General features: G+C 44.8%; 3 protein-coding genes across 5 annotated transcripts; 2 read left to right on the top strand and 1 right to left on the bottom strand.

Moving 5' to 3' along the window:
- The first annotated feature begins 9,047 nt into the window (after positions 1-9,047).
- On the top strand, positions 9,048-84,716 carry LOC115315561 (cleavage stimulation factor subunit 1). 2 transcript variants are annotated; one of them, XM_040206264.1, is made up of 13 exons: positions 9,048-9,188; positions 61,990-62,117; positions 64,002-64,079; positions 64,271-64,363; positions 66,327-66,367; positions 68,334-68,456; positions 71,162-71,284; positions 72,296-72,371; positions 73,870-73,949; positions 76,168-76,323; positions 81,482-81,626; positions 82,690-82,770; positions 84,483-84,716. In XM_040206264.1, the coding sequence occupies exons 1-13, from the start codon at positions 9,085-9,087 to the stop codon at positions 84,596-84,598; spliced, it is 1,344 nt and encodes a 447-aa protein (XP_040062198.1). In that variant the 5' UTR covers positions 9,048-9,084; the 3' UTR covers positions 84,599-84,716. The 2 variants fall into 2 exon arrangements, with proteins under 2 accessions (XP_040062198.1, XP_029830594.1); XM_029974734.3 differs by lacking the exon at positions 9,048-9,188 and adding an exon at positions 60,831-61,030.
- A 2,526-nt stretch (positions 84,717-87,242) lies between these two features.
- On the bottom strand, positions 87,243-104,775 carry LOC8035847 (transmembrane emp24 domain-containing protein 6). 2 transcript variants are annotated; one of them, XM_029974732.3, is made up of 4 exons: positions 104,481-104,775; positions 103,052-103,172; positions 92,652-92,797; positions 87,243-88,648 (listed from the first exon to the last, which is right to left on the bottom strand). In XM_029974732.3, the coding sequence occupies exons 1-4, from the start codon at positions 104,670-104,672 to the stop codon at positions 88,415-88,417; spliced, it is 693 nt and encodes a 230-aa protein (XP_029830592.2). In that variant the 5' UTR covers positions 104,673-104,775; the 3' UTR covers positions 87,243-88,414. The 2 variants fall into 2 exon arrangements, with proteins under 2 accessions (XP_029830592.2, XP_029830593.2); XM_029974733.3 differs by having other exon boundaries at positions 104,217-104,754.
- Positions 104,776-116,572: 11,797 nt separating this feature from the next.
- On the top strand, positions 116,573-117,950 carry LOC8035846 (zinc finger protein 771-like). The gene has a single exon (XM_002411529.4). The coding sequence runs from the start codon at positions 116,573-116,575 to the stop codon at positions 117,824-117,826; it is 1,254 nt and encodes a 417-aa protein (XP_002411574.3). The 3' UTR covers positions 117,827-117,950.
- The last annotated feature ends 3,946 nt before the right edge of the window (positions 117,951-121,896 follow it).

Raw genomic sequence — 121,896 nt, forward strand, 5'->3', positions numbered from 1 at the left:
GATCTACTAGAGATCCGCCTGCAGCGCCCACAGCGTTTGAATGTAGAATTGAATTTTAAAACTGGGTTTGGGCTAGTTGGTTCGTTACTGAATAAAAGGTTGAAAAGCGCGAACAAACGGGGACAATAAAGAAACGCGAACGACAGGACAGGTGCTTCACTCCCAACTGGGTTTTATTAACACCATTGTCACCTACATATATATCAGTCTTGGGTAAGTTACTTTTAAAAAGTAATTGGTTACAGTTACAGTTACTTTCAGAAAAAAGTAGTGAAGTTACCGTTACAGTTACCGCAACAAAAGAGTAACTCGTTACAGTTACAGATACTTTGAAAAGTAACAATGTTACTTTTCAGTTACTTTTCTATAACATAAAAAAATAGAACAAACTAGAAAACGCCCCTCACAACGTTTTATTGCATAAAATTAAAAAGTACGCTTTTTATTTCATATTGTAACTTAGCAGCAGTTGCTTCTCGAAGTTACTGTTTGAACGTTTCCACGCCAGAGTATTGGCGCAAATCGAAATACGGAATATGCGCAGTGCGGAGTAGTGGCGCTAATCAAAATATGGGCATGCGCAGTGCCGTCCACGTGTATTGTTCTTTCACGGTTGATTCACCCGATTAAAACGCGTTTGCACAGAAAAAAGAAAAACCACAACACATAGTGCTTCAAGACACTACGATGTAAGTGTTCAGTCACAAAGTACAAGCGCGTGCGTAAAAATAACTAGATATTTTTTTATAAAATCTACACGTGGCTATATTCGGGTCGTGACTCGCGAAAAAGAACGTATTCACAACTTTGTGCAAGGCTAACATGACACTCGAAATGTCGGAATAGACGATTTGGAAAGTTCAAGGGAATGGCTAAATTGCACCCCTGGTTCAGTGATATATTATTCATAAAACACTGGAAAGTAACAACAAAAGTAACGTCGTTACTTTCATCGTTACCTCAGAAAAAAGTAATAGAACTGCAGTTACAAATTACATTTTTTTTAAAGTAATTCGTTGCAGTTACAAGTTACCAAAAAAGTAACGAAGTTACAGTAACGCGTTACTACCCAAGACTGATATATATACAGATTGCCCAGACCACATCGGATTCAATCGCCACCATCTCACTCTGAAGCAAATACAAAGACGGAGCGCTGACGCCATTGTTTTCTTTCTTTTTTTTTTTTATGTAGAATGTTTATAATCTTGTTTCCGTTTTTTCTCTTGCCTTTCTTAAAAACTTTCTGCCAGTCAGGTCAGGTTTACACCCACATCGCCTACAATGGTCAGCGAGATGGCCCCCGCGTTGTTGCACACACACACAGATTATGTTCTCGTGTTCTATCATTAAACCAGTGCCCAGTCTGCCCCCAATGTAGACTCTGCCACAACTAAACGGAATCTCGTACACCACATTGGTGACGCACGCAGTATATTGCACCGCGTGCTTCTTGGAGCACGGTGCTTTTTTTCTGCCTTGTCAACATCGGACATACCCTAGCAAGTTTACACGGTGCCGAAAACACCACGTTAATGTCGTGTCTGCCAGCTACCTTTTTTTAGATTATGAGACACGGTATGCATGTACGGAATGACTTGCACCCGTTTGCTTTCTTTACTTGCCTCGCTGCCTTTTTTACTTCTTTTTAGCTTTTGAAGAAGGTCTCTCAGAACTAACCCCCCAACCTAATGTCTAGTTGTTGTGAAAGCAGTCCTTGCATTTGCAGAAAATAAAGGTTCTTTAAAAAAACTTTCAGCCTTTCCACTCTGGTGAAGAAGGAAGAGCAGCGGAGCTGGTAGCTTCTGTTCTCGGCGGCGGCTTCTCAGGCGAGTGATCTGCTCTTCTTTGGCAAGGGAATCTGAAGCGCTCGACGCGGTGTAACTTTAAGCGATAGCGGCCTCGCGGTGGTTTCGAAACCATTCGCGCTGCTGCGCACAACGCCGCTCGTTCCGTTCCCGCTCTTCTTCCTCCGAAGAAATATTGCCGCGATCTAAGAGAGACGGTGGCAAGCAGACAACCTGAAAACACAACACTGTGGACAGCTACCGCTATCTATGAGGGACGGCGGCAACCAGAGTGTTGCCTCGACTACGGGTGTCGACATTTGTTTGGTACCGGACACGAATAACGAAAAAGAAACGACAAATCCGGTTTTCGTTTGTGTCCGCTGGCTCGTGTGACGGTCGGACTGGGTGCCTTTATGTGCGCGTTGCTTGAAGGAACACTAGAGGGCCGTACCACCTAAATCCTGCTGGGTTTGTGCTGCTATGACCAACATAGGCTTCCCCAAACATGGCTTTTCTCCCTCTCGAAGATTATCTTGCCCCGAAGTTCACACACTGAAGACACAGCCCACAGGAATAATCAATTTCAAGGCAATCCGAACCCATACGCATTCGGGGAACGACAGCGTGCGCAGTAGGTATTTCGAAAAAACGTGAACCCACAACACAAACAGACCCAAGATCAGTCGATTCGGTTTGAGCGCGCATGTTGGCTCGCCTTATCTGTCTTTGGTTTTGTCCACTGGCTTGGTGTGGGGTTGACAGTTGTTACTTTGCAAATGCAGAGCAGAGTGCTTTCTTTCTTTTTGTTTACTTCCTCTTTGAAAGTAATTTCATTACTTTCATGCGGTAACTTGTAGTGGTAATTCATTACTTTCGTGTGATGGCAATTTGTAATGTAATTTAATTACATTTCAGTCGTTTTCAGGAAAGCAATGAGTAATGTAATATAGTTACAATAAATGGGTAATTTGGCCGCCTCTGGTTTGTGGGCTAGTCCACACGGTTCTTCTCTCGCAGTGTGTTGCATTACCATTACGCGCGTGGCTTCGTGCTTCCTGCTTCGTTCTCTTCGTCTCTTCCTCCCCCTCTGCTTCTTCCCGTATAGCGTCGAACGTGGCAATCCCCTCGATTTAAAAGCTATGCGCAGCTGTTGTTCCCGCCGTGCGGGAGTGCACGTTTGACGTCGTCTTTAAACTGTTCGTGTGCGGCACTTAGTCACAGTTTTGTATCTTTTTCCCCGTGCTTGCGTAACTGCTTTACGTATCAGTAAAGTCGTCGCTCATCGTACCTGCTATTGAACAACTAAGCGTTCCAGTATACGATAGCCCTCTGCCGTCGGTAACGAGAAAACGCCAGACTCTTTCAAATTCAATCAGTAACCCGCGTCATCTTCCAGGATTCAACCGTGTTCTCGACAGCAGTCAAAACTACACCATCGAGATCCTGAGAAGAAAAAGAAAAACGGCCGAACAAAAGCTACGGCCGTTGTTTCCAAATGTTCGAGACATCTGTTTCAATTTAGAACCCACGCGAGATTTCTGCTTCCCGTGGTCGCGGAAGTCGTTTATTCCGAGAGCTACGCTTTCGATCCGACGGAATAGTTTGCCTTTTACAAATTGCTCGATCAGCCCGTTTACGTTGCTTGGTTACGAGCGTAAGGAAAACCCACCGATAGAACGACCGGGAAGAAAGCGAAGAATCGCTTCACTTGCGTGCATTGAGCAAAAAGAATAACGACTTTTTGTTAGCAAGTGCTTTGAAGAACTGACTGTACGGCGTTTCATTCTCTTGCTTTGTCGTTGTTTATTTTTTTTTTCGCTATGCCTCTACGGTAGCGCTACTGTGGGCACCACGCACGCGCAAACGCTTAATTTGAACGCGAATCTGGTTTCCGAATGCGACCTCGATGCCAACTTTTTAAACTCATTCGGTGGTCAAATGCGGACTCGTTTGTCAAGAGCGTGTTTGGCTATAACAATAACTTATAACTTACGGTAATAAAGGTATTCAAATGTCGTTAGTTGACTCTTCGTCAGCTCTTCAACCTATGCACTTAATATTATTGCTCGTTCTTAATTCGGCGTCTTTTAACCTCGCCGCTTTCCCCTTTCCTTTTTGTGCTCCGTCTACTGAAAATGATGTTTATCTCGTTCTCCTTGCAGCTAAAAGATCAGCAATAGGCAAACGTTGTTCTTTTTTTCTCCCTAATATAATTCCGTATGCAAAGCGCTCGACGAAAACTAGCTGCATGAAAAATGGCAGCCTGTTCGTGGTCTATGCCTTTTCTATGTCTTCACGACGCAAAACCGCTCAAAAACACGACTTTTATATATAAAACTCGTGTTAAAAGTCGTGTATATATATATAGTATATGGCATTAAACACAATGTATAACTTTTTTGGAATTGGAAAAGTGTGCTTGGTCCTTAAATTCGTTTATATCAATGATATGGTCTTAATCGTTGGCACTAGTGTGAATATTCGCTTGTTTGCGGATAATTGTATTTTGTTGATAGGAAATAGTCACAATTGCTGACCAAACATTGCTTAATTCTAGTCTTGGATCCATTGACGAGTAGTGCAGCAGATGGGAAATGCAGCTTAATTCCGCAAAAACCGTTTGTTTACGTGTGACCAGAAAATTTGAAGCCTTAAAGTTCATTTATAAAGTAAATAACGTCATGGTAACTGAGGTAAATGAGTATGCATATCTTGGGGTAACTTTAACAAAGGATCTTCGGTGGTCGAGACATATTCAAAGTATCTGCTCTTTCAGCTTTCCGGAAATTGGGTTTTCTACGACGAAAACTAAAACGTGTTCCAACATCCGTTAAATTTCAAGTGTATAACTCCTTCGTTAGATCAAGACCGGAATATTCTAGCATAATTTGGGACCCTAACACCCCCCCAAAAAAACGTCAAAACTTGAGATGGTTCAACGGAGGGCTGTTCGTTTTATTTATGGAACATATAATAGGCTGAACTCCCCAACCTTGTTGATGACTCCAAATAATATAATGTCACTCGAACAACGTAGAATCATTGCGAAATTAAAGTTTATGTATTTACTTTATCATTACAAGCTCTGCATTGACTCAAGCTCTTACTTTACTCAATTATCTTCCTGGGAAACCAAAAACAACAATGAGCTGTTTTATTTTTTCTGTGTTTTTTTAGGCAATATTTGCTTAAATTAACATGTTCAAGTTTTCTTCTTTTTTTCTTATTTTTTTACGCACTATACCTAATTGGAACGCGCTGCCCTAAGATATTTTTTATCTCCCCTGACTTTAATTAACATTCGATGAACACCCTTTTTAATTCATGTCATTATGTTTTCTGTCACATTCGGGCGTTAATTGTTTAGTTGTTGTTTGTTTTTCTTTCGACAGTTATTGCTATTCTCTTTACTGTTGGTTATGTAAAACGATGGTTGAAATGTTAAAATGTGTCTTGTTCCTTTCTATTTTTGCATATATTGGATCGCTACAATGATTGGTTATTCCGACTGCCATTGCCATTTGCCTCACTCTTAGATATTTAAAACAATGGTTAAAATGTGTCTTTTTTTCGCATCTTTTAGATCTGAACCCCACACCTGCAAGGGCCTAATCAAGGCCTGCAGTATGTAATAAATAAATAAATAATAGAGAGCAGGCATCACAGAGAGTGTCCAACTGCTCGATCGGAGTCACGTGGTTTATTAGCCGTGTTTGCAGTACGAGCTGTGAGGAGGTGGCGGACGCGTTGATCGATCGGCCAGCGCCTCTGCCTTTCCGCTTGCCTCCCTCCTCGCCATGTGACAACGCAGCACGTGTGCACTTGCGGCCAATCGGCGCGGGAGACGTGCGCCATAAAATTGCGAACGCTCCCCATGGTTTGAGAGGGATCCTCTCTACACTCTAGGCCAGGGCTGCCAACCCGAAAGCTCAAAATGTCCCTAGTGGGTTCCAGAAATTTTCATATTTCTGCCGAAATTTTACTCGCATGCCCAAACAATTATATAACACTAAATATCCATTGTTTGCTGCGTCACTTCCATTTTTACTATGAGAAATATATTATATACGGAGCGCAGGTTTGTCTGCTGGCGATGATGGCAGAACGCCGAGCTCTTACTGGCTGATTGATTGAAAAAAATAGTGAGTAGACATCAAGACATCTATAGCATTGGAGTTTACCCACTTTACTTTCGACCAAAGTCAATTATAGCTCGGCGTTTTTCTAACGTCACCGCAACTCCTGCCCAAGAAGCGGACGACTGAAAGCCTTTAGGTGTTGCGTACGTTTCGCAAGAAATTAGTCTATCGGGCCAAAACGGTGGCCAAAACAAATCTGGCGAGCGGAATTGTTACAGAAAGATTCAAACTGACGAATGAAACCCTATCTTCACCTTAGATGTTATGCAGGTCATTAGAACATGATACTTCTTTAATAACTTCATTGCCGCTTTTTTATAATAGTCAGTCTAAAACAAAAGTTGTAACACAAATGAGAGTTCTCAAACTCAAACATCCGGAACACGACGGCACTTCACGAAATATTATTAATCATGGTAAGTCCATATCTCCAAACATTGCAGTATTTATTTGTGTACTCGAAGTTTTTTGTTTGTTTGTTTGTCTTTTTCGAGAAAAGGAAGTTTTTGGGAGTAGTGCTCACAGAAATTTTAACTTGACTGGTACCTTCCTCCATAGTTTTCAGGGGGTGATGAAAACAGTTTTTGCCGAAAAAAGTTGGATGGATACATGGATGGATGCTAACGGCTGTCCCCTATATAACGGGTCGTATCTTGCGCCACCTAGCCTATTACTCCTCTATGTTGCCAGATGGTCGCCCCACAAACCGGCAAACGACTGGAGGAAATAACCCAAATGTAGCCGAAGTTGCTGAAATTGGATGTTATCTCCAAACAAAACAAAAATATAATTGACCCAAGCAATTTCAAATATATGCGATGCCCAAACTTTCCCCTAAACTACCAACTTTCCTTTCGACCAAAATTCAAAAGAGCGTAGAGCAGGCCTGAGAAAACTTTCCCAGATTAAGGTAATATTCAGGTATATGTGGAACTATACCTGAATATTAGCTGAATATTACCTTAATCTGGGAATTTTTTCTCAGGCCTGCTCTAGGCTCTATAGCTAGGACCTGCTGTACGGTAGCGTTCCCGGCATACCTGCCGGCGCCGAGGACGGCGCTGTACGTTTTGCTAAAGGTTCATTGCGAGCAGAAGCATCAAGCTACGAAATTGCTTCAAAGCTTTTATAACATTGTTTTTGTAAAACAAAAAAAAATTATTTCAAATATTTAGATACATATAGAAACAAAATGATGCATGTACAAAGCTTTAGCGAAGAGCGCACCCTGGCGGTGGGAATGGGCAACAAAGGAAGGTTAAGGGGAACTGGGGATTAAACGCATATCGTTGGAATCGCGAATATTTGTTGCTTTGTTTCATTGACTATCGGATGCCGTAAAGCCAGCTGCTGTCGCATAGCTGTATCAGAAACTCGGAATAGGATACCATCAACACTGATCCGATTCCGCAGCCGGCGTGGCTCCGACTGCTCCTAGGGCAGTATATAACGAATGCACGTTCAAAATTGAAAATGGCTTGACTTACATGTTATAAAAAAAAAATGTTCAACCCTCAAAAAAAAAACATTTGTTTGGAGTCGCATTTGGCCCTCCAGCCCGTGCCCACGTCCTCTAGCGTGAGCGTTCCTCAATCTAGCCAGGTTGCCAGACGTTAACAATAAGTTGTAAAACGTTTAAAAAAAATTCCGGTAATAGCACACTCCCCGTCTAATATCACCAGATGTCCTAATAAAGCAATGAACAATGAAAAACACATTGTGAAAACTGTAACACAAGAACGCAACATTTCAAACTACGAATAAAGTTCTGCACCAGTCCTCCCGAGGAACGAGAAGTGCTGTTTCTGTAACAGGTCGAAAAAACGTTTTTACCACTTCTTGAGTTGCCGTCTTGGTCTAGGCCTTTCTCTCCCTTCCGTCCGCACTGTGTAAGGTTTCCACGAGCACACTCATGGGCAACTTATTGCGATGAACCTGCTTATCCCTGAGAAGAATGATGTCACCTGTCTTGAAGTCTCGCCTACAGTGGACTGCCACCTGCGACGTTCTTGCAGAGTATAGGAGCTCGCGTCGGCCAACGGCACCAGAAAGAGTCTGCCAACCACTGCATTTGACGCCAAGGACCTCCACACATGTGGAGGTCCTTGACGTCAAACTCGCCGGCAGGCGATGTGTTCCCACCGACTTTCTGGGTGAGGAGAGTATCAGAAGACAGGATATTCCAGCGTTCCGGGTCTGCTGAAACAGGAACCAGCGGTCTCGCTTTTATGGTAGCTGAGACCTCCGCCAAGAATATCACCAGAACCTCTAGGCTGAGACGGCGCGGGCTGCGCTCCAGCAGCATGGAATCCAGGAAGAATACGACGATACGGTTTAAAGAAAACCACGCGATGGCGACCAGAAACTCGGAAATTGCATCGGTTGTGGTAGGCAAGAAGGGGAGTTGTGGCGATCGCTCGCTTCTCCCAATAGTAAATAGCGGTTTGCGCTTCGTGCCTCATCCGTCCGTCACCACCATGGTGCTCTTCCCAACCTGGCTCCACGCACCACGACCGCAAAGACTAGTTAATGCTTTGGAAATTGGGATCTAAATACATTGGAGCACGCAAGAAATACAAACAAAAATAAAGGGGTTGTGTTTCTATTTACAACTGAAGAATACCTTTACAGATTGTAATAAAATGCTCAGTGCGCCAGTTTGTATTTGCATTTCCTTTTCTATAGCCCCGGAGCGCAAGGTGGCGCAACTTCCCGCATACAGATTTTTGTTCCATACTATCGCCCGCGCGATCATCACCCCACACCTCTTCCTTCTAATTCACCATGCATCAGTGGCCCCCTCAATCAGCGGTCGCACTGCTAATACATTATAGAACAGACATTATGCAGACACTGTCGGAGACATGGTTCTCTTTTTATTACAGTCCTGTTATGTTGTTTATGCGAGAACTGTCTGCATGCATGTTCAAAGCACACGTATGTATGAACCAAACACGCATCTCAGAACATGCGTGAGGGCTGTCCGCAGATAAATCTCTCCTCATGTATGCAGAGAACACCGGGTCTTGTGTAATAATGTATAAGCGGAGTGTGGTCGCGGCTTAAAGGAACACTGCTTGGTAATACACTTCATTTTCTCTCGCCCCTGTAGCTCCCTCTGGTGGGAAAAAGAAGGGTATGACGAGAGTGAGACGATGACATTCCCGGCTGGACGGACGGCGGGAGCGGCTGTCGCCTCCGGATCTTATAGCGGTTTATGCGTGCCATCGATTGATCGACCCTCCTACGGCGTCAGCTGGTAAGTGGAGCCTCTTCGTAGGAAAAATCTGACAGTTGCCGTAGCGGGATAAGGGGCGAGGGCGACGAGAAAGAGAGGAACGCTTTCTCAATCGGCGATCTTTCCTGCGGTTCAGAGTGTCGCGTTTTGCCTCGTTAGCATTTTGCTGAATCGTCTTGTCATGATGAGATCTTAGCTATCGACTTGTGACTGTATTCCTGACTATTCTGCAATCGTTACTGCCGACCATCTTTAATTAGATTTATCGAAAAGCACGGCAACCTCGGCGAACTAATTTACGGTGACGGCCGTTATTGACGAGGTTTCGCGGCATTGTCACCGGGGCGTATTCGGAAAAGCTTGTGGAGTAATACCCTCATTACCTGGGCACACTTAACTGCAGTTACGTGAATCCACAGTTAGCGCACAAATCTTGCGGACAACAGTCTGCGGCTATGCTGTCAAAGCTATGGGCGAACGTTGCGCTTGAGCATCTTGAGGACCCATCAAAACAGTGCACCCGCGCACTCCACTTCTTCTGAAATAGCTGTCCGAGAGTATAGTGCGGTAACTATGGTGCCGCGTACCAGCAGTTAAAGCTGAGTCAACCGCGGTGAAGGGTGCCCGTGTAACAGGGGTACAAGTCAACAGGTCAGTTTCGGCACTTTGATCGCGGCGCGTGACATCAGGTCACGTGATGGTATGGTGTCACGTGACACTATGCTACGTGACGTCATACCACTTGATACCATGACTTGACACCCTAACGTCACGTGACCACGTCGCATAATATCCCGCGACACGTGACGTCGTATGATCCATCGGAGTGCTAATGCGAAAGGGCCATAACCCCCCCCCCCCCCCCCCCCCCCCCCCGAGATCTCATGCAGGGTGTTCGCACGTCAGATCGCAAAATCATAGTTCGGGTCATCTATTTTCTTTTTATATTTATGTAAAAAAATATGTGTGAAAGTTATGTTCTTCGGAGGAGCATTGAGCTATATGCGAACGCCGTTGCTAATTTTCTTCCCGAGATATAAAATTTCGAAGCTCGAGTCGTGGGGATTCCCAAGGTTTCAATATGGCATTTTGCACAGCTGTCAATTTCACGCCGAAGCATGTGTGTAGTAATGTTGTTTTCTTTGTTTTATTGTTCACAATACGGTACGCAGAATATTAACAATTACAGTGAAATATTTCTAAGAAAGCAGAAATTACGAAACACGTCATATAAACACGTTTTATAGAAACATTCAAAAATCATTTACCAACGAACTACTATTTATAAAACGACGTAAAATAAATCAAAATGATCAACTTTAAATGCATTTTACTAATATATAATAAACGCGCGCATATCCTTGATTGTAATTGCGTTACTTCTGCACAAACGCAGATCATTTCTCAACTCAATATTTAAAACCTCCATATTTTATTTCATTTAAACTCTCCTGAACAGTTTACAGTGTCTTGAACTGACTGATGATGTCAAAACATTGAGTAACCTATGGCCTTTCAAAAAGAAAAAAGGCAACAAACATTCCCTCAAATTGAGCTAGCTTCTTTTCGTTACAGGTGCTTTGCCGCACAACGTCGGCCCCGGGAACGCATTTTTTTTTTTTTTTTTTGCGCTGGGAAGTTGATTGATTGACCTACCGATTAATCGATTAATGCTTTAATCGCGATTAATTTTTAATCAGTTAATCGTTTAAATGTTGACAAACAAAAGAAGTAAAAATTCGACATTTTCGCCACGCAGACGTGGACGAGAACACCTGTATGAAGGCAAACTTTAAGTGAAATTTCGACCTAAAGTAAAATGTCTGGGCCAGACTTGTAACTCCAAAAAGAGTGTAGAATGTTATCCAGCCACTTCAACGCCGTGCGAGTGTCCGTTTAACGCAGTTGAGGCTATTGTGAACAATCACAGGGGTTGGCTATTGCCGGAGATTATCAACGAACCTCCTTGCCTTTGTGGCTGAAGTAATGGCATGGGAGTGTGGGTGTCTTTTGACTGTTCTCACCCACACATCAAGTCTTCTAAGAACTATTTTGCATTAGAATGAACAAAATCGATCAATTAATCGATAAATGCGTTGCGATTAATCGGAATGAAACTTTAATCGGCGCCCAGCTTTCTTTTTTTTTCTTTTTCTTTTTTTTTTTCAGCCAACAAAGGTTTTAAGGTGGTTCTGCTCTATTGTAGGGGGTATAGAAAGTCATGCTGTCCCTAGCTTACTTCTATATTTGTGTTTCCTTGCGCTGCCATCCCCCCCCCCCCCCTTTCTCCTCCCCTTTCCCAAGCCATTAGCACACGAAGAGCTGCCGGCGGACGCCACTGCTGCCGGCAGTTGAGAACTGCCGGCAGCAGATGCACAGCACACTACCGTGAAGCCCAAAGTTCTCCCACGAGGGAGTTTCAATACCGCGAAAACAAGGCGAGGGAAGTAGCATTTGGAGAGTCGGTATCTTAGTATTCAACATTGTGTGACGTCAAGCAAACCAGCTTACCATATCTAAGTATCGGTGCGTACGTACAATCAGAGGCGGATCCAGACACTTCATTTGGGGGCCGGGGGAGGAAATAGGTAATGCCATATAAGCTGCGAGCGTTTTCGGTCGGCGTCCGCAAGAGGCAAAAGGCACCGACAGGAGCGTACCCAGGCCCCCAAAAACTCGTTAAAAAAAAAAAAGGATTGTTTGGGGAAAGGGGGAACTGTCGCGCCCTCTCCCCCCCCCCCCCTTTTTTTTTTTTTTTTTTTTGGCTCCGCCACTGCGTACTATGCAATACAGATAGGAGTTGATAATCACAAGGGTTTTGCTGATTGTTTCCATTTCATTAAATACAATAATGGTCCGGGTTATATTTTGTATATTTCTGGAAGAGTTTATACTATATGAAAATCATGTCCTTGGGAGAAGCGCTATGGTGTTTCACGAAACGAGTGCTGAATCGTTCCTCTGAAAAGTACGCATCGCACAGAAAAAGAGCTTTATGTAATATTTACCTCTGCCAAAGGTCAAATTTATGAAAAGCAAGTGTTTTATAAATATTAGGTTCATAATTTTCGTAGTAATTACATTTATAATAACCAATTTAAATGTATCATTGCAATTAGAACCATGGTGGGTATAATATTAAACTATTAAATTCACCCACATTAAAGAAATACAAGGCACACGCAGTCTTTTACGGCGCTCCCAGAAAACACTCAATACGGACGTGTTTTTAAAAGAAAAAGGGAGGGAGAGGGGGGAGGGGGGGTTAGAAGGCAGCACAAGCAAACTCAAATATGAAGCTAAACTACGAATGACCTAACTTTCTACACCGTGCACGACAGAGCAGCACCGCTGTACAGCCTTTGTCGGTTCTAAAAAATGTGTCCTTTGAGCTGATGTCGTGCGGCCAAGCCCGCTAGCTAAATGTGTCTAAAGGCTTGTGGTCGTTTTTTAATGCGAAATCACTAACTATCCCTTAGAGCGGAGCCGGCGCGCCGCAAAAAAAAAAACGATTGCAATTCCCATTCCCCCATTGGCTGAGCACACCGGCTCCTAGAAAGCCATTGGCGACCGCTTCACGAGAACGTGCGCTCGGCCGCCGCTCTCGTGTTAGGCGTTCCTGAAGGGGGGGAGGGGGGGGGGGGGAACATGGCGGCGCCTAAGCCACCGATATCATAGTCGACTGCAATCTCTGCAGTAGCGAAACCTGGCCGTCCACGCCAGTATACCAGAGACAAAATAAGAGAGCGGAAGAACGACATTCATGCTTTCGCATTCGCAACTCATAGAAAGGGCTGTCCTCGGAATTTTTTTGTCTCGTTGTATGAACACCAGTTTTCAGAAATAAGTCCCAAAATGTAAGAGAACATATTAGTGAATCAAAGAGGTCACAGTGCACACCCCGTTGTTGGTTGCCGGTCTTGAGATAAGACGTGCGCCCCTTAAAAAAAAGCACATCTCGTGAATTCTTTTTTTTTTTTTTAGATATTTATATAAAACGTGATCGTTTTTTGCGCTTGCTAAACAACATATGGGCTTTTGAGCTTAATTTCTTATTGTGGACGACTCACATTATGAGCGACTTTTTAGGGGAACGGAGGCGTCCATATTAACGCGACATGACTGCATATGATCTCCAGACTAAAATCTGAACACCATGAATAATATTCTCAGTTAACATGCAGCCCCGTAGGAACGTCTCTCAGCTCTGCTTTCTTCACAAAATATATTATGATCGTCTTGACCTTAAAACAGCATTATTATCACCTCCCGATCGAACATCATCTCGCTTAAACAATGCCTGTACCATTAAAAGGATCTCTGGCTCAACTAACGCTTTCAACCAATCATTCCTCCCACAAGCCGTCAATGACTGGAACAGCCTCCTGTATCAGCGACTAGGACACAATACATCCATGGCGAGCAGTGGAACAAGTCAACTTTATCTTCTTCTCCTACTAGTCTATGTACATGCACCTCGTGCCGGTATATCCCGATACACCTCCCACCCTCCATCGTCACCGTCGTAGACTCAGACGCCTTTAAATCAAGTCTTCAATCGCACTTTTTTTATGTTGTTAACGATTCACTGACCTTTTTTCTGAATGCATGTATTTTGTGTCTGTTTTTCTAATGTATAATATGAATACCCCCCCCCCCCTTTTTTTCTGTAATGCCCTCACGGGTCCTTAAAATGCAAAAAATTAAATTAAATAAAAAATGAAAGCCGTTTACAACTCCCTGTAACGCCTAATTAGAGTCTCAAAACTTGCACACGCATCCGATATTGTTAAAACTTTCCTAAAAAGTTTAGTGCTTTACTAACTTCACGACAGACTAGTTTTGAAAAGTGTGAATTTGCCGTTCATTTTTTAATCCCCCGTGTTGTGTAGATCTCCATGCAATCTCCCACAGGGCGGGCCGCCTCCTGGAACCCTAAGTACCACGTGACTCGCGCCGAGCCGCTCTGTCGGCCATGTTGTCGGAAAAACACGCGGTTCAAAGGATTGCGCTACTCTGCTCCGTACGAGCTGTATAGTGCTCTAGGCTCCGCCAGCTACGCAGCTACGCTCGCTCCCTCGCAGCTGTTGAGGAGGAGGAGGGAAGGGTACTGGGGGGTAGGTCAAGTGACCTCGGAGGGCGGGAGGTCACGTGACCTTGAGGAGGGGTGTCACGTGACGTTGGGGGTCACGTGACGATGCCAATGACGTCATCAGTGACGTCCCTGATGACGTCATCAGTGATGATTTTGATGATGCGGATGTCGGCGACGTCATCAGTGACGTCACCGATGACGTCGTCAGTGATGACGGTGATGACGATGCCGGTGACGTCATCGGTGACGTCACTGATGACGTCATCAGTGATGATGTCGATGACGATCCGGATGCCGGTGACGTCATCAGTGACGTGACTGATGATGTCATCATTGGCGATGGCGTCAACGGTGGTCACGTGACCTCGGGGGGGTATCCCCAGGTCACGTGACCCCGGGGGGGTCACGTGACCTGGGTAACTTTCGTGACCCTCGTGAGGGTAACCCTAGTAACCCTTGTGAGGGCAACTCTCGTGACCCTCGTGAGGGTAACTCTCATGACCCTCGTGAGGGTAACTCTCGTGACCCTCGTGAGAGTAACTCTCATAACCCTCGTGACCCTCGTGACGGTAACCCTCGTGACCCTCGTGGTAACCCTTTTGAGGGTAACTTACCCTCGTAACCCTCATGAGGGTTACGAGGGTTTGTAGCCCTCGTGATCCTCGTGAGGGTAACCCTCGTGAGATTAACCCTCGTAACCCTCGTAACCCTCACGAGGGTTAGAGGGTTACTCGCGGTTACGCCGACGGCGATGCCGCTCAAGCCGGGAACGGACGCCTAAGAGCTTCGCTCTAAGAAAAAAATTTAACACGGTGAGAGAAGTGATTACGCAAAAAAATACATGTGTACATATCTAGAATAGATTACTTTAAAAATGTAATAAAATTACAGTAAGAAATACGGAATTAACAGCGGGTAGTGCTTAATTTGAACCTGGAAAAATACCTAATATCCGATGACTTTCTCTGTGTGAGTAGGAGCAATGGCGTCACAAAGGGGGCGGGGGGGGGGGGGTGTAGCCGCGGGCCATCGCCCCGGGTGCCCCTGGCCCTAATGTCGCCACCGAGTGGGAGAGAGAGAAAAACATTTATTTAAACCATCGATCATCGAGGTCATTGCTCTTGAGGTCGAGCAGATGGTGTCCTCATCTCAGGACTCCATATTGCCGGTCAGCTGTACATCCCACCGCTCAATTGACGTGCTCAACTTCTTTAAGGGTTGAGGTTTGCTCCCAACCCCCCAACCCCCCAACCCCCCCCCCCCCCCCCCCCCCAACCCCGATATGTGGAAGAGTGAGGGGCGCGTGTCGCCGCACCTGGGGCAGATGCCGCGATGTGTTAGTGGGTACATTGTGCTGTATCTGTGTAAGTTTGGGAATGTATTCTTCTCGGTAAGTCTGAGAGCTACTGCGTCTTCAGTGCTGAGCTTTTTATGAGGGGGAGGATAAATCCTGCGGTTGAGCCGCTGGATCTCGAGGCGTTCGCCGTAATTGGATGGCAGCGGCACGAACGTAAAGGTTGGGGACTGATGGGACAATAGGTTTTGCCCCGCTCGGTCGGTTAGCGCTGGCCCTTTAGTTCCCCTTCATTCCCACGTGGCCCGGTGCCCACATGATTTGGTGGGATCTTTCCAGCCTCGGGCCCAGGATCCGAGCCTCCATCAGCGGTGCTTGTCCATTAGTAAAGTTGTGGTAGGCCTGTTGCGAGTCGCTAACAACGTGAACTTCCATGCATGCCCGTCTTGTTGCTTGATTACTAGCGCCGCGGCTAAGGTTTCAGCCACAGCTGGGGTCTCTGCCCTAACGGAGTCGGCGAGGGTCAAGGTGTTGTCTCTTCCGTTCACAGCGGCTACCGCCAAGAGGCCCCCTTCGGGGTACGCCGCCACGTCCACGTACGTTACGGACGGGTTGCTCTTGAATTGTAGGCGCTGTCTGTCGACGCGAGCCTCGCGCCGGCCTTGGTGGAGTTAATGACTCATGTGGTTCGGGATAGGGCTCGGCTTGATCCTGCTTCTGACCTCGGGCTGGAGCGATCGTTGCCCATTGAGGGCGCGAAGCTCCATTACCGTTACGGTCAGGTGGAGGATGGCTCTGCCCGTCGCCGTGTTTTGTGGTCTGGAATTATGCGAAGCCAGAACCGCGTCCGACAGCTCGGCGAAAGTGTTGTAGATCCCGAGAACCGCTATGTTCCTTATGATCTGCTCAACGTCTTCCACAGGTTGGCCACAGGTGCAGCGTGGTGTTTCCACCTGTTAAATTCGGCAAAGAAAGCTTCTGGTGTATGCTAAATCTAGTCGTAGGCGATGAAGTAATGTTCCAACAGGTTTACAAGTATGGAATGGACACCGAAGGCCTGGATCAATTAGAAAAAGTAGGCTGTGTTCCGAGATGCTCCTGAGCCACGTGTCGTGGGACATTCTGTTTGGCAGGCAACGACCTCGCACCTTTTACAAAAAGGTGCGAGGTGGACCTTGTTACTTGTATACACGTCCGTGACTGGTTGGTCAGCTTGAGTGTCTCCTTTAACGCCGCTATGTCCAGAAACCATTAAAGGTGCACCGTATATCCGAATTCTATTGCTTCCCCAAGTTCGTCGCAAATTCGGTACACAAGATATATTTTCGTTGCAAGTGTTCAGGGTCTTAATGGATTGTAGTGTTGTCTTTGAGTCTGTACATGTTACCCAGGAATCCTCTGTCGAGCTGTTTTTGATGTACACTGCAGCCGCCAGTAAAGCATGTAATTCTGCTGTAGCTGAAGAAGTATCATGAGACAACCGAAAGGATGACCAATGGTTTAAACGGGGTACCACAAATGCTGATGTTGATTCTTCATCCTTGGTTGGTCCGTCGGTACACACGTGAATGTTGACGTCATCTATTGGCTGAAGATGTGAAACAGTTAATGTCCTTGCAACATGTGTATTGACCGATGATTTTGTTTCCATGACTGTAACGTTCATGTTGATGTCTAGATCCCCATGTTCATTGTTATTATTATGGGTGCAAGGGATCTCGCTCAAAACAAGCTCCGCTGGTAGACATATCCAGTATTGTCGACAAAAAAATAATAAAACATCTCGACCTGCACAGTACTATAAAAAAATTGAGGCACAACGAAAGTGGCTGTCGGTTATGCTTATATCCTGAATGTCTTCTTTCGGCCTGGCGACGACAAAACAATGTTTTCGCCCATACTGGAAGTGACGACATTCAAGATGGTGGTGTTCTTGTGCAAAAAGGTGAAGAGTCGCTGGACGGGAATGGCAGGAAGGAGTTTAAGTCGTCACGAGCTCGAGCTTCCTGCCCTCAATAATACTTCAAGGCCTCGTAGGTCTCGAACGTGCACGCGCAGCCAAAGGACTAAAATTACGACACGCCCCATAGAAACACATCGATAAAAAAAGCGCATCCATTCTATTTATTGAGTCAAGCAAGCACACGCATCACTAAAAAGCTGTTTCAACTTGCAAGCACAAAATTTATCTCTAGTATGCTCTCATAATTCCCTACACCATGACGCAATCGCTCCACCTGGATTTATAGACTTTTCCATTCTTTAGAAGCCCGATATCTTCGGCTTTTTAAGTAACCTCCCTTTCAATTGTGTTGCGCCATCTCCGCTTGTCTTCAGTCATGAGTGCGTTTGCTGTCCGGGCGTCGGACAAAGCCCGCCCGGTTATCGCTGCGCCTGGATGCCGTTCGTTATACCCACGCCACATTGGGTTTAGACAGATACATGCTGGGTGGAATGCGTAACAAATCGCCCCAATACATGTAGCGGCTGTCGTTGAAAAGACGTGTGCGTACAACGATGCTGTCAAATGTCTGCGGCGTTGATTGATCTCCGTTAACGAATGAAAAACAAATAGCCTCATCCTGGAGACCTTTCCTAGGCGGCTACACTCTGTTGGGGTTAAAGGAGGGCAGAACAGAAAGGCGTGGCGACGGGAGAGAGCAAGATTTTATAATCAGGCGGCTCTTTCATCATCGAAGGCGCCGGCTGCGACACATCTCGCTGTAAAAAACTGTAACGAAGCGGTAATTAGATAATATCGACGCGTGAGATAAAAACAAAAAAAATTTAAAAGGGCATGGATAACTTAGATTGATTTTTTTTCTCGCAGTAAGGTCTCGCAGTAAGAAAGCTTTAGCTTTCTTGAGATCAAAATTTATTTCCTTCCATTTTTTTAGAAGATTTTGATTTCGATATTTTATGAAATAATGACACATTTTATTTTTTTAATTGGTTTGTATAAGCTGTAGTAATCCAGGGTTTTCTTACATTGTTGTTCCGCCTATTCCCTTGTAATAGTAGCAAAGCACCGTCGTAACACAGTCCAAATTTGCTTGAAAGACTTGCACACGCAAGGTTGGGATCACTGTCTCCTAAGACACTATTCCAGTCTGTTTGATTAACCATGACACGAAAATGTTTCAGTGATTCGTCATTTATTTTTCGATAGGTGTAAATTTGGACGTCGTGTGTATATAGTTCGCGAAGGATGAATGCGACAGAAAACAGACATATGATCGCTGATGTGTTGTTTGAATAGGCCACAAGTAACGTCTCCGGCGTTTAAATTTGTTATACAGGCGTCACTTAAACTAAACGTTTCTAGCGTCACTCTGGTAGGCAGTGTCACTGTATTGAGACAGCCACAGATGTTTAAGAGTTTATTGAGCTCCATTCCGAGATTATCACTTTTAAGAACGTCGATATTTCTGTCTCCCAAAATAAAAAAAGGTTTAGGCGTGCAGTCGACAAAACCTAGCAAGACTTCTGAAAAAACAAAGGAAATGACTCTTACCGCCAGCAGGCGGCCTGTAAATAACAACGATAATAATATATCTTGCATAAATAACAAGGCACTCCACGTCAGCTCTGGTCATGAAATAATCATCAACCACGCACCATGAAATCTCATTCTATATATATAAGGCAACATCACCGCACTTTTTTTTATTTTGTCTACCTAGAGACTATCACATCAATTGTCAAAATAAGGGGGTTCCTCTCCTTCAGGAACCCATGTTTCCGAAAAAAAAGTAGGGCGTCAAAACGACTGCACAATGATTGAAAAAAATACCTCTACGTTTTTCGTAGAAAGACTATCTCGTATTCTACGGAATGCAGTGTTAAACGAGGAGTAATCAAGGTACAGACCTTCTGTCAGATATGCGTCCAGCCATAAAAAACTAAATTCTGCATTAAACATACTCCCGACGGAAGAAACGAAATCAGCTTCTCAGTTTCTCCACATCCTCGAGGACCGTGATCCTGATAGCAGCTGAAGATTCATTTTTCCGTGCATACTGCCTTCCCCCCGATGACCACACAAATTTCCATCCCACCTTAGGCTTTCGAGCGATCCCTGCACCCAGATATTGTTTATTTTGTCTTGTCAGGTGTTCATTCACATAGTCTGGACTCCCCCAACACCCAGATCTCACGTGGTCATGCGTTTCGATTAGCATCTTTCCGTCAGCGCGTTTCTCTTGCTGCGTTGTACGAAACGTACGATTGTGTTGTTTCCTTCCCCGTCTGTTTCTGCGTTGGCACCCTATGACAGGTGTCAACGTCAACGTCAGTGACAGGCTCGCCTACGAGCTCAACGATTTCCTTTACACTCCCTCCAGAGTGGCCCCTTTGATTTCAATGTTGTTTGTCCTCTTTAGTACTACTCTACTTCCTCCAGCCTGCTAGTTGGTTTCCTGTTTTCAGCTTTTAGGTAATGGTAGCATTTTGTCAGGTACTGTATTTCCTTTCGTAGTCTTTTTTTTTTTTTTTTTCAATTCCGCTAGTTACATCTTTGAGGTCACCGCATGTTTTGTTACAAAAGTTTACGCCGAATTCTGTTCTTATTTCTCGACGCACGTCTTCGAGCGCCTTGGTGAATTCTTTTGTCTCCTTACTCATTTTAGAAAAATGATGTACACAAAAGTCAGTGAAACGAATCAACACACATTACAATTACATATCACAAAATATTCTGCGCTATATATTTCTAAAAATAAATGTATAAAAACACTAACTTCCACCAATCCCTCGCCTCCAAACAGAGGCAGTAGCGATCGGATACGTGGTTGACGTTCACCGCTGCCGAACTTAGGGAAATTCGCCGGCCAGTCTGTTCTCATACCTTGCTGGTGTCGCAGATGGCGCTGTGGTCCACCGTCTTGATTGCGGACATCATTCAGCACGTGGTAATCGGCGAAGTACCTTATCAGCACACGATGAGTCAGATTAAATACGTGGTTGACGTTCACCGCTGGCCAAACTGCCTCTCCAGGTCAGCCCGCTTCTCGTGCTCTACATCCTGTCCTCGCACGCTGCTCTAGCCCAGCCCTCCACGTTTCCTCCTTCTTGAGCTCCTCCACTTGACTCTCAAGCTCCACCCTCTTCTCCCGCTCGTCGCCAAGCTCGCCTACCATGCGCTTCAATTTTGTTTCCCATTCACTGATGAGCTCCTGCAACTCTACCTTGATTGAGTTCCTCCTTCTTAGCCATCACCTCGACCTCAGTCTCCAAGACCACCCGCTTCTCTCGCTCTACTTTAAGCTCCCGCTTAGCCTCCTCAGCCCTAGCTGCGCACTTTCCTTCACTCTCAAAAATAGGTGGTGTAAATGGGTACACCCCTTGTCCCATATGTAACACCCCAAAACAACAATTCGACGTTCAGTCCACCGACGTTGAACCGACGATACTTAATTTCACCAGAGGCTTGATAGTGGAGAGATACGACTTATTAAAATAGCTAATTTACGCATTAAAGGCTACAATAAGACAATCAAGCTTTTTTTGGTCCTGCTGCAAAACAGCAGTGGTTTTTTTCTGTTTTTCTTTTTTAGTCTTTGATACGCATATACGTTTGATACGTTATATCGAACAGCTATCAAGCCGTTCGTAAAAGTTGGTATTGCCAGCTCGATGTCAGTGGACTGAACTTCGAAATACAATTTTGGGGTATTACATATGGGGCAAGGAGTGTACCTCTCTATACCCCCTATTTCTGAGATTGTTCTACCAACTTAAATCCAACCCTAACCCTCTCGCAGACTCGGCCAACCAAGCTACCCTCCTACACGTCCGCTACGCTCTCAAAATCTGTCTCATCTAGATGCACCCACCGTATACGCTCACCACACGACAATAGGTCGTCACCCTCTTCGTAGGGTTTCCTGCGTCGAACCACTACGCCCTAATACCTCCAACCGCATTTACAACAAAAAAAAATAACTTCAATGTTTGGGTAGCACCTCCGGCAGATAAAATCAAGTATTCTTCCGTCCCGTTTCGGTTGGACATTCTTACGCTCTTTCAAGTTGCTTGTGGATGCTGAGCTGGCAGAATTTCATTGGTGTATTTGTAAAAGAAATAACAAAAAGGTTAAAAAAAAGCATTCTGATAGGACACTGAAAGCGCGAACCGGATTTTAAGGATTTTTTTTATTTCATATTATTTTATATATTTTGCAGACGCTGTGCTACAGTGTGTAAACAGATGCTTACACGCGCTTGTGAACGATCGTGGTTTATGCTTCATCGAATGCTGCAGTGCCGTTCACGCTCAATGCAAGCATTACATGGTCGCTTTTTACAAATGCGCTTGCGCCCCTTTACCGAAAGAAACAAACCTATTCGTCAGTGGAGCCTTGCACCTCGCTGAAAACACACAACTCGGTAAAAAAAAAAAAAAAAAATTGGCATTAAAAAAATTAGGTTTACCACAAATGTAACATACGAAGAAAAAAAAAACATTTTCATTGTACAATCCCAGAAAATAAAAATTCAAACAAGGCTTCACAATCTAAAACAGACGACGCGACAAAAAAAAAAGAGAAAAATTGTTCCAGTTGAGATAACACAAACCGAAGTAACGGATGTCGTTCAATTCATATTTCGACCAGGCACTATTGCATCAATGGTCCTTCTTGTTTATATCATCGCAGTTATTATGGCCGTAATGATTCCCCCAATATTTCAGTACCTACCATCTTATCGATCGACCACTACGCAATTTCCAATTTTCATTCCTACCTTTCCTTTTCATCGGGCAGCCGGCTTTAATTTGAACCCGAGCGGACGACCTTCGAACCTTAACACACTTGAGCCCGTGCAAGTCGGTTGTGCAACAAACTTCGGACACGCAATCGTCCGGGTCGGTAAACATCCCGTCGATAAAAAGTAACGCATTGATCAAATGTGATCTTGTTGACGTCCACGCTAGTGTCTACCATCTTTCGATCCCGCTCCCTTTTTTAATCAAAAACGGTTTATACTTCGTGTTTTTGTGTGGACAGGCTGTGGCGGTGAACAACAAAAGCTTGTGTTTGCTATCATCCCCTCGCCCTTCTCCCGTGTACCTTCAACAGCAGATTGGAAAAGGAAAGCCACAATCTTGGTAGTACTCAATCTTCTTGAAACGTTACAGAAAGAAAAAAAGGAAAAACACTGCTCCCGTGGATTACTTTTCCAAATAAGAAAAAATAGTTTGCGAATGATGTATGACCACCTACATAATTCGTCTTTTACGCTGAACCCCCTCTTTGAGCTAGATCGTAAATGCTTAGAAAGAAAAACTCAAACCGACATAGGCGAGTGTAAAGCAAGGACAGACAGAGAAGGGAGAGAGAGGAGAGTACAGTTCCCGAGAAAAGGTAACCGTTTCTTTCGGCCTGGGGGAGTAAACGATGTATCACAGATAGCTCAATCTCCGTGAGAATGTGACGTGAGATTGGAGAAGAAAACGAAAGTTTGAGAACGTGACGTTACTTGGATAAAAAAAAAAGCAGAAGAACACCGTTTATCTGAATCCCCTTGATAAAGGCCTTTTTTTTAACAAGTACCGCCAACCATTGTGGTGGAAGCGCGCAAGACACGTTCCACGAGCGGGTGCTGCGCTGCCATTCGCTTTCAAGGGCCGCTCATTTCAGTTCTGCGCCACCATTTGCTTCCAAGGGCCGCTCGAGACACTGGCCTCGTGCACTGGCGCATTTGACGCTACTTGCAAGACAAACGCAAACACATTGAGGGGCTTTACGTTTACCGCCCCCTCCCCCCCTCAACTAGCAGCCAGAACACGCGGCCACGTGACCTGGAGCCGACTATATTCCTCCAATGTTTTTTAAGAGTCACGCGCTGGGGTTGGCAGAAGACAGGACGCGCGCTGAGTATTGTTAAGGTTCGGCTATTTCCGTCATCCCGGCGATTAGGCACGAGTCACTACCCGAAAGCATGTCGAGGCATTGATTGTCACGAGTCAAATTCGAATTCCTACGCAGTGCTCGTGTCCACTGTGCGAGCCGGATTGAAGTATCGTTACAGCGAAGATCGCAAAGCTCGATCACGCAGTCTCGAAGATTGCATTGTTGGCGTTGTCCCACAGCTGCGTCCTCAAGTTTTGCGAAGGAGAGATTGAAAACAAAAAGGTCCGCTTTTATCTATAAATTTTCACCGCGACGAAAGCGCTTCCTTGTCAGTGGCGTTGCGTTCAAGTATTCTTGTGTCCCACTAGCGCCAGTAAGCTGGTGTAGAGTCAGAAACATTCCTGCCCAATATCGTTGCACGGCCTCTTTAAAGGTGCCCTGACAGGGTTTTTGAGTCCGCCTATATATGGCTATAACTCACACTGCTGGCCCTCAGCATCCTAGAAATCCCTAAATCATGACGCTACGCGGTCGATTTTCCTGTTAAAAAGCGATCAAAGATCGCAACATACCGAGGCCATCTCCTGCGATGGGAGGAGCATGTTCCGAAACTAGGACCACTGTCAGTTAATACTAATAATAATAATAATAATGTTTATTTTTTCATCAAACAAATGATCCTCGCGCCCCCGACCGGTGGAAGCGCGGAGTGATATCTCAAATGAGCGCGGCTCGTTGTACAGCCGTACTACGATTCAACCCAGCGAGTGCGCGCTCGAGAGCTGACGACCAGACACATCACTCCCGCGGAAGGCAAAAAAAAATCACAGTGCGCTGTTATTGAGACAAATATTCCAGAGTTATAATTACTCTCCGCGAAACTTTTTTCGACTACTCTCATTTGTTTTTATTAGACAGTTTTAGTGGACCGTACGCTATAGCTTTGCGTACGCAAGGAGATTGCGGGTCGTGAGGGCGCACGCGCAGAACGCAATAAAAGGGCTAGCGTATTGCGTACGCACGCAACGCTGGGGATTTTGCGTTGCTGGCTAGCGGGCCTTGCAGGACGCTCTCGAGAGATCTCGGACCCAACGAGAGCGCCAGTTTCAAGATGGCGGTTGCCTCGACTGGCGCAGCGAGGGCGACGTGGCGTCTTCGAAGTTCTGTGTTACGTGAAATTGCGTGGTGTTCAGCTCGGCGATTCTTTCTGGAACCTACCGCGGTCGAATCAGATCGCCCTGCAGCTGAAAGAGTGTACAGTGGAAATGTTCGCCGCTCGCAGTGTGCGTCGACGCTGCGATCTGCTCAACACTAAGCCTATTCCCACAGTTCATCGCCGACGGACGAACGACTCTAAAAGAAATCGCCGAAGTTCTCGCTATGCACTGGACATCAGGGTCATGAATTTCATTCCGCGATAGCATTGATAAACGGTGCCGTTTCCGCGGGACGGCTGACGGAGGCTCCGTGATCGAATTTGGCTACGCACTCGTACTCGTAGCCTCTGTACCCCGCTGAAAAGCGCGCTTGACGAGGCAGCCGTGGCTTGGTTTAATCTGAAATAAAATGATTGGACACATTTTCTTTTTCAATATTTCTTTCACGGAGCATGGTTGCGCTATAAGCACGCGGAATTCTACGGCTCTAGCAAATTTAACCAAGATCATGCGCGCGCTGTTCACTCGAAAACGTAACGCACAACTAAATTCGGTCCGAGCAGGTCATTTTTAGCGTACGCTATACTATTGCGTATTGCGTACGTAAGATCCAGAAACGCTATACTAAAACTGTCTATTATCTTCAGAAGCGTACGAATTTCGTAATAACAGCGTTTGCAATCTCTACGAAATGTTGCTTCTTTATTGGTCACATGTCGTCCTGGCTGCCGAAACAACGCTCCTTCCATCGTCGGAGATGACCTCGGTGTGTTCGATCTTTGATTGCTTTTTTTAATAGAAAAATCGGCCACGCATAGTTACGATTAATGGATTTCTAGGATTCTTAGAGCGCTCAGAGTGAGTTATCGCCATATTTAGGTGAGCTCGTAAACCTCCTCTGGGCACCTACAAGAAACGCCGACCGTGCGTTTTGTCAAAACGTTTGCTTCCGTCGTTTCAATCTCACGCTTACAATATGCTCTCTGCACCAAGTAAGCCTAGCACGAAACGTAGTACCGCCCTCCGTTTCAGTATCCGTGACGGATTTAGTCGCTAATATTTCCCTACACGTAAAAAATGAGACCCAACGGGTAAGCAAAATCAACCAATCAATAAAAAAGTAACGTCCAGCCTTCTAGAGAATGCAATATGTTTAGAAACTTGCAAGTTTTTTCGCCTCTTTTCGAAAGTAATAGAGATACATGATAGCGGTAAACCACCCAAGTATTTACCCTTGAGTGCGTATTCATTGAAGATAATCTACCAAGCGGGCGAGTTCGCATGGCTCGTCATTGAAAATGTTTTCTCAACTTGCATTGTATCTCATACCTTGTATTGTATTTCATCTCTTGCATTTTATCTTTTACATTCCATTTTATCTCTTACATTCAATCTCTTGAATTGTATTTCATCTCTTGCGTTTCATCTTTTACATTCTTTTTCATATCTTGCATTATATTTCATCTTTTGCATTTTATCTATTGCGTGTATTTCATCTCTTTCATTTACAGCTGACCGTTAACGGCACCGCCGTGACGGTCATTACATTCCTACGTGTTGTTCCACCAGTGCGTCGTTTCATTCTCCGAGACGGGTAGTAGTGCGGGAATCCCCTTGCTGCTACCAGTCTCGGAAAATGGCACAACGCACTGGTTCAACGGCACGTAGACATTTAAGTACCATTATCGCCCGCGCCGCGATCCCAAGAGCTTCCGCGGATACGCTGCGGCGGCCTTCTATCAGCGGCCTGGCGCTTCTCGCGTGGTCTTTGGCCCCCTCGCGGTGAAAATGACCACTGACGATTTGGCGGGCGGGCAACCTGGGCCAACGCTTTGGATCCCCAAGTTGCCCACAACCCAGAACCCAATATTCTAGACACCGCGATGCAAATCAATTTATCAAAATACGAATATGTATATATGTGTGTGTGTGTGTGTTTATGTGTGTTTGTTTGTGTGTGTGTGTTTGCATGCATTAAACGCATTGATAAAGGAAAATAAGAAAAAGAAAACGATAAAGAAAAATAAGCTGCCTTCGTCTCTACTCATTCTTCGAGTACTCTCAAACAGCAAGTAGAGACAAAGTCAGCTAGCTTTACGTCCACTTACTAACTATTACAATCAAAGCTCGGTGTTCTGATGTCCCCCTGCGCCCTTTTATGTCCCCCTCTTTCTCAGTCTCTGCCCGTGTACCTTTTACCTTACAGTAGGTTGCAGCAAAGACCAAAAGCGCAAGCCTTTGGAGGGTGTATCTTGTGCATCATACTCGTGCAACCGGGTCCCGTTCTAAATCAAGGAGCTCGCGTCTGTAGCCTCTGCCCCGGTGCACCCTGTTAGAAAATTCCATCAATCTACGTGGAAAAACCGAATAGAACATGTCCCGTTTTCTGGAAATGCATACAATGTGCTGTTTGCTTTCAAAAACGGGAACTGTACCATATGCATTGAAATGTGCTATTTAGGCAATAAGTATAAGCTTATCCGTATAAATAAAAAAGCCTTACAAGACTACATTTTATAGTCGGTTCAACTGATATAAGCGAATTGAACGCGCCCAAAAGTGCCGGATATCCAGCAATTTTTATGGAACTCTATCAGACCGCGGAAGTACAGTGCCCGTGAGCCGTGTTACGCCACGCGCCGGAAGACATCTCTCACCCGCGCATGCGCAAGCCGCTGCCGGCCGGTGTGGGCCAGCGAACTGCGGAGTGCTGCTGCCCGTTCGGAAGGCGAGTTCGACGTTGTTATCGCGTCGTCAGAGGCGTTCAGCGGTGCGTAGACGGCTTTGTTTTCCAAGGTACGTATACGTTAAGTTGTTCCTAACGCAGTGTTATTTTACTATCTCTAAGGGTGTCGTATATTCCAAGTTCGGGATGCCCAGCGTGTAGCGTCTCGTCTTCCCAGCTGCATAAAGCTAGGCCTTTTATGGTTCCTGTTTCGGGGCGGCATACTGCCCGACCCTAATTAGTATTGATGGTATGCTGCGCTGCGTAGTTACGCGGAAAAAAACTGGAGAAATGAAGTTTATGCAGAAGGACAGACAAAAACATGCATGAATTGGCGCAGACTAACAACTGTTTTTCTTTCTCTTTTTTCTCCCCCTACCCGTATTTCCAAAATTCCGGCTGAGAAAACGAATGGTTGATGTCTTGAATTTGTTGGCTTCTGAACTTGATGGTGTTTTCTGTAGCTGCCTCTTCGATATACGAACTGGATGGTGTGTTTTTTGTAGCGTTTACCTGGGGCCTGATGTTTGCTCCGACAAGTTTGGTATCTTATTGAGTGGATCTATTTCTTCTTGTCGCAAAGCTAGTGATAGCTCACTGACGCACGCTCCGTGTCTACCCGAGGCCATGTGAAAAGCCTCGATTATTTCACGCTTTGTTCTGTCCTTTGATCTGGCCAAGATGGAAGTAGTGTCAAGGAGAGCTTTGCAGTTGCATTTTGAACAATGCGCTGCAAGGTTGCCAGGTGCTTGCAGTTGTCCGCATGCATGGTTGTGCTCCCTTAGTCTCTCGTTAAGGCATCTCCCAGTCTGCCCGACGTAGGATCTTCCACACGACAGTGGTATTTTGTATACCACACCTTCGAACATTCAACAAATTTGCTCCTGTGTTTCACTTGACACAGTGCCTTGCTGTTAGTCTCGTCCAGTTCATTGTTGACCCTCCTGCATAATCCTTTGAGCCTGAAAGGGGCAGATAGTGACACTCTGACTTCGTACCTTGCGGCGATGTTTTTTATCCTGTGTGAAAAATTGTGTATATATGGCAGTACCACCATTGGTCTTTTGTCCAAGATCTTCTTCTTTGTTTTGCACTTTCCTGTGAGTGTGGAAATACATTTTTCTGCGACAGCTACTAGTATGGGTTCAGGATAATCGCTTGCGTGTAGTCTGCTTGTCTGCCTCTGTAAACTTTCTGAGACTTTGTGGTGACACGATTTTTGAATTGCTCGCCACATGCATCCTGAGGCAACACTCCTCTTTACTAACTTTGTGTGTCCAGAGTCATACGGCAGAATTCGTTTTTTCTTCTAGTTTTGTACATCCAGCATGTGTGTCTGTAATCAAAAGTCATGTGGATGTCCAAGAACTGAAGGCTGCTTTTCTCAGGTAACTCAAAAGTAAAATCCAGTCCTCTGTGCGCTTCTCGAAACTTCTCCACGATCTTTGGACGTACTTTGTCTGTTAGTTTGTGTATTGGAAAACACACCAAAAAATCGTCTACATATCTAAAGCACTTGCTGACTCCATTTTTCTGGAAAAACCCCTGTAGTTCTCTATTTACTTTTGCCATGTACAGGTGGTACTGCCATATATACACAATTTTTCACACAGGATAAAAAACATCGCCGCAAGGTACGAAGTCAGAGTGTCACTATCTGCCCCTTTCAGGCTCAAAGGATTATGCAGGAAGGTCAACAATGAAGTGGACGAGACTAACAGCAAGGCACTGTGTCAAGTGAAACACAGGAGCAAATTTGTTGAATGTGTCGAAGGTGTGGTATCCAAAATACCACTGTCGTGTGGAAGATCCTACGTCGGGCAGACTGGAAGATGCCTTAACGAGAGACTAAGGGAGCACAACCATGCATGCGGACAACTGCAAGCACCTGGCAACCTTGCAGCGCATTGTTCAAAATGCAACTGCAAAGCTCTCCTTGACACTACTTCCATCTTGGCCAGATCAAAGGACAGAACAAAGCGTGAAATAATCGAGGCTTTTCACATGGCTTCGGGTAGACACGGAGCGTGCGTCAGTGAGCCATCATTAGCTTTGCGACAAGAAGGAATAGATCTACTCAATAAGATACCAAACTTGTCGGAGCAAACATCAGGCCCCATGTAAACGCTAAAAAAAAACACACCATCCGGTTCGTATATCGAAGAGACAGCTACAGCAAACACCATCAAGTTCAGAAGCCAACAAATTCAAGACATCAACCATTCGTTTTCTTAGCCGCAATTTCGGAAATACGGGTCGGGGGAGAAAAAAGAGAAAGAAATTAAACAGTTGTTAGTCTGCGCCGATCCATGCATGTTTTTGTCTGTCCTTCTGCATTAACTTCATTTCTCCAGTTTTTTTCCGCGTAACTACGCAGCGCAGCATACCATCAATGTCAAACTAACTAGCCCAACTCCAAGCATTCATTATTCCTACTTAGTAGTTGGGCACTAGGAGGGCACAGTTTTCGCAGTACTCCCGCATTATTATGCCAAGCCGCTGTCAACATGCGTGCTTCAGCGCGTCGAATTAAACTTGTTTCGCCGCCAAGTTCAACCTCACATGGTTCAAAGTTTAGCGCTTGATCGGGGAGGGGGATGGGGCAATTGGAGGATGAGGGAAGATTGGATTAGAAGGCGTGAACATTGGTCAGTTATGTTTTAAGGAACGAAGTATTTTCATAAGGTCGAAAGCGTAATATATTCTCAATACAGTGTTTGAGAAACGGAGCTTGTTATTAACTTTCTTTTTTTAAATGCGTCTGAAAGCATAATGGAGCACTGCGTTCCTCTGCTACTCGACCGTGTGAGCGATCTTGGCAGCTTGCTAAATATGCGGTGAAATAAGGGTGGCACCTGCTTGATGCAGAGAAATAGTGCAGGCTTTTGCATCTTAGGAATAGTAACGCATTATCGTGCGATATTTTGAGTCGCCCAGTAAACTTATCCGCGCTGAGCCAGTAATCAATCATCGTCGTGGTAATACTTGTGTGCGTGCCGCGGATGCTCCGGGCGTTTTGCGTACTAAATTAATGCCATTTTTTCAGGACTGATATTTCCTAAATAACTTGAGCTTCTGATAAACGAATTTACTTCGAAATTACCCCGGTCGAGTTGAAACCTTTATTGTAATAGGTGGTATTCACTGGACGCCACATCGGAGCTCTCTGAACGCTGCGCATGCTCAGAGTGAACTCCCGCTTATGGCATGAGGACACCCTTTTTATGTAGAGTAATGCTACATGCACGACGTCGTGCAGCTCAACCGGAAGTGGCTGTACGCACGACGCGCGTTGATGTTCTTTGATTGGACGACCCGAATCCTGGCCATAGTGGCAGAGCTTCGCTTTGCCAATAAAAATTACTGTAGATCCCCTCAAACAAATATTTTCGCCCCATCATGACCTAACTAACCTCGCAATTCACGAGCTTGCTCGTGAATATGCGACCAGAGTCCCGCATTATTCATGCAGCCTCACACATTCAGGAGCATGCTCGTGAATTGTAATTGGGTTTTAAATGTGAAATTCACTTTTTTTTTTCTTTTTTTTTTTTGAGGATGGGATTTGACTTGTTTTTATCGCTTATCAAGTTCATTCACCTCAACGGAGTGCGATTTCTCCTCGTGAATTAAAGGAAAATACTGTATATATCACCGGAATAAAGCGATAAAACTCGTGGATATATATGTTAACTGGAAGAAACTGAGAATCTCCTCCCCAGATAAAAACTGAAAAGGTGTGCCATGTTTGAAAACAATTATAACTCCCGAAGTCCTAGGTATTAATGCTCTCAAACACAGTTAAAATCATAAACGTTCGGTTCAGCGTTCCTTTATGACTAAAAAAATCAACTTTTTTTCAGGCAGAAGCATCTTCGACTGCCACTGGATGGCACCAGGTGCTTCGAAGGAGTCAGCTTCCTCTCTGCCATGGAGCTGATGTACGCCACATACCTAAAGTGCCCTGCTGAGCTGCTAGCAGCGTTGAAGTTCGTTTAGAGGTAACTATAGATGTGCCTTTCAGTTATGAAAATGTGCGCTGTGAATTTGCTTTGGAAAAATGTATCGTATGGACAGTTCTAATTCCTTCAGGTGGTAGAATTGTCTAGTGGATATTGCATTTCATGAAGAAATAAATAGGCGATTTTTTTTTGTCTGGGAAGCAGCGATAACTGCTAAATACTTTTTGACAGCGTTAATGACATAATAGGCCGTTAGCAATAAATTATGTAGCTAATCTGTTATCGTGTCCTTGCCAACATCCTAAACAGTTTGGCATACTTTTGAATGATGGTGTGCTCTTCAACGTATTTCCGGCAAAGCCAATTTGGCTCAAAATTAGAAATTTCGAATTACTAGAGCACTGTAATCGACTTATTTTTCGCAAGAACCTAATTTTCGCAAATCGCCTACAATTTGAAAAAAAAAAAAAAAAAGGTCCCGAGAACAATTTTGGTAAAATATAAACACATTGTAAACTATATTGAGATCCCACCGCATCGTGAAAATTAGAACCCGCAAATTATTCCAAAACTTCAACTTTGACCTCAATCGAGAAATATTGAGCCCTCGAAACATATTTCGTTTACATTATATAATATGGTACAAGTAAAAAAAGTTCAAATTCTGTTTTCATTTGGCAATGTGCAATGTTTCCGAAACTTATAGGAACACACCAACTGGTCATTACCTCATAAAAGTGCTAACCTGTCGGTGGCCGAACGACGACTATAACATGTTGCTTAATGCAACAATTTTGTGCGCTACGTCATGGATTGATGTAATCTCCAGAGGTAATACAGTAGCGTGTTCCTTTGGTGAGTACTGTACATACACAGGGCCTTTTTTATTTTATTCTTACAGATTTGTTTAAATAAAGCCATGAAAGCTACACTTATTCGGTTTCTGCGAGTGAGTTATACGCCAATGGGGACATTATGTGGGTGGCTAATCTTTGCGATTAGTCGGCTAATTAATTAAAATTTGTTAAATAACTTTTTAATTAGTGAAAATAGACATATGGCTCCAATTAGAAACTTGCTGAGCGTTATCAAAAACCACTAAATCAGTCATTTTTAGAAAGACTTTCAGCGCGTGAGAAGCGTAGTAGTGCATTTAAGTTACAACTCGTGGAGCACATACAAAGCTAGCTGTCGCGGTAAGACGCCTGTGCGATTTTTCTGTCTCTTATTTAGCCCCAGCCTTGTTTCTGCTCCACGAGTAGTAACTTCAGCGCACTGTTGCTCTTTTCACGCGCTCAAAGTCTTTCTAAAAATTACTGATTTAGGGGTTTTGGACGACGCTCAGCAAATTGCTAATTGGAACCATATGACTATTTTCAGTAATTAAAAAGTTAATTAACGAATTTTAATTAATTAGCCGACTTATCGCGAAGATTAACCACCCCCAAATCTCCCCTGGGCGCATAACTCACTCGCACAAATCGGATAAGTGTAGCTTTCATGGCTTCTTTTTTTTAAACAAAACTGTAAGAAAAAAATAAAACGCTCGGTGTAGCACACGCATAACGATTCCTCAAACGTATTGCAGTATTCCCATGTAGATATTAAGCGTTTCATTCAGCTTGGTCACACTTTTGCTGAGGCATTGTCAATTACATTAAACAAAGTGTCTAACTTTCGGCAGCAATTCGGAAAGAAATATGTTCTGTAGAGCAGCTTATTAGCGTTAGCATTTGTGTTTGTTTGGCACGTTCAACAGCAACCTGGAACATGTTGTACCATGTTTTTGTTGAAACTTCGAACTAAGAAAGGCAAAGGCCTGATGTTAGCGTGCTGCTTTCTAGACACCCTTATTCACAATTCGCTTGAAAATATTCGTTGCTCACATTAATTGGATGTGCTGCAGTAACTGCGTGACCTGTTTGGGAGGACCGTTTCTCTGTAAGTCATATTATTATGTTGCAATATAATGAAAGAATCAGTATGAATCTGGTATTCAGATACATTGTCATATAGAACCAATACTAGAACTTGTGCATCCTACGGAGCATGCAACTTACATTTTAGTCCGCCTTAGTATCGATCGGCTTCAGATACATGAGCCCTTGTTCTGCAGGGGCACACGAATATATCTGTGACCGGGCTATGCTTATCAGTTAGAATAAGTAATATGAACCAAAAGACGTGAATGTTCAGCATTCTAATAATGGGTGTATCTCAAAACGTCCCATTCGCATTTGAACCTTGCACATTTCGTCCTATTCTCATTTGGTCCTTCTCGTTTGAACCTTCTCATAAGATCCAAATCGTGTTTTTCGCAACTGGGCCCATTCTCATTTTGCCCGTTCGCCCTACGACCGAATGGCATTACTTCGGCATGCTTCTAACGTTGTTATGCCTTCGCGGCTTTGTTGATGAGCCTTAACTTGCTTGGGCCCCCAACATACCATTAGGTATATGTTATGTGTAGAGGTGCGCACTGAGAATCGTACAATGACGCGTCCTTCCCTTCCTCCAAGCAAACGAAAAAAAAAAAAAAAAAGCGATGAACATTTAATTTGGAAATTTTGTTTGAACAGAAATAGCATACATATTAGCAGTGGTTCTCAACCATTGATGTTTCGCGGACCCCTTGTAGAAAGGCGGAGATGATGGAGGAACCCGCTCGGGGTGAGGGGAATAGAAAGGTATAGGCTATCATGATAATGATTTAATAAATGGATATAACTAATTGCTAGTGTGAAGTAGACTTATCTCATTGACACACGCACGAGAGTACTCACCCAAAAATTGGAACGTTTCTTAACGACGTGAAGAAAGACAACTAATATTGTCGTGCTTGACTGATAAGACATGGCTTCGCGGACTCCTAAGATGCCTTCGCGACCCCCATTTGAGAAACACTGCAATATAGAAGTGGTGGCATTGTCCCAGGTCGAGAGACCCCAAAAAACGTGACATTTCGGAATATGATCTGGCTGCGATAAATACTTGGTCTGTTTTATTGTCAGCTAGTAGCTTTTCACGACGATCTCGACGCACTGCTAAAATCCTTGGCAGAGAGAGTATGCCTGTAGCGTGGCACACACACACACGCACGCACGCACAAAATATATCAATGTACTTATTAATATAACCCCCCCCCCCCCCCAAAAAAAAACCATTTTCGTATAGAACTAGTCAAGTGCGACGGGTCAAAGCGAGATATTCTTGAGAATGGCTGTTTTGAAAAGGGCCAGGTGAAAAGGGCGAAACGAGAACGGACTCAAATGAGGAGGGTTGAAATGCGAAGGACGAAACGGGAAAGGACCAAATGCGCCAGGTCCAAGAGAGAAGATCTTTTTGAGAATGGTTGTTTTGAGAAGGGCCAAGTGAGAAGGGCGAAACGAGAACGGGCTCAAATGATAACCTCCCTTTAATAATAACCAGAATATTCTGCTTAAGCACTTCAGGCAAGTTTTTTTTTTTTTTGTAATATTGCATTTACTGGTACTGTGAATTCCTTTTTTAACCGAAGTATCGTTGGGTACAACTTTACTAGACAGGCGAGCTGGTTAATATGACATTCTACAAACTGAGATAAAGGCTTCGAAGACATACGTTTCAATTGAGACGGATGTGTTCGTCCTTCTTTGTAGCCTCCGTCTCGGGTTGTAGGATGTTTTAGCGTTGTGTGCTGACACAAGATCCGAAATGTGTCCAGTTATTACTGAGAACTGATGCCAGTAAGCTGAATCGTTTTTTTTTTTTTTTTTTTTTTTTTTTTTTTTTGTGTACAATCACAATTTGTCTTGATGCAAGGATCATACTTGGAGGCTCATGGTGTGTGCACGGACTGTCCAAATTAAGGGCGTGTCTCGGCTTGAAAGTATACTATAGACGAGGTTTAGAATTTGTCCAGATTGGATTACTAACCGATAGAGAAGTTAAAGAAGGAGCCAGGAACTCCTTAGCTTCTGTTATACATCCTCCTCTAAGAAATCCCACCCATTATTTATGTTATCTTTTTTTTCAGGCGACTTGTGGCAACGAACCCGCAGGAAGGGTCCCGGCAGTCGTCAAGAAAAGTTGCTCTGGTGCATCTGAAGGCGCAGGGAGCCCTCCAAGAGTTCTCGAAGTTCCAAAAGAAGTGGAAAGAAACTTCGGTGCTTGTTTAGATTAATCTTTCTTTTCTATTGTTAATATTACAATTTGTTGTATAGGCCAAGATGGTTCTTTTCGAGATGTAGCATGTCAGCATAATTTTTGGTCAGATTTTTTTAGGAGACTGCTCACTTTGATATTTTTTTTTTTTTTTATGGCTGAGCTGCCCCCCCAAAATATTTGCGGCATGAACTGTGTTTTTTTTTATTGTGTATCTGCTCTAGTCATTTAAAAGAAAAATAAATGTAAATATTTTTGAAGCAGCAAACTGTTCAGTCTTCTTTGCAATGGGTCCGTTGCTATGGGTTGGAACCAAAAGGACCAAGCGTGAACTTAGTTTGATAACGATTTTTTTACAAATGTTTATCTGCCTTTATCCCCGTCACTACATGTACAATGCTCTCTAAACTTCACGTAGCATGTGAACACTTTCTCATGGCATTCCTGGCTGTTCTATTGAGTATATATGTCACAGATTCATTGTTCTGTTTTCAGGATAGTGCTCGCATTAGATACGACAGTTCAAATTTTTCATACATACAAGTTTGGCGAACATTTGCGCATTGCAGGTAATTTTATGTTGCAAAGACGTGCATCAAGTTGCGCCTGCAAACTGCCAGGACATCCCTGTTTTGCATTTCGCATATCAGTTTTTTCAAGGAGGAGCTTGGCATGTGACATACAAAGCCCGGATGTACTCATGAATAGCGGCAGTAACATAAAATGAGGCGAGTACTATCACAAACAAGACTGAACTTTTTCCGTACGTACAAGAAATGTAACCTGTGTCGTTTTGGACGCATTGGAACATGTAATGTACTTCGTAAAAATGGTACATGTTCTGGCATGGCTTGCAACAGAACATGTGCTGCTGTGTGCCACGATGGTACATTTCCTGTAGCATACAGTACTTGTTCCGTGATGATGGTGTATGGAACATGTTGTGGCTGCCCATACAGCAACAACATGTCCCGTACTAAAGAAGTATGGAACATGTTCTGTAGTCCGGTAATACAGTACATGTTGTGGCAACAAGGTTAGCATGTATGTGTCCCATATTTTGACAGGAGTTTTTCTAACAGTGCACGGCAACACCCGAATATTATAGCCATCATCACATATCGCAATTTTCGAAGTGCCCTTACGTCTGAACAGGGTGCTTTCCTGCAAATAGAGTCTCTCGACGGGGAAGCACCCACACGTTCTCATGCCGCATTCGTACACGAGACCAAGGCTGCGACACCGTAAAGATTAGTATCTATGCACGGAATTCAAGACTGGGTAACGAGCTGATATCACGCTTCTTTCTAATGTAGGTTGAAGTAGACATAAATATGGCTGCAGAAATCACTATTATTGGTTGCCTATGAAATGCGACAGCATTCGTCATGTTTTCCTCCTTATACGTACGTAGGACGGCGTCAAGGACGGCGTTTTCGTCATGTTTTCCGCCTATACGACGTCAAGGACGGCGTATAGGACATCTAGACGTTTTCCCGCCAAATTTGGCGGGAAAACTGAATTGGTGAATAGGTGATCAGACGTCAATTTTTCCGCTATATGTAGCGGGGAAACTTAATTTGTCTTGAGGTCCCGTGACGTCAAGTCACGTGACATCAATTTTTCTGCCAAATTTAACGGGGAAACTGAATTTGTGACTAGGTCACGTGACGTCGATTCTTCCGCTAAATTTAGCAGGGAAACTAAATCGGAGCATAGGTCACGTGACATTCATTTTCCCACCAAATTTAGCGGGGAATCTCAGCTGTTGCATAGGTCACGTTTTAGGAGGTCAGAAAGGTCCACGAAGGAGGGGGGGGGGGGGGGGGGGGGGGTTAGCGTCAGAATACTATCGCATTAAAAGACTAAACTGTACAACAGCAAGAAAGATAGACGATGCTTTATTCGCCTTAAAAAGGTTTTCCCGTGTCTTCCTAAGCTAAAAATTGCGAACGGCCGCACAAAGCGTGCTGCGTTTGACAGCGTCAGCTGTGGCTTTGTTGAGATGTGTTTTCAAGAGATATGGTTTTAGTCGACACGATTTAGAACACTAATTTGCTTTTATGGCTTTGTTTTCAGTCAAAAAGTTGGCAGGAGATCCGCTTTACGAGATCTGCGAAAGCCGATTACGCGCTGTTTCTCCTTCGTGATAATCGGGGTCCTGCGTCCTTTGATGTTCTCATGCCAAGCGCGGTGCGCTTGCCATTACCGCTCCTCCTCGGTCGAAGAGCGAATGTTGCGTGGTCGGGCCTTGCCTTCGGGCGAGAGGAATAGCGGGGGGGGGGGGGGGGGGGGGGGGGGGGGGTATTTCGCAAGTGAGTGTAGACCAACACCTCCTAGAAGAGAAGGCCGTAGCGCTCTTCTCGTGACGTCGCGAAGGAAGGCCATCGGGGGGCGCGCGTCGAAGCGAAGGCCACGCGCGTGGATCGACCGTCGTAGCAACGTGGTTTTAGTCACATAAGCCTATCTTCTTAGCTAAACCGAAAGCTGCACATAGCAACGGGTCTAGAAAACACTTTATTACGCGGGAAAAATATTACACCGCTGAATAATCGGGATGAAATGGTACGGGGAGACGACATTGAGTCACGCAATTATTGCTGTAGGAATGCATATTTTACGCAGAAATACTCCGACAAAATGGCGAGACACGCAGTGATTGGACACAGCAAAACAGATCACGGGTAAAAATCAGGTAGACGTAGTCAACGCGGACACGGCAAGACAAGTGTCACTTACGATCATGCAAGCGATGTTATCGCGTGCGGTCACGGAATTCTTGCATCATACCCCGGTCACACGGCAAAAGTAATGTAATTTCGATCGAATGACGTTATGGGGTCGACAAATCAGCTTGCGACGCTCGTATAATCACTCAAGACCACGAGCTGATTAAATCCCATATCATTTGATGAAAATATATTAACTTTTCCGTGTGGCAGGGATACTAAACTTACTATTTCCAGTCAACTAATTTACTTCTCCCTATGGGCTCGAGCTATAACAAAATAAGTTATATTTTATACAAAATATAACTTATTTTGTATACAATAATACTATTACCTAAATACAGTTAAGATGCTATTATAAAGGCGGTAAAAACAATAAAATAACTTTATTATAAATAACCACATAAGCACAAACGCACTTTGTATAATCACGCAAACTTGTTATTCACCTTCCAGTGAAAACTAGAATATTACCACGCATATTTACAAATGTCGACGCAACTACATACGCATAACGACGAAGAACAAGATATCACTCTATCACGAAAAACAAAAACAAAAAAAAAACCCGACTGCAGCACTTGACTCGTGTCCAACATGACCAAGAAATCCCGTAAATAAGTTGTTTCTCACCTGTCGATCGTATCCATACGTCCCGCAATATCCGTCAAGAAAACATTTGAACACGAACTTCAAGTCTCTCTCTGTCGAGAGAGGTCTATCGATAATCGACTAGTGTTATCGTTGGCTTGTTGCCACAGATGTCACTCAAACCGTAGCAGAACTCGTTCCGCGAATCCACGTAAATGGCGTAGTATTAACCGAACACAAAAGAACTACCCGAGACTGCGGTGACGACCAAGAAACGACGGGAAGGATCAAAAGAACCACACACACATACGCACGAGAGCGGCGGCAGCAGTGTGGGAGGCTTAACGTCGTCGACCCATCTCTTGCTCGCGTGCGCTTCCTGCGGCGATGACTGGATTTTTTTTTTTCGGTTCCCTTCTCTTTTGGAAGTCTCAGCGTTCCTTTTTAGACAGTCAGCGGCTCAAACACAAAGTCAATTTACCAGAATCGAAGCCCGTACGAGGGAAGAAAACGTCGAAGCGGACCGGTTCATTCGAAAAGTGTGGGGAGCTGTGGGACTGCACGTAGGCCCGCGGTTACGGGGATAATCATAAATATAAAATCGGTATTTTCAACCTTGGTAGCGTGTTTTATAATATATATATATATATATATATATTGTAACGGGCGAAAGTAAAGAAGACAAACGGAGACATTAGGAGAAAGAGGACGAAGTACGGACAGTAGGAAAAGAACAACGGCTGGAACTCTCGTAACATCTTGGTGGCAGCGGTGGGATGTTCAGCATGAACGCCCGCTCCCAGCCTGCAAATCCGGAACCCAATTGGGAGCAACTCACCGAACAGCTGTACAATTGGTTGGTGGAGAAGAGCTCGACTGACGCTGCAAATATACTTGCACAGTTCGATGAACGCCCTCCATGAGCCAAGACCATCGAACGTCGGGAGTTTGAGCCGCCTAGCGCCGGAATCCGATGGAGCTATCTCTGCCTGTCGCTCGGGCTCATCGTTTCTGCAATGGCGGACCGCAGCTGCTTCCTGGCTGGGAAAAGGGTCACCCGAACCTTCTGGTCGCGTACCAGCTTGTAGGGCCTGTTCCAGGTGCTCCAGTCGAGTATGTGCAGATAAGAGGTGTTGATGTACATCGGTGACTTGTTTATGTAAAGTCTGCTCCACGTTTGCAATGCTAGGGGCGAGGGGGTCATCTGGATCAAGTTCAACTTGCCAGTATACCGAGATGAGGTCCAAGGTCGAGAAATAGTGGGAACCATGGAGACGGTCCAGGGCGTTCATCGTGCAATTCGAAACGGTGGCTGTACACAATGGCTGGGACTCCCCTGGCAAGGCTGCTGCCTTAGTCGCCCAGTTACGTGGAAAGGCAGCAGAGTACCTCGAGTGTATTCCGGATTCAAGTCGAACTACATATGAACATCTGTTACAAGCTCTGGACTCTCGATTTAATGATGTGCATCTACAACAGCTACACCTAACGGTGCTCAAAACCTATCGCCAGGGCACAGAGTCGCTACAAGAGCTAGCCGACGCCGTCGAGAGATTGGTGAGGAAGGCTTTAGTAAGGTGCTCTGAAGATACACTCCGTCTGATGAGCACTTCTGCTTTCATCGATGCCATCAAGGATCCCGAAGTACAACGATATGTGCGGCTCGCCCGACCCTCCACGCTCCGCTCTGCACTGGGTCACGCGTTGGAAATGCACGCGGTGATAAGAGCAACAGCGTCCACGGTGAGCCCAGCAAACCATATTGCTACTACTGGTGGCACGCAAGACGGCCCCCGCAGGCCTGACTGGCGTCAATGCTTTAACTGTGGACGAAGAGGCCACGTTGCTCGATCTTGCCGGAATCTGTGCCCTCCAAGTCAGGAACACCCTCCGCGCGTGCCCGACAAGGCGGGGTCCCGTGTGGTCCACGAAGTTCCCTTGGCTACAACATCGATGTGCCCATCGCTGACCCCACACGTCACTGTCTGCCTGCCTGAAATCGGACAATGTACCGATGCTATTATAGACACCGGAGCTGGGGTGTCCGTCATCGATGCTAAGTTGCTACGATCGGCCGACCGTATCGAATCAACAACAGACTATAAAGAACTACGGCTTCTCTCGCCAAACGGAAGCCACATTCCTCACATCGGACGCATCGAACTGACCGTGGAAACACTTGGGGAGAGCGTGACACTTTCATTCTTCGTTGTGCAGAATTTAAACCCTCCAGTTATTCTCGGATGTGACTGGTGTGCGGCAGTCAATCTGCTCGTCTCCTTTGAACACGGTCATGCACAGTTATCAACACAACGAGAATGCAAGTCCCATTGTAAGGCTACCGACGCATCAACGTTGGGACTTTGTGAAGAACTGAGGCCGAACATTAAGGAAACATCTGTGTACAAAGTTTTTTTCTGCTGCGCACTGTTTTTCCTGATCAGCTTCGTACAAACAAGTTTGAACACCATGCGCCTACTTGCTGAAAGGTCCAAGATTGTTTTACGCTCTTTGCTACCCCTCAAGATCGTTTGCGAACCGTTTATGGGCTCAGTTGTTGCCACGAAAGACATTATGGTTCCGAAGTCTTCGGCGGTCTGGGTCCCAGCAACACTTCAAGGAGATAAGCGATCGGGAGACTTTATAATCGAAAATGTCCTGCACTCGCGCCCTGGGGCGGAATTCGTCACGCCCCGCTGTCTCACCTCCTCTCGCCAAGGCGTCTTAAACATTCTTGTTGCTAACTTGGCCAGCGACGACCTTCACCTAAAGCGAGGCGACAGCTTAGGAGTTGCTTTTGAGGTTGAGTCACAAACGGTGGTTGCCACTCTTGTAAGTTCGCCTTCGTTTCCCGCTTCAGAAGAACAGTTGGGCAGAACCGGACCCCTGGCGTGGTCTGAGTTTGGCTTTGGACCCAATCTAACCGCGTCAAAGAAAGAATCTATTCAGTCCCTACTCATGAATTTCCGAAGCTGCATCGCCGTTACAAAAGAAGAGCTGAGGTATACGCCCCTCGTGCGCCATGCCATCAACACCGGTGACCACGCGCCAGTACATCAACACCCACGACGAGTCTCTATGCCCGAGAGACGGGAAATCAACGCTCAAGTTGACGATATGCTCCGAAGGGGCATAGTGACACCTGCTAACAGCCCGTGGTCGTCGCCTGTAGTGCTCGTCAAGAAAAAAGATGGCTCGACAAGGTTCTGCGTCGACTATAGAAGGCTGAACAGCATCACTAAGCCCGATGTGTACCCCCTACCTCGACTTGATGACGCCCTGGACCGTCTCCATGGTTCCCACTATTTCTCGACCTTGGACCTCATCTCGGGATACTGGCAAGTTGAACTTGATCCAGATGACGCTGAAAGGTCAGCCTCCGTAACGCCTGACGGCCTGTTTCAGTTCAGACGTTTGCCGTTTGGATTGTGCAATGCACCGGCGACCTTCCAGCGTCTTATGGATAAAGTCCTCGGCCACTTGAAATGGACCAAGGCCTTGGTCTACCTCAATGACGTAATCGTGTATGCCGAGAGCTTTGAGGAGCGTTCTGTCCGGGACGGACAGTCCCTTGGAGGGGGGCGATTGTAACGGGCGAAAGTAAAGAAGACAAACGGGGACATTAGGAGAAAGAGGACGAAGTACGGACAGTAGGAAAAGAACAACGGCTGGAACGCTCGTAACAATATATGTATATATATATATATAATTGTACAATACTGCCCTTTTAAAACATATATTATTGTCGGATAAACGCTCACGAACTCACCGCGCCACTTGAGAAGACGCTTTTTTTCACGTCGATGCCAGAAAATTTTTCTCACGTAGTTGCGCTATGGACTTCCTTCTCCGACATTGTGACGTAACCACTCGAAGCGCTACGGCCTTCTCTTCTAGGAGGTATTGTGTGGACGCGCTGGAGAAGTTCCAAGAACCTCGAAGCGGCGGGAGGCGAGGGTGGGGAAAGAGAGATAGAGGGAGCGTTGGCACGTCTTTCCGTAGATGACAGGGTCCTGTGTGGGGCAACAGGGATGGGGAGGGAGTGATAGCGTGACTGCGCTATCACTCGCCGCCCGCGATCACGAGAGCTTTTGAGTATGGACGACGCCAGATTACGCCGGAAAAGGGAAATAACTACAACTGCTGTAAAAACATTGCAAAAAAAAAAAAAAAAAAAAAAAAACGGAGACGTACGTTGGGGACGAGGGAGCACCCGTAACGCAACTTGGCGAATCCGAGCGAAATGGAAGAAAGGAAGGCGGGGAACAAGTATACACGAACTCATCTCTGTGACGTCACGGCGCGGTGGTGGCGCGTCGGTCGCACTTCCGGTCTGGGGCTGTGGGCAGAAGTCCCCATGCCAGACGTGTGTTCCTGCGTTGTTTTGAAAGGAACCAGACAAAAACCTGCCTTCTCGTCAAAACGCCGGGACTGGGTCCGTACCAAAACAGTCGAGAAAGGTTTGGTGGTCAGTTTTTACGTGCTCGGTTCGTCCGAGAATCTGGATATGTGCCGTAAAAAGAGAAAAGCAGACGCCGTCGGATAACGATTGCATAGGCGGGAAGCACTTTGGGTGAAATTCACGGATACTTGTGGTCATCAGATTTATTTGTTTTGTTTCAACATGAACGCCAGAAAACCGTCAAGTTGTACGGACCACCTGCGGACTACGTTCAGTGCGTCTTCAAGTTCAAACGGCCGCCCGATCGTTCGAACTGTCGTCTGCTCTTTCAAACGTTTATGCTTGTCGTCTGCTCTCTTAGACGACGCCGGCCCGTAGACCAAATATTGGCCCGGCACTTGCTATAAGAAGTAAGTGCAGGCCTAAAAAGACTTAAGTTTGAAGGTTGGTAAGCAGGCTCGATGTAAACAGTAAATACAAGGAGATGTTGATCATTGTTACCAGTGACCATCGTCTCTTGCTATGCCTAATTGACTTGGTTCAATTCTGCTTGCGATTTTCAGTATCGAAGTCGACCATCTCAGCTACGGTTTACGCTTTTGCAGTCCGAGCGACGTCGCTACTGAAAATTGCGAGCGAAATCTCATCATGTGAATCAGGCTTTAGCGTGCGTTCTGCGGCGTCCACGCGGAATGAATCGCCGCATGTCACATTATTCCCGCGAAGTTTTGCGGTGTAACGAGACTCGTTAATTTCGCTGACGCTGCTCAAGCAGTCAGACATCGTTAGGAGAACGTAGAATCAACAGTTCCAACGCGAAAAAGAGCGCGGGGACTCACACCGGGCCGACAACATCGCATTTCAATGGTTTGTTTATGGGCGACGGCGAGCTTTTTGCCCACACCCCCATCGCGCATGCGCGGCGCCGGTGGCGTCCGCTAGGGGCGCTCCGGTTTGTTTGTAAACATGAGTTGGTGTATTAAGTACACCCGGATGGGTTTAAAAGCAAGCTACGAATAAAAATAACCTGAAAGGAAGGAGGATGCGGCATCGAACTGCGCCGTGCCTTTGTTGTCGGCATCGGAAGCGTTTTGTCATGAAGTGGATACACATTGGGCCTGTGTGGTCCAGAGCAATTCTTTCAAAACCATTATCGGCAGATTCTTTAGGGTACATTTGAGATCGAGGAAGAAACAACTCGCAAACAACTGCACATATCGGACATTTTCTAGTCTCCCATTGGCAAAGAGCGGGGATGACGACGCTGCTCCAATCTCCGCTAAAAATCTATCGCATACATCGCCCACGCGTAGCCGCTAGTTCTCTTTCAAAAGTCACGTGCCAATAATTAGGAAGTGAAAACCACTGCGCTATGGCGGAACAACTGACATCGTAAAGCGTGCAAGTTATTCCATAAGGTAGCCAACGCTAGGAGCCGATCAAACAGCGTCAAAAGTGCAACGTCACTGCTCTTCTCGCCTTTTTCTGTGGGTGTGTTTTTGCCTTCTAATCCAACCAAACGCATAAAGTCTGGTGCGTGGTGCCGTGTCGTTGCGGTTTTATTCCGCCATTGTACAGGGATTGCACAGCTGCAACCGAGGGCAGTCTTTCGAACGCGACAAAAAGCGTCGCCTGCGGTCGGCCTTCTATGGTTGACGAAACGCTCATAATGTCGCCTTTAGTAGAATTAATCTTTCTTTCTCGGCGAAAAGAAGAATACTGGGCAGTTTTAACATAGCGTTGGCGTCCGGAGCGGTCTTGCTATCGTAAGCTTGCGTTGCACCTTCAAAGCATGCACTTCAGCGCGCGCAAGAAGCGTTCTAACATTTCGCTGCAAAAACAAACAAAAAGATATATATATATATATATATATATATATATATATATATATATATATATATATATATATATATATATATATATATATATATATATATGTATATATATATATTGCCACAGTACCACGCAAGGCGTCGAAGAAAGAAATTATAGTTCATAATTCAGGGACACTTTCTGCAGTAAAAACAGTTGTAAGCCTAAAATCGAGGGGAAAGTAAAATGTAGGTAGACGCGGCCGCCAGGGCGGTAGCGGTGTACTATACCTATTGTCATCGACAAGGTGAGAACAGCTGGGAGGACTCTCTGTTGTACCACCTCCAGTGCGGGCTTCCTACCCTCGATAACTCTTCGGCGTCTCGCTAGCCTCGAGCGTGCACGCGCAGCCAAGGCACGACGGAAGGCACGGTCGGGCGTTCGAAAGTCGCGCCCTGCAGTTCTCACTTTGTCAGTGACTAGAGCAGAAAATAACAAGAAGAGTTCCCGTTCTTATCGCTGTTCTCGCGAGAGCGACAAGTGCCCGCAGAATGCCGAGAGGAAACATCGAAGCGAAAAGACACAAACGGGGGCTGAAGGACGCTAACCGAGCGAGACGCCCGAGAAGTTCGCATCGATTCCCAACGTGGCACGCGTGCTTTTCATCTTTTTTTTCTGTGTTTTTGCTTACTCGAATCTTCTCTCTTTCCCGTGACTGTAGGTTCGGGCTAATTGTGTTACGCTCCCGCTAATGGGACGAATTTCCGTGAGTGGCGCTACACCCCCTTTCCCACCAAGCACAGCGCGGTGGAACCTAGGTACACTTTGGACCAATCACGCGCCTATCTTTCGCCACGTCATCCATCTCAGTTCAGTTGCGTCGTCGTCCCGCTCTCACCGTATACCTACGTGCAGACGCAGAGAGCGGGGTCACGTGATGAGACTGAGGCGGTTCATTGGTCCGGTGAGGGTGTAGCTCCCACCGCGCTGTCAGCTTATACAGTGAAGGGAGCACGGTAGCGTCGGAACCCCCGGGGGACCCCGGGCCTTTGGAATAGCCCTTTTCTATCTCGCGTCGCTCCGCAAAGGGACCGCCCCTCTCCGTTATTGTCAGCAAGCTTGGATGGTTCGGCCCACTTCTCGGAACCCCAGAGAATCTACGACGTGCTTTCTCGGTCGCGTCGAGAGCGAAGCTCGGGAGATAAACTTGTTCCTTTTCTCGTTAGGGAGTGCACTGCGCGGCAGACTACTCCATCGCTGAATTTGCGCACTCAGCTCGAAAGGCGGCTGCGATTAGGAACAAGGTTGAAATGTGGAAGAGCCACTAATTCCGTTTATTAATGGGAATTCGGTAAATGGAAAAAGGAGTAGCAGACGCCCCACAAACAGCGCTCCCACTCTCTCATCTCTTTTTCTTTTCAGTGCGTTATCATTGATTGCCGTGGTGCGTGAAGCCGTCTTTCGTTTGGACGGTCGTGGCTTGGACTGGACTGGTTTCGTGAGATCGTGACGCGGTTCTCGCCGTGCTCTTTCGCTCCCTTCGTTCACTCGTTACGTTCCCTTTCGCTCTTACGGGAGGGAAAGAACCTTCTCGCACGCTTCCCATGACGCACCGCGGGAGAGCAGGGGATCGAGTGGCACGAGGCGCCGACCTGCATTTCATGAATTAGCGTAATCCGGTCGTGGGACGGTCAAGTTCATCCAACCGCTGAGCTCTTTGAGCAAACGCTAAGGACATTCAGTTATGTCACAAGCGGCGTGCATTAGCTAAGAAAAATATATCCCTCTAGCTCTTGTTTTTGAGATCGGTGTCTGTTATTTGTTCAATTGTCACCATAACTGTTTATGGTAACGAAAGAAGGAACTGGTCAGTTTGTTTTATCGTAGATTATGGAAACCTTATCTACCCACGTCTGATGGCCATCAGTTCATCGTTTCAGTCTGGACACCGACAAAGACGACAGAGCCACTCGTCGACACGAGAATAAACGTAAATATTTTTACCTAAGCTCCGAGTCGGTCGCACCATACATCGTCCATCTATAATATCGAACACGAATACTAAGCAAAAAATACACTTCAGATGAAAGGAATAAGTGCTCACATCAGACATAGCACGGATGACCAAAAATGGCCATCATGATTTTGTTTTGTTTTTAAGGGGGGGGGGGGGGGGGGGGGGGGGGGGGCGTGAAACGGACAAAACAAAGGACACAAGGATATAAAATGAATATTTTAAAGCTTCCTATTTTATTACTGTCTTTCTTAGCAGCGGATGAATGAAATCTAAGATGACGAAAAGACACGAGGCACACTCAGACACGTAGCCTCTCACAGGAAGGGCACCTGTCGATTGCTCGGGTGAGCAACGAAATTTCGGCGCTTATTTTTTTTTTTACCTATACGTGTTCAAAGGAGCGGTATCACATCGGACACACCAGTATCTTGTTTAAAAAGACACGAAAAAGAATTTTAAAACAAATTAAACGTTTAGGAAAGAGCACCTGGTGGATGTCGCTAAAGCCTCCTTTGTTATGCCCTTCCGGAAACCTTGAGAACTAGTGACGATAACTGCCTCGCCAAGAGCTATACATGCTTTGAACCTGACGTCATCCCGACAGATCTACGGCCAGCACAAAAGAAGAGGGGAGGGAGGAACTCTCCACTCAAAGGGACTCTCTTTGGTGTGTCCCAGACGTCGCTTGTCTCCTTCTACAAAATTATAGAAGATTATCTCGTCACTTAAAATTCACACGAAAGCAGATTTGGGGTTAGTTTGGGTGGCCCGATCGCTGGCATGCTTCGACCGCTTCGGTGGCTGGAACGGCTAGGGCCTCCTAACAATGTCAGCCTCGCCGCAGCTTTGCTCATCCCGAGACAAACTACGTCACGATTGCGCCAGACGGGACGTGCTCTCCGCTGGCTGCTCCCCGAGCGCTTGCCAGATTTGGCCGTTTATAAACATCGATACAGCCATCAGGCTCAAAATAAAACAATATATTTTCAATACGAATATTGTGAATCATATTCAGCCTATCTTTGAACACGTCGGGTATATTTCAAATTTCGTTGAAGTATCCCTTTTAAATGGGCAGGCCTGCTGCCTCGTTTCACGGAGTTGCCATTGGAGGTTTTCAGCATCAGTCGCAGCCATGCCGAAGGTGTAAAGCAGCCAGCGTCGATTTATAAGTAGCTGCATCAGAAGGCGGTACAGTCGACGAAAATGCCGGAGTGCCTGCAAAGTGTGTGACCAAAAATCGGTGCAAGCAATGATGACAGCACACTGGGCATCGCCTTGGCATTCAACGCCAAACACAGCCTGCACTGATCGACAAAGATGGAATTATCGCACACATTTTCCATCGGAGTTAGGGTGCCATCTAAGTTCTTTTTGAACCGGCTGGCAATGTGCCCATTATAGTCAGCGCATCATAGAAGTACAAAAGCAAGATATAACACTGACGGGTTGAGGACACATTTCCGTAGCAGCTATGACAATGCCTTTCGACTTTCTTTTTGCATGCACCATATATAGCATCATCCTGTGTTCGTAAAGCTGACGCAGAACTTCGCCCCCCCCCCCCCCCCCCCCCCCCCCCAAGCTCATTCGAGACAGGCTCACTGAGACTCGTGTGGAAATAACTTGAAGTTCTTCATTTTATCCTGCATATTTCCCCCTTTCACTCTCCAGAGTACTGCAGGCCGCTTAGTATCGGTGGCCTGCCCACACGTTTATGCATCGAAATATTTAGAATGCTATTTCAATTTGTTTTCTAATGTCTCATTTCCGACGGTCAATCGATGTGCTAGCTTTTATAATGTCGAGACATAGCACGCGGTCTAGTGGACTGGTACATTTCTGCAACTTCCAAGACGTTAAAAATCATTTCTTCGCGAGAAATTCGCGCATTGTGGCAGCTCTCAATTTTTTCGCCTTGTTTGAATTTGGAAATTGGACCCAGATTAACCCGCCTCTCCCAAAAAAAAAAAGGAAAATTGAATTCAAAACCAAAACCAATGACGCTAGCGATGCTGATGGCGGCGAATCGACCAGCGCAAAGCCTTATGCTGCAGTCAGGCTACATCCCAGTCAGGCCTACACAAGCCTACTCGAGTACGAATACATCACTACGCTACGAGTCAACGACCACCCAACGACAGCACGACCACTGCCGCTCACTTGTGTACTACACTGAGGAATTCACTGGCCATGACGCAACAAATGCGAACATTGAAAGCTTGTGCAAAGTGGTTGCGCTTCCAATATTAAAATATAAATATATATGTATTTGCTCTTTTTATGCGCACGGTTTTTAATTTAAGCACGCATATTCTATAACCTAATCACAGTCACTCTGGGAGAATTTTTTTTTAATTTTTCCATAGACGTTTTTGAGATGTCTGTCAGACGTCTGCTACGGGACGTGGTACGTCCGCACACTTTTGGGTTGTCCAATGCGAGGCAACTGCGAGGAACCGGAAAGCGTCCCTCCGCGTTCGCATGGCAGCCTATATGACGATATCTTTGGACATAAATCACTCGCAACTGCCAATATATTCAATCAGTATTTCGCGTCCTTCACAGGTAAAGCGAGAAACAGCTATGATTATCTTTTTTATTCCAACTCGGCTTCAGCTCGGCTTCCCTCGATGACAATACATGATCGGGAATTTGTACTAATGAGCTTCAAACCCAACAAATCTCCAGGATTTGGTGGACTGAAAGACATCCGTAGAAGCTTCTGTTATATTCAAAACAGACTTCTCCTTCTGTTCAATTGGTATATAATACCTAACGAGTTAAAACTCGCTGTTGGGTCATTCCATGCCAAAGGAGACGCGGCAATTTTTTCATGTCTGGGATATGCACGAAAAAATTATTTTGAATAAAGAATCCTCTGAACTCCGAATAAATTTGTTTGTTTGTTGTTGATTTTTATGAAAAAAAAATACATTTTATTTTTTGCTGATATTGCCACGCGCGTCGCCGAGCGAGCGCATGCGTGGCGTACCGCGCTTGACTGTCGCACGGAAGGTCTAGGTTTGATTACGGTCAGCTGAATGTCCTTCTATTAGGGAGCTTTAGTAGGTCGTTTTCAAAGGCCCGCTACCGCTACGAGCGCGCCCTTCGGAGCATGCATCGAAGTGGCAGCGCGAGCTCCCGCTACGATTAGCGTGGCCTCAAAACAGGATCTACTAAAACTCTCTGTTAGTTTTTTCAACTTGGCGTTCTCGTGAGTTCGAGAAATTCTTGTCTGATCGAGTGCCGAATGTACTACGTGCCTAAAGTTCTACGCCGAATGTTCCAGAAACTGACGAGGGTGCATAGGGAACTCCGCATGGCGAGTGGAGTCAGCCTTGCTCCAGCGCTCGATCCCGCGGTTTCGCCGTCATCGACGCCCGCTACGCTAACGTACTTCTATTACGTTCTGCGCGCAAGTCCGCCCCATTAAAAGTTTAGTTTCTTCAGTTATTCTTCGCATCATCGTTTGTCATTCGTGACAATATTATGTTATACATTTCTGAAATTTGCATAAAAGCCGTAATTAGAAAAACACTGTGAAAAGACATTTGCGTACAACAAATATTTAGATGGGCGAATAATTACTTAATATCATGCCCTATCTCACAGCCAGGGATGGGCAAAATACATGCAAATATGTATCGAAATACAAATACAAAATACTTCGTCAAAAATGTATTTAATTACAAATCTAATTACATTTCCAAAAAAGCATTTAAGTACAAGAAACAAATACAACCAAATGTATTTGGTCTCCTCCAAATGCCTTTCCAAATACATTCCTCAAAATTTGCGTCAGCGACTTCAGGGCAACTGCAACGGGTTTCTGGGCATCTCATTTTAATTTTGCATTGCACACTCGGGAGTTAGTGTGCGATATGCTCTAGTAAGGTAATAGAAATATAATAACAAAAAAAATGTAATCAGCTTGGACGTAATTGGTGAGAAAAGTACAGAGCTTCAAGCAGCTTTTTGTCGATTACACTTTGGTATAGACCAACAAAAAACCGAGGCGACCAAGACGCACAGCACTAGCTAGAGAATTTTTTACTGCAACTCGCACCAGTTACGAAAATCTGGACGACCCGCGCATTTAGAATGTTCTAGGCAAAAATATGGATGGAAATCAGGCTCGAAAGCATCACAAGTTGTCACAGGCACTTATTTAGCCAGTCTGCCTATGAACGTCGATTTCGTCACTATTCTTGCCCTGGACTAGCACCGTAATCACAAAGTCACTAAACGCTTGTGCTTGATTGAGAGGCACTGCATTCGGTGCGGAACGTATAGTTTCCTTCCTGCTCTGGACAGTGACAATAATTTTGAGGGATGTATTTTCGCCCACAAAATTGTATTTAATTACAATTGTATTTGAAATAGCCACGTTTTAGTATATAAATACACAGGTCAAATACATTACCCAATTTGTAATTAAATGCAAATTCAAAATACACAAAGTATTTGAAATACGTATTTCAAATACTTGTATTTGAAATACTGCCCATCCCTGCTCACAGCGAAGTCAAACATTGAAAGACGACATTTTGAATTCAAATAGGAGCTCAAAAACAAAAAACTTTATTAGATTTTTGTTTAACTTGAATTTGAGTGTTAGCTGCAATATTTTTTTTGTTCTCATAAAAGTAATAATTGAATTGAACGAGTTATATTTTCCAAGCTTCGTTTTTTTGCGTTTTAATTAGGTGACAAAAACTCCAGTTTACGCAGAAAAGCCTTATTGAGAGCCAGAAAAAGCAATCTGGGAATCGGGGCCGGCTACTTTCAGAATACCCAAAAGTTCCATCCCCACCTCACTTCTTCAACATATAAAAAAAAAAAAAATCTGAAAATAACTTTTTGTTGCTGCTGGGAAATTATTATTATTTTTTTTTTTTTTTAAAGATAAGCCTCCCTGGCCATGCATTAATCAGGCGCCCGCCACGTAGGCGACGCACGCCGGCGTTCGCCACTGAGGCGTCAACGCTGTGAGACTCCGCCGCTAGGTCATTAACTATCTCCTGAAAACTCTCTTTATTCAGTTAAAGTGGACCTTATCCTGATATCCACACATCCGTATCTTCTTTACCTCACGTAATGATACTGCAGTCTTAATTTCGTGCGGCACAGGTGACTGCCGACGAGCGCAGGCCTTCATCGTCTGCTCCTCGAGTTTGGAAATGCATACCGCGCGTCGGCATCGTCTGTCGTGTGCCCAGATATAAAAAAAAAAACAATTCAGACCGGATAGCTCTTCACCGATGCAAAATGATAGCAGTGATGTCGCTTCACCACTGAACTTACTGAATATATTTTAATAGAACTACCTCGTATTGAAGTTCGTTGGCGCATCCACCAAGGACGCGCTGAAGAGATAGTGACGGCGTCGTGGAAACAACTACGTCACTCTTCTAATCATCATTAGGGGCAGGGATTGTGGCAATCCTTTTGCACGCAATATTAAAATCGGGAGTAAAAACGGTGAAAACTGATCGATAAATATCTGAGAAACTATTACCTTTTTTTGCAAATTGTGTAAATTGGTCAAGCCTCTGATAGTAGATGGCGTCAATACTGGAATTGCAACATCGGCCATGAAACCACTAATTAAAAAGTTAATCAACAATGTATTTAATGAACCGACTTACCATAACGATCATTATTTCATCAAATGTCCACCGAGCCTGACACTCAGATGGCGAAGACGGCACCCGTGTAGCTCCCACCTCTTATCAAACACACTTACTCTAAAAATACTAGTGAGTTCAGAATTCAAGACATGTTCTGTTGGCCTCCAGTGTATTTCGGAGCCTAAAATGCTGCTCATGTATGTGACCTCAGAGGTGTGAGGCGTTCGCCGCAAAGAGTGAAATGTTTTATCCATCATTACACTGTTTTTGGTAGCACTTCATATTCTATCAAAATACATTTATGTTCAATGGAGAAGCGACATCACTGTTGCCCTTTCCCATCGGTGAAGAGCTGACCGGTCTGAATTGTTTATATATCTTGACATACAACAAACGAGGCCGACATGCAGTATGCATTCCCAAACTCGGGAAGCAGACGATGAAGGCCTGCGCTCGGCGGCAGTTACCTGCAGGCAGAAGTAGAGTAAAATTAAGACGCCAGTATCATTACACAAGGTATAAGGAGACGGATGCATGGAAGTCAGGATAACGTCCACATAAAGTGAATAAAAGGGGTTTTCAGGAGAGCGTTGAAGACCTTGCGGTGGCGTCTCACACCGTTGACGCCTCGTTGGCGAACGCCAGTCGCTTAACAGGCGGGCGCCTGGATGCATGGTCGGAGAGGCACATCTTTAGAAAATAATTTTTCAGCAACAACGAAAAGTACTTACCTAATTCTTTGATATGTTTAACAGATGAGATGGATTGAACTTTTGGTTCTTTCGAAAGTTTCTGGCCCCGATGCGCGGATTGCTTTTTTTGGCTCTCAATAAGGCCGTTCTGCATAAACGGGAGATTTTGTCATTTAATTAAAACGCAACAAAACGAGGAAATGAAAATTTAATACTTGCAATTACGTTATTAGTTCTATGAGAACAAAGTAAGAAAGTTTTGTATCTAACACTCAACTCCAAGCTTACTAAAAAAAAATTTTAAAATCTCATAAAGTATTTTTAGCTCCTATTTGGACTTATAATGGTGTCTTTCAATGTTTCTATAGTAGTGTAAGATAGGGCATGTTATTAAGTAATTAGGCGCCTAACTAAATTTGTCTGGTACGCTGCCGTTTTTTACAATGTTTTTTTTTTTTTTTCTTAGCAACACGGGTTTTATGAAAATTCCAGATATTTAGAGTATGATATCAGCAAAATTAAAATTTATTCTTTCACAAAAAAAAAATACTTTTTTTACTTTTTTTTTTTAGTTTAGAGGTTTCTTTGTCCAATTAAATTTTTTCGTCCATATCCCAGACATAAAAAAAAAAAATTTCCGAGTGTCCAGGAGCCCCTGGACACTCGGCGACGCTCTCGCCAAATATCCAGCTTGGGGCCCCTGATGACTCGACACATCGCTCCCACAAGAGACAAAAAAAAAAAAAAAAGTTTGTTGTTTTTGAGACGATTATTGCAGTATTATGTTCCCACTCAGCGAAAAATTAGCATTTTTCGACTTACTCTCTAAAATAAGTCTGTGCGTCTACTTTCACGCACAACACTCGGAGAGCCAATCAGCGCAACTTACGGAGGAAGCTCAGCTGCCGAAACATATGTTTAGACCCATAAACGCAGTCTGAGTTGTGACATTAAAGGGATGCTGAACCGAAATCTGGATTCCCCATAACACGCGGCAAAAGCGTGCAGTGGGATGCTACAAACACCAAAACATCACTCATGCGGCGATATCTCGAACGGATGACCGTATTTTTCAAAAAGAAGAGGCGCATTTGGCAGGAGTGTTGACGTCATGTTTCTGCGAGAAGGAGAGGGAACGGCCTCGCGTCTGCTCCGCCTCGCGGCCTTGGGGGTTGCGAAGCGAAGAGAGGAGGAAACTAGGTGTCTTGACGATCACGCACCTCGTCGGCCTGGTTCAATCTCGACTTCTTTTTCCAAAAATACGGCCTTCCATTTGAGATATCGCCTTACTAGTAGTGCTGTAGGGATTGTAGCGTCCCGCCTACATCTCCAGCATTGTTTTTTTTTTTTTTGTTGTTTTTTTATCAAAATTTCGGTTCACCATCCCTTTAAGCAATGAAAGAGTGACGTTTTGCATTGCAGGCCGACCTACAAAACCATTTTCCGCGGGAGAAGAGGTTTCCCCCTTGCCACCCAGAAAGGAGGAAACCCCTTCTCCTTTCCACGGAGACTAGCTTCCGGACCCGCCCTTTTCAGGGGAGGAGGAAGGAGTGCGAGAGGGGAGGGAGCGAAGGTCGTTGGGCAGCACTTTCCTACCCTGCGGAAAATGGTTTCGTAAGTCGGCCTTAATGTCACAACTCAGACTGCGTTTTTTGATCTAAACATATGTTTCGGCTGTGTCATTCGCTGAGCTGCCTCTGTAAGTGTCGCTGATTGGTTCTCCGAGTGTTGTGCGTGAAAGTAGACGCGCATACTTTTTTTAGAGTGTAGGGGCTTCTATCATCTACAGAAGCATACACATTTTGTAATAACAGCGTTTGTAATCTCAGCGAAATGTACCGTTTTCATTGGTCACATGCCGCCCTGGCTGCCGGCACAATGCTCCTCCCATCGCCTGAGATAATTTCTGTCTTTGGTTGCTTTTTTAATAAGGAAATTGGCCGCGCATTGTTATGAATAATGGATTTCTAGGATGATTAGAGCCCGCAGAGTGACTTATCGCCAAATTAAGGCGATCTCAGAAACCTCCTCGTGGCACCATTAACCTACGCTAAAACTCTTTTTTTTTTTTCTTTCGATGTGCCAAACAGTTAAATTAACGCAGAATAAGTAGCTAACATTTGTAAATAGTAATTTGCGCTCAGACATTCCAATACAAAAGCTGAAGAAACTTCCTATCGTGTTGTTTTCATCAAGGTAGCCTCCTTGTGTCTATTTTTAATTTTAAAAAAAACGCAAAATTAAAAAAAAAAGTTTACGTGACGAAGGCCATTAACATCGCAGTTTGCACGTTTTACGCGCTGTAATCTGCAATCAGGGGCGGATTTAGAGCGGGGGGGGTCCGGATGTCCTGACCCCCCTTTTGAATTCTTGTGTAAAATTTCGGGCGTGAAACGAGAGAGAGGGGGAGGGGGTTCCTAAACAAATGGTACGCTGACCAACACCTGCCCCCCCCCCCCCCCCCCCCCGCCCCCCTTAGGAAATTCCTGCATCTGCCACTGTCTGCAATGGTAGCTTTTCTAAAGAAAAATCTAAAACAACAAATGTCACTTTGCCAGTGCACTCGCTAACGCCTTATTTGTAGTCTTTTTTTTTTTTTTTCATATAGAATCTTTTATGCAGAAAAGGGGAGAGCGCGGAGCACGTGCACCAACGTTCCCAGTGTCACTTAATGCCAGGAACTTTTTCTTCTTCTTTTTTTTTTTATTTAATCGTCTTGCGTTGGTGCAAGCGTGCGCTGGTATTATTACTTTAAAGGCCTGTTCATTAGTTCACACATACAAGACTAAAGCAATTGCACCCTACCAGTACAGAAATGATCTCTTTAAATACTCTTTCTTTTGTCGGACTATTATTGAGTGGAACACCCTGCCAGAGCAAGTTGTCAATTGTTGTAGTCGTGAATTATTTGAAGCACAGCTGAATGAATTGTTTAGTTAAGTTTTGCTGGTGGAAATGTATATTTTGAGCATGCGTGGGTAGCTGCAACCTACCTGCGCTCGCTTCACACGGTGAGTGCATGATTGAGTTCCATTTTCTTTGTGTTGTTTTTTCCCCTCTTGTGTAGACCGACAGGTCCACAGTATTTCAAATAAATAAATAAAATAGATGTGTGCGCGCGCTGACGGGGAGCTTACGCCGTTCTTTTGCGACGTGCATTCCGCACTATCAAGATTACCGGTCTTACCAGGTAGAGTTCCTGTATAGGAACCGTGCGCATCTAATTCAAGCCCCGACCAGGGCGCCCCTAGCGGCAAACGGGTCCATCGCATCGGGGAGCTTCTGCCAGTCGCTGCGTTGGTTGTGCGTTGTAGTGGGTTAGCCGGTTAGCGTTGTAATTTCTGAGATGGCTATTCCGCACCAAGAAAGCGGCAACAATTGCTGCGTGGTCGGCTGCAACAGCACGTCGAAGATCGCACACGGCAGGAAGTACTACATCGTCCCTTCGAAGCCGTACGGCCGTACGAGGCGGAGTACTGCGCGACCTGCAGGTGCGACTTGTGCGTCCATACAGGTTAGTGGCGTTTCTTACCTTTCTGTTCGCGCTTTGTTTAAGCTGCTGACGAATAATACAATTAACTTTTTTCTATTCTAGCGACGATGGAACCGCATCGACACTGACGGCAAACTCTAAAGTATGCGGCAAATACTTCACCGGAATCGAGAAGCGGAGTGCGGTCGCCCACCTAAGCCTACACTTGGATGTTTCCATCAGCCTGCAGGAAGATAGTAGTGGGAATCGCGGAACGGCGCGAAAAAAATCGCCCAGTTATTGTCAAGCTGATTCAGAAATAAACGTACATAATTACCACGGTCCACTCAACGCCAACTACATTTTTTTGCGGGCACGCTTAATTTTGTTAGCGGAGTACGGCGCTCCGTGACATCCACTTGTCTGTCGAAACGGACCTCCTTCACGTCGTACACGCGGCCAGATTCACGAAGGAGTTTTCCCTTCTTCATACTGGTACCACAGAAGAAGCTTTCTAGATTCGTAACCGCCTTAAACCCCGTCGTAATCACCCCGGGAACACTGTCCACTGTGCTGCTCATCGCCATTGCTTCCCCCCGATGATTCTGCACCGGCTACCGAAGAAGTTTTCCGGATTCGTAATCGCCCTCTGTCCTCTGTGGTGTTCGTTGCTATTACTTCCCGATGATTCTGCGGCGACGGCACCGGCTACCGAAGGAACTTTCCGAATTCGTAACTGCCTTAAATTCCTTCGTAATCACGACGGGGATACTGCCTGACGTGCTGTTCGTCGCCATTGCCCCCCGATGCTCCTGCGGCGGCTACCGCTAGGTCGCGGCGAACAATAGGCGACCGCCGCGACACGGCCGGCATGCTCGCTTCCTATAGGCTCCCTACGGGAGCCAGAGTTGCGCTTTCATCCCCGTAGCGCCGGCTTCCCTGCACGGCAGTCGGAGTCTGCTCCTCACGTGACTGAACTCGGCGAATAGCGGCGCCGTGCGTTCGAGGCGCGCGGCGCGCTCAAAAGCAGGGAACATACGCCAGGGCACGCGCAACGTCTACTTTCCTGCACGGCACTTGATCCGGCTCCTCACGTGATCGGATCTCGGCGAATAGCGACGCGGCGGCACGTGGAAAACAGACGCGCAACTCAACTTAGAGTCAGGATGTTTGCACATGACGTCAATCCGCCATTTTGTTGTTAGTTTGTTTTTTTCAAGCAAATTCACGACCATGAAGGATTACATCGCAACCGGTTGAGATGATGTCAGCGTGATACGACCGTAAGCATCTGTGCTCTACGTATTTGAGAAGTCATGTAAATCCTTGGAAATGCTCGAGTTTGGCACACGACAGAGAGACCACAACAAAATGGTGGACGAAATTACGTCAGTGAAAACACCCTATACAGGAACTCTATTACCAGGCTAATAATGGCGTACCCGGATGAGCAAAAATCGCGCCGCTGAGCGGCGTAACCATGACAACCGTTGCTGTCATTGGTGGTGCTATTATGGTGCCTGGAGCGGGTCTCCGACCGGTGTGTTTAGCATCCTGTGTTGCCCATACATCACAAGTGGTCCCTAAATGGCAACAATGACGTCACAGAAGCCGGAGTGTCATGTTGTTGCATGTCGCGATCCTGGTGGTTGGTCGTGGAAGTTCTGGCAAAAAGCACAAGTGAACGCGAGTGTCGCTGTCTTCACGGTGACCCAACTTCTGACTGCGAAAGCGAAACAGGCGTCTGCCACATTCACCACCGCTACTGGAACAACGCCAGGATCGCGACCGGCGACAGCATGACACTTCTATGACGTCACCAGGCGGAAATCGAGGGACCAGTTTTTCGAACACGGTAAACACACCAGTCAGACGAAAATACTCCCTGGAGAAGGGGAACAGGGGGACAAAGGACAAACAAAAAACTCCAAACACAGCTAGGGGACTGGTGCGCTACCGAAAAAGTCCGCCTGGTCCTGGTATCGAAACAGGGACCCCTCCCTTTCCAGTGGAGCACTCTGCCAACTGGGCTAGCCAGGAGTTAGACGACAAGAGAGAAAACGGGTTTCATCAGCTGCCACCAGCCTAACACCAACAAGGGCGAACGTCCTTCATTTTCTAAGGTTACGATGATAATGCAATTAGTGCAGGGGTGCAAGCGAGCTGAACAAGAATGACGAAAGTATTCTATCGAGGTGTTCGACTGGTGGCAGCTGATAAAACCCGCTTGCTCTAGTGACGTCAAGCTCCTGGTTAGCCCAGTAGGTAAAGCGCTCCGCTGGAAATGGAGAGGTCCCTGGTTCGATACCAGGACCAGGCGGATTTTTTTCGGTTGCGCGCCAGTCACCTAGCTGTGTTTGAAGATTTGTGTGTTGTCCTTTGTCCCCTTTGTTCCTTTTTTCCAGGGGGTATTTTCGTCATTCTTGTTCAGCTCGCTTGCACCTTCCCATTTATTGCATTATCATCATAACAGGGCTCCGTTTTTTCGGAGTTTATTTTTCGTCAAATTCGGAGGGTGTATTTCGAAGTTTATTTTTTGCCGAAGATTCGGAGTTTATATATATATTTTTTTTTATTCCCAAATCTCCGAAATTTGTAATTTAATTTCGCTGTGTTTCCTATTAAAAATAAATAAATAAATAAATAATGACCGAATGTAAACGCATGCCAGATAAAAATAAAACGCGCTTGTATCAATTGAAATATCTTCAGTGGAATTTGGCGTTGGTGCCATTGCCATTGGTAATACTAATTTATTCACGACAAAAGTCACACACAGGTGGTGCTTCAAAAAACGCCGATACCTTAAAATCAATACACTCCCGGAGGTAGTCGCTAGGAAGCTCGTAGTCATCCATCCTATTTCATCAATCTAGCCCGCGGCCGCGCGAGGTGGAGTGGTTAAGGAGGTAATAGAGAGTCTGAACTGCCCCTCTTCCCAATTTTATACAATCCCTATGGTCCATAGCTTTCACTGTTACTAAAACGTACCCTTTCCTTTCTCTAAATCACAAATCGCATGGCCCAAACTGGAAACCAAAAGAGTGGCTTTTGTCGTGACCCGAATGCACAACAAACGACCTGTTGCCCTGAATCAACCTTGAAGAGACAAGCGGCAAGGCCCCTTTTGACAACGGTCCGAGATTTGAAAGATAATTAAAGTGGAATTTTCCCAGGACCATTGGCTCTGTGCTAATATAACTGTAAAAAAAAAATATATATATATATATATATATATATTTTTTTTTTTTTTTTTTTTTTTTTTTTGGGGGGGGGGGGGGGGGTTTGGGGGGTGGCATTGACACAAATATCCGGAGTGGATAAATCTGATTTTACAAAAATTTCACCGGCGGGTGTTTTCCACAGTTTTTCGGACTTATCCGAAAACACGGAGCCCTAAATCATAACCTTAAAAAATGCAGGCCGTTTGCCCATGTTGGTGTTAGACTGGCGGCAGCTGATAAAAACGGTTTGCTCTACTGACGTCTAGGTCATGGCTAGCCCAATTGGTAGAGCGCTCCACTGGAAATGGAGAGGTCCCTGGTTCGATACCAGGACCAGGCGGATTTTTTCGGTCGCGAACCAGTCACATAGCTGTGTTTGGAGATTTTTGTTTGTCCTTTGTCCCCCTTGTTTCCCTTCTCCGGGGAGTATTTTCGTCATTCGTGTTCAGCTCGCTCATCATACCAGTCAGAGACCCGTTCCAGGCACCATACCGAAACCAAAACTACACGTTGACAGTCTCTTGTTCCCAGAGCGCATTTAAACCGCTAGGGCCGCTGCTGATTTGCCTCGTGAATCCATCCCTTGATCCCAGTGGTCATGAAAGCCCTGCTCACGAGTTCTTCCAGGATGCTTTTTCTGCACTTTGAGTACGAACCAACGTTGGTACGAACCAGCGTCAGTACGAACTGTACGTCATCTCTTCTTGTAAATATAAAACATTCATATATTTTTGCTTATACTTTTTTGAAGTCATGGTTATATAAAATGAACATAAAATTCATTTATAAAAGTTTGTTTTAGTCCAGCAAGAAGTAATTTTAACATTACGCTATTTTCTTAAAGCTGGTCAAGTCAGCCAAGCCAGTCCAAGCCATCTTTCGACCGGAAGTTTACGTAAGTGCTCGTTCTTCGCGTTCTTCGCTTGTTCGTTGTGGCTTTGTGCCGGTCGCCGCAACAAATAAAGAGTATATCACATTCATAAAACTTCTCTGCATTGTGCGCTATGTTGAACAACACCGTTAGCATCAAAGACCGCGAAACGCTGTATAGGCTCATCATTAGGTAAGCAGTTCATGACATTGCTTGTCGTGCATCTTCGCGCACATGCGCTGCCTCTGGGCAAAGTTTATCTAAATCCTTACCGATTAGAGTACGGTTATGGTCTCACGAACTTGTAACCGTTCAAATACATACCAGTACACTCCGTTTTCTTCGTACGATTAGGTCAGGTCCTGTCAGGATGCCTCGTAGATATGTTGTCGAAGTTTTCAAGTGCCGGCTAGCACCGTTTTGCGACGTTCGTTTTGAGACTCGTCACGCAAACACTGATTTATTGACATATTATGCTTCCTTTATACCTTGTACCCCATGCACCTGTGCAGCTCTTGTTGTGTTGGAGGTCGTAGCAGAGTCCGCTTTCTTTTCGCCAATAGTGGAACACGGGGACGCTGGGGGGCTATGTTGCGCTTTTTGGACTCCCAGGAGACTAGGGAGAGGGAAGTGACGTCAACGACACAGCAAGCGCAGATTGGGTGTTGATTTTGTTTTCTTCTGTCAACATCCAATCTGCGTTTGCTCTAGTCGTTGACGTCACTTCCCTCTTCCAAGTCTCCTGGGAGTCCAAAAAGCGCAACATAGCACCCCTGGTGTACTCCACCCGATCGTCAGTCTGTACTCCGTTTCGCCTAACGACGGACCATTGTGGATGCTACGAGCCATCAGAGCCAATCCACCGCCGTGTAAGTGTTACGTGAGTTCCGGGACGGGAGCAGCAACGCGCGGGCTTGTAGCCACGTGACACATTCATAGCGCTGGATTGGCCGGGACGGCTCCTAGCGTCCGCAGCGGTCTCTTTGTGCCAGCGGCCTAGCATTTTGGGAGTCTGGGCCATTTCTACAGCCTAGCATAGTGCCCCATCCGACAAACCGGCCCTCGCGTGTTCTTTTCAAATCCGTTGGGAGCTGTGCAGAAATGAAAGGTGTTGACTCGTGCTAACCGTTCTCCTTGTCGTCCCTCTGAAGCCAACTCTTCTACGATGGGCACCAGACGCTCGCCGTCAGCCTCTCCAACATGGTCAAAGCTCATCCAGCTTGTCCGCCGTCTGACCGACTGCTCAACATCGTCAGTGCCGGGCTACGCACTGAGCAGGGTATGGTTGTTATAAATTTTCCACTGCTGCCTCTAGTGGTAGACACACACTTTGCTTTGTCTACCCTCCGTCCCACCTATAGTCACGGAGGACCAGGTGAGAGAGGCAGGGAGGAAGGTTACGTTGTCCCATTTCCAGCGCGAGTTTCCTACCTTCGACATGCTTCGGCGTCTTGTGCACCTTGAGCACACCCGTGCAGTCGAAGCAGGGCGGAAGGCATGGAGCATGTTCTGAAGGCCGGGCATTCAAAAGACGTACCCTGCCATTCTCATTCTGTTGGTGACTGTTGCAAGTGTGCGACGAGACAGTGGCGCCACGGTGCGGCTCCTAACAAAAGCATTTTGCATTGAACACTGCCGGACTGGCATAGACATCCCGTGTAGCAGCCAACCTTCGTTTCAAATGAATGTCAGCTTACCTGAGCACGGTGCCATACAAAACATTCGGGGCCACATTTCACTAACTTTTTTTACACGCGGCGCATAAATTGAGACCACAAATCGCCTCCATGCGCCGGCGAACACCGCCGCAATCACCTCAGTCTTGGTATGTCCACTCTACCTACCGGCGAGTGAAGACCACTCTGATAATAAGAGCACTGAAAAATACTTCTCTCATAAATTTTATCAATTACTGGCGCTTGTGAATGTCATCTCGTAGTGACTTCCGGACCGTCTAGCACGCAGACGCTTCGTGGCTTGGAGCTCGGATTCAATCCGAGCTTGAATCCGAGCTCCAAGCCACTCTTGCGGGTCAAACGGCATGGAAACACATGCGGAGCAACGGTGGACGCGGATGGGTTTTCGAATTTTGCCTTCACTCCAGAGACAGGTCGAGAAGCACAGCCGCGGGAGGGTGCAGACGCGGCCGAGACACTGCGGGCACATTAGAAAAGGTCAGAGCGGGTAGCGCTTCACTATGCGACGTGACGCGGATGCTGTTGTTGGGGGCCCTAATGACCAGCTTCTGAAAAAGAGCGGCGTGCCCCCTTTAGGTGTTGCACGCTCCCAATAAGATCCGAATTTAGGAGTTCTTGGCCCCAGCCTTGTGCCTGTAGTGCCTGGAACGTGTTCCTAACCGGTGTGTTTACGGCATCCTAAAAAGTGGTCCCTCGATTTCCGTCTTGACGTCATAAAAGTGTCCCGTCGTCGCCAGCCACGATCCTGGCGGTGTCGCAGTAGCGGTAGTGGACGTGGCAGACGCCATCTCTGCTGCAAGTCCCTCTCCAGCTTGACAGAACATGGAAGTTTCAGCAGCTGGGAGTCGAGATGCCTCAACGGCAGCGACACTCGCGTTCTCTCAAGCTTTTATTTTTTAGAGATTTTACTCCTAACCACCACTTTTGCGACACCCGACAGCATGACACTCCGGGGTTTAGGGACGTCATTTTTTGCTGCATCAATATCACTTGCGATGCATGGACGGAAAGGACGCTAAACAGACTGGTCGGATACGCAATCCGAACACAGTACCCACGTTTTAGACACTTTGTGTCTCTTTGGTTCTCCTTGGGAGGGTAATGGAAAAAATTATAGATGCGGAATTGCTGCAGATGGGCTCATAGCTTCGGCCACCAGTTGGAAGGTAAAATGAGCCGCCTCGGTGACTGTGAGGCAAATTGATGGCCTATGGGTCCCGAGTTGGCAGGTTCGAATCCCATCCCAGATGCCCGCAATCTGGCAGATGCTTATTGCGGAGAAGGTGCTGTGTAACCGAGATTTTGGTGGCATGTCAAATGATCCCAAGGGGGCGGAAAATAATCCCCAGTCCTCTGCTGGGACTGAAAATTTTCTTTTTTTTTCATATCAGTCTATAAAGATAAACATTTCTCTGTTTCTTGTTGTTGCTGTGGTGGTGATGCTTTCTGCTCTTTGTTTTGCCCAGAAACCAAAGGAATCAAGTTTTCAGCGCTGGACCAGCCTTACACAGGACCAGGAATCGATCTGGAGTATGAAACTGAAGGTAGGTCAATGGGGAGCATGTTGTAGCGTGCTGATTTGTTCTTTCTATTTTTATTTGGAAGCGATTTAAGCAGATGGTGCTTCGAAGCTGTGCTTGGTGTTTATCTTTGTTGGCTGCTTGGTGTCTATCTTTGTTGGCACGAGCTCGAAAACATTGTTACACATTTAGCAACCCTCTTGCTTTGATTGCAGCTCCATCCTTGGCACCAGAACCAGCACTGTACGAAACCTGTTACGTGACGTCGCACAAGGCGCAGTGCAGAGCCGGGACGTTCAGTCGTGACGGTGAGACTTGTGCCCTATTTTCTTTTTACGTGAGTAGGCTCCGGATCCTGATTCCCCACACATGTAGCACAATGACAATCGATTGCACAAGTCATTACTGGGGTAGGATGCACAGAACAAATATGAGGCTCTTCTAAAAGTTCCATGTCTAAATTGCTCTGTCAGCTTTGGATGTCATGGAGTCATTAGTTTGCCTCTAGAGTCACTGACAGCAGTAGCCAATGAGATTGCGGCATTAGCAAGCATAAACGCCGAAGAGTGAATCACGAAGCAAAAAGCATGAACATATTAAGCCGTGCCCTACATTACTTGATGACTATACAATATTTATGCGAGAACAGAACAACCCTTGATGAGAACAAGTAATCAACAAAATATGGGGGTGGCTGGTGCCTCGTTCAATCCAGCGATGAAGATTACACCATCAGTTCAAGCTCTGTTGACTAAAGATTTCATACTTCTTTTTTTGCTCCCCTTTCTGAAAGTGAACCACTTTGTTGCTCTCTAGTTTAATTCAATCTTGTGGGGGTGGGAGAAGGTAAACTGGGCAAGTATGACAAGTTTCCTATTGCAAGGGGCAAGAGGAGCCGTTTCTCTCCCTCTATTCAGGGGCCAAGAGCTGCTGGGGTTCGAAATTTTCGGTTTAAACCAATAAAAACCGATAACAGTACGCCGAATCCGTTTTCGGAAATTCGGCTTTAACCGAAAAAAGGTCAGTTTTTAGGTTCGACATTTTGGATTAATAAAGACCGATAAAAGCGTGTCGAATCCGTCTTCTAAAATTCAGTTTTAACCGGAAAAGGTCACTTTGACCTTCCAGTCGTACCGCAGAGCCGTGGCGAAAAAGTGGAATGACAGTGTCTATTGAAACGTGTCCGAATGTATGGGATACTAGGGTGCCATTACAACGTTTTGGTTTAATGTGCACATCATCGATCGGAATGTGAGGACCGAAATGCCCCGAGACTTCACCTAATACGAGCGTGTTTTCAAACTCGTTGTAAGGAACACTGACTTGATACAAGCTCTGCATGTTGTGTTGTGCTTCAAAACCTCACACCGTGTTTCTTTTGGTGGTCACAATTGATTGATTGGCTGATTTTGGCTCAGGCAGCGCTTCATCTCCTTCAGCCTACCAGTGTCCAGTGTTAGCGTTAAGAGGGCATTCTCGAAGCTCAGGGTCATATTAACAGGAAAGAGAGAGTGCACATCAACAAGGAGAACCTGGGAAAGTACATGTGTGTGTATTATAATAAGATGACGTAGGCCTGACGAACCGAGGGTGAAGTTCCACGATTTTGGGCATAGGCTTCATATCTGACTTGTGTGTACTTCTGTGTTTTTTTTCTTGTTTCTTTTACAGTTGCACATATTTGCCAAATAAAGTGTCCATTTCTTTGAGTGATCACAAATATCAGAGCTACAACGATCTTATGATCCAGTGTCCATCGGTGTGTATTTTATATTTACCGAAGAAAGGCGATAAACTTTTGTGGGCATAAATATATAGCGAAAAGGAAACGAAAATTGAGTTTTAAAATTAACACCGAAAAAAGTATGCCGAATTTTGGAAAAATAGAAACAGAAAACGGTGGAACCCTAGGTATACTCTGAACATTGGAGAAGCTGAAACTGGAATACAAAAAGCTTCATGCTTTTTGACATCTGGAGTTGGCACATATATATATTGTTTCCCATGTGAGATGACAGCAAAGCAGCAGCCGAATGGAAGGAATCACCAAAGCCAGGGAAAGGTGCTTCATGTTAACATTGGGGAGAGCCCAATTTTTTTGCTTCTTCTTTAATGCAGTTTTTAAGATTTCTATAGAATGGGTCTTTTTTGTTTTCTGGCTTAGGGACAAATGGGAGTGTAGAAATAACTGATGACAGCAGATAATCCTAAACATTGCATTTTAATTAATGTTCCTGGTTTCAAAACTCTTTTTTTGTTTGCCTATTGCAGGTCAGCTGGTTGCAACTGGTTCTGCTGATGCCTCTATAAAGGTGAAAGCACTGCCAATTTCGTTTTCTTTTTTCCTAACAAGTTTGAACTTGTGCCATGTAGAACTGTGTACCTTCACTTGATCTTTGATAATCTATCAAAATGTAGTATTCCTGGGCTTGGGGAGCTGTCATACCCTTACCACACTATGTTCTTCAGATGTTGGTAGAAAAAATCGTAAGGGTGCAGGTGAGCTGGTGAATATTAACCATGTTGAACTTAACCTGAGACTGGGGTAGAGAAGAAACATCAAAACGTAGAAGGTACAGAAAATGCCATTGAGACGTCGTCCTGTCTATTTTCTGTCCCTTCTACATTTTGATGTTTCTTCTCTACCCCAGTCTCAGGTTAAGTTCAACATGGTTCAGATGTTGGTTGACCTAGCTAAAAAATCCTTTCAAAATCAATTTTTTTTTCTGTGTTTTTTTTTTAGGCAAAACCTTTTAAGGAAACTCCCTAAGAAAGTTCCTCTCGCATAACTTGGACTTGAATTTTCTATTGGAAAGTCAATGATGACTTCTTTGCCCCCGATTCTTTGCACTCCCTGTGTGCCTTTCATGTCCATCATCCCCATACCTGCCAACTCTTCCGAAGTTTTCGTAAAATGTACGAATTGGGACTAATTTTACGATTTTACGAATCTTGCTTCAAATCTTACGAAAAATATATTTTTTTAATCTTTTTTTATTTTATTTTATTATTTGCTTTTGTTGTTTTTGTAACTTCGTTGTTGGCGATATCTTGTACCGCCACAAGAGGACGAAAGGTACCATTCACAGCAGCGTCGTGGTTTTTCCTATCCGTCTATCCGGTGGCGACGGATCGAAAACCAATCTGAAGTGCAAAGCCTTTTTTTGTGTGTTCGGCGGTGCACGGGTGCACGTTGGTTCAGCGTGTTCAGTCATTGATGGGCCTCGTGGCTTCGGCCAGTTTCGAGGCGAGTAGTACGGTGTCTTGTGTTTGTTGCACGTTAGAGCACTATATAGCTCCTACGGAGCAGAGTAGCGCAATCCTTTGATCCGCGTGTTTCGCCGACAACATGGCCGACAGAGCAGTTCGGCGCGAGTCACGTGGCAGTCAGGATTCCAGGAGGGGGCCCGCCCTATGGGCGAATGCATGGAGATCGAAGCAACACGGCTGATTGAAAAATAAACGCCGAGTTTACACTTTTCAAAACTAGTTTGTCGTGAAGCATGGCAAAGCACTAAACACTTTATCAAAATTTTAATAATATTGGATGCGTGTGAAAAGTTTGAGAAGCCAATTTCCAAGGCAATGGCGTTCGAAGCAGACGATTGTTTTACGCAGCGGAGATGGACTTTATGGATTGGTCGGAGCGGGTCACGTGAACGGTGTGACGTTGCCGCGTCGTGTGCTGCATGATGCCGCTCAGGCAATTTTTAAAAAAGAATTAGGTTATTAAATTGCACAAAACTTAGCGCAAATTATTGTAAACTGTTCCTTTATTATGTCAAAAATTATTGTCGTTCCGTACATCCCCAAAATATTCAAGAAACGGGGATTTTCTCACGTTCCCCATGCATTTGTGACCGGACTTGGAACCCTCGGGTGTTCGCCGCTAGTCGCCGAGAGATGGCGTTCTCGATTGCGCTACTCTGCTCCGAAGGAGCTATATAGTGCTCTATTGCACGTGTGAATTTAGCATTCTCCTGGTCACTGTGGCTTCGCGGCGCAATACCGAACTCCAAACCTCGAAAGAGGTACTTTCAGGTGTTGCCGAAGTCCTACACTTCGAAATATCCGTGGTTCGTGCCGCCCAAAAAGCGAGAGAAGTTTGGATTCTGTAGCGATGTAAGCGTTTCGCACGCTGGCCAGGCTGACATTAAGCTGCACATCGCTTCGCGTAACCCCCCCTTCCCTCCGCCCCGCCGCGGCTGCGGGACTTTTACGAATTTGAAAGTCCACAGGTTGGCAGGTATGCATCCCTCTTGTGGCTTTACGGAACAGATCTTGGACGTGGACCGCATGCTGGCCAAGAGTGCCATGCCTCCGGAGGTAGCTGCACAAGAGTCGGCTCAGCAAAACATGGAGACCCACCCGGTCATTCGTACCCTGTACGACCACATTGAGGTACAGTGGTGTTAAATAATATGTAAGTTCCTATACTGGGTTCCTAGGGGCATGGGCATTCCTCAGAGTACCCTCCTGGATTCCCTGAGCTCTTAAATTTCCTTGGCTGTGCCTGCCCCTAAGCAAAGTTTTTTTTTTTTTTTTTTTTTTTTTTTTTTAGTTTAAGCACTATATTAAAGCATGAAATGCTTTTTAACATAACTCTGCCAGTCCCAAACTTTTGTCTATACGTCCGTCTGTTTGTGTATTTTCCTCTAAATTTAGTGGGGAAATTGACGTCGCATGATCTGAACACCAGTTCAGTTTCTCCGCCAAATTTAGCGTGGAAACTGAATTAATGTATAGGTCACGTGACAGAAAATTGACATCATGTGATGTCAGTTTTCTTTCTAAATTTGGCGGGAAAATTGTCATGAGACCTAAACGCCGGTTTTGCGTCCCCATTGAATTTGGCGAAGAAATTGATGTCACATGACCTATACATCGATTGAGTTTGCCTGCTAAATTTGGTGAAGCATTTAATGTCACATGACCCAACTTCACATGATCTATACACCAATTTAATTAGTCCTGCCACCGGAAAAATTTACCCATACCATACTATAGATAGGATTCCGTGTTTTCGGAGTTTATTTCTTGTGAAATTCGGAGGGTGTTTTTTGGAGTTTATCTTTTGCTGGGGATTCGGGGTTTATAGGAGTTTATTTTTGTTATTTTCCCAATTCTTTGAAATTCAGAGTTTATTTTACTGCTTAAAATTTAAAAACAAAAATTGAAAAATAATATAAATATGGTGCGGGTGCCATCGCCTGTTGTCCCGAAGGAACCTCGACGTGCTAAAAGGCAAACCCCTTTTGTCAGTAGTTCTAAATTTCAAAAGAAACTGAAGTGGAATCTCCTCAGGACCACTGACCTTGTGCTTTTATAAAGTTTAGTTGTAAAACTCCGTCGTTTTTGCTGTTTATTTTGTCGCAGTGACCTCGAAATTCAGAGTTTTTCGGATAAATCCGAATTGGCGGAAAATTTACCGGCGAGTGTTTTTCGGATTTATCCGAAGACACGGAACCCTAACTATAGACTGTTTGTCTTCTTCTAAGCAATTGAAAACTATCGCTCCTTAAATACTGCCTTTTGTGCATTGTAGGACTTTAAGAGATAAATATTGCTGCCCAATGTTTTAGTGAATTTGGGATGCCCATTGATGTGCAACCATGAGCCAAATGCTGCCTAGTTTGTGCATTACTGTTTACAAGGTCTGTAGGCTTCTGCGCTGCTTTATTGCATCGGCACCTACACTAGGAGGCATTCCTTGGACATCAGTCAAGAGAGCTAGAGGTTTCTCAAGATGAAAAAGTTTGATGATTCTTGCATTAAAACATAGATTGACTGCAGCCAAAAGTATTGTTGTATTTGTTTAGTTTAACTGTAAGCATCTTTGAGGATTCTTGCTTTCGTATAAGTTTTAGGTGTTTTTTAGCAACAAACTTGCAACAACAATCTCAGTCTTTTTTATTTTCGTTTCTTTTTATGTTGTTTAAAGGGCCACTGTAAAGAAAAACAATTTTTTTTTTAAACAGTCTGGTTGAGACTTGCACGTCAAAAAATAAATTTTACGCAAAAAAAAGTTCTTTAGAGCAATATTGACGGCGCGAGATTTGTTTTAAATTCTGCGCGCAAAAGTCCATGTGGTCATACACTCTTTCCACCTCAACGTGAGGGTCATACACTCTCTCCACCTCAACGTGAGGGTCATACACTCTCTCCACCTTAACGTGATGGCCAAGCCGATTCACCTCTCTTTCACGCACCCAAAATGCCGAGACAGAAAACAAGTGGAAGGAGGTGACTACCGACTAAATCGCATCTCGCGCCGTCAATATTGCTCTAAAATAAACTTTCTTTTTTTTCATCTAAAATAAATTTTTTGGCACGCGTGTGCCAACTATACTGTTTAAAAAAAAAACTTTTTTAGAGCAATATGGCACGAGACGCAATTTAGTTGGTAGTCACCTCCTTTCCACTTGTTTTCTCTTGGCATTTCGGGCACGAGAAGGAGAGGTGGATCGGCTTCGCCTTCACGTTGAGGTCGAAAGAGCGAATGACTATTCCGTGACATCATGGACTTTGCGTGCAGAATTTCAAATAAATCTCTCACTGACAATATTGTACTAAATGAATTTTTTTTCGCATAAAATTTACTTTTTAACATGCGTGTCCCAACTAATCTGTTTAAAAAATCTTTTTTTTTCTTTTCAGTTGCTTTTTAAGGCAATGCTCATATACTGTGTATAGCTAACAGATGATTTCCAAGATACTTAGCTTGCTTGTTTATGAACTTTTAACATACAACTGAAACATAGCTTTGATAATAGCCAGTGTTGTTGATTCTAATGCTAGTGCCAGTCAGACTTCTAGTTGCGTGAAAATCGGTCTGCATAAACTTTCCGTGTTCTGTTAAAAAAAAAGTTGTGTAGAATAATGGCTATACATTGCCCAAATTTCATATAACCATGGAGTTTTATTCATGACTGAACAGACTTTACCTTCAAAAGATTGACTCTGCAACTAAACTTGGTTCAGCTGATATATCCATGAATTTTATGTGCAAGTGCCAATGCGGGTGCAAACGCAGTAATTATTTTGAGAAAACAAGATCAAACAACTCACTGCTCAATGCCTGTTTTCTTTTCCTCACCTTTTTTCAGGAGGTTACCTGCCTCGAGTTTCATCCAAGAGAACAGATCCTCGTTTCCGGCAGCAGAGACTACACAGTCAAGTTCTTCGACTACTCCAAGCCCTCTGTCAAGCGTGCCTTCAAGACAATTCATGTGAGTCAATTGGATTGCATCATTCCCTTCTCAGCCTTCAGCATTTTTTTCTTGACATTCTGCTTGTATGTTTGTCAACATTCTAAAAACTTTAACAAACCTTTTTATTTTCACAAAAAAAAAAAAAAATTAATGTTTTAGTTATTTTTTTAAAGTGTCATTTATCCAACAATATTTTCATGTATCATTGCCCTCACAAAGTGCATATGATTGTAAGAAGGAATATATGGAAGCATTTATCCACAACCACTCTTGTTAGGCACTCAAGTTCGTATATGTCACTCCCACATGCAAGACAACACGTCCGTAGAGAAGCACCCAGGTTGGGCGGCATGTATTCATTGTTCACACAAGCCTTCATTGCCACATCCTTGAGTGCATTCGTCAATAAGGAGGTGCTGGTGCTTAGCTGAAATTGTATTGCTGTACTTATTTTTGGTTCCCATCCACTACAGTGTCGGTGTTAAAAAACTGCATGTCAGCTAAGTAACTACAAATAGCATAACAAGCACTTTTATTTTTTTGTAGCAAGGTGCTATATTTAGGGACAACTTTTTCTGGTATTCAAGTCAAAGCTATGAGTACCCGCACACTCACGCACGTTGAGCGTCGATCACAGCTGTGCACACGTAATCTTCACTCCTCTGAAAGGCCAGAAAGAGTTGTCTCCAAGTATAGCACATGAGCTTCAAGTAGCAAAATCTGACTCCACCACCAGAACCTTTTTCGTGGAAGCAGTATGAATTGCTGAAGCAACCAAGGTGCTTATGTGGGATTGGTTCATGTTCGGATTTGTGTGTTCCCGAGACTGGCGAGGCTGTTGCAACATGGCAGACAAACAGCCACTTATAAAAGTGGGTCACTTTGTTCCCTTCACTACTGTGTATACTTTCCCATTGACTGATGAATACATCACTTGCAATACTGGTACCCATTCTAGCTTGCATTGCGACCAACTTATTCTGAGTGGCAGGCACGCTTGTCTCAAATGTGGGTGCAAACTTCCTGCAGGAAGCTGAGATGGTTCGCACCCTGGCATTCCACCCCTCGGGCGACTTCATTCTTGTGGGAACCCAGCACCCAACATGTAAGCATGTCCTCCCCGTGATGATGTAAAGAGTAGTCCTCGATGTGCTGGCATTAATCCTATATACTTGGATCATTTTTAAGATAGTACCTCATGTGCTGCCCACGTGCACTGCGCAATGAAGCTGGTTCATTGAAGTGAGGCTTCAGACGTAGGATCTCTGCTCTGCCACTTCTCTATGCTTTGTGCCACATTGCAGTGGACCACAGCAAATGCTACGAGCCAATAAAGCCAACCTAATTAAGGTGATCATAATCTAAAGTGCAGAATGCTGGACATCAGTGGGGGTCTGTCTCTCGCTCCGGTAGCCGGGCCAGAAATAAAAGCAAGCTCTGCTAGTATTCAGCTCACTGTACAAATGCGCACTTTTTCGAAGTCCTTTGTTTAGTCGAGTACAGAAGCACCTTTCTTTTCAATTTTTAAACAAAGCTGAGGCATGCGAAATATAGAATAAAATACTGCAGAAGCACCCAGTTCGTACAAGCGCCTGCTATTAACATTTCCCAAACTTAGGAATTCTACAAATTATATATGAAGTTCCCACTCTTTCTAAAGTGCTGGCATCAGTCGAGAATATTCACACTGTTGTGGCAGCCATGAGACGCCTAGCGGCGGTGACGGGGATATCGTGTGAAAATAAATCTGCTTTCTCTGATTTCGTTCACTCTGCCTTCAAGGCCCTTTAGTAGCTGGCATCTTGGTTTTTACCGATGTGACCGGACAAACACACATGTCTACAATAACCCAGTTTTCAATGAAAGTGAGGTGGGCACTTTCTCTGGGGGAGGGGGGGAGGGGGGAGGGGGGAGGGGGAGGGAGGGAAGGAGGGGGGGGAGGGGGAGGGGGGGTAGTTTACGGTAATAAAATATAAAAAGTGCTCTGAACAAACTTCTGTGCAAACAGAACGTATTGACAGATGAAACCAAAGAAAGAGCTCTAAATTTACCTTATGGGAGGTAACATTTTTATTGTATGTTTATTTTTATAAAATGTATTACATATTTTTTTTTTATTTCTTCCAGTCACTTAGCACTCATTTTGCAACTATGCACATACGTTTCCACAAAAACAGGATGTGAGGGTTCATTGAGACAAAATGACTGGAAGGCAGAGCTGCACCTCTAAAACGGGACGTCTGGTCACCCTAAATCTAATGCCATGCAAGTGTCATATGCCGTTCTAAACGGGCGCAATGACGTGCAGGGCGCCAAGTCCCGCGATATGCTCGTATCACTGCATTGGCTAGGATGAGACGACTCGTGGTGTTCGCTGTGGTCTGTTGTAAGGTGAAACGAAGTTTAGAGAGTATCCTCGTGTTTGTCCCGCACAGAGCGGTGGTTGCATGGGTCCTGTCCTTTATCGTATTGATCGCATAAACATCATTCACATAATCTCTGCTTTGGAATTACCTAAGAAGCATAACTTTATTAGCGTGCAACATCCACAGTATGTAAACATTGGCAATGATAAAAGAAAACCGACTTTGGCTTTTCCGCAGTGCGACTGTACGACGTCAACACAACCCAGTGCTTCGTTTCTTCGGTGCCGTCGGACCAACACAAGGGCCCCATAACTACGGCAAGCTTTGTCTTTTTTCATCATTGTTTTTATTATAAGTATCTTGTCTTCAGTGCTTTCGGGATATTGCAAGCATCGGTGAAGTAGAAAACTCTACATCTCTAATGAAAATCAAAATTTCTAGCACATGCTCTTTTTTTGCACATGCTGCACATCAGAGGCCAAAACGTTGTTGAGTAAAGTAGCAGGCTTGTGTTAGCATGATTTTTTCAAACTAAACTGCAACTTTTTAACAATTTGCTGACAGAAATTGCGCAACAGTGTAACGCCTAGTAAGTGCAACGCCATGGTCTGGGAGAGGAAATTTGCCTTCGGGCAAGCTCAGTCCAATTCGAAAATGTCATTGTACTCATCATTGATTGCACAACCACTATTTGCACTTCGTTATAGATTGTGCTGCAATACCATTTCGGCTATAGCCACTGGCATGACGAGAATGGCGGGGCGTTTCTCTTGGGTGCCTGGATTCCAGCACGCGCTCGGTTTCCTTTGTCGCACTTTGACTGCGCATGCACACTGGAGGCTCATGAGATGCCGAAGCGTCATCGAAGGTGCGAAGCACGCGCTGGAGCCGGGTCCACTGAAAGACCACCCTCCTATTCTCATCTCCTCAGTGACTGTAGTAAATGAGCTTCTCGTTGAGAAGCTTCAGTGCTACGATTAGTTGAAGTGCATCCCTTTTAGTTTTAATTTGAGAAGCATCGACGAAAATCTTGTGGCGATGAGAATGTGACACCGGTTGAAAGCAGAAAATACCATTTGCTTAAAGCTTATTGCCGACAGTTTGGTGAACAGGCTATTTTTTTTTTTTTTGTGCTTCAATGACTGCTTTTTTGCATAAGCTCAAAGACTTTGCGACACTGTAACTTTATGTAACCGATATGTATTTCCCTGCGAGGTATGCTGAGAACCTGTGTCACTTTCTAAATAAAGTTTCAAATTTTCTTTCGCTTGGCTGTTGTGTCACCTTTTGTCGAACATGTTTTTCTTAAGACCACCAAACATGTCGGTCGTGGCAGAAAAGCCTCCGAAATAAACACCAAAAATTACCTGCATACTTTTTTTTAACGCAGAATTTGCTATATGGGTGGCACCTAACCATATCCGTTGAGTGAGGAGACGAACGCTGATGCATCGCTCGTCTCCTCACTGATTAGACACCAGTGTCAGCCAAAGCCTCTTGCTAAAATTCCTCCGCGTTACTCCCGACAGAGGTAAAACATCACATGTTCAGACATACAGCGGCACCCCGCTCCGTGAGACAAACACCATACCGCGAGCTAGTGCCAGGGCTTAGCTCGGCGTTGCCTAGTTCCAATTGTTCCTTTTTCCGCAAGCTTCGTCTACTGCGTCTCACACTCCAACATGCTCTGAGAAAGTCTCATTTACACCGCAACCACAGAAGACGGCTGGCACCACAAGTAAGACATCCACGGCGCGCTCACGGACTTACTTTGCGCAACACAGGGCCGCTTCGCGCCGTCCAGTCTCCGCATTTGTACGCAGTTTTTCTGCACTTATGCATCACCTTCTGTATTACCACTGCCTTTGCCACGCTAGTACAGCAAAGGGGCGACTTTCTTTGCATAGAGCTACGTCTTTTCCGCGCTTGGAAGGGGGCGCAAAGTTGGGAGGTCGATGTCACGAGAACTTGGTCACAGAAGTGACATCACACAGACCACCACCTGCTGCCGAGAACCGCACAGTGCGCACGCACGTCCTTTCTTATCTGCTGGCTTGCTCGTTTGCTCGCTTCAACGAGACGCGCTCCTGCCTGATTGCATCGGCGATAGACGCCGCTCCGGCAGCCATGATTCCACAATCTTCGCTCATCGCTCTGAACAGCGGCCGAGCTCGCGTGTTCTGCGGCACGGGCAGTTTACGGGACTCTCCCGCGTGACTCAGCGAAGCTTTAAAAGCAATCGCACACAATTCCACATATGCGCCTCGGAGTTGGCGGTGCAGACGGCTGCACATTTGCCTCTGCCGGACTCCAAGCGACGAGCATTCGCTTCTTGCGCACCCGACATCATCATGCTGCAGGAGCCCGTGGACGTTTCTTCAGCTGCGGCCGTAGTTCTTGGGAAATTTATGGGGAATAGTAATTGTACGCATCAACCAATGTTTTTTTTTTTCAGCACTTAGCGGTGGAAAATTTCTAGTCTCCTCCGCATTGAATTCTCGTGTTTTTTCTCCTTTTTTGCATTTCCACTGCCAGGTCCGCTACAACAACTCGGGCAAGCTCTATGTGTCATCGTCCAAGGACGGAGACATGAAGCTGTGGGACGGAGTAAGCAACAAATGCATCTGCACGTTCCCCCAGGCGCACGATGGGAACGAAGTCTGCTCAGTCTACTTCTCCCACAACGGCAAGGTGGGTGGCACTCGGACATACACTGCACGGCACTGTTAGCACAAACACAACATCGGAGCTGGTTTCGCAATTACCTACCAAATTTTACAACTTTGGTTAGTGCCCCAAGTTAGCATTTTCTATCACACTAGTAGTTTGGATCGCAAACTTTTCATTCTAAGAGAAAAGGAGAAAAAACTGGCAACTGCTTGTTCGCGTTAACATCAATTATAAAATCACGAAACAACGCCCACCCAAAATGAAGAGATAAATGGTGAAAAATATGGGGTGGGCAATCTTTGGGAATGTGAGAGCAAAGTTTTATGAAAAAATTAGTGATAAGCATCGGGTCCCCTCTACAAACTGCGTGAAACGAGAACTGATATCACAAATCGCAGACACTGCAAATTCATGTTTTACGGTGCAATAAATACTCAGGATTTTGCTACAAACTCCCTATCATGAGAACATATCCTGCACAATGCAAACGCAGCAGATTCACACTTCACGGTGCGATAAACATGCGAGAAGTCATGCAAACTAGGGCTTCACGGTAACCAATATCCCATGTGCAGATTGCAGACAAAAGTCTGGAAACTCGCTACAAACTCTCATGTCATTGGGACAGATTCTGTGGATAGCGGATGCATCAGATTCACGTTTCATGCAGGGACGCCGGAAGTATATCGTGAGTGGGGGGGCTAAAGCCATGTTCCTTTTTGTCGTTTTTTGTATGATGTACTTTTTTTTTTTTTTTTAAGAATTTAAATATTACGATCTGAGTTTCGTTTGAGAGAAAACACTATCCTATAGCGGGTTTGTTTTTGTTCCTTTCACTAGGTCCTGTGCGGTTTCTATTTTCTGCATGAGAAAACAATTTTCTTACGCAGTGGTCCTAATTGCTAAATACTGTATATCATCAAGAAGGAACTGTACATAACAAGTTTTCAGAGATCACTTCTTTATTGATGCTCTACAAATTCATATTATGGCAAGATGGTATTTTCTCTGTTTATATATACAGGGGCGCAAAAAAGGATTGCATGTAGGTAACGATAGGAAAGCGAGGAAACAAGCAGTGTGATTGAATTGACGCATTTACACAAACGGAACTCATGATGAGCTAAGAAGAACTGCGGAATATCTTACCTTGAGAATCTCCGCTTCCTAGGAATGTACGCTTTGGGGCTGGTAGGAAGAAGCTGGTGATCTTCTTTGGATGGCCAGACATTGCTTGTAATGCTGGAGTCGAAGAGACACTGCCTGACGCTGACTGCATACGCCTCTGACGGGTTGCCGTTGGACCCTCCCGGTGTCGTTGGGAGGGTAGGATCAGCCCCGATGATCTTGGAGCTTGGTGGGGGGCACGTTGTTGAATGATGCTCTGACTCGCTGCTTCTCGTAAACTTCAACGTTTATCTAAACGCATTCAACTTGGACGACCACCTCTCTGGTTCCGAGTCTAAGACGAACTCCGCTAATTTAATTTCTCGCTTTTCGCATCACAACTCTAACTTTCCCTCGCTCTCGAAGGAAGAGCCAATAATTTCAAACCTGAAGATCATCACGTGCTCTCGACCGGACCAGTCGTCGGCAAGGACATCTTGAGACCTTCCTAAACGAAAACAACCGTCAAAGCTCGTCAAATATGACAGAAAGCGTCTGGTCCGAGGCGACAATCTGGCGCCACACATGTCTCGTCGCAGTATCCCCCACGCTACGACAACAGCAACACCAACAAAACTATAATCCCTGGGCTCTAGAGGCCCCCATACTAAGCCCCAGTTGGCCCCCGCGCGCCACTCCCCGGCCTTGCCACGGGCAGATCGGGTCCAGCTTGCTCTAAACCCTCGTAGCCGCCGTGCTAATGGACGACGGACATTGGATTAAAAAAAAAAAAAGCGCGCTCCCGAAATTAATTGTTCTTGTCTAAAATCTCTACGTGCGACAAGACTGTGCCTTGCTGCTCCGTGGCTTGCACCTAACATGGACGCACGTGATGCCTTCGTGACGAGCGCCTGGCTGGCGTTATATCCCCGAACTATTCTTATGAGGGCAAGGGGGCTGAGCCCCCCCATAAGAATACTTGGGGGGGCTCTGGCCCCCCCTGCCCCCCCTCTTCCGGCGTCCCTGGTTTCATGGTGCGAAAGACTCTTGGGAAACCGCTACAAATTTGCGTATCATGGGAATGGATATCGAGCAACCAGATCGCAGACCAAAAAATGTGGGAACCACCTACGAACTCGCATGTCACAGGAATGTCACGGGAGCAGATTTGCATATCACGGTGCGGTGCACACAAGAGAACTTGCTGCAAACACGCTTGTCACTGGTACTGCAGATTGTGTGGTTAATGTGTTAACCTCCCCGCACTGCCGGCCGCGCAAAGTGCCGCCGGCAGTGCGGGGAGGGTAAAGGGGGGGGGGGGGGGAGGGGGGAGGGGGAGGGGGAGGGGGAGGGGGGGGGGGGAAGAGTGCTCGGCCGAGGAGAAGCGCAAAACAAACAGACACGACGAACCGGCACCGCACAGCAGTACTCTCCGCAGGCGGTGAGTGGCAGAGAGCAGAAAGCCAAAAATACTTTTTTCTTCCCCACTTTTTTTTTTTTAGGGCAATTTGGTTTTTGTTTTATCACCGTGGCGTGGCGTTACTCCCAGGGCCGCGAAGTTAGAGAGCCTACGCGAAGTGCGTTCTGTCGGCAAGCGATATCGTGCCGCATTACAAACTACCCCCCCCCCCGCCCCCCCCCCGCCGCTGCATGGTGGTTATGTCCACCCCTAAAATATTCCTGGGAAAGCCCTGCTGAGAAGCATAAATTAAGACAAAACAATACAGTAAACTTTTACTTGAGCGAACTTTAAGGGACCCAAGGAAATAGTTCACTTAGCTGAAAGTTCACTAAACTGAATATATTCACTAGAATACGGAATAGCATAGGGCACAGCATACATAGAGTAAAAAGTGTGAAATGCAATTTATGGAGTCACGTACATCTATATAAACAAAGTGCATAACAGTTACATTGCTGCCTTTCTTACTTTGAAAAAAAAAAATTTTTAATTTTCATTTGCACCGGCGCTCTTAAAGTGCATGAAGTAAAAAAGCTGTCCAGAGAGTCTGTTTTTTTGCACTTCCTCTGGCACAGCTTGTTGCTGTGACGAAGCCATATCACAGTGGCATCATCCACTGGCTTGCAATATCCCGTGCAGTCGTTTCCTGTTGGGATTAGACACAGTTCCTTCTTCAAGCTTCGACTTTTGCTTCACTATCGTTGACAATGTCGATGTTGGAATCCTATAGTCCTTCGCAACGTCCACTTGCCTTTGACCATTGTCCAGACGCTGAAGGGTTTTGAGCTTGTCTGAAAGAGACAACCGCTTCCGTTTCGTTGTACTCATTACGAAAGTGGGTGTACAAACTGCCATCCTGCCGTTGTTACCGAAAACTAAGATGGCCGAACGGAACCGATGACAAAAAAAAACAGACACACCACGTGGTTCGTTTTCGTGCACCGCACCGCCGCTTTGTCTCAGCAGCGCTGTAAATGCCAGCGATGATATGCCGCCGCTGCAGAGGCGGCGGGGCAGCGGGCATCAGCTACGCCAGCACTGCAGGGCACGAAATTTCGTTGAACTGATTCCAAAAATAACCCTGGATCCACCGATCAAGTTCGTTGAACTGAAATATTCGCTATTCCGAAATTCGTTTTTCGTTTAATTGAAACATTTTTGCATAGAATACATAGGAAAACCACCGGGGATTTTTTTAAAGTTTGTTATTCTGAAATATTTGTGAAACCGACGTTCGCTCAACTGAGAGTTTACCATACTCATTATTCAAAGAAAACAAAACAAAACAAAATATATATATGATAGCACATTTAAGAGCAGAGCTACATTCCGAGCATAAATGAAGCGATGACATGAGACCAATATTTATGACGCATATAGCGCTCGAATGTGGGAACGAGAGTTTGCAGCTGCTTGATGCTTGGGGACCGCGTCCCAGCGAGTAGCGGGCAGGCAGCATGCCGCCCGCAGGCAGCGGGTTTGAGATTTTGCTCTATGGTATACACAGGTTTTGAAGCACAGCGTCTAGATGGCACTTTATTGCAGCATCTCCAACGAATACAGTTTTGAATCCCAGCCTCTGGATGGAGCTTCGAACTACAGATTTTCGGGGAAGGAAGAGGGCTTTGCTTTTCCGTCGGAGTTCCACAACTGAGTTGACCTAGTAGCGTTGGCGACGACTGTAACTGTGGTGCCATCCCTAGATAGGTGCAGCGTGCAGACGACACACTCATTCATCTGCTTGCTGCGCTTATCGGGAGGTGGTGCAACAAGTTGCACGGCTACGGTGGCAAGCTTTCAGGGCCAAAATGGAGATCACTATTGGCGCTTTCAAAGTTGTGCATCTAGGCCTTTTTGCATTGCATTGCTACTCTGGCAGCTAAAGCTGCAATGTACAGTGGTTTTAGCTTTCTTTGGGTAGGAGGGAAGAAAAGTCACGAGCAACACTGTTTGCGGCAGGGAATATGGACCCTAGCTCATCTGTCTCCATTCAGCAATGCATCGAAAGCGTAAGACCTTCGAGATCTAGTGGCTATCGCAGCCACGCCATTCAAGTTTCTGGAATAAAAAGATGCTGGTGACAAGGGAGCATTAGGGGATTATTTTTAAGCCTAAAACGTTGAGGTGAAATCAGTTGCCATTTAGGTAAAAGTTACACAAAAAATACGAAGCTAACTAAATGAATTTGATAAAATTTGACGACAGGTTAGAGAGCCCACCCTGTATGCTAACAGTATACTAAAGTAGTTATGTCTAAAAGTGTGGGGTGTATATGACAAATAGAAAGATGTAAATAATAATTTGTGTGTTTTTAAAAAAACTTAGATTAGCTTGGATAATTAGCAAAAATTAATCATTTTGTAGCTTTCAACTCAAACACCTGCGTAACAGCTGGATGTATTGTTTTTGGACTTGACTGTTTACAGCTCCTTCAACATTTGTTACGGAGCGTCCCGTCGCAACTATATTTTTTGTCATTAAAATTGTGTTTCATGCAGAACAAAATTGTCGAAGCAAAAATATATCCTCTTGCCTTTCGCTGTGTCCTTTCGTCGTGCTCAGTCGAAATCGATGCCATCGGTTACTGCTTCTTTGTGTTGGGATGTCCAGTATGTGCTGTCCAGTGGCAAGGACTCCATTGTGAAGCTGTGGGAGCTGTCCATGTCCCGGTGCCTGATTGCCTACACTGGGGCAGGAGCCACAGGCAAGCAGGTCCACCGTGCCCAGGGCATCTTCAACCACTCGGAAGACTATGGTGAGTGATGCCGCCTGCCTGGCATCACCAAAATGGCACTGCATCTTTGACAACTTACTTTCTGTAGTTGCCGACAGGATTAGAACGGCAGGAAGTCCTTCCGTTGTCCCGCCTCTAGCACGAGCTTTCCCTACTTTCGACGGTGCTTCGGCGTCTCTGGAGTCTCGAGTGTGCACGCACAGCCGAAGCACATCGGAAGGCGATGAAGCACAGTGGAAGGCTAGGCCTTAGTCCCTAGTCTTCTGGGGCTCAAAAGCAAACTGACTGCTTTGTTTTTGTGTCCAGGCTTGAAATTGCCCACTGCCTCGTCCTAATTGCAGGGTAGCCAATTCATTTTTCAGTAGTGATTCTTTTGCAGAATGAATCTCAGTTTGTACATTGATACTCTAAAATGCTGTCAGCCATCGTTGTGTGCAGCATTTGCACACTCGGCGCAGGCTCGAATCCTTTGCAAAAGTGGAAAGTTTACACGTGTCGGTTTTTTTTATTTTTGCAAACTGCGATGTGGATTTGGAAGGCTCTAAAATTTTACGCTTTTAAATTTTTGGGTGGTGGATGGTTGTGGCTTCGTCAATACATCGACTGTTAAGTTTATTGCGTCGTTAGTGCTTATTTCATCTTAATGAGGTTTTGTTCTCAGTCATGAGTGTTTTTTAATAACCGTTGTGGCATAAAAGTTGGGACGAGAAAGGAAGGTGCCCTTGACTAATTTCTTGCCTGACAGACGTTTGATGAACAGGCTATGCAACGAGCTTTCAGATTCAAACTTGTCCGTTCAGAGCGTCTCCTGAGTCTGAGCAGTCTCAAAAATTTGTGACAACAAGTGTGCTACACCAGGAGGGCTAGCTTGGAAATTTGCATGTACATTTTAAAAAGTCATGGAAGTGACATATTGGCGTCTGATTGGTAGAGGCGACTGCCTCCACCAATCAGACTCTAGAACGTCACCAAGGTAACCTTTTAAAATTTACATGTAGATGTCCAACTTAGGTACCCAATTGTTACATGCGACTCAGAAGAATGCCAGTAAGAAACATGGTTTCTCTCTTCTCGACTGCTTTAGTCCTCTTCCCGGACGAAAAAACTACGAGCCTGTGCAGCTGGGATTCCAGGAATGCGGAACGCCAGAGACTGCTGTCACTCGGTGAGTGGTTGCACAGCATACGCAGACGTCAAGCCTCGTGGTCATTGCGTCGGGACATTTGGTCAAACATTATAATGGCAGACGTGTGACCGACTCCAAGCCTTCGTTATGGCACTACATTTGGTTTATGTGAAGTTTCACTTCCCCAGTCTAGAATGAATGAGCCATATACAGTTATTGACTTATGTTCTGCAGGGCTTTAAGTGTCACAACAGTATTCTTCGGTAGATAACGATTGTGAAAAATTCATATCATGAATGTGTTTGGCACACTATAGCCTTCATTGCTGCTGTGCCAATGAACTCCTAATCATCATTATCATGAATGTGTCGCCCACATTACTTTGCACGTGGAGCCTAAGGAACCAGTGGTGTGCCAGGAATTTTTTTCAGGGGGTGGTGGGGCTGAGGTGGCTGAGATGTCCATGACCTGGGATGCGAAGTGGGAAAAAGGGGTTCAAAACGCAAGTGTATATTATAGGGTCGGCTGAATTTCGGGGGGGGAGAGGGCTGGAGCCCCACAAGTTTCCTGGTCCCTGGCTATGCCTCTGCATGGAACAGTTCAGGGCCCTGATCATGGGTCAAACTTTATTAGAGTGCTTTTATAAGCCACTGTTAGTTTTATTTTGTTTGTGTATATCTTTGAATACTAAAAGGCCTCCAATTATAACACTACTTTTTTTCATTGCATGTAGAGCGCTTACTTGCAGTAGGTTGTTCTCCTATGCACCTTGGTTCTCTCTGGGGGCTATGGGTGATAGAGTGTGTTGATGCACCGCAGCTTGAATCGCATGGAACGAAAGCTTACGCTGCAGAACCTAGAAGTCCCGGGTTCAATCCCTGCCTGTTTCAACCTAAATGAGCATCGTACAGGCGTGCAGTCATGTATCACTGCTTTGCGATGCACGTTAACCCTTTGAGGGCCACGCTCGAGTGTACTCAGGCACATTCCCGTGTGGTTTCAGTTTCTGTTTGCTCTTTGCCCCTCCCAAGTAAGCTGTTATCTTTTCTTTCTTTTTTTTCTTTTTTTTACACATAGCATTATGATTGAGCAAGCGATGAAAACAGTGTTTTATCCTGTGGTAGTTATTTTGGGTGGCAGGTATATTTTTTTGTTTATGCAACTTCTGTTTCAATATTATACCTTTGTTGTTACAGGACGATGAAGCTAAGCATTCAACCTCGTGCTTCAAGACAAACACGGTTCTAGAAATTACTACTGAAGTTAGTATCCAGTGACCGTAAAAAAAGAAATTTACAGTTCCGAACAAACAAAGATTGAATAAAGCTGCTCAAATGAGTGACCTCGGGGTGCGAAATTGAGGCGCCACCGCATAGTACCGCGTCTCGAAAAGTGCAATACGAGAAATATGTTCATAGGTTGGTGGCAGACAGACATCGATTAACTTTTTGCCCATAAAATAGTGTCTTTTATAAATAAATATTTTTCGCAGAGCATGCTGCATTGTTGCCGAGACCAAAATTTACGTTCGGCATCCGAAGGGTCGAAGACCCCCGGGCTGGCAGTGGTACTGCACCGGCTAAGCATCTCACCTACAGCCGAGACACCAGACGCCCATTGGGGCTGACTAACTTCCCAATAGTCTAGACATGCACGGGACACAATTGCACTTTACCCTCTCTCTGCATTTACGAAATGTCTCACCGCGAGGGGAAGCGGTCACAAAGTCTGATGGAGTGCTCTGTGCGCAGGCCACAACAACACGGTGCGACACTTGGTCCACTCCCCAACGGGCCCGGCCTTCCTGACCTGCAGCGACGATTTCAGGGCACGCTTCTGGTACCGCAGGGTCGAGGCGGTCGACTAGGTTCGTCGTCACCACTTCGGTTGCATCCCTTTACTTCCAGACTGCACTTGCACCACCAGTCGCATTCATTGTACCGTCTTCATGGATTTAATAAACTGTGTTCCAGGAATGGGCAAAATACTTTTGCAAATGTATTTAAATACAAATACTTTTACAAAAAGGTGACAAAGCTTGCCCAAAACATTGGACCTTTATAATGAAGAGGAATGAAGTCAAAATCAAAACCTAAGAACGTATTTGGTAATATCAATTCTTAAAAAAAAAAAGAAAAAAAAAACTGTGCAGAGTTTAAAAAAAAGACCCGCGTAATTTTGGTTTCTTCCCCTTCAAGGGATACTTCAAAGAAATTTTAAGTATACCCGTCGTGTTCAGAAGTGGGCTGAATATGACCCACAATATCCATAGATGACAATCACACATTTATATTTTGAGTCCGATGGCTGTATTTTTCGGTATAAACGGCCCACTCTGGCAAGCGCTCGGAGAGCAGCCAGCATAGAGCACATGACATCCGGCGCAGTCGTAACATAGATTGTCTTGGGATGAGCAAAGCTGCGGTGAGGCTGACATCAACAGAATGTCCTAGCCGTTGTAGCCACCGAAGCGGCCGAAGCACGCCAGCGATCGTGCTACCAATGCTGCTTTTGTACAAATTTGGAGTGACGGGTTAATCTTCTATAATCTTCTAGAGGGACAGTAGCGACGTCTGGTACACATAAAAGAGAGTCCCGGTGAGAGGGGAGTTCCTCCTTACCCTCTTCTCTCATGGCAGCCGGAGGTGAGACGGGCATCGTCACTACTTGTCAAGGTTCCTAGATGGGCATAACTAACGAGGCTTTAGTGGCATCCACCGGGTGCTTTTTGCTATTCAGTTAATTTGTTCTAAATTTCTTTTCGAGTCTTTTTTAACGAGAGATTGGTGTGCCTGATGTGATACTGCTCACTTGAACACAAATAGACCAAGAAGTCAGCGCCGAAATTTCGTAGTATCCTATTAAAGGGATACTTCAACAAAATTTGAAATATTCCAGTCGTGTTCAAAAATAGGTTGAATATGATCCACAATATCCGTAAATGACAATCGCACGTTTGTATTTTGAGCCTGGTGGCTGTATTTTTCGTTATAAACGGCCCACTCTGGCAAGCGCTCGGAGAAGGCCCAGCTTAGAGCACGTGACATCCAACGCAATCGTGACGTAGGTCGTCTCAAGACGAGCAAAGCTACGGCGAGGCTGACATCTAGAGGATGGCCTAGTCGTTCCAGCCACCGAAGCGGCTGCTTTTGTACGAATTTTGAGTGACGGGTTAATCTTCTATAATCTTCTAGGGGGACAATAGCGACTTCTGCGAGACACAAAAGGGATTCTCGGGAAGAGGGGAGTTCCTCCTGCCCCCCTTCTCTCGTCGTGGCCGGAGACGAGACAACCTCCGTCACTAGCTGTCAAGGTGCCTAGACGAGCATTACAAACGAGGCGTTAGCGACATCCACCAGGTGCTCTTTGCTAGTCGTTTAATTTGTTTTAAAATTCCTTTTCGAGACTTTTTTAACAAGATATTGGTATGTTCCATGTGATTCTGCTCTTTTGAACAGATATAGACCAAAAAATGAGTTTTCGTTTTTCGTTTTAGTATCCCTTTAATTTTCGTTTTAGTATCCCTTTAAGGGAGGACACTACCCAAGAGGTTCAACTTTTGAACCTTAGGCTTAATATGAATGAAATTTACAGTATATACTGGGAGTTGCAAGACAGAATGCAGGGCAAAGTTCCATCTGTGTACACAGATTTGTGAAAGGAATTATGTTTTTTTTTTTTTTTATCAGGAACACACTGACATTGTTTAAGAAAATTATCGTTAATACACTAATGCAATACCCAACATTTTTTTTTCACTGGATACACAGTAGAGTGCCTGGAGAGTGCAACTGTAAAAACTAAGTTTACAAAAAATAATTTATTTTATGCTAACATCGCGCTGAAAAATCATATTTCTTGCCTTTTACCTTGTCGTCAGAATTAGCATCTTTTATAATAGACATCTACAAATTAAAAATACAATGCCAAAGCTGCATTTCCCACTAAATTCCACTTAAGAAAACAATGAGTGAGCCTTTCCTTTTGTCCAGTTACCAAATGAGTTTTCCTAAAGTGAAATTTATGCCATAAAAGTGGAACGGAGAAAAATGTGTTCAAACTGCTCGAACCTCTACCTTTGCTTTAGCTTCAGTGGACCGAAAATAATTTATAAAAAAATAACTATGCTGCATAAACAAATGACTGTCTGTAAATACTTACTATTGTTGGTGACAGGTCAAGAACAAAGTATAAGCTCCTCCCACCTCTTTCCACTTTAGTAGTGCAAACGCTGGAGAGGAGGCGACCTCCTCTCCACCGTTCGCTCTGCTGAAGTGGAAAGGGGTGGGAGGAGCTTCCACTTCATTCTTGACCTGCCACCGACTATAGATGTTGATAGATGTAAATATGGCATTTTTCAAAATCAACTTTTTTTGCAGAAATCTTTTTTGGGGTAGTAATTTCTGCGTAGTTAATAACTCGTGTGTAACATCAAAATTATCCTAACAGAAAGGCCACAAAAAGTGATGACAGTACAAGATCTAACAGCCTAAAGGAAAACAATAAAGGAAGCCACTTGAGATCACAATTTATTACAAAAAGTCAGCCAACCATGCGTCATTTCTGGAATCAAGTGCAATAGGGCTGTTTATTTTTAAACGGAATGTGTGTGGACCATGCATAAGCTTGCAAAACCATGCAGCTTAGAAGTTATTAGCAATCACAGAGCATACCTATGTCAATATCATCACAGTCAAAGGAGGCAAATTCGAAAAAGGTCTGTCTAGGGACGACCTTGCAACCCGCCATACCATCTTTGGGCATGAGTTGCACAAAATTTCTGTTCTTTGCACACAGACACAGTATGCCTACAAAATGTGAATTAAACAACATGTAGGAGCACAAACTGGTTTCATTGTACTGAATGAAATATTTAAAAGACTATGTAAGATTTAAATGCCAAACCATAAAATCAGCATACCTTTGTTTTAAAATCTAGCCCATAACAATAAAAAGGAACTGATAAAAATTATTTTTTGTTCTCGTACGTTTAAAGAAGATGAAACCATGGCCAGTGTAAAATTACAATTTTCTAGAAGCCTTCAAGCTAAAATTGTAAACATTTGACTTATACTTTGTGCCACCTCCCTATATAAAAGGAAGCGCAAGGAGTGCCAGATTGTACGAGGTCATTCAATTCCAGAATGCATTTGTGCGGTTCATTCACAACCCCTCTGGTAACCTGCAGACAATCAACAGAAAAAAGTCGCCCTAAAAAATGCCAGATGCATCATAAACATCTGGTGCCAGAACACGTAATCAATATACCACCAATGTGCAGGCATAAAAAACAAACACTCGTAGAGCATATCTTTCCTAGGCAGTAATTTACAGCAGTAATTTACAGCAGCAATATATATGAATTCTCTTTGCACAATAACGTCATGTTTGGCCATAAGCTGTCACATCCAAGAGAACCTGACACATGCCCATTGGCACCCACCGCACGCGAGAAGACAAAACCACAAATCGAGCACCATCAATCACCGGACACATGAGTCACTTTTCCTTCCAAGTACGTGGAGCCAAGGAGTAGCAACGAGAGTAGCAATGGTAACAGCAACGACAACGACCCCATTTTGTTTTGTGTGGCCATTCTCCCCATGGAAGACTCAACAAAGGTTTCCTTACTGTCCGAAAATTTGTGTCCCAAAGCATTGTTCTCAGTATTTGGGAGAGTCCATCACGCTCGTGGCTTGGACGTTGGTGTGACGTTCTTCACCTCGAAGAGCTTGCGCACAAAGTAGACCTGGATGGTGGAGGTGAGCACAACGATGGCACACTGTGCCAGGGACCAGTACTGGACGTAACGGTTGTTGCCGTCCACAATGTACCAGTCCTTGGCCATGTGTCTCCGGTTCTGGTCCTGATACTTGAGCATCTCTCCTACTTGGCCATCCACCTTTTGTAGCACGTCCTGCAAGAGTGGATGATCTTGAACTGGACCTGTCTCGTAAGACAACTCTCCACTTTACTCGAGGGAAAGCCCCCCAAGCTACTGATCCTTGGGTGGCACTTTTCGATAATCTTTAGGTGACCCAAGGCAGCAAGCGTCTGAGGCAGTGACTCCCCAACTGCGGTCTGCAAACCCCTGGCGGACCCCCACCCCCCCCGGTGTTTGTGGCAGCATTTCTGGGGGCTTCACGCTGATTTGGGGATTTTTGGACCAGGAATCTTTGCAGCTAGAAACTTACAGTACCATCTTGCTAGTTTCAAATTGTGGGTGTGTTCTTAATATACCTCCTCTCGTTGAGAAAGCACTGAGGTATTATGTTACAACTTTCATAGACTTTTGGCTGTGAGAGACCACCATGTTAGGGCTTGCTCATATGATGTCAAGGACAATATAATTGATTGATATTGAACTGGAATGATGACTTGAGCTTTTTTTTTATTTATGCCGGCATCAGTTCCCTGGCGTGTTAAACACAGGTTACACAACCTTTCACAAGATAGGACCGATTGGACCTAATCACTTTAAATAAGCATGTAAAGATATGCTTGATGTATTGTTTTTGTGCCTTTGCATGTTCGACTTCTTTTTTCACCTGCTTCCACAGTTCTTGTCGAGAAACTATTCAATGGGTTCTGCGAATGATAGACACAAAATTTGGGAAACGCTGTTCTAAAATTATCACGTCTATGGCTCATTAGATGATCTACATCATAAATAGGGTTTTGTGTTTTTGGAGTTTATTTTCCATCAAATTCAGAGGGTGTTTTTCGGAGTTTATCAAAGTTAAATTTTTTTAGATTCTCAATTTTTTTTCTAATTTAAAGTTTAATTTTGCAGCGTTTTCTATTTTTCAGAATTGAAAATAAAAAATAATTTGGTGTAAATCTGCTAGATTCAAAAGAATGTGAGTGTATTAAATAATATTTCTTCAGCTGTGTTGCTTCGATAAATGTTGATACCTTAAAATTACTTAAGGGGGGACACTACCCGGAGAAAAAAAGATTCATCAAAAAACATAGATTTTGAAAAATTACATATTTACATCCATCTACATCCAGAGAGTATTCCCAGAAATTTTCACTAGTTTACACTGCATAGTTAATTTTTTATAAATTATTTTCTGTCCACCAAAGCTAAAGGAAAGGTAGGGTTTGGAGCACTTTGAACACATTTTTCTCCGTTCCACTTTTTTGTATAAATACCATTTTAGTCAATCTATCGTTTGAGAATGGAAATACAGGCAAGGCTCGTTCTTCACTTTTCCTGACTGAAATTTAATAAGGAATGTGCCTATGGAGTTTGTTTGTCACTTTATGGATGTCTTTTATAAAAAATTTTGACATTTTGTCGGAGACACAGAAGACCAAAAAGTTGACCAATTTCGCAGAAGAGAAAATTGATAGAAATCAATTACTTTTTACAAAAACCTTTCCATAGGCGCACCTCCTAGGCATTCTGCTACATATCTAGCGAATAAAAATCTTTAATATTGTGATAGTTTTCTGAGGATAGATTAACTAAACAGTGTAGGGGTGTTGCTGATAGAAGCTGCCCTAATTTCCTTCCCAATTAACCGACAGACCTAAAATTTTGTTATGCGCCCTCTAGCATGACCACCAGCCTACCCTGTAAATTTCATTAATTTTAAGCCAAGGGTTCAAAAGTTGACCCTCCCAGGGGGTGTCTCCCCTTAACTCCTAGAAGTAGTCTCCATCAACTGGGAAGCTCGTTTTTGATCCCCATCCTATTCAATCACGCTACCCTGCGGCTGTGCGCGGGGCAGTGGTAAATTAATATAGAAGCTTCAACAATGCTCCCCCCCCCCCCCCCTTCCCCCTACTATGAAGCCTCCATGGTTCAAAGCTTTCACTGATACAAAAACACAACTAGAAACTGGAGCAGTGGTTTTACCCTGACCCAGAAGTATGATAACTTGTCCTGAATGAATTTGGACGAGCTACACGGTAACAGATAACTTGTCAATGACCCGAGATTTGAAAGGAAAACGGGTGGAATGTTCTTGGGACTATTCACCTTGTGTGCTGACCAAACTTAGTTGTATATTAGTCTTTTTTTTTTTGCACTGGAACACTAAAATTTTGAGTTTATCGGATAAATTTGAATTTACAAATTTTACCAGCGGGTGTTTTTTAGAGTTTTTCAGATTTATCTTAAAACACAGTATACTAATCATAGAGCAAAGACAAACTGGAAGAAAGAGCCAATAAAGTGCATGTTGAGTCCTTTCATTCCTCAACGATACCCCAGGGGCGCTTTAACGCACGCCTCACAGTAGCAGTGCCAGCTCCCAAAATCAATTTCGTTTTATAAAAGCAAAACCTGCTAAAACTCTCCCATATCTTGTGGCCTCACACAGTGGTCTGCTGGCTTGTTGCAGTTAAAAAAATTTGGACTGAAGGAGAACAGTAATTGGATCCCAACAGTGCAACCAGTTTTGTATTTGCAACTCCAGCCCTGCACTTTCTAATCCTTACTACGTTGTTATATCCATTAGGCAGCACAATTTTCCCTAGTACATTCTGTCAGGTGCAAATCCTTTGTTTCTCTACTTCACATGGTAGCTACTGGAAGCTGTTATTTAAATTGAAGTTTCCCACCAGCATGGGAAAACAAGCATAGGGGGCACTGGGCACTAAAATTAAACTAGAAAAAAAGTGGATGAAAATCTTGGACCCATTTTTGCATTGCAGCATGTTGCATTTTCTCAGTTATTCACCTTCTTTTCTCTGGCAATCTTCATAGCTCATTTTTTTCAACATAACTGGAAGTCAAACTATACACAGACAGTTTAAGCTACAATATTCAAAGTTTCAGGCACTTATGCACCGGAAACGTCCATTTTATTGAGGCTCATTTTAGCAAACGCTGGTTTATAGACCCCCGGGCATGAAACCCCTTTAGAGAGAAACCAGTTTAGAGAAGATGGCGACGAGCCTCCTTTCAGTGAATTTGTTTTTATGGAAGCACGATTCCGGATTGGGCGACGCAAAACCTTTGGGGGAGGGGGGCCAAGGCTTGGGTAAACATGCTTCAGTGAATCTCACGCTAGCCTTTTCTAAACAGCGTCCCCTTTTCAATAAACAGTTTCTCTCTAAACTGAGGTTCTGCTTTCTCTAAACCAAGCTTCAATAAAATGTGCCCGTTCTCTAAAACGAGTTTCAATGAAATTGCGTACGATCAACCGTAGCGAACCCCTTGTGCTCTTGCACACTTTAAGGGCTGATCAAAGCTAGGCACTTCAGAAATGCAACAGAAAATTGTCCCTAAGTATAGATGACCTCTACTTTATGCTGCCCTTTTATTTTTATTCGCTCTCAGACGTGGTGCTAACAAGATAATGAATGTGGTGACAGGTGTTAGAGGGATCATAAAACATTGGCATTTTCGCCACTCTATTCTTCCCGACTGTTCAGGGTTTACGTTTTGTTAATTTACTTACCATAGAATACCGAGCAAGCGCCCACCCAGAAGGGCGGAGATAATCTTGAGAAACTGGGGCATAGGCGCTTGTTAGGTCCGAGAGCAGGAATGCAAAAAGGCGCAGAAAGAGCAAGCGCCCACCCAGAAGGGTGGAGATAATCTTGAAAAACTGGGGGATAGGCGCCTCGGTCGGCCAGGTGTACTCTGAAGTCTGGGTTCGAAGCTTGATATGCCCTTTGCTTATTTTTTTTAGTAGCGGGAGGGTGCTTCTTGTGACCTGGGTGCAGGTTTGATGTTTTACGGCACACACTAATTCTTTCCAAATTTTTGTTTATTTACTTCAGTGTACTGAACAAGCAAGCCCTAGAATTGAGTTTTTAGTTTTGTCATGCTGACGACACCTTTTGTGTGTATCAGCTGACTCTTCTTTATTAAAGCTCCCTCCATGCCAAAAGCTTGGTGCAGCCATCTGCAGCCAGCATTTGTACAAAACAAACAAAATTATTAGGTTGCATATACTTACAGTGAAGTTGTTGACTGTCACGCCAAGAGCCTCAATCTCCTGGACGTATGACTCCCACTTGTCTCTCTTGAAGGAGTTGAAGTACAAGCTCACCAGTTTTGCCGCAAAGTGGGACATAGAGTTGTCGATGCACAGCTGGTAGAACCCTGCAACGATGCAGGCACAAGATTTGCAATCACTAAATCAGGACATTCTGCCTGAATGGGAAAATCTAAAAGCTCAGGCCTATGTTTATAGGCATGGAGATTAGAGAGCCATCTATTTTTACATTTCCTTATTAACATCTGATGAATTAACTCTCATAACATTTCATTTTTCAAGGGCCGGCGGACTTTTAAGAAAAACGTCTGTGCCTTACTGTGGAAGTGATAAATAGGAAGGCAAAAATGACAAAAGGTTCAAAGGGAGAGTTGGGGCCTGTTCATTTTATTTTTCCAGTGTATTTTCTTGAAGTTGTGTAAGGTTTGCCTGTCTTGCTTTCAATTTTGCATGGCCAAGTTTATTCATAAATTGCCACTTGAAATGGAGTGACTGGCACCATTCTAAAAGGGACACTGACAGGGTGTTTATGCTCGCCGAGGTTTTTATTTGAGCATGACCTCTAAGAGCCCAACTACCCTGAACACAATTTGCGGCTCGAAATTCGTATTCTTTCCGCCCGAAAACCGCCGGTCAAGAATTGGTTGGTTTCAGGCGCGCTCACTTTCTTTTCTAAAATCACAAGCCATTCGAACTGATGAATGCGAAATATATTCAGAGTCGTGGGTCACCTAATGCACACATTCAATATTAGATATAAAAAAAAATATGGACCCCATTTTTTGGCTTCTAGGAAGCTGCAAATAAGTTGATCGAAAAACATTGTTGTACAAATCGCAGAAAGTAGATGTATACGTCATTCTCAATACGGCGATATATCATGGGCTGGACCACACGATGGCGACGCAAGAGGAACCAACGTTGCGACGGACGTGGGACCGCTACTTCAGACTGTGGTTCGTGATACCAACCAATCGATCTTCAAGCACAGAACAGTGAGGGGAAGGGAGGGGATATAAGTGCAAAACGATCTCACGACAAACGGTTCAAGCAACTTCCTCATTGTCGTCGTCTGCACACGCCGGAGAAGCGGAGTAACGGAAAAAAAAACTGGGTAGGGAGCGATAGCCACGTGACTTCCTGCAACTCTCTCCTTCGAACCTTCAAGCACATGTTTCGGTTTTGAGCAGTTGTGTTTTTATGTGGCTCTGTAGAAAATATTGATTGAGTAGTCTTCTGACACCCTACTAAATCACCTGGCAAAAAATTTGAAAATATTGGGAAAAATATTGGGGAATGTCTTTTTAAAGGGACATTGACACTACCCAGAAATGCTTTCTTTTTTTTCTTTTGGCAGGTAATTTAATATGGTGTCAGGAGACTACCCAACTAATATTTTGCTGCAGAGTCATGTCCAATTTTTAATAAAGCCAAAAAACTCATTTGCCCGAAACTGAAACCAAAACACGAGCACGGAAGCTCATGGCTAGAACTCGCATAACTACACCTGACCAATTTTTTTTTCTGCGCTTCTTTGGCATGTGTGTGAAGCAGACGAAAACAGCGACGAAGTTGCGTGTATCATTTGTCTTACGACTGTTTCGCATTTCCATTCCTTGCGCTCTACGTTCTCCGCTTGAAGATTGATTGGCCGGTACCACAAACGACAGTTCCGAAGTAGCGACCCCATGTCCGTTGCAACGTTGGTCCGTCGTGCAGCACCATCACGTCCAGCCCGCGGTATGTCGCCATATTGAGAATGACGTGTAAATGTGCTTCCTGTGATCTGTGTAACTTTTTCTTTCTTTCCACTCAACATATTTTTAGCTTCTTGGAAGCCACAAAAATGGGGTTTGTATTCTTTTCTATTTTTAATATTGAATGTGGGCCTTAGATGACCCCCGACTTTGAATATATTTGGTATGCATAGTTTGAATGCCACGTGACCATAGAAAAGAGAGTGATCGCCACTGAAACTGGCCAATTCTCGACTGGCTGTTTTCAGGCGGAATCCTCATCAATTGTATCTCATTAGCCAACTCGAAGCTGTCCAAAATCGCGCCACTCGTTTTATTACTCGCGATTATTCTCGAAAAAGCATTTCCTGTCTAAAACAGTCCATATCTCTCCATACACTAGAAACTCGTAGAAAAAACGAACGGCTCTCTTTTATGCACAGACTATACTACAACCCATGGTCACCAAAAACATTCATTTTCCCGGCTCATCATATTTCCTCTCGCCTAGATCATCAATGTAAAGTCGAATTCATTTTCTCTAGAACTAACGCCTACAAATACTCACCTCTCCCTCTATGCATTTCTGAATGGAATAGCATGCCCTCAAGCCTGGTGACGATACGTGACCATAACCATTTTACGCAGAAGCTTGTTAAGTTGTTTGAGTGATCTCTGTATAATAATGCTTTCTCATTGTTCTCATACAATGTTTTCCCAAATTTTTGTGAATTTGATGTACCCCCCTTATGTAATGCCTCACATAGAGGCCCTTAAGTTAATAAAATGAAATGAAATGCAAAAAAAAGAAAACTAATTTCGAGCCACAAATTATGATCTGGGTAGTTGGGCTCTCATACGTCATGTTCAAAGTAAAACCTCGGCGAGCATAAATACCCTGTCAGTGTCTCTTTAGTTCTTCACAGCCATCATTTATTGTCCCACTCTCTTGTCACTTCAGAACTGTTGCAAAACCTATGGTGCCATCTAATGAGATTTTTTTTTTTTTTTAAGCTAGCCCTCGCAATTTCTAAATATGATAAGGGCATCTGGCCTCAGAAACACTAAATGTTACGATCAGAAAGCACCCATTAAATATTCATACCTGATGGGTATTAATGTTTAATGAATTATGAACATGCCTAGGTGAATGCTTGATGGCAATGGCGTAGCCAGGGGGGAAGTTTATGGGGCTTCAGACCCCCCCCCCCCTCTTCCCAAAATCCAGCAGACCCTATTCACGTCTCCAACTCGTTGCTCGCCCTTCTACGGCAGAAAACAGGAGGCGCTCTAGTGAGGGTCCCTCGGTTTTCCTGCTCAGCAGGCATGGTGGAACAGCTCGCTATCATAGCTCGCAAAAGGTCATTTCCAAATGCAAACAACACTTCACTGTCCCAATGTAGAGCTGCAGCTGGTATGGAATTGTACTTTGCTTCAGAGTTTTAATACGACGTATAGAAGAAGCAAACGCAAGCAGTGTGCGTTTGCGTTAGAGTTGCTTGCATGCTGCACGCTGCAGATACGCGTCGTCACCATGCTCCAAACCAAGACCGCAATTTTGGGCTCTCCGCACGCGCAGTGTGAAACATGCAATGCTGATGGAAACGCAAAGTGCTTGCGTTCGCTCGTATATGCAATATTAAAAGGAAAATCCACAGAGTCGGCTCTGTTGAACATAAAGGAAAAAATAATAAGTAATATGGAGTCTCGCCTTTACACACTCGGTATATTTTTAGACTTTCGCAAAGCGTTCGATTCTATAAAGCATGACATTCTTATAGGAAAATTACCACGGAATGGAGTAAGGGGAATAGCTCTTAACCTTATCAAAAACTATTTATTTGATAGAATTCAATTGACTGTCCTGAATGGTTTTAAATCGCAGATTTCCCCCGCATACAGTACGGTGTTCCACAAGGTTCCATCCTTGAACCTTTGTTATTCCTAATATATATAAATAATATTGTTAACGTGCCGCTTACTCCCTATATTATATTGTATGCTGATGATACTAACGTATTCTTTTCCGGAGATAATCTGCAAGAGCTTGAAGAAACTGCAAATAGCTGGCTTAATGAACTATCTGTTTGGTTAGAGCCTAATCAGCTAGAATTAAACACAAAGAAAACAAACTATGTACTATTTAGATCAAAGAACAAACCATTACACTATAAACCACATATCCACTTTCTAAATTCAACAATAGATTCTACTACAGCACACGAATTTCTTGGAGTATGGTTTGAGGAGTTTTTAGGTTGGACAAATCATCTAAACAATCTAAGATGTAACATCTCACGTTCAATTGGAATGCTGCGCAAACTAAGGGAATTACTACCATACTGGATCACACTAAATCTGTACTACACTCTTGTATATTCTCGGTTACAATATTGTCTTTTAGTGTGGGGCACAACAATGAAAACAAACACTGAGAAAATATTCCTTTTACAAAAGAAGGTTGAAGAATTATTGACAATTTAGGCTACATCGAACATACTGCACCCTCATTCGAAAAATACAAGTTACTGCCAATAGAACATATCCTTTCTCATAAATTGGCGATCATGATTTTTGATCAGATCAAGCATGATGAGACACATTTCCTTGATACTTATCTTCATAAACCTGCGGAATACGATCTCAGGCGTACCAATTATACAAAACCAAATGTTAGAACTAACTATGGAACTCAAAAACTAGATTACCAAATTCCTAACCTACTAAATAAACACCCAAGCATCGTACAAATAGCACAGCAGTGTAGAACAATCCATGCGTTCAGAAAAAGTCAAAACATATTTCCCTGAAGGCGATCGCCTGCCTTAGATTATTGTAAGAAAATGTAACTTTTATATGTTCTTATTGCAAATATAGTGCCTTTAATATGTCTTTCTTTCATGGTGTTATGAAGTGTTGTGATGTGTTATTGTCACACATGCTTTGGATGATTTTGTTGATAATGACGATGTTAATGTCAATTAATACAATTTTCTCTTGTTTTTGTTTCTTTTCTTTCTTTTTTTTTGGGGGGGGGCGGGGGGGGGGGGGGCGGGGGTTTATTTGACGCATTGCTTATGTTCATATGTTTATATGGATGATATTGATCGGAATGGTTTACTGATGCATATGTTTATTTCGATTTTGTTGCTAAATTATTGTATGCTGTTTCTGTTGACTGCTATAAGCGGGGGGAAGGAGGGGGGGGGGGGGCTGGCGGTTTTTTTGCCTTCTTTTGCTGCGGCCCCCCAGACATATGTATGACACATGTATGTCTGAAATACCTAAACTATTCTATGCTATTCCATTCTATTCTACTGGTTCACCAGTTTCCAGTGCCAACGAAAGCGGGTAGGCATTCCTTCGAACTGGAAAGGTTGAGATTGGCAGAACGACAGCGCATATAAAATAAAAAAAGTAAAAATTCTGAAAAGCTTGTAACTAAAAAAAATCTATTGTTTTTTTATTGTTATTATTTGGATTAAAAGTGTTGCCGATTGACAAAAGTCGCGACTTTGATAGCAGCATACGCTTTACCCACAATTAATGTAATTTTACATGGATTTCTTAGATTAGCTAGAATGTTTTCATTGATTTTATACTACAATAAAATGCTTAGATGGGCCAGTTGGTACATCATGGGAAATAAGTGCCAAAGAACAGGGACAAAGAGTAGAATAACAACCACACAGGGTGCACTCTCAACTGAATTTATTAGGAAAAAAACACAAACTTATATACCAACGGGAGCACCACCATCAGACACCACACGTCACATTAGTCCCCGCCCAGACCAGGTTTCAAATATTCAAACTCATCCGTGGACAGAGCCAGAGATGTATCGCTAACGCATTTTTCACCCCTAGTTTTAATCTCAAATGCCCCGTGAAGCTCGCGTGACACTTTGTTTTTGTAATTTGCCAATATTTTAGTGCTGTCAAATGACAGGGCGCAAGCACATCTGTTGCAATGTACAGCCAAATGCCCTGACGGTGTGGTTCTAGTTGAAGCGGCGTGCTCGCGGACCCGATCATTGATACATCTTTCAGTTTGCCCTACATAGCTTAAACCACACGTCACTGGGATTTCGTAAACGACGGTGGTTTTGCAATCAGTGCATTTATTCCTATGCTTGGTATTTCCTACGCTTGGTAAAAGGGGGTTTCCCAACGAGCTCATTGGTCGAAGTGGCTGGGAGCTTGATAAAGAAGTTCAAGGGGACGTAGAATCCACCGCGCAAAAAGAGCAACATAGGGCCTGTGGTGATACCATATATGCATGGTGTCTCACATAATCTTAAGAAGGTGGCTGGGCGCTATGATGTCCCGGTCGTATTTTCAGCGCCTAACAAAATGTTGCGATTATGCAGGAGAATCAATGACCCCCAACCAACAAAAGACCCGTCCAATACCAAGCACAGGAATAAATACACTGATTGCACAACCGCCGTCGTTTACGAAATCCCAATGATGTGTGGTTTAGGCTATGTAGGGCAAACTGGAAGATGTATCAATGATCGGGTCTGCGAGCACGCCGCTTCAACTAGAATCGCACCATCAGGGCATTTGGCTGTACATTTTAACAGATGCGCTTGCACCCAGTCATTTGAGAGCACTAAAATATTGGCGAAGTACAAAAACAAAGTGTCACACGAGCTTCACTAGGCATTTGAGATTAGGAGTAGGGGTGAAAAATGCATTAGCGATACATCTCTGGCTCTGTCTACTTATGAGTTTGAATATTTGAAACGTAGTCTGGGTGGGGACTAACATGACGTGTGGTGTCTGATGGTGTGCTCCCGTTGGTATATAAGTTTGTGTTTTTTCCTAATAAATTCAGTTGAGAGTGCGCCCTGTGTGTTTGTTATTCTACTCTTTGTCCCTGTTCTAAAATGCTTATTTCCCAAGATTTTATACTATTTTCACTTTATAACTTGTTAATTAAAAATGCTGCAATTGACACCAGTGATGATAATTTACGCACTTTTGATTTCCATACTTGTTTGCACGTTTGAAATTATATTACAGCTTGAAAAATTATGTATTAGATATCTTAAATGTACTCCAATTAATAATACAAATTGCGGCAATGTAGGCCTTGAATTGGCGACGAGCGCGACCGAAAGCGTCGCTGTGGTAGGCCTTCCACGATTGGCCGAACGCTGACTTATGACGTCGGAAAGGGTATATCATCGACGGAAATAAGAGGAATGAAAGAACTTTAATTTTGACGGTGTTGGCAGTGTTCCTTTGAGAGCGCAATGATTTCAAGCTTCCACCATGCTATTTACAAACACCATCTAACTTGTTGTTTGCAAGGTAATGATGTCACAAGGGGGAACCGTAGGAGGGTGCCACCATAACTTCTCGCAGCTAATAAAGGCCGTTTAACCATAATACTTGTCGTTCCAGAAAGGTTTCATTTTGTTTTCTTTATAGCATATAAAAAACTCTGATATCTTTATCATCAAAAAGAAAGAGTCAAACACTGGATATAATATAAGATCCTATATGTATCATGCTTAGCTATAAAAACGCGCACACACTTCTGCTGTCTGACTCGGGTTCCGCTATGATGGTAGACAGAAAAGAACACGATGTACATATAAAACCACAATGGGCATTTCATATGTACGTCACGAGGTATACTGCGCTTTCATATGTATGTCAAGTTCTTTTCTGTCTACCATATCGTCTCATAGTCTACGAGTTTACTTTTTCAGTGTAACTTCGCAGTGCAGTATACCTCATAATGTTAAACCAACCAGCCCAAATCCAAGCATTGTTAGTCGGACTCCGTCTTCGGGTTTTTCGTTGCGAGAACAGCATTCCTTAATTTATATGTTTTGCAAACATATTTTAGACTCATCACATGTGGCATTATTTTGTAAAATTTGGATTGATACTGTTATTCTTGTGCGGGGAATAATGTTAAAGCAAATAATCATCTGAATACAAAAAAAAAAACATTGAAAGGTGCACAGTGTATTATTTCACAGGACAGTTATCTGAGCAAGAAAAGGCAGCAAGAACACACAAATATCAGCACTGATCTTGTTCAACGAATACAATATTTTATGTTACCTCTAAGGTGTACGGAATACCCTGTCTTAAAGGGACACTGAAGTCTCCAAAAGTGCCTGGATAGGACACGTATATCACAAAATAAAGTTTCCGCGGACAACTTCTTTAGCTCAATAATTACGCTGTGAGTAACATCGAGTTAGGAAAGAATCCGTAATTAACACCTGTACCAAGAAATTAGATCCAAAATAGAGGTTAGTTTCGGTTTCATTCCAGAACTAAAACGTGCCTCCTGGATAAAAGATACACTAAACATTGTTTTTGTTTTCAGGATAAAGACGTGACCTGCACTTATAACACCCTAGCTTCCTCGTATAAGCGGGAATAATTTGTGTTGCTCGGCGAAGCCAGCACACTAGACAAGCTCGGCAACTGGTATACCGGCACGCATCTCCGACCCTATCTATAACCGCCATTTTGGAAAACGAGTGGTGCCACCTATAGTGAATTGGAGTCGTGAATAATATACACATGCATTTTGACCCCTTCCCCCCCTCAGCACCCCAAGTCACGACATCCCAGCCACCTCAGCCACCGCCCCCCTTCCCTTCCCTTCCCTTCCCTTCCCTTCCCTTCCCTTCCCTCCCCCCTGCCAGAAAGATTCCTGGCTACGCCACTGCCTGATGGGTATTCACCCAGGCATGTTCATAACTGTATGGTCCTTCCAATTGGTGATCTCTACTTGGAGCAATGCTTGGTAAGGGTATTTATATAAAACAAAATATATACAATAAACTTCAGCTCCATTTTTCAAAGTTAGACTTTGGAAGTAATCAGAATTCTTAAAAAGCATCTCGGTTCTTTCTTCTTTTTGGCAGCGGGAGTAAAATACACGTTTATGGCAGGAAGTGTGGCAGGGGGATCTATGTGGTTTGTTTCTTGGCTAGAAAAAAAGAAGCAGCTAAATCTGTAATTAGCTACAGACAAGGCCACAAATGGTATATAATTTTGTCATTTTCAGTGAGCTCGCAAATTTGGGGTTTACGTGCCAAACCAAGGAAGGGCATCTAGCACGCTTTAGCGGAGAGAGAAGTGAGGAATAATTGTAACCACCTGGGGATCTTTTGACATGCAACTGAAGTCTTGCTTACACGGCGTCTTCTGCGAAATAAGCATCCGTCAGAATGGTGGGGTTTTTATCCTTTTCTATTTTTAATATTGAATGTGTGCCTTAGATGACCCCCGACTTTGAATATATTTAATAGACACAGTTTGAACGCCACGTGACCATGGCCTCCATCAGAATGTTGGCACCCCGGCTTCATACTTAAATCAGACATCACTTGACCTTGACAAGCCAGTAATAAAGATGCACATACAGTACATGTCTTGTTTCAGCATAATTTGGCAAAGGGCGAAAGCTCCGGCTCTAGCTGCTAGTCAATCAGAGCGACAGAGTGAAGCATGCGACAGCTTTGTACAGGACAAATGAATTAATTACGGCAGTAAATTGTCATGGGCCTTGCTCCGGCATTCTAATTGGCTTGCCAGGACCATAGCTTTCACCTTTTGCCAAGTCAGGCTTGAACCAAGTATAGTAGACCTATTTCACCCCTTCCACCTAAACAAAATATGAACTTGCACTTCATAAAAGTGTCTAAACCAGTGTGCAATACAATGAATGACATTGTCCTGGCCGTTCCTGGACGACAAGAAAAGAAGGAAGAGGACAAGAAGGCACTGGCAAAATGCGCGTAAGCGGGAATGGCGCGCCAAAGGATTCGAGATCAACAGAGCTCGGAGCAGCTCCGTCGACAAGCTAGGGGTCCGGGCACCCCAACGACTTCTGTCGGGTGCCAAGGCACCGAGAGGCTCAGCACTGCTCTCTCCCAAGCGGTCCAGGCGCCGACCTGCCAGAGGCCGACTCTACTGTGCGGGAGGAAATCAGCAACAAAAACCACCACCTCTACAAGGCTCTGACGCGTCATCGCACTCCAGATGGTTTACCGCGCGACGAATGACATTCACAGCCCTCCCTCCGCTTGCCATTAACAACACCAATCCAGCTGCCAACATCATTTGACCAAGACTCTAAACTTCCAAATCTTGAGAACTGACGCCCTATTACCTATTCTTCGACTGACTGATGTATATGTCACCCAGTGTAAATACCTTTATTTTCTTTTATTCTAGAGCTAATGCTTTCCTAATATATACAGGTGTCTCGTATGATTCCTTCCATCAGTAATCACAAACAACATCAGAGACATTATTTGAGAGTAAAACACTTTAGTATGTAATAAACAATAGGGTCAAACAGGATAGTGATACAATTTAATAAAATTCTGGAGCCTAAATGCAATGCCGGATACTGCAACACTGGAAGAAAGCCCTTAATAGGGACAGCTGAACAATTTTGATGGAACACAAAGATATGAAATTGACAAAGACACTGCAGCAGTGTCTTCGTTCATGGCTTACCTTACGGTTTTGTCAAACTTATTCAACTGTAACAAAGCATATGAGCCAACCAGCTCTTCAACTAAAGCCAGTAACAAAGAAAGCCCTAGTTTTAGAAGTCTTGGGATGACATTGAACATACCTGTTGTGGTGGCAGAGGTTTCCTCATATTCGGCTGATGGCCGCCACTGGTAAGGCAACACGTGCTGTCCATTGGGGTGCCTAACCGCAAAGCCCGCTTGTCCATCACCACCCCTCAGTACCTGGAGGTAAGGTTTCAAATATCCGATGTCAGCCAATGAAAGGGTCTGGGTGGCACAGATTTCTCCACAAATACTGAGACATGTACTGTAGGAAGATGTCCCACCCAAACATTACAGTGCAACTATTTACCTGTGATCAGCACCCATTTATTTTTTGTTGGCTGTGTAAACTTGCTTAGATATGGTGAAGGCTAAATCGTTTATGAAGATTTCTCGCACGACTATATATTCTTTCTGCCAAGTAGACTTCCCCGAGAAATCTGTCTATTTATAAAAAAGAGCAAAGGTCGACACACTGGAGATCAAACCGTGATTGTGCTACGTATAAAAACACCACAAAAACAAAAAAAGAAGTTGGTGGAAGTTTAACATGGCATACGTGTAGCAAGCTGTTTGATGTGTGCTATCAGTTTGTGTGTGTGTGTGTGTGCGTGTGCACGTTATTTTAGAGTCTTGTCTTAGGATCTTGTCTCACTAAAGAGACAACCACATACACATATATATATATATATATATATACAAACTGATCACACACATCAAACACAGCTTGCTACACATACACCATGTTAAACTTCCACCAACTAGCCCAGATCTACTTTGTTACCTTGCTAGCAGCCCCTCTTTTTTAAGCTTGGGGCCACGAAATATCTTTATGAACATCTGGTACTGCAGCAGATGGTTCGGGTCACTTTAAAGCCCATACTGTTTTGACGTGCTGGAGGCACTAAAAGCTTCACTCCTAAGTGTACCAAACTTTGGAAATCAGTCTGAATGGAAAATTGCTTTTTTTTTTCTTCTTTCTTTTAACAACTCATTAGTCTGTCGAACGTTAGAACAGTGAATGGTTACAGTTTTGCCACGTATAGTTCTGGCGGATTACGTCTATTGCGAGCAAACTGGTTCGACAAGCGCTTCGCTGGCAGGGAGCCGAAGCTGAGCACGCGACGACATATCGCCCAACCGCATCTTACAAACGCGTCGTTTTCCACCGTGGCAATGACCGTGGCACATATTCCGTTACGCGAGTGAATGACACCGACGCACGCCGGCTACCACCGAGCACCCAGCTTCGTCGAAATGCACGCCGCCGCAAGTAGGCTTCGAAACGAAGGAAAGATCCGGTTTTCGGGCTCGCATCCCCAAGCGTGGAGCGGTCGTCGAAGTGGCAACGTGTTGTCGCTTCTCAGATGCACAAAAAGCGCAGCACTTGCACGATGACGGCCGTCGTATACCGCTCGAAAGAAGCGCCGTATGCCGCGGTTCGGCCGTCAACAACAAACAGCGGCCAGCTGATGAGAGGCCCGTCACCTGGTAGGCCACGTAGACCGATGCCCCCGCCTCGACGTTTTGATAGAAGCACTCCTCCTTGCCAGCGTCGACGTGCAGCTTAAATTCGAAAGAGGTGCCTAGCGACGGTTCCGAAATGTAAGAATCGGCCGATGTGTGGACCGCTAACGTCGTGAAGAGGAGTGCAGCGGCTGCCACACGGTTTATGCCCATTTCGTTGAACTTTGCCGCCGCTTTCCTCGCACGACACAGAGATGCACGTTGCACCAGTTGCACTTGTGAGGTGTGGTTGACTCTTTCCACCTTTCCACTCGGGACAGATGGCGCTCTGCGCGCTCTGAGTCAAAGCTCTACAGGTGGACAAACGCAACCACACTGTTTTTAATATTTGGGGTGTAGCTTGCGCTACCTCATTTATGTCGCAACAACTTCAAAACATGGTTATATATATATATATTTTTTTTCTTTAAGATCCAGCGTCTTGCCAGGGTATCGACATTGTTAATGGTACTCAAATATATATATAATATAGTATTTTAAAGCATTCTTTATTTCAATGATTTGTGAGTTACGGTTACGCGCGGCCCGCTCCCGCAAGTGAAGCCACCGGACGCAATGCTGGGATCCGATTTGCGGTTTTGCCAGCGTTTGGCTGCGGTTTTCTAGCGTGCTGTAAACACGTTTTCTACTCGTTCGTCGTCATTCGCCGAAGAAGCTTTTTTTAAGATTCTGTGTACTGTTGAGACTTGCCGTTGTGAGCACGTGGAAAATTTTACGAAATCGTAGTGTCGCAGGAAAAACGCACAACTCGTCGACAGCAAGATTCGCCGGTCTGACGGCGTGTTCAAAGCTTCCCTGGCACGCCGAAGTGCCGTGTGTCTGCCTTCGCACGCTTGGATACCAACAAGGGCAATGTGCGTGAGGCCGTGCGTATATAAAGGTACAAATCGTCGAAAGCAAGTGTCGTCGGTCTCGCGGCGCGATCAAAGCTTCCTTAGGACGCCGAGTGCTGCATCTTTGTGCCTTCGCACGCTTGGATACCGATCAAGAATCGGCGCCGCACAAAGTTCTGAACGTGTGTCGCGCGTAGATGCCTTTAGATATCATTTATATATATATAAATCGGCCACGGAGTTCTTGGTCGTCCAGCTGTTCCGGTGAGTTGCTATCAATAAAAGGGGGGGAGAGGGGTTTGATCTGTACGTGTTCTTATGCGCTATTAACCATGGCTATGTTCCAAATCTACTATAATGGATCACATGGGAGCACGAATAGAGCAAAGCTGTGGAGCAAGAAGGGTTTTCGAAGGCAAAAGTACAAGACGGCGAGAATGAAAATCTTTGAAGCGCGGCCCATATGGTCGTGTACAATCTGTTGACCAATCACAATTAGGCGAGCCGCGCTCAAACGTCAAGTGCAATTAAGTAGGTTGATAATGAGCCAGCACTGATCAGTGATGAGGAGCTGTTTTGCGCTGTATACTGTAAATCGTCTAAGGACGAAAAAAAGACGTACCTTCTTCCCCTCTTCCATCGCTACAGGACGCTGGAATAAGCTCGTTTCTGGACCGCGAGTGCCGCAAGCATACAGTCGTCAGAGTAAAGTAAGACGCTGATCCAGAGGCAAATGCGGCTTCACGCACATTGCACACGCAAAACACATTCACACGGCGTCGATTCTTGGTCGGTATCCAAGCGTGCGAACTGCGAAGGCAGAGATACGACACTTCGGCGTGCCAAGGAAGCTTTGAATACGCCGCCAGACCGGCGAAACTTGCTTTCGACGAGTTGTGCCTTTTTTGCTGCAGTAATGCGCCTTCGTAAAATTTTCTACGCGTTCACAACGGCAAGTCTCAACGGTGCACTGAGTCTTAAAAAACTTCTTCGGCGAATGACGACGAACGAGTAGAAAAGGTGCCTACAGCACGCTGGAAAACCGCAGCAAAAGGCTAGCAAAACCACAAATCGTATCCCAGCAGGGTTACCGTCCGGTGGCTCCACTCGCGCTGCGGCAAACAAGCGAAGCGCGATCCAGCAATGGACCTTTTCCGAGAAGCGTTCTGCGCACGCGCGAGCGCCCGATGCCAAGCGGCGGAAGTCGGAACGAAAAATCGAGGAAATTCGGAAGGAGGCTGTATATCAGCGAGTAGAACACGTAACTGCAACATATATACAATTGTGTCACACAAAAAAAGAACGACGACGGAAAGGAAAACACGACGTTTGGGTGGAGGCCACGGATGCCCCTCTTTATAGTCGCGTCGGGCAGGCGCCGCTGCTCAGAGAGCGAAGAAACTGGTAGCGTAGCTCCCATTATCGATTGGTAGCGCAGGTAGGTCACTTCCTCGATTTTTAGTTCGTGCAGCCACCGCCTGGTGCCGTCGGTATGTGGAAAGGTTCATTGTGATTGAGATCAGTGCCCTAGACATAGAGATCAGTGAGTGCCCTTGACACGGCCGTGTTCCGAAATTTACTCGATCCTACTCCAGGGTAAGGGTTTTGTGCCCTTGGAGTTCTAAAACCCACCCACGTCCAGCGTTTTTTGATCTGTGCTGTCACGTGATACGATCCGCCGGAGTAACGCGGATCCATTTGAGCAAGATTTGGAACACAGCCGAAAACATCCTATGTATTTTTTGTTGGTGGTAGTGGTTTTGTATGCATATGACCGCAGTTATTTGATGCCGGTACAAATGGACATTTCAAACACTCAGCACACCTTACTTTATTCCTTTACTGCTATTGTTGTCTTCGTGTCGATAATGATGTAGACTTGGTACCACTTTCGCTAGTAGAGCGGACGAAGTCGACGCCCAAGACGCGATATATACAGAGTGTTTCGCGAAAAGTGGACAAATTCGATATTGCGAAAAACACGCATCTCACAAAAAAAAAAATAAAAACTTGTGTCATTTTGGGTTTAGGCAAGGGGCCTATTTAGGAAAATTATGAAACTTCGGGATAATCAAGTTGTTAATTACTTTTGCGTATTTTTTTGTAATATTGAGTTTAAGGGCATGGTTTTATTTGGAAACTTGCTGAGCATTATCGAAAAACACGGAATAAAAAAATTGGAGTGCGATTGAAGGCACGCACTGCATTTTACAGCTCTCTGCAAAACCTCACAACTTCGACGGGATTTTAAGTTTCGGTTTGCAATCGGAGCGCTTCTCGGTAGGGAGCAGGGCGTAAGATAGACAGGTGGGGAAACGGCCCATAGAAACTTACCGCAGCGCCGTGACCGGATTGTGTACTCGTCTGCTTGCGGGTACCCCCGATTTGCGACAGATGGCGCTGCGGCGAGAAGAAAAAAACTGGAATCAAATTTGCATGGAACTTTATGGGAGAGTGCGCAAAATAAACCGAGAGCACGACAGTTCTCTATTGAAAATCCACGAGAAACCTTCTCCGTCAGTTTAGCCGGCCGCCACCGTTCGCCCACCCAGAGTGAGAGTTCGCGGTTCTCCACATAGATGGCGCCACAGAAAAAGAGAAAACTGAGGGGGACACAATGCGGTCGCTCATTTGGCTCTCGTTTCCCCACCTGTCTATCTTACACCCTGGTAGGGAGGCTCTAGTTACTTCTCGGTACTTCTCGCCCCGTGGAGAAATAGTGCAACCTGCCTCTGCTGCGCTGTGCGAGGACAGCGAAGCAGACGTTGGTTGCACTATTTCTCCACGGGGCGCGGTTTCGTCGATGCCGAGAAGCGCTCCGATTGCAAACCGAAACTTAAAAATCCGTCGAAGTTGTGTTCTTTTTCAGAAAGCTGTAAAATACAGTAAGTGCCTTCTATCGCACTCCAATATTGTGACGTGTTTTTCAATCATGTTCAACAAGTTTCCAAATGAAACCATACCCGTAATCTCAATATTTAAAAAATTAATTACGCGAAAATAATTAACAACTTAATTATCCCGAACTTTAATAATTTTTCTAGATAGGCCCCTGGCCTAAGGCCAAAACGACGCAAGGCTTCTTTTTTTTTCTTTTTTTGGTGCGATGCGTAGTTTTCGCAATATCAAATTTGTCCACCTTTCGTGAAACACCCCGTATATATGGCACCTGCCTCCTCGAAGACAGCGCGTGAGAAATTATCAGAGAAGAAGGTGAAGAACGAGGAGAGCTCATGCTATCGGACCCTTCGAAAGAAACACGGAAGTCATCGTCAGCTAGGAAGCTACATATTCCAGATATTTTTGGTAAGCAACATCACCATTACAAGGTCTGTTCCCGCCTGTCAAAACTACTTTTCTGGCAGCTACTGTTACGGCGTCTGTGTCGGTTCCCCAAAACCAGCTATGACTTCGTACAACAAACGCATCGGAGTATTTTTGTGAAAAAAAAAAAAAAAAAATCATTCCACCCTTCGCTCGCACGCAAAGGAAATGAACCAGTTCAGGGAACGGTACCATGTACCTTTGTAGAATTATTGTGCCTACCGCGCAGAAGAGGTTGTGTCCATTCTTTCTGTTTAAAGCGGTGGTTGAGCGCGTTTCTCGAAGAAAACAATGTAATTTTCGCATGTGAATGTACGTGCAAACTCTTATTTTTGCATAAGCTATTCCTTTGCGTACCGGCGGGAAAATTCGGTGCTTCTGTCTTTTAGTGACAATAACTATATTTGCGCAAAAGAAGCACAAAAATGTGCACGCGCTGTGATGTACAAGGTTGTAAATAATTGAAATCCTGTTCGCGTTGCTCTTGCAAATTAACCACCAAACATGATGAAAAAAATTTTTTTTTAAATTTGTGAAGGCGGCGTGTTACGTGGGTGTGGTGGATAAGATGGCTGGAGGGAAGTTTCTGAAAAGAATCTCTCCTAGTTGGAGTTCTCTACACGCAGCGACTCAGCATAGCATGTTCCTCGCGAAGGCGATCGAGTCTTCTATTGGTTTCATGCCTAATGCTTTCTCCGCAATGTGTGGGTAAATGTTGACTCTCAAATTCCTGTCGAGTTCATTTTCATGCTTTCTTTTTATAGTACTAGGGTACAATTCACTTATAACCACAACACATATGACCTTTAACGATCAGTTTATAGACTAGAAACGCTCAGCTTTTTTGTGCAGATACAACGATAATCGGATTGAATTTTAGGGTTTTCTCATTATCGCTATAAGTGGATTCTGATTGCACTTTAATATCGTTTTATTTAGGCCACAGTGGTGCCAAACCAAAGTCCAATCAGTACCAGAACAAACTGGAAGGGGGGCGGGGGGGGGGGGGGGGGGGTGCGTTTAAAGGGCCCATGATATAGGGTGACCACCTTTCTGCTAGCGAAATGCGGGACACGCGGGGGGGGGGGGGGGGGGGGGGAAGAGGGGGTTAGAGGAAATTTATGAATACGCACACCACGAACCGAGGCTCTGTTAACATATCCAATATCCTTTGCAGTTTATACACCTGCAAATTGTATTCCAGCAATTAGGCTAAAATAATTTTCGCTCCCAATGATATTTTTATGCAAAATATGTTACGAAATGTGTCGAAGTTGAAAGCATAAAAAGCAACTGCAGCAGAACTCAGAGCATCAAATGGAAATAGGAAACAGTGAATCTTTTCGGGTTATTCTTTCCTGTCAACTCTTGCTTTTGTCCACATGGTCCTATACAAATTTTTAAAGGGATACTTCAACGAAATTTGAAATATTCCCGTCGTGTTCATAAATAGGTTGAATATGATCCACAATATCCGTAAATGACAATCGCACGTTTGTATTTTGAGCCTGGTGGCTGTATTTTTCGTTATAAACGGCCCACTCTGGCAAGCGCTCGGAGAAGGCCCAGCTTAGAGCACGTGACATCCAACGCAATCGTGACGTAGGTCGTCTCAAGACGAGCAAAGCTACGGCGAGGCTGATGTCGAGAGGATGGCCTAGTCGTTCCAGCCACCGAAGCGGCTGCTTTTGTGCGAATTTTGAGTGACGGGTTAATCTTCTATAATTTTCTAGGGGGACAATAGCGACTTCTGCGACACACAAAAGGGATTTTCGGGAAGAGGGGAGTTTCTCCTTCCCCCCTTCTCTCGTCTTGGCCGGAGACGAGACAACCTCCGTCACCAGCTGTCAAGGTTCCTAGACGAGCATTACAATCGAGGCGTTAGCGACATCCACCAGGTGCTCTTTGCTAATCGTTTAATTCGTTTTAAAATTCCTTTTCGAGACTTTTTTAACAAGATATTGGTATGTTCCATGTGATACTGCTCTTTTGAACACATATAGACCAAAAAATGAGCGCCGAAATTTCGTTGTAGTATCCCTTTAACATTATGTTCTTTTTCGACCATTGTGAGTTGCAGGCTTTTTTGCCTTGTGTGGCTGTCTTCACCAAAAACAGAAGTCCACAGCAACCATTTCGCAGTAACACAGTGATTTGAAAATATTAACAATATCCTATATTTAAAGCAATTTTTTTTTACAATATTTTGGCACCAAGGAGAGAGGTACAACAAAGCATACGCTTCGGTTCTCATGCAAGAAAGACGGTCGCTTCCCGCAATGCTTGGATAGAAAATGGCGTACCATTCCGATTCACACGGTTAACAGCGATCTCAGCGCTTCCCCGTGCCACGTTGTTCGGCAGCACCATGAGTTGCTGAGTGAATTTTACGACAGTATGAAATACGGGACATTTTAAAGATTTGGGAATTCCTTGCGGGACGCGGGACACGAGCCCTCAATGCGGGACAGTCCCGCGAGTCGCGGGACGGGTGGTCACCCTACCATGAAACGAATTTTGGGTTGGAATTAATCAATTTATATTGGGATTTTACTGTGTAGCCGACCAGCGAAAGAAAGCAGATGACACGCAGACGATATCCGTTGGCAGCAAAAGCGCCGTTGTTCTACAATCATGTGGTTGGGGCCACTTTGTGTCATTTAATCACGGGATGTGATTTCAGGACACATGGTTGGATTCGTAACGTGCCTACATTACGTGACGTCATGTCACCCTTATAGGAATAGCACATCGTTCAGTGAGCCAAAAGAAAAAAAAGGTAGAAAGCCAAAAGCCTGACTTTCGGCACGAAAATTTGAAAACACAGCGGACTATTTCGTACCTCCTTCCCTTCGTAAGCTCTCTGCCTTTTCACTGTGGTACATCCCCAGTCCCCGCAGCGCATCACCAGGCCCCCGCAGCGCGTCACCGGGCCCAAACACACGACACCGGACCTCACTTAATCCCTTCACCCCTAAGAAGACATTGTGGTGGAAGCTACGCGCTCGCCGGACCAATCAGCCGCCTCCCTTTCATCACCTGACATCATTCTCTGCGCGTGCGGATGTGCGAGAAAGCGTGATCACGCGGCAAAAAGTCTGGCTGGCCCAAGGTGCACGTAGCTTCCACAGCACTGTCAGCTTCGGGGTGAAGGGGTGGAGAAAGCAACTTTTGTCTGAATTTTGAGCGACGGGCTAATCTTCTAGGGGGAGAATGGGGGGGGGGGGGGGGGGGGGGGGGGGGGGGGCTACACGAAGGAGGGTTCAAGCAAGAGGGGAGTCCCCTCTTTCCGTCTTCTTGAACTGTTTGGTAGAATGCGCGATTTATGAGTTGAGGAGGAAAGCTAAACAGGAAAAAGTTGGAAAAGTGTTTCATGACTCCTTTGAATGCGAATTTTATGGTGTTGTTTCGTTTATTATACGCAGAGAGGGTGGAAAATAAACATCAAGATGACATAAATTGTTATTTAAATCAATCGTGATTTAATTAATGATTTAAATCAGACCAGGTTTACTGTGATGAGTTAAGTCAAAACTTTCCCGCAAAAATAATCCCGAAAACAGTCTTTATTTACCGCTTGTCTATCATTTATACTCTCTGTGCGCTGAAATGGTACTGAAATCGAAGAATCATCAACCAAGAAAGATTTATATCATGCTGAGACGAGCAAAAAATCAGTGCTCTTCTGATCAAATTTTAGCATTGAGCTTTCTTTCTAGCTTCCACTTCGTTCGTCAATTACGTAAAACGTGAAGAAAAAAAAACAAAAACAAGCTTTATAGTTCACTTTAAAAAAAAAACTGTTTTTGTTCTGGTATAGCGGGGTTGACATCAATAAAAAGTAGTTAATTAGACTGCACTTAAAATTTACTGTAATTCTTTCCTCCGCGTTGTTATCAGTAATCGAACAATTGATCAATGAATCTGTCATGTTTAAAAATACGCGTAATGATAAAGAATCTTTTTTGTTGTTGTTTCTAGCTACAGTGATTTAAATCAAATAAATATCATTCAAACCAAATAAATCAACGTTTTTTTTTTGTTTTTTTTTTTTTTTACGCGCAGGTAAGCAGAGGATTATGTGCCGCCAAACCAATGGTGTTTTTGACCCCTTCTCCGACAACAAGGGGTTTGCGCCAAATTGATAAGGAACGCACTCGAGGGGGGGCGATCCAGTGGAGTTTTTCCGTGCGGGTGGATTTATCGGTTAACCCAATCAAGCTAGGTAAGGCAATGCGCCGTGACCTTGCACTTTTAGTTGTTGATACGGCGTCTGGTCTCGTACTGCCGCTCGAACTCAATCTCAGTCGTGGTCGCATAGAAAAGGCGCGCCACAATCTCTTTATTCATCAAAGGCAAACTTCGGCGGATTTTTTTTTTTTTTTTTCTTAAAGGAGCTGTGCAACGATATTCAATTGGAATGTTTTTCTCTCTACACGAGCTTACTGGCACACCTGGGACTCAAGGATACTCACACGCAACGCCATTGGCCGAGAAACTCCTTTGTTGCGGTGTAATTTCAAGGACAAAAGCGATCATTTTCATTCAATCTCTCCTTTGCAAAATTTGATGACGTAACTCGGGGATCGCAGTACACCCAAGTGACGATATTTGAATGCGGTTCATAGATTGGACCCGAGCATTGCGTGGGCACTCGACTTGGGCTCGTGACAATTGCTAGCTCGAGAAGCATTCGGGTTGTGACCCGTGTCCAATTGCTGCAACGACGACAACAGCCGAGCCATAACAATGTCTGGAACTCAGCGCGTGTCCTTCGCTTTGCCAACCCCAGCGCGTGGCTATGATCAACACTGGCGGCATATAATCGGCTCCAGATCACGTGGCCGCTTGTTCTGGCTGCGAGTTGAGGGGGTGAACGCTGCTCGTTTTTCTTAAATTTTTTTCTGGGACTTCTATTGCGTGGGTGAAAAACGAACGCGTGTTTCATAGGTCATTAACGTTAGGGATCCGTTTTAAGCGGTATTTGCGCAAAGTAGAAAAATTGTTGCATAGCTCCTTTAATGCAAGTTTCTAATTGGAAGGTGCTACTGGTGACTCTAGCGAAATCGACGCCGCGTAGCGGCAACGTCGAGAAGCTCGGGAGAGAGAGGTCGTTTCCACTCTGTCGTCTGCTATCGCTGCTTGGTTCTCGTAGGCAGCATAGAAACAAACATCGTTTCCAGTAATTATTGTTATGCTTCCGCCCTGTCATTTCTACGCACTGACTAGAAGAAGGTTTCTACCGTCGAAAAATTGCTTTGCTTTTATATGGAACAGAGATTTTACGCTGCAGAGCAGGAAATGTATGGTGGTCCGCATGCTGAACGACGAAAAGGGCCTCCTTTCGTCCGCCATTTTGCCTGACCAGCGCGCCCCCTATAGTTCGCTGGCCAGCTAGGTTTATAGTTATGAGGCGAATATTTGAAAGTAATAATTAGTGAAGTTTGGGTAATGAAATTGCTAATAATTCTTTTTCTTTCGTATACACTGGCGTTCACCGTAGTTGACATGTAACGTCCGAAGAAATCATTCCTTTATTTTACATGCCCCGTTTATTTTAATTTAATAATAATCTCGGTTATTAGTGAAAGCCGAGGTTTTGACTTCTCTTTGACGATTCCCTTCAGCTTTAAATGGGGGAACGAGCGTATGCGGCACGCCCGTGGAACCCTGCCGTACAGGCAGAGCAGTGAAAGCTTCGTTCACGCCAGACTCATCAGTTCCCTTCCGTTTATCGCCTGACGCGTCTACGCTGTATATGCGCAGAAAGTGTGGCCACATGGCACAAGACCGATGGCTGACTGCATCAAAGAGAACGTAGTTTCCATCGCACTGTCAGCTTATAGTCCCTCGGGGGCAGATGGTAGCCAGTGTTGGCGGTAACGGGTCACAAGTAGCGGCGTTACCGTAACGCGTTACTATTTTCTGTAACGTAGTCGTTGCCTCTTCAAAACGGTAACGTACTTACGTTACTTATTTAGAGTGACGGGTGACGCAGTTACGTTGTTACGTGTTCCCAAAACCGGAAAAAAGTACACTTGTTTTTTTTTTATTTTTTGTGTTTCTATACTTTGTTTTACCTTAAACCCAGAAGCAACCAACGCTACAAGCTGATGGGACCGTTCGGACAGCTTCAAAAGGGCACCATCATGGTGTTCGTCGTGTTTCTATGCGTGTTATCCTTAGTGAAAAAGTATTATTTGTATAAGAAATGTCTTGGTCTAATGAACGCATATGATCAACTAAGATCATATAAGAACATACAATAACTTTATAAGAACAATATAGGATTATACAAAAAGCTATAAAAATCTTTTATCCTATATTGTTCTTATTTGATCATAGGCGTATATTGGTTTCCTATAACTTCTTATATAATCATATGTTTTTCTTATATGTTCTTATAAGGTCATTGGATGATCGTATTTGATCATATGCGCTTATTGAACCAAGAAATTTCTAATACATATAATATTTTTCGCCAGAGATATCATTGCTGAACCAATTATGAACAAGACCAACCAGCGCCTGTCCCTGTCGTTTATGTTATTTCCTATCGTCCCTGTCTGTTTGCGATTTTAAACCTTATACCTAAAATGTACCAACAAGCCCAAACCGAAGTTTTAATCAGTGAGTTAAGCTTTTGACGCTGCTTTAGAGGCTTTAGAGCGTCGGCTGCATCTGGACTTAAGCTAAAGCGAAGAGTAGGCGCCAAGTCATTAATTATTGCACTCATTTCACAGACCTTCAAAGGGTTTCCTGCCTTTCCCTGCCACAAAATAATCCACTCTGACAAAAAAAAAAAGTTTACGTTTTTTTTTTTTTTAACGTCAAAAAACGTTGTCGCGAAAAAAAAAAAAAAAAAAAAAAAAGATCTCTTTTGAGATGTGTTTTTATATTTTCCGTTCGTCTCCGGTCTTAAAGGAGCTGTGCAACAATTTCAGGGCTTTCCTTAAATAATAGTGGAAGTTGATGTATGACACTTCTGAAGTGAACTACAGAAAACAGATTTTGCCTGGATATCCTAGTTTCTATTTAAAAAAAAACGAAAAAGATCTAGGTTTTTGCCGCCTCTCAACTCGTACATCGTCCTCCGGGTCACGTGCGCAGTGACGTCGATGGGGTAAGCGCGGGGCTCCGGTAAAGTTCTTTTTTTAGGGCCATCAATGAGCAGCGAGAACTCATCCGCTCGCGATCGCGTGACCACGTGCTGTCTCATCTGGGTCCGGCCATACCTATCCGGCCTTGTCCCCCTCCCCCTTTGGCTTCTGGCGGCTGTTCGCGGTAGCAGATAGAGCTGACGGTTTTGTGGATGGCGTCACTAAAACTACGTATGATAAAAGTTTTGTCCATGATACCAGGTTTTTGACGCATTTATATTTATGTTGGAACGACAAGGTTTATAGAAAGGTTACCTTTTATCGAGCCGGTTTTCGCACAACTTGCTATCTTTCTACAAGACGTCATGCCGCGTGTTTCTCGGGCCGCCGCTCGCGGCTGCAGGTCGGGGAATATTCTAATTTTTGCCTCGCTATTACGCGGCGGAATCGAAAAATTTCGATGAAAGGAGGAGTGTTTTCTGTCATTTGTGACAAGGTGAACAATATCAAAAGTAGAAGATGCCAATTCTTTCAACGTTAAAATTGTTACACAGCTCCTTTAACAATGTGCTGTTGCTATTTTATAAATAAAAATTCGCAAAAGAAACGTGCGTTACGTTTTGTCTATCGGTAACGGTAAAGCATGCCTTTTATCTTGAGGTAACGTAGGTTGGTAAAGCGTTCCTTTATTTTGCAAGTATAAAGTAACTTATTTCGTTACTTTTTTTCCGGTAACGCCTACAACACTGATGGCAGCCCATATTCGCTAACCAGCTCACCAAGGACCATTCGCGCCATGGAGACGGGGAAAACCGGACCCGTGGCATACCAGGCGTCCACACTCAAGAGCACAAAGGCTGCTAACCAAACTGAACAGTGTAGAGCCTCCTCTACGCAGGGACAGGCACCCACACCCGTCGCAGCAACCATCACCATCGCACTCCAGCGCCCGTTGTGCGGCCGTCTGTTCGCTACCCACACGTTGGCGGAAGAGCACCTGACAACGGCGCACGCCGATGGTGTCCTCCAGCCGCTTCCACATCCCAGTAGCCAGGGCCCAGTGGCGGGCAACCGCTGTCAGTTATGCGACAAAGCGTTCGCCTCGACCAGTAGCCTTCGCACGCACACGCTCATCCACGCGGGCAGACGGCCCCACGCATGCCTGGTGTGCGGCAAACAGTTCACGGCCTTGTCGAACCTCAAGGCCCACGCGGTCATCCACACCGGAGAGCGGAGATTTCGGTGCAGCGAGTGCGGCAAGGCCTTCGTCACGTCCAGCCACCTCAAGACCCACTCTATGGTGCACAGCGGCCGAAAACCCTTCCAGTGCGAGGTCTGCCTCAAGGAGTTCGCCGTGAGCAGCAACCTGCGCTCGCACATGTTCGTGCACACGGGCGAACGACGCCACGAGTGCCACGTCTGCGGCAAGCAGTTCTCTTCGTCCAGTCACGTCAAGACCCACATGACCACTCATTCCGGCGAGCGGCCCCACCGTTGCGATCTCTGTCCCAAAACGTTCTCCGTGGTGAGCAACCTCAAGGCCCACCGGAAGATTCACCTGGGCCAGAAGGACCACGCGTGCGACGTGTGTGGCAAGCTCTTTTACACCTCCAGTGATATGAAGTCCCACAGGATGGTGCACACCGGCGAGAAACCGCACCAGTGCCTGGTCTGTCTGGAGCGGTTCGGAAAGCGGTCCAACATGAAGGCGCACGCCTTGACGCACACCGGTGAGCGTCCCTTCAAATGCCAGTTCTGCGAAAAACGCTTCTCCAAGGCAGCCAACCTCCGCATCCACGTGAACAGATGCCACGCCGAGATGATCGCCGTCCAGCCAAAGCGCGGTTATGCATGTCCTCACGCCCTCAACGAAACAGCGAGCGCGTCTCTTGTTAGGCTGGAAACGACGCCCACTGATTGCATTGCTGAACAAGCCGTTATGGAAGAAGACAGTGCTCCTGGAAACGGATGCACGATGGAGTATATGACCCCGAAGGATGATGTGACGGTTGCAAGTTTGTCGGCTGTTATTCACGGTGATCTTTTTTGACCGAAGGCGGGGGTTGCTCTCGAGACTTCCTGGCAAAGATCATTGTCTCTCAGACCGGACCGTAACGCACAAAATTGAGAAAAAGAAAGAGATGAATAAGAAAACTTTTAGAATAGCCTTTCTCTGTAACCCGCATCACAATAATTACGAAGAAATGTACTGCCGCACTAAGCGTATGATCACGTGGCAATTGTGGTTATCATCTGAAGTACACGCAGAAAGTGAAACGAAGAGAAGGCGGGTTAATTTGCCTGCGATTTCTTAGAAGAAAAAAGAGCCGCCACCGGGCAAAATAAATTTCAATTTACTAAATGTTTATTTATTTATTTATTTATTTTTCTATTTTAGAATTGCACTAAATAAAACGACATGACATGGTGTCGTGCAATATTCAGAAACGTCCAATGAAACTGCGTTATCAACTAAGGAACGCACCAATATTTTGTTTGCGTGCGCTGGTTCGTAAGAGAAAAAAAAATTGAACTGATAGAACAGACTTTGTGATTGCCCACCACAATAGAAAAGAAGAAGAAAAATGAAGAGAGGTTGAGGACAAGGAGGAGGAAAGCTGGCTGATATATCAGGTCGTTAAAAGCAAACACGGCCTCCCGTGTTGTTACTCCAGTGGCTGTTCGTCTTTTTGTCCGAACAATCCCAAAGGAATGTGCGTTTAAATACTGCTTGAATAACTCGGCGACGGGTCTAATGCCGCTGTCGGAATAGGGTGTTTTCGTCAACTGCTCTCTGACTTCAACTGCGCTCCTACTTCTGATTAAACCAGGTGTAGAACTTTCTCCTCATGATGGTGGGCGAGTGAAAGCAAAACAATGAAAGTGTGCGCGCCGGAGGAGGAGAGAACTGTCGGTTTCTTTCTTATTCAGGGGCCTCACACACTCACACATTACATGTCGGCGACATGAAATGTGTGTTGGAGTCGTACAAAACCTCAAAAAAGCAACTGCCATCTCAGAAAAAGAAAGAGAAAAAAAGTCATATTATTTTTATTCTGAAATGTTTTTCCAACCAACTTGTTTGTGAGCTGTCGTAGTTTTCGCGAAACTTCTCTATAATATGCGGGAAAATAAGTTATCGTATTTGGCATGCAGACTGGTTGACCTTGCCATAAGCGTTTACGTTATATTTTCCTCCTACATCGTTTCTTTTTTTTTCTTTTTTTGTCCGTTTGTTTGGTATATATTTGAAGAGGGACGGAAACCGCCCGCTGAAAGCTCTGCGGTCAAGTAAAGCGCTCGTGTTTTACGTTCGATTGTTTGCCGGTCCTCCTGCACTGCTCTCTAGTGACCCCGTAGAACAATGGTTAAAAATCGCGCACAAAGAGACAAGGACAATGCTCGTCCGAGCCAGGGGTCACACGGTACGGGTTTGAAAAGCTGCTCGACGCCGCCTACACTTCGTTTCACGTTACGATAGAGAGCAGAGATGGCCTAAGATAGAGCGCTGGCTGTCCAGTCCAGCACTCTAAACTACGTGCCGCGTGCATATAGCTGTGCTGTAGCTGTGCCTGTTCCGTGGGTCACGTGATGGCAGGGGATTTTTGTAGTCCGCGTTTCCCCCGTGCTAAAGGTGGGAACACATGAGCGGCAAAAACGGGCACCGGTGCGCTGATTCCCATAGCGAGTGAACGCTGTGACACGCGTGGACCTATGCCAAGCCGCACGTCACAGCGTGCGCGCAAGTTGCCATGGAAACTTCCTCGCGGCGCCAGTTTTTGTCGCTCATGAGCCGCTACTGCGCCTGCGCGCTGAGGGCCTCAAGTGCCTTGAGTGTAGAGTTCCGGGTATCGAAGCGGGTGGCGGTGAGCGTTGCGGAGAGGTTGCGGGATGTTTTTTTGTATACCCTGTTTTTGTTTTTTTGTAGCGTAAGCTACACTGGCCGAGGTTGAGCAGTTTCACGTGGCTCCTGGAGAGCTGTGATGCGCATGCGCGAGGAGCAGTGATTTCCATCACTGCTCCTGGTATGGCCTACAGTATTCTAGTACACTGTAGTATGGCGCCTAGATCAGTCCCCGATGCACGCGCCGCGCGCATGCGCCCGCTCGAGATCATGGCTTGCGCTGTCCGGTTGTTCTGGGCGGCAGCTTGGTTGCTTGATGCATAACAACACGGCGCACAGCTGGACAAACCAACGACGGCTCTGAACGACGGGCATCTGGCACGGCCCAGCGGAGGACAGGATTAATTTGGACCACCTGGGGATCTTTTGACTTGCAAAAGCTCGGTTACACGGCGAGGTAGTCACATAATGCGTGTACCATGTGTGCGTCATTGAAGCAGCAGTAAGCATGATAATCAAGCTAATCCTAGACAACCAGGAAAGCTAAGAATAACCAGCTGAACCTAAGCTCACGCTACGTACATCTTGGCATAGCCGAGCTAGCCACTGCAATATTTTATCTCCGCTGTGGATAAAATTCTCCCGCGCGAGGGAATCCAGACGTCAGAGTTTTTGCCAATGTGTTTAAACTTTTCGCTCTCATTAAAAAAAAAAAAAAGATTGTTTTTTTTTTTTTTTTTACTGTTTTGCGTGCACGATATAAATTCGCGCCTTAGGTTGCTTTATAAACAAGTTCTTGCACACTGACACGGGTCTTTTTTTTTTTTTTCTTTTTTTTTAGTGGCGAAGGTTTTGTAGCGGAACCAGTGAGATGACGTCAATAAAATGTTATTTTGATATAGACTGCGGTACGGTTAACAAGGATACCAAACTATAACAGGCTCGCCGGCTTTTAAAGAAAAAAGAGTATCAAATATTCGCTATCATTAAAGTATAAATTTATATAGTAAACGTCGCGTAGATGCTTGCAGACACACGCACGTGCATAAACATAAAAAAAAAACAAAAAAAAACCTTGAGGATTTTTTTTTTTTAATGCCAGATGCATTTATACAGAAGGTGAGATAAACAGTGCGATTCCCAACCACATGGTCGGGAGAAAAAAACCGCCACGGAGATAAGAATTTCAATTGACGCCGCGCGTTGACATTTCGCTCATTGAAAATAACCCAAGTTAGGTCTTTTGTATCGCCGTAACTACCGTTTATCTTCGTAGCTACTTTTTCTTTTCTTTTTTTTTTCTTTTTTATGATGCTATAACTTTATCGTGGCGCAACCTTGAACTATCTGGGTGCAACATATTCGGAGCTATAAAAACAAAATATCACCTGCCGGCCATTAAACGGCATCTAGTAAACGTCGTCCTGTTAAACAAGGAAAATTAAACATGGGGCTTTTATACACGGAAGATTTTACAGAGATCCCTGAATATGTACATTGCGCGACACTGTTAGCGCGAATACGAGATTGGCGCCTTCCCATTTGTTTATGGTACCCCAAACGAGCACTTGTCACCACACTATCATAACAGTTTGTATGACAGCCTTTCGACTCTAAGATATTTAGAATAAGCCTTCTATCGCTTGTGGCTCGCGCTAACACATACATGCATGAGCGTCGTATAACAGCCTTGAGCCGCTTCGTGTGCACGCCATTTTTTTGGCGACCAGAAATGAATTTTCACTCACTTTCTGTAGTTTACCTTCTGTGCGTGAGAAGCCGACTATGCACAAGCAAGTTGCCCTGAGCGATATGCTTCCTCTGATTGGACGCACGTCCGAGCAGAGGAAGCATATCGTTCAGGGCAACTTGTATCGAGTAGAGGAAGCATATCTGATGGGATGATGGCATACGTTGCATGTCCTCGGAAACGACTCATAACGATACTGTCGACAGTCGACTGACGAACTCAATTGTTACAACTTAGTTTGGCGACCACACATTTCCGTTTCAGCGTGATCGACTGGGCAACGGCAAATGGTTCCAAAATTTTGAACGCTAACAAAAAGAGTTTTGAAACGGCCGGAAGGGGCTGATTGCACATCACTTTGTTCCGTCAAAAAAAGAAGCGTGCACGCCAAAGAAAGGAGGCACACCTCGCTTTTACTCGACACACGTGCGTGTATCGGGCTGGCTGAATCACCCAGTTATGGCATTGCAACTTTTGCAACGGCAGTTATTCTACTCCACGTACTTTTGCGACGTGTGCGCAGCGC

The sequence above is a fragment of the Ixodes scapularis genome, unplaced genomic scaffold (assembly GCF_016920785.2).
Source record: "Ixodes scapularis isolate PalLabHiFi unplaced genomic scaffold, ASM1692078v2 PGA_scaffold1__304_contigs__length_218370807, whole genome shotgun sequence".
Taxonomy (NCBI): domain Eukaryota; kingdom Metazoa; phylum Arthropoda; class Arachnida; order Ixodida; family Ixodidae; genus Ixodes; species Ixodes scapularis.

What these genes read in the sequence shown, in the direction of transcription:
- LOC115315561 (XM_040206264.1), top strand. Translation starts at nt 9,085, where the DNA reads ATGACATTCCCGGCTGGACGGACGGCGGGAGCGGCTGTCGCCTCCGGA. An exon ending in GTGCCTTCAAGACAATTCAT is followed by an intron (nt 71,285 to 72,295) that starts GTGAGTCAATTG and finishes AACTTCCTGCAG; the next exon opens with GAAGCTGAGATGGTTCGCAC. An exon ending in CCAGAGACTGCTGTCACTCG is followed by an intron (nt 82,771 to 84,482) that starts GTGAGTGGTTGC and finishes CTCTGTGCGCAG; the next exon opens with GCCACAACAACACGGTGCGA.
- LOC8035847 (XM_029974733.3), bottom strand. Translation starts at nt 104,672, where the DNA reads ATGGGCATAAACCGTGTGGCAGCCGCTGCACTCCTCTTCACGACGTTA. An exon ending in GGTGCTCGGTGGTAGCCGGC is followed by an intron (nt 103,173 to 104,216) that starts GTGCGTCGGTGT and finishes CCTTACCTCCAG; the next exon opens with GTACTGAGGGGTGGTGATGG. An exon ending in AACCTCTGCCACCACAACAG is followed by an intron (nt 92,798 to 103,051) that starts GTATGTTCAATG and finishes GCATCGTTGCAG; the next exon opens with GGTTCTACCAGCTGTGCATC.
- LOC8035846 (XM_002411529.4), top strand. Translation starts at nt 116,573, where the DNA reads ATGGAGACGGGGAAAACCGGACCCGTGGCATACCAGGCGTCCACACTC.